At 32.1% G+C, this 144,179-nt stretch overlaps 12 protein-coding genes and 2 non-coding genes across 23 annotated transcripts; 7 read left to right on the top strand and 7 right to left on the bottom strand.

Moving 5' to 3' along the window:
• Window positions 1–4,416: 4,416 nt before the first annotated feature.
• LOC133703322 (serine/threonine-protein kinase-like protein ACR4) lies at window positions 4,417–5,895 on the bottom strand. Its single transcript, XM_062127789.1, has one exon. It carries the CDS (start codon window positions 5,562–5,564, stop codon window positions 4,554–4,556), a length of 1,011 nt encoding a protein of 336 aa, XP_061983773.1. The 5' UTR covers window positions 5,565–5,895; the 3' UTR covers window positions 4,417–4,553.
• A 9,598-nt stretch (window positions 5,896–15,493) lies between these two features.
• LOC133702945 (receptor-like protein kinase HSL1) lies at window positions 15,494–19,310 on the bottom strand. The gene is made up of 2 exons (XM_062127289.1): window positions 16,437–19,310; window positions 15,494–16,133 (listed from the first exon to the last, which is right to left on the bottom strand). The coding sequence occupies exons 1-2, from the start codon at window positions 19,021–19,023 to the stop codon at window positions 15,742–15,744; spliced, it is 2,979 nt and encodes a 992-aa protein (XP_061983273.1). The 5' UTR covers window positions 19,024–19,310; the 3' UTR covers window positions 15,494–15,741.
• Window positions 19,311–47,961: 28,651 nt separating this feature from the next.
• On the top strand, window positions 47,962–48,796 carry LOC133702505 (protein DMP4-like). The gene has a single exon (XM_062126801.1). The coding sequence runs from the start codon at window positions 48,032–48,034 to the stop codon at window positions 48,731–48,733; it is 702 nt and encodes a 233-aa protein (XP_061982785.1). The 5' UTR covers window positions 47,962–48,031; the 3' UTR covers window positions 48,734–48,796.
• A 4,843-nt stretch (window positions 48,797–53,639) lies between these two features.
• LOC133703120 (pentatricopeptide repeat-containing protein At5g46100) lies at window positions 53,640–55,481 on the bottom strand. The gene has a single exon (XM_062127549.1). It carries the CDS (start codon window positions 55,196–55,198, stop codon window positions 53,762–53,764), a length of 1,437 nt encoding a protein of 478 aa, XP_061983533.1. The 5' UTR covers window positions 55,199–55,481; the 3' UTR covers window positions 53,640–53,761.
• A 4,874-nt stretch (window positions 55,482–60,355) lies between these two features.
• LOC133703951 (triose phosphate/phosphate translocator TPT, chloroplastic-like) lies at window positions 60,356–64,372 on the top strand. Of its 2 annotated transcripts, none has more exons than XM_062128702.1 (12): window positions 60,356–60,921; window positions 61,017–61,091; window positions 61,233–61,298; window positions 61,398–61,476; window positions 61,903–62,023; window positions 62,161–62,256; window positions 62,469–62,581; window positions 62,667–62,744; window positions 62,857–62,973; window positions 63,524–63,623; window positions 63,744–63,844; window positions 64,135–64,372. In XM_062128702.1, the coding sequence occupies exons 1-12, from the start codon at window positions 60,659–60,661 to the stop codon at window positions 64,150–64,152; spliced, it is 1,227 nt and encodes a 408-aa protein (XP_061984686.1). In that variant the 5' UTR covers window positions 60,356–60,658; the 3' UTR covers window positions 64,153–64,372. The 2 variants fall into 2 exon arrangements, with proteins under 2 accessions (XP_061984686.1, XP_061984687.1); XM_062128703.1 differs by having other exon boundaries at window positions 60,785–60,926.
• Window positions 64,373–66,425: 2,053 nt separating this feature from the next.
• Window positions 66,426–77,827, top strand: LOC133703178 (homeobox-DDT domain protein RLT1-like). Of its 2 annotated transcripts, XM_062127628.1 has the most exons (18): window positions 66,435–67,141; window positions 67,639–68,070; window positions 68,527–68,609; window positions 69,333–69,668; window positions 69,791–69,880; window positions 69,957–70,121; window positions 70,220–70,442; window positions 70,569–70,669; window positions 70,966–71,052; window positions 71,159–71,311; window positions 71,410–71,565; window positions 72,449–72,658; window positions 72,728–73,399; window positions 73,494–74,048; window positions 74,703–75,329; window positions 75,462–75,566; window positions 76,170–76,433; window positions 76,734–77,827. In XM_062127628.1, exons 1-18 carry the CDS (start codon window positions 67,003–67,005, stop codon window positions 77,487–77,489), a joined length of 5,154 nt encoding a protein of 1,717 aa, XP_061983612.1. In that variant the 5' UTR covers window positions 66,435–67,002; the 3' UTR covers window positions 77,490–77,827. The 2 variants fall into 2 exon arrangements, with proteins under 2 accessions (XP_061983614.1, XP_061983612.1); XM_062127630.1 differs by lacking the exons at window positions 76,170–76,433; window positions 76,734–77,827 and adding an exon at window positions 75,963–76,152 and having other exon boundaries at window positions 66,426–67,141.
• A 293-nt stretch (window positions 77,828–78,120) lies between these two features.
• LOC133703180 (uncharacterized) lies at window positions 78,121–80,222 on the bottom strand. Its single transcript, XM_062127631.1, has 3 exons — window positions 79,823–80,222; window positions 79,054–79,478; window positions 78,121–78,792 (listed from the first exon to the last, which is right to left on the bottom strand). The coding sequence occupies exons 1-3, from the start codon at window positions 79,985–79,987 to the stop codon at window positions 78,354–78,356; spliced, it is 1,029 nt and encodes a 342-aa protein (XP_061983615.1). The 5' UTR covers window positions 79,988–80,222; the 3' UTR covers window positions 78,121–78,353.
• A 10,088-nt stretch (window positions 80,223–90,310) lies between these two features.
• LOC133703927 (protein E6-like) lies at window positions 90,311–91,432 on the top strand. The gene has a single exon (XM_062128674.1). It carries the CDS (start codon window positions 90,357–90,359, stop codon window positions 91,140–91,142), a length of 786 nt encoding a protein of 261 aa, XP_061984658.1. The 5' UTR covers window positions 90,311–90,356; the 3' UTR covers window positions 91,143–91,432.
• Window positions 91,433–97,639: 6,207 nt separating this feature from the next.
• TRNAD-GUC (transfer RNA aspartic acid (anticodon GUC)) lies at window positions 97,640–97,711 on the bottom strand. Its single transcript has one exon. It is a non-coding gene; the product is annotated as a tRNA-Asp (tRNA).
• A 3,045-nt stretch (window positions 97,712–100,756) lies between these two features.
• TRNAD-GUC (transfer RNA aspartic acid (anticodon GUC)) lies at window positions 100,757–100,828 on the bottom strand. The gene has a single exon. It is a non-coding gene; the product is annotated as a tRNA-Asp (tRNA).
• Window positions 100,829–103,840: 3,012 nt separating this feature from the next.
• Window positions 103,841–107,001, top strand: LOC133703686 (uncharacterized). Its single transcript, XM_062128292.1, has 3 exons — window positions 103,841–104,302; window positions 105,980–106,132; window positions 106,601–107,001. Exons 1-3 carry the CDS (start codon window positions 104,291–104,293, stop codon window positions 106,856–106,858), a joined length of 423 nt encoding a protein of 140 aa, XP_061984276.1. The 5' UTR covers window positions 103,841–104,290; the 3' UTR covers window positions 106,859–107,001.
• Window positions 107,002–107,374: 373 nt separating this feature from the next.
• On the top strand, window positions 107,375–109,826 carry LOC133703687 (protein NUCLEAR FUSION DEFECTIVE 6, mitochondrial-like). Of its 4 annotated transcripts, none has more exons than XM_062128294.1 (3): window positions 107,375–107,722; window positions 107,828–107,946; window positions 108,503–108,830. In XM_062128294.1, the coding sequence occupies exons 1-3, from the start codon at window positions 107,565–107,567 to the stop codon at window positions 108,520–108,522; spliced, it is 297 nt and encodes a 98-aa protein (XP_061984278.1). In that variant the 5' UTR covers window positions 107,375–107,564; the 3' UTR covers window positions 108,523–108,830. The 4 variants fall into 4 exon arrangements, with proteins under 4 accessions (XP_061984278.1, XP_061984280.1, XP_061984277.1 ...); XM_062128296.1 differs by lacking the exon at window positions 108,503–108,830 and adding an exon at window positions 109,552–109,826 and having other exon boundaries at window positions 107,377–107,722; XM_062128293.1 differs by lacking the exon at window positions 108,503–108,830 and adding an exon at window positions 109,040–109,356 and having other exon boundaries at window positions 107,384–107,722.
• Window positions 109,827–114,994: 5,168 nt separating this feature from the next.
• Window positions 114,995–118,634, top strand: LOC133703770 (protein DEHYDRATION-INDUCED 19-like). Of its 4 annotated transcripts, none has more exons than XR_009843938.1 (7): window positions 114,995–115,526; window positions 115,626–115,765; window positions 116,961–117,038; window positions 117,176–117,465; window positions 117,638–117,698; window positions 117,826–117,925; window positions 118,250–118,634. XR_009843938.1 is itself a non-coding variant. In XM_062128426.1 (6 exons), the coding sequence occupies exons 1-5, from the start codon at window positions 115,442–115,444 to the stop codon at window positions 117,660–117,662; spliced, it is 618 nt and encodes a 205-aa protein (XP_061984410.1). In that variant the 5' UTR covers window positions 114,995–115,441; the 3' UTR covers window positions 117,663–117,698; window positions 118,250–118,634. The 4 variants fall into 4 exon arrangements, 2 of the variants coding, with proteins under 2 accessions (XP_061984410.1, XP_061984409.1); XR_009843939.1 differs by having other exon boundaries at window positions 117,797–117,925; XM_062128426.1 differs by lacking the exon at window positions 117,826–117,925.
• Window positions 118,635–130,731: 12,097 nt separating this feature from the next.
• LOC133703292 (MACPF domain-containing protein NSL1-like) lies at window positions 130,732–135,888 on the bottom strand. 2 transcript variants are annotated; one of them, XR_009843864.1, is made up of 8 exons: window positions 135,443–135,888; window positions 134,770–135,008; window positions 133,643–133,829; window positions 133,337–133,420; window positions 133,059–133,242; window positions 132,399–132,565; window positions 131,348–132,092; window positions 130,732–131,232 (listed from the first exon to the last, which is right to left on the bottom strand). XR_009843864.1 is itself a non-coding variant. In XM_062127755.1 (7 exons), the coding sequence occupies exons 1-7, from the start codon at window positions 135,704–135,706 to the stop codon at window positions 131,403–131,405; spliced, it is 1,815 nt and encodes a 604-aa protein (XP_061983739.1). In that variant the 5' UTR covers window positions 135,707–135,888; the 3' UTR covers window positions 131,299–131,402. The 2 variants fall into 2 exon arrangements, 1 of the variants encoding a protein (XP_061983739.1); XM_062127755.1 differs by lacking the exon at window positions 130,732–131,232 and having other exon boundaries at window positions 131,299–132,092.
• Between the last annotated feature and the right edge of the window lie 8,291 nt (window positions 135,889–144,179).

The raw sequence follows: 144,179 nt of genomic DNA, 5'->3' as shown, positions 1-144,179 counted from the left end.
TATTTGAAATATAAAAATATCTTGGAGATTTACCAAAAAATTAAGGTCATGATAGATCTATGTCATACATTTAAAGACTTAGTGGAGACTATTTAAAATATAAAAACCAATTATTTTAATTAAAAAACTTAAGTGTTATTAGATGAAATCTTAATATATAATTTATATTATTCTCTACACACATTTTTTTTGTGCTTTTAATTAATTTTAATTAAAAAATAAGTATTTTGTGATATTTAAACTCGTGATCGTTTGATCATCAATATTATGATATCATGTTAAAGAACTTTCTCAACCAAAAAGTTGAAGTTATTAAATAAGATCCTAGCATATAATTTGTATTATTATTTAATAAAGAAAATAACATACTAGATAAAGATACTTTTTTTAAAAAAATAAGCATAATTAAATATAAATATATATTGAAGAATTGCATTATCAATTAAGAAAGATTGAGCCATTTATGAATTATTTTGTTATAATGAAATCGACCATATTGATAATATAAATATTTTAAAAAATTATAAGATTATAGAATTTGTTGATGTGATATATATTATAATTCAATTACGGATTCTCAATTCTAGGTTTTTTATAATTATATTGGGTTAGAAAATTTAAAAGTTAAAAAATATATACAACATTTTAGATGATAGTTTTCTGGTGAATGATATAATTTTTGTTTAAGTGAAAAGTACAAGCAAAGTATTTTATTTTTTAAAAAATTTATTATTAACTCATGTTATTCAATTTAGATTATGAATATTTAAATAAATTGAAGTTTTTTCTCATATAAATAATTTCAATATACGTTAAATGAAAAATAGGTAAATGCGCATGGTATAGTATTAAGTTTTTTGTATTTTTCAAAGTCTGGGGCCCCCCCAGATCCCTGTGTAGGTGTTTGAATTTCTATTATTTTTATATATTTCTAAACAAAAAAATATATAAAAATATAAAAACCAAAAGAAATGCTGTCTTTCCTGCTGCTGCTGCTTATTCAAGCTGGACGGAGAACAGTCTTTGCTCAACTGGATAGATCAGAACTGTTGCTGGACCTTGACATACTGGGTTTGGACCTGCAGTTGGTGGACTTCGTATCAGTTACCGCCGACTGAATTGCATGGGCTGATATATTATAAGAAAAATTATTTATTATTATTAAAAATATATTTTGTATTTACCAGTTTATAAATGGTTCAGGTGTTTAGTTTTGTAGTGGTTACTGGTTTTTTTTTACTTGAAAATATATGAAAATAATTTTTTTTATTTTTTAAAATTAATTTTTGTATCAGTATACCAAAACGATCTAAAAATATAAAAAAAATTAATTTCAAGCAAAAAAAATCAAAAACTTGTAAAACATGGTTTATACCACCAAAAAAAAACACATTTATTAAGGCTGTTTATTTACGTGGTTGCTTCTGCTTTTGAAGCAACATGTTCAAATGTTATATAGCTATGTTCTTGTATTTAAAATCACGGTTAAAAATTAAAAAAGAAATCAAATTTATAAATTAGTTTATGCATAGGAAACTAAAAACTCAAGGCAGAATAATGTAATAAACAATAATATTTGGAGGCTTTATCTAATTGATAAATGAGGTGGTTCATTTTATTGTTATAAAGGGTTTAAATTTAAGAAGATATCACTGCAATTAAATATTTTAAAAAAAATTAATTAATGATTACATACTTAATATTTGATCATTAGAGAATTAATTTTCAATGCATAAAATCAGAAATAAAGATAATAAATAAAAGTTACTATAAAGATTCGGCTCGACAATTTTTAAAATTAATTTTCTATCTTAATTCCTGCCTATAAAGGTTCCTTTTAATGCGTGATTAACTAAACTGTAATTAATTTTTGATATTTCTAAAATTAGCTATTTCCTTCCAAAATCTTCAAAGCATTCATTAAAATTTATATTCTTTTAAAAAAAATTTATATTTATTTAGTAAATGTTTAATATATATTTATATTTAAATTAACAAATTCCTTCGAAAAAATTGATGAACTAACCCAGCTATAAACTAAAAGTAGGGCAGCCATTAATGAAGAAGACCCACACCCGCGGCCTCTCTTCCCTTAAAAATGTGAACCCACACGCATATCATGGGCCCAGGTTTAGTGTGATCCACCAGGGAATGATAATGAGTACATGTATTATGTCATTATGTGCATATCTAGAACAAATATTTAAATTCTAGGTAAATAAATTAGATATTTATATTTAATTTATTGGGTTTTAAATATCCATTTTGAATATTTATTATCTAAAAATTATTTATTATCAACATAAAATAAAATAAAAGTGATATAACAAACAAACAAGGCTACGTTAGGACTTGATCTCCTCCAGATTGGGTCTTCTGATTAAGAGCTGACATTAATTAGCAACACTGGCAGCCGACTAACAATCAACCCACAAAAAGAAAAATTAGAATATAGCTATAAATAAAACAAAATTTCATTTTAATAACATTACATTAAATTATAAAATACTTTATTGTGGTGATGAAATCATGGTTCACCATCTCAAAACAAAAATAGTTAAAAATAAAATTTTGGTTTCTTTGAATTGAAAATTATATATTTTAGTTAAAAATTTTGTTTTATTTATAAATCCGTCTCTAAGTTTCAGCGAGGAGATAGAGTAATAAAAAACAACGGAGAAAAAAGAAAATGTTCATTGGCCAAATTTTGATGACAAAAAAAATCAATTTTAATGTTAAAGTGTTACTCTTAACAAGAAAAGTATCATTGAGTTATTTTTTATCTTATATATTGCTAAAACAGTAAATTAGGGTTGAGAGATATTTTGTTTTTAATTTAATTTTGTATTTTTTGAACTGATTTTTTGAGTTCAGGAATTAGTTCATTGATGTTACAAAAGTGATTTTTTAGGTGTTTTTATATGAAAAATGTTTAAATTTTAATTTTTTTTTTGTTCAAAAACCCCTGTCCTATTTTTTCGCTGTCTCTTTGATATTGATCAGAAAACTAAATTTACAGATAACATGTTATATGCTTATTTTCAAAACATAAATTGGACGAACAATGCATTTGTCCAATTTTTTTTAAAAAAAAAAAAGAAAGAAAAACCTCGTTGCATGGGCCAAGGCTAATTTTCCATGGGTCAGGTGTTTTGTGCCTTCCAAGCCTCTCATCTTGTCTATATTTTACTTTGTTTTTTCTGGGTTTTTATTTAATTAAAATTTAATTATTAAAATTTAATTAATTTAAAATATATTATATTATTGAATACTTAATTTAATTAAGAATTTTATTTTAGATATTATTTTATTTAATATCATTCAAATTCTACTTTATTGCCAAAATCGATTACAATATTTTTTTTACAATAGAAATATATTTTCAATGTCTGAATCTGAATATCAAAAAGTCAGCTAATCATAAAACCCAAGTTGTTCCTTTTTTCACTAAGTCAGATGATCATAAAATCTTTATTTCTTTGCTTCCATGATTGAAAATAAAATTAGCACAATATTCCATACTACAGTCTTGAACTTCAAGTCCTTTTTTACAGGCCAAAGAATCATGAAAGTGGTCGTTTCTTTGCTTTGAAAATTGAAACAATAAGAGGAGAACAACATTCCATATACACACAAGCATATCTTGTAAGTGATGTGGACCTCCCTTGTTAAAAAAAACAATAAATTAAAAAATCTACATGAAATTATTTGTCATATATCAATATAATTTATCATAATATAATTTCATGTCAACCGATCATCTCAATAGTTTGCTAGTATTCTACATCTCTCTCTTTTTTATTATTATTATTATTATATGTTAATAACAAAAACATTCGGCGGCAACGAGCTGTCACTTGTCAACGATTATCCAATAGAAGAAGGTAACGTATCCTTGCTTAAAGGGTTTTCATAATTTAATTTCAAGATATTGGTTTAGATTTCTAAAGATAATCGAAGGATATCTTCATTGCAGGGAAAGAAAAGAAAAATTCCAAGAAAAGAAAACGAGTCCCTTTTCACGGGTGATTACCAAATCGATCTCCATTCAATGACAAAATTAACAAATTAAGATGAAGCTTGTTTGATATTATATTTTAAATAAAACTAGATAAAATTATATATATTTTTGAATCGTTTTAATATATTTATATTAAAAATAATATTATTTTAATATATTTTTATAGAAGGAAGTTTCTTCCTCTTGCCCTGAACAAAGTTCTCATCGTCATCTCCTAGTCCTAGAGATAGCAAATCTTTCTAGACCGTATTAGTTGGCTCAAAGGGTGGAGGTTGCATTTATTCGAAATTGCTAATGAATTTATTACATTTAAGAAAAGTCTCTAAAATTGTTCAAAGTCGGTTAGTGTTGAAAGAGAAATGTAGCAACGCACGACCGTCCAAAGAGAAATGCACTCAATACAACAGTTAGGTTTTATTTGATAAATACATAATTGAATTGTATATACATCTGCAGAAAAAAAATACTTGACAAAAGTCAAACTTGGTGCCCCTTCAAAAATTGACTTTTTCTTCGTAAGACGCCATGGCAATCAAGCACATACCTCAATCTCCAAGTTGTTTAAAATAGTAGCTACTTGGACGATAGTAGGCCTACTCTTCCTGGAATTGCTAACACAAGCTGAAGCAACCTTGGCCAATCTGATAATTGGCCTCATATCAGAAGGCATTACAAGTCTAAGATCCAAAAGCTCACTAAACCTCATTTGTTTAATCAAAGGCAATGCCCATCTAACAAGTAACCCTTCCTCGGCTCTCCTTCCACTCAACAGCTCCAACAAAACCACACCAAACCCATAAACATCACCTTCCTTGCAAGCCTCCCCCCTTCCATTCCTCCAATGCTCATCGTCCACATACCCCGCAAGCCCCCTCTTTTCATAAGGTGCCAATGAAGATAGCCCATAATCACTAACCCTAGCACACAACTTGTCATCTAGTAGAACATTTGATGCCTTGAAACATCCATGAACAATATTCGGTGCCATCCCGTGCAAGTATTCGAGTCCTCTAGCCGCCCCGGCTGCGATACTCAAACGCCGGCTCCAGTCCAATAATGATGACGCCCCATCAGAATTCTCATGCAAATAATAATCCAGACTCACCGCACTAACAAATTCCATTACAATGATTCTCTCACCAGGAGCCTGAGAGAATCCTAGTATAGGCACTATGTTAGGATGCCGAGCCGAAGAGAGTGTTTTCAGTATCGAAGTGAACCCAAAACCAGCATTACTCAGAACAAGAGAAGGGTGTATTCTCTTAACAGCAACCGGCTTTTGATCGCTTGGCAATACAGCTGCATACACAGTGCCTAAACGACCGGTGCCGATAATTCTTCGATGATTGAACCCTTCAGTAGCTTCATCAATATCTGTTAATGGATACCCCTGTGCAGAAATCTTGGCGGCTGGAAGACTTTCTTCAGATTCTATCGGTTTGATCTTTCTACAAAAGATTGTCAGGACCAAACAAAGAATGACAACAGATGCTGCAAGAAGAGACAAGATAAAATAATAAGCAACTTCCTGGCTGGATTTCATATTTTGTGATCTGGGCTATAGTGTTTTGCTGTTTTGGACTATATATGATATTGATTGGTAATTTGAAATTACTGTATATGATCTCTCTGGAGGCAAAGAAGGTTTGTGCGGGGAAGATGGCTTCTCTATAAACTGCTGCACGAAGAAATGATCATTTTATATGGGGATTGATTTCATGTTTGTGAGGGCTAGTTTAGAAAGTGAAACAGAAAAGTTAGAGAGGAAACGAGGTATCTAAATATCTAATGTGCGTATGCTTTGAAAATTGAGATTTTTTGGTAGGAAATTTGGAAACCTATCCCCTTAGTTTAGTTGCGTTGGTTCACGGTTGGCTGCCGTCTACTTTGTACCTTTTTCAATTAAAGACCGGTTAGCTTTTAAGTCAGGGTTTGTTTCATGGTTTGACCTAATTTTTAAATTATTTATTTATTTAAAATAAATTTTTAAATTATTTATTTATTTAAAATAAATTTTTAAATTAATTTTTAAAATATTATTTTTTATAATTTTAATGTAATGATATCAAAATTTAAAAAAATATCATTTTAAAAATCATTTCAATATATTTCAATTAAAAAATATTTTTAAAATGTAATCTACCTTTTATTTATAATTATATACAATCTCATTGTTTATTATTCTTTTTGTCCAAACATATAATTCTCTTGCATTCTATATTTATTTTTTTGAGTATTAAAACTTTTAATATACCTTAACTAAAATAAATTGTATTGTTTTTTTTTTTTTTGTATGTGGTTCTTATGGCCTTATGATATTTCTATTTCCATTAGTGTATCTATGAAGAATCGCTACGATAAACAAATCCTAATTTTTCAAGTTAAGAACTTGATATGAAGGATGTCTAAAGAAAACAGGTTTATTCATAGCTTATGCACTACAAATTAACCAAAGATAGAAATTCGAAGAGATTAAATGATTTTTATTTTTTTCTCTTTGTTTTTTCTTTTTTTTTTTTGTATTTCGGATGTCTATGACTCTTGTATTATGGGATATAGGTTGAAATATACTCAATTATCATTGAAGTTTTTTTCAGGACAAACTTGGAATTTTTTGTATCGTGTCATTCCAAATAATATTTCAAATAAAACTCTTTGTAATTTTTTTCTTTATTAGAAGTGAATGCGTTGTATTATTCCCAATAATATTTTAGATATTAATTTCATACAGATTTTTTTAATCCTTATATTAAAGTGGATAATAATAAATTATAATCCCTAATAATATTTTTGATATTAACTCTTTTGTAGGTTTTTTTATTCTTATATTAAAAGTGAATAATATATTTTCTTGCCAAAAATAAGTTTTTAATATGTTTGAAATATAGGCCAAAATCCTTTGGAGTTTTACAAATTGGATGTAAAATCCAAGCAATACTTTTTATATTTTTAAATATGCAAAAATGTTTTTAAATTCTTTTCTTAATATAAGAGACATGCTCAAATATTTTCTAGAATTCTTGACCATATGAAAAAAAAAACTTTTAATTTTTTGACAATATTCTTATAAATTTGTTTATTATTTTTTTAAGGCTTTGTTTAGTAAAATCTCATTTTTCTTTAAATATAACTATCAAAATAGATCTAAAGGCATGTTTGCCAAAAACACCCTTAAACCAAAAATCTTTTATAAAAAAAGTTGATAACCAAACTAAGCCTAACCTAAATGACTTGAATTTGACCCGATTTGGTTGACTCAGAATCTTTAGTTTGACCATAAACCGAACAAAAAATATTGGTTTGACACAAGAAAAAAAAAACCAAGTTTAGATCAAAATTTAAAACAGATCAAACTTGCAAAAAACAAAAACATAAAAACACAAAAGATTTTGACCAAAACAAATCAAATACAGAAAGCTCAAAAACATGAAGAACATTCAAAGCAAACCCGACCACATGACTCTCAAACCCTCCTAGTACATACAACAAAATCAGAGGCATAAGTATGTTGGAAATCAATCACTGAACAATAATCAAGCATCAAACATCAACAATTATCAACCAATAATCATGATTTGATCAAAATAAGTTTAGGTACAAAAACAAAACCCTGGAATTAAAACTCAGAAAAAAAACATTTCTTCGTACGAATTAAACTTACATTATTAGTTAATCAAACTTGAAGAAGTTGTTGGTGCGAAGAATTGAACCAAAAGTAGTCCAAATCATGGAGTCAAGGTAATGTTCTTCTCAAGAACACGAATAACAAAAAACTCAAAAATACCCAAAAACACCTTAACTACTGTCGAACCCAGAATATGCATTCCAATCCCCGAAACCAAGCTTTTTTGGTTTATAAAAAAATGTTATCATTGCTACATATGATTGAACTAGCATGCATAACAAACAATATTAAATCATCATAATCTTGTCTAATATCCCAATTCCTATAACTACCAAATTAAAACAACAAACATATTCAATAATGTAGTGTTCAAAACTAGTATTTTAACATTCCAAAGGACTTGGCCAAAACTCAGGGGCCTAGAACATGCATTAGCAACCCAACAAAAAATCAACAACCCTACTGTCTTATTTGGTAGATTTCAAATCTATATATATATAAACAATCATCCAAACATTTAGCAAAATTAACAAACAACTTAAAGCAATATTAAACAAGAAAAAACCAATATTTTCATGCATTAATCAAAATAAAAATTAAAAACATTATAACACTAAAACAAGTTAAAAAAAAAAACATCATTAACATGCAAGGGAGAGTTAAAGGTATACCTCATGGATATCACCTTCTAGGTTAGGGGAAGTTTATATCTTCAAAGTTCACTAATAATTGTTGCCTCTTTATGCTTTTATTTCAGTCCTTGAAGTCTCATATCTTTTTCAATTTGATTTTTAGTTTTGAATTTTTTCAATCAAGTCTTTAATTGCTTATGAAACTTCAATATTTATACAATTAAGCATCTAATTTGATCAAATTACCTTTTTAAAATTATAATTTAACCCCTAAACTTCAATTTATTCCAATTAAAGTCCAAACTAAACTCAAAAATCTATCTATTGCAATTAAACCCTAACAAATTCCAATTGAATTCATAAACATTCAATTCTGAATTTTCTTCCCAAATTAAATTTTCTTTTATAATTAGGGTCCTTGTTAGTCAAAATTGGATTGTTAATTTTTCTAATTTTATATAGTGTAATCCTTTCCAACCTATCTTTAGTAAATTTATGAGTGTTCTTCATATTCTCTTCACTAATATATTTTTTTATTTTTTCAAAATTTTCAATTTTTTTGTATTTCAATTTTTTGGTTTTTTTCTCTTTTCTAATTTTTTTTATATTTATATGAGACCCCAAAATAAAAAAAACAACAAATTCAACCACCTAATTTCCATCACAATCCCTAACAAGCCCCCAAAACCTATTTAAACAAGATTTCGCATTGAGCTGTCATCCACATCCAATTTAACAAAACTAAGATCTGGTCACAATTAATATTTATGATGGCATAAAGTTGATTGAAATAAATATCAAAATTAAAACTCCATTGAATAAGAAGACAAAACCTAATTAAAGAGAACATTTTTCTCTCACTCTCTGTTTCAACCACGTGTCATCCATAAAGAAAAAAGGAAAGAAAGTTGGCACCTTTTCTTCTCCACTAAAAGGAAATAATTTTTTTTCTGAAAAACAATAGATTTGAACCTAAAATTCCGATTTTTCTTTTTACTCTAGTTTTTATTTTAAATAGAGTATTATAATATTATATGTTCATGAATAGCTTAATGAAGTGTGAATTTATGGAAACATATTTGATGCTACAAATATATTCCATTAAATAGGTTCGTGGTTTAATTAATTTCGGATTTTCCTTTCAATAATTCAGCATCAAAATTAATGTGGGTATTAACGTTGATTCCTTATATGTTCATAACAAAATATTCTTATGATAGTGAAAATAATTGCGAGAAAAATTTGCAATCCTATAAGTAAAAGCCAAATTGCTACTGCAAAATGCAATAATCAGGAATCTCATAGAAGGAAAAAAATTGAGTTTTCCCTCACAATAAAAGCCCAATTGAGAACAATTTCAAGATGGAAAAAAATGCTGCAAGGAGTCTCGAACATCAATGGTTTCCTATGCCCGAACCTTATCCCTGGCTTGCTTATTCTCATGGCAATAGCTATAGAGAGCAAACCTTGCAAGTTGTAGAAAATCTTCTTCATATGATATATATATCCTCCAATGCAATACTTATATGGCAAGTTGGTTTTTTTATCAGATAACTTCATTCTCAAGCCCGAGGTTTAAATTTTCTTATACTAACACCTTCATTGACTTCGGCTTTGCTAATAACTAAGGTTAAACCCAACTAAGATTTGCCATGGGATAATCCCGGAGTTGCGCACCAACTATGTTTTGGCTTCATATCGTAGCTGGTGTGTTGTGTCCCATTTTGAATACCATCTTTTTCTTTGGAATCCTATAGCACTAGAGAAGGTAGAGCTACCACATTAATTAATAGAAGTCGATGAAAGAATTGGACATTGCATTTTGTCAGCACCTCCAAGTCATGAAACCACCCACACCATCATGTTATTTACACGCGAACTTCCTATAATTATCTTCTGCAAGCTCGGAGATGAACAATGGACCAAGTTGGACTACAGAGATGAGTTGGGAAGGTGTACGTCTAGAAGAAAATGGATAGTGGGATGAGGAGAATCAGTCCGAGTCCTTACTTTTTCACGCCATTTACTGCGATGGGCAAATTAATGAGTATATGCATACCGTAGGGAGAAGATGGTTAGTGAATGTTGAAATCAAGGAGGATAGAAATTTTGTCATGAGATCACTACATGTGACACATCCAAGGGGGATGCCACATGCAATGTATTTAATATTACATTTTGTAGAGTTTTCTGGTCAAATTTATGGGACTGAAATAATGGCTGCGTGAATGAATTATGGTGAAGTTGTTCGTATGGAGATTCTTAGAATGACTTTTTCTTAGATGGTTTGGGAGAAAATAGAAAGGGTCGAGGATTTGGTATTCTTTGTGGGAATCAATTTTTGTGTTACTTGTCCTGCAATCAAGCCAAACGAAGGAAATTGAGTGTTTTCTGGGAATCTTTTTTTCATATAAAAAAAATAGTTCATGTATAATATTTGTATTATTTTATTAGACTTAATCTATCAAAATCGGATAATATAAATATTACATATAATAATGGATAAAAAATCTAAAAAATAAATATCAAAAGTCAGGTGACAGATCAGAATTTTAAAACCCGATCAACCCGTATACCCTATTTTCATCTTATTTTTATATTTGATAATTTCTGAATTGAGTTTTTTTTATTTAGAGATATTTTAGTTTCAAAATTTTTATTAATGAGCTTCATATTAAATTTCTTTAATATAACAAAAAACAAAAGCTTGTCTCTCCCTGAATACCCTTGAAATTTATAATAAAACTAATATAAAATGACAAAAAATTCTTGGGTGAGAATTTTATTAGTTTTCTTTAAGAACATCAAAGTAATTATACTATTCTAAAAAGTTTAAAAGTACAAAAATATCTCTAAAAGTAAACATTAGATTATTTTATTATAAGATTAAATTAGTAATTTAATTGTATAAATAAAAATAAAATAATCAATCCAATCTCATATAATTTATAAAAAATAATTGTATCATAATAAAAAAAAAAATCATCATAACCCTAATACCTAATTCAAAGTTTAAATGAACAATTTAGTAATTATACTAACACGATGAATAGCTTTTTGTGTCTAAGGTTAAATGACTTTCCTTTCACCTTTAGTTTTTTTGAAAAACAAATATTGTATAAAAGATGGGAATCTTTCGGTTGGCTCTCTTGTCTCTATCTTTCCAGGTAATGCCTCACATCAGGTAATTAATAAATAGTGCAAAATAATTTCTTTTTGAGGAATAAGCAAATGGGTATATTACAATGTTATCTCTTGTTTATAAATTTATAAAACCATTCAAAATTTTAAAAAATTTTAATAAATCCCTCAACGTTTAAGAATCTATTGTAAAAACACTTTTGTGCTCAAATGTCCATATTTGAAATTTAAAAGAAATAGTTAAATTAAAAACTTACAAAATTAAAGAAGAAATTAAACTAAAAAAGGATATATTTATTTTCAATATAGGAAAAATGTTAATTTTCCTAATTAATTAATTTCTTTCTATTTTGTTTTTGTTTCTCTAATTTTCAAAACTTTTTAATTTGGCTTTGTTTTTTCTAAATGGTACTAAATAAAGACTTTTTAGTATAAAAGCGAGGTTTTGTCATATTTTCAAACTTTTAGATAGTCTTTGTAGTTTCATAATATATCAAGATTTTATTAATATTTTTTTATATTAATATTAAACAAGTTTATATTTAATTAAAATAGTTAAAATATTTATATTTTTTCTCCATAAAATCAGTTATTTTTTTAATTAAAATCTATATAAATTCATAATTCTCGATTAGTTTATCAGAAAATACTGAAATTTTGCATGGAGCCTTCTAATATGATGTTTTAACTTGGGTTAAAATTTCAGAAGTTTTGGAAAAATTTAAAAATTTGACCGAAATATTACAATTTGACCAGTTTTACGTTATTAGGCATAATTTTCAATCCGATCATCAAATTGAGTTGAAATTTTACGAGAGACCTTCAAATTTATTGAATAAAATCTGGTTAAAATTTTAGGATGAAGAGAGTTTGGTAGTGCTAAAAAAACCGTCAAATAAAAGTAAAAAAACTCATTGAGGGTAAAATGGTTATTTCCATTAAAAAAATAAAACAAATAAGTTCTTCCTTCCTTTTATATGCTGCCTAGAATAGAAAAAGAAAGAAAACAGAAAGTGAGAGAGAAAGAAAGAAAATTAAGGGAAAAACATAAGAAAAAAATTCAAGGAAAAAAAGAAAGAAATGTGAGAGAATAACCTTGTAAACTTACAATATCCAACTTATAAAATATTAATCTACAAAAGAATCAAGTGAAGGAAGGAGGAATTGAGAGAGGAAAAAATTAATTACTTTATTTTTCAATTGACATTAGATTGTTATTTTATTTCGGTTGAGGAATTATTATAATATCAATTCAGATTCGATTATAGATGAATTTTATTCCACAAAAAATCAAAGGATGTAACTTTGATAGTGAATTTATTTTTACTTTCACTTCAATTTTGTACTTTTAAATTTATTTTTTAATATTTTAGGTAATATATTTAAATTAAAACTTTATTATTAACTTTACAAATTCATGTACATGAGTTAATAATAGATATTTTAAAAAAATTATATATTTATTGAGTAGCCCAAGATAGGAAAAATTATTGGCTCCGTCCTTACCCACATCAACATGTTATATCCAAAGAAATTTAGTAAATTTCTCTAATTGTTGGCTCTAATGTTTGAGCCAAGCAGTAAAGTAAGGATGTATAATTTACAGTATACTAATTAACCGATATTTATATTTATATAGTTTTTTTATATTTGTTATTCGCAATTCACAATAAGAAAGATAATACAATAAATTTAATTGTTTTGTATATATGTGGAGGTAAATTTTATGTATGTATATGCTTACGCTTTATTTCCTTTTATTTTGTACGTTATCGAAATTAAAATAGAGCATTATGAATATGAGTTATTAAGATGTTTAGCAAGCTAATTAAATGAAAGATCAAAAGTTTATTTAGATTACCTTGATCATCATAATTATACAAGTTTGTGTTTAAAGCAATTTCTGTTATACCTTTAATTCCTGTTTATGACTCAAATATTCTACCTATGTCAAAATAGAGTAAAGGAAGAAGCTGCAAATGGTAGATTTTATGAAGATGAGGAAGAGGCAAATGTGGAAGTTCAAGATATAGAAAAGTCAAATGCTAACGATCTGGTGGAGGAAAGAGGTGTTATTCAAGCTTCCTTCAGAAATTGCTTCATTGATTGCCAAAAATATAATTTTAGTGCCACCTGCAGACTGTTTCGATCAGAAGCTCTTCCTAACCAATGGGACATGGTTTCAAATGAAATGGAAACCCATTCTTCCTCGCAATGGCTCATGTTCTTCGAGAAAGATAACATCTGCATGTTCATCAATCCAAGATCAGTCAGGAATATTCCAAGTAATTACCCAAGTCATTATCAGGATGTGTAATTTGCTACTCTAATACGTTGAAAATAAATTAAATTTCTAAAAAGTTAGTTAAACCAGTTGATTTATTGGAACAAGTCAATCGATTGAAACATAACAACTAATTTAATTAAATTAAATCAGTCGATCAATTCAGAAAACAATCGACTAGTTAAGTCGGCAGAACTATGTTTCCTGTTTAAATTAGATTTTTTTTAAGTAATTTAATTTCTTGTTTATCTAGGATTTGAGACCTATTTATAAGTTTGTAATCAGAAGCATAATTAATAAATTTAGAGAAGAATACATAAAACAAAAAAACTTAATAAGATTGTTATTCTCTCAAATTTTTTTCTTGTTCTTTAGTTTTGCTTATTAAATTGTTGTTCATAAACTCTCACCACATTATTTTCTTCTAACAAGTGGAATAAGAATTCGTTTGTTATTGTTTGACATGTTCAAGACAAACTTTCCACTTTAATGTCTTTATTTGACAAAAGACAATTTTAAAATTTGATGCATTAGTGTAAAAGCTTGGATAGGTTTAGAAAATACGTGGATAACAGGTAAAGAAGCCGAGTGATGATTATAGGATAAAAATATTTGTAAAAAAAATTATAAAATTGTTATAATTATGAAACTCATATTACATTAAAGCATTGTTCCTAAAATGTTCATGGTCGATACTCTCTTAAATACTGGATATTTATTAAAGTTGTATAAACTAATACATATTATGTTTTTTTTATATAAAATGAAGAAATTGTTCTCATAAGCTGAGGTATAAAAAATATCAAGAACTAATATGTAGATATTTATCATAGGACATGTACATTGAACTGATCTATATAGATAAATCATCTGTGTATGAAAAGAAAATATTTAACTAATAATAAACACTGTATACAAGAATTGTAAATATAAAAGATAAGATTGATTCATCTATACAAACACATTAATAATTTAGAAAATAAGATTATTGACTGGTAAGATTCTTTATACAGATTTGATTTTGTGAGATGCTACAAAGATTTAAAGATAGAATTTTTTTTTAAAAAAAAAAACCCAGGTAGGTCAGGCGAGGGCCTAACAGCCAACAGGTAAAGAAGCCGAGTGATGATCATGGGTGGGTACCGAGTCATGTGCAGATGTGAAAAATACAAACCTCACCCCACCAATTGTCATCGCTGTTTCTAAGAAAAATCTGTCTGTATTCCCCACTTCAATGCACCCAGTGATGGTGATTTCCATAAATGGCAGCACATGCACAAAACCAGTGTTGATTAATCCTTGCTTGCTGTTGCCATCTGGACTAACAATTTTAGCACTGTGTTTTTAAAAAATATATTAAAATATTTTATTTTTATTTTTTAATATTAATATATCAAAACTATAAGAAAAAAAATATTAAAAATACCTCATGCTACTCAATAATAATAAGTACTCAATAGAGTCCAGTCACTACAGCTACAAACGGCAACCAAAAGGAGCCAGCCAGCCTATCTCCTAAATAAGAAGGGCCCATGAATGACCACCCTGGTAGATGCAGGCCAAGACCAGTAATAAACTTCCAAATCCTCCTAAACAGGGGTCTTGGCATAAGAACTTGGAATGTCCATGGCACACCGGCGAAGATACAGGACTTGCAGGATCTCTGGGGTCTTCCATGTAACGTGCAATGGTAAGATTTGGAAAATCAGAGAGAAAACACCAAAAATAGTAAACACTGAGCATCACACAATCAACGACTGAATTTTAATGAATGCACGCAGCCAATCGAATTTGGTGGAAGGAAATTTTCATTACATTCATTTACTTTTTACAGTGTACAATACCATCACCGACTCCTTGATTACGTTAACACCACCTTTCTTTTACCTTCTCTGCATAAATTGCCCTTCCAAGTTGAGAGCACCAACCCCAAAGTGGAGGTAAAAACTGGGAAGTTAGCCCAGAAACAAGAAAACTGGAGCTTATAATTAAGTGCTCCTTCCATGTCCATGTTGGCAACAAAACTTTGATTGTTTATTCAAGCTACACTCCCATGATCTGAGGCATCTTCAAAGTAATAAGGTGTCAACTTGCCGTCTTTTTTAGCGGTCTTGGACTGATTGTCTGCCCCGATTTCTTGCAGCATTTTTACCACCCTTCTCATCGATGGGCGGTTGATGGGAAGGGGACTAGTGCAGAGGATGCCAATGTTGAGGACTTTGCATATCTCTTCCTTGAAACAAGAATCAAGTCTTGGGTCAATAACATGGTCCACTCCTTTCAGATCTAGAGTGGTGCATACCCAGTTGACCAAGTCCTTTTCCCCGTAATCCGGATCGACTGGGCGTTTACCGGTTACCAACTCGAGAATAACCACACCGAAGCTGTAGATGTCACTCTTTTCATTCACTCGAAGGGTGTATGCGTACTCTGCATCAAGTGAATCAAAATAATTTACTTTGTATTCAGCAAATGTTACTGGAATTGGATGACAGACCATTAATATATTTGTCAGATGAGAACTTGTAAGTTATGAGAATACTAGTATTTGTGAATTGGCAATCAAATCCTAAAAATTATCCCTAATAATAATTGCTGTCCTAGAAACATAAGAAAAATCAGCGTGGGTTAATACATGATTAAAAAAAAATGGAATTTCAGCACAGATCATCTTCACACACATCAAAACTAGAGTAGCAGCAAAACAAGTTAGGAAGAACGTCAATCACTAACCTGGAGCAATGTAACCACAAGACCCTGCAATGATTGACATGGATTTAAGCTTCCCAGTAGAATCAAAGACTTTGGCTACACCGAAATCAGCCACCCGAGCTCCATAATCACCATCCAGTAATATATTGTTGGACTTCACATCTCTATGCACAATCGGGGGAACACAATCATGGTGCAAATAAGAAAGTCCCTCAGCTGCATCAGCAACTATCTTGTACCTTGTTGGCCAATCTAACAACCCTCCCTTACTACTATGCAACAGGTCACCCAAGCTACCATTAGACATGTATTCATACACCAAAAGGTTGCAGTCTCTGGTAGTACAGCAACACCATAGCTTAACAATGTTCTTGTGCCTAATCTTACTCAGAGTTGCAACCTCTGCATCAAAACCATTATCTTGAATCACCTGACCTTTCTCAACATCAACATCGCCACCCTGTTTTTTCTGGCCTCCCCAGAGCTTCTTCACTGCAACAGCCTCACCATTGCTAAGCACAACCTTGTAAACTTTCCCAGACGATCCACTCCCTATAACATTATCCTCATCAAGACAATCCAAGATCTCGTATTCACTAAAACCCAGATTATGAAACGACATCAAAGTCCATTTCGACTTATCAACAGCCCTTGCTTTCTTGAAATTCCTATACTTGAAATAAAACCAAACCACACCAAAAATAAGAAGAAACACAGCAAGTGCGAAAATAGCCCTCATCGACCAAGCATAACCTATACCTCTCCCGCCACCCCTCCCATCACACAACCCCTCAATATCACCACACAAACCAGGATTCCCAAAAAAGCTACTCTTGTACATCTCCTTGGCAAACAATGGCGGAATCTCTCCTGACAACCTATTATTCGACAAATTGAGCTTATTTAACTTCAAATTCTGCAAACCAATTGGGATTTTCCCCGAAAGCCTATTATTCGACAAATCAAGATAATTAAGCAGAGACATTCCTCCAATTCCATCAGGAATATTCCCAGAAAAAGCATTGCTAGCCAAATTTAGCTCATTCATTTTCTTCCACGAATTAACCCCATCCGGTAAATCACCCGAAAGGGCATTCCCGTGAAGATCCAAACTTCCAAGCTCCTTCAAATTCACTATACTCCCAGGCAATGATCCATTAAACCTATTTTCACTACCCGAAAACTCAGATAAATTCGCTAAAAACCCAATCTCCTCCGGTATGTTCCCATCAAAGTTATTCATATCAATAATCAACTTTGACAAATTTGCAGCACTGGCAATTGTTTTCGAAATCGGACCTGAAAATGAATTATTGAAAAGATCAAACAACGAAACATGAGGCAAACCCCAAAGCCCAGCTGGCACTTCGCCGGATAACCGGTTATATCCCAGCCGGACCCGGGTCAAGCTCCGGCATTGACTCAAACTTTCCGGTATTTGACCTGAAAACGAGTTATATATCATCAAAATCTCCTCTAACTCGCCATTCTCACATAAACTTGCCGGAATTTGTCCCGTTAAGTGATTGTTTGACACGTCTATCCATCTTAATGGCGCGTTTTTTCCGAGATTTTGAGGCAACTCGCCAGTGAGTCCGTTTTGAAACAGCCTGAGTTCGTATAAGTTCGGTGAGTCAGCTATGCTTGCAGGCAACGTCCCTGTAAAGCCATTCTCGTAAAGATTGAGACTCTCTAACGGCAACTGACACAACTCGTCTGGGATCCACCCAGTTAACCGGTTCATTGACACGTCGAGCCGCTTTAACTCAGGCAGCTTCCCCAACCCCCGAGGCAAACCACCCGTCAACGAGTTGTTGTAGAGCTCAATTTGGACTACGCTGGTCAACTCAGTGAGTGAACCCGGGATAGAACCGACAAGATTGTTGACTGCAAGGTCTAAATCCTTGAGTTTCTTGAGTCGACCCAGTGAGTCAGGGATTTCGCCATTTAAATTACACTGAGTGAGCCACAAAGTCTCCAGGTTTGTCAAGTTACCAAATTCGGGAGGGACCCGACCCGGCGTAAACGGGTTGTACGATAAATTGAGCATTCTGAGAGTTGTAATGTTGCCCAAAAAAGGAGGTATTATACCGTCCATGAGATTGTAAACGAGAGAAATAGCCTCGAGCTTTTGAAAACGAGCGAAAGTATCGGGAATGTCTCCTGAGAAATTGTTTCCGGTAAGGTCAAGGTATCTAAGGTTAGGGAGGTCAGCTAAGGTGTGGGGGAGAGTACCTGTAAGCAGATTTTGAGAAAGATCAAGGTGTTGGAGATTTTGACACGTGGAGATATCTAAAGGGAGAGTGGAGTTGATGTTGTTGTTGAAGAAGGAGAGGGAAGTAAGGTTTTGGAGACGGCAAAGGAGGGAAGGGAAAGGGCCAGCCACGTTAGAGTTGGACAAGTCTATGGACGTTATAGAGCTTGTTGTTGGGTCACATTTGATGCCGGACCATGAACATGGGGTGGTGTCTCTGTCGGACCACGAAGAGAGAGCTGAGTCTGGGTCTGAAAGAGAGAGCTTTATTTGTTGGAGGTAAAGCCCTTCTTGGTTCAGAGAAAGGGTAGAGGAAGGAAAGAAGAGGATGTAAAGGAAAACGAAGAGAAGCATGATCTTCTTCTTCTTCTTCTTCTTCTTCGGTGGTGATGGAGTTGGGGTTGGGATTCAAGATAGGGCAGGCGATGGGTGCGTGCTTTGGTGTGAGATATAAAAAAGGGTTGAAACTTGAAAGCGAGAGCAAGTTTGTTTGAGTGAGTTTTCCGGCGAAGGGACTCGGGAGTGATGGCATGAGAGTGGGCTTATTGTTGTAAGGAGAGGTGCTCTGGTATCGTGCTGTGCATTGCCTGAAGGTGAATGATGATAGCCTTCATGAGTTTTTGAATGTTAATCATTCGTTTTCAAATTATTTTGTTTAAGAATATAAGCTTTTATTTAAGCCCATTTTTATGTATTCAGTATTTTATAAAATAACTTCAAATTAAAATTAAGGCATATTCATGAACTTAAATGACTGCAATTCTCCGACAAACAATTAAATGGATGCTCTCAAATTTGAGGTTTGGCGCGTGAAAAAGACTAACATAGTTTAAAAAAATTATCGAATTTTCTTTCATGGTATATATATTGTTAAGTATATAGAAATTTGTAATTTAATTGAATAATAGAAACATTTTAACTACGGACCCACTTTGTCACACTCTAAATTTACCTATGGTCCAAGAGAGCAAATACTACTATTTTTTTTTAATAATTTAGAATGGTTGTTTTTTAAAATATTTTTTATTTAAAAATATATTAAAATAATATTATTTTATTTTTAAAATTAAATATTAATATTAATATATTAAAATGATTTAAAATAAAAAAATCATAATTTTTAAAAAACACGACACCCTTTTTAATATCACATGCCAAAAATGGATCCAAACAAAAAGAAAACTATAGCAAGATGTAAGGGATATGTTGCATGAAATAATCATAAAAGATTTATCTGCTAATTAAAAAGGTATATTTTTTCATTGATTTTTTTAGTATAAACTTGAAGTCAGCATTTAAAGAAATTTAATAAAATATAAGTGCTTCTTTAACTAAGTTAAAAAGATAACTTAATCTCAATTTATATATATATAAAATATCATTACTAGAAAGAAATTATATTGTATAGGATTAAAGTCTTGTATGTTTTTGTCTTTCAAAAGCATTTTAAAAAAAAAATTCTTTACTTCAAATTAATATTAATTTTTATATATTTTTAAATTATTTTGATGTACTGATGTCAAAAATAATTTTTTAAAAAATAAAAAAATATATTATTTTGATGTATTTCTAAATAAAAAATACTTTCAAAAATAACTACAACTACACTCTCAACTACCACCAAATAAACTCTCCAAAACAAAAAATAAAGTGATTTATTATCAAAATCAAAATCTATTAAATCAAAGAGACAAACGAGAGTGGCCATGGGTGTTTCTTTTTTATTTGAAGTAAAATATCTTATAAAAAATATTTTATATTTTTTATATTTATTTCTTGTAAAATATTTTACAAAAGAATTGATTAATAAAAAATATTTAACAATTAATATTTAAATTTAATTTATTTACTGCAAAATATTTTTAACTCATAAAATTTATCATTTGATATGGCTATTTTTTGTCAGCCATAAGATCATCTCCTACATGATATCCTTCATCTCAGCATCACAACATTCCCTTCATCATCTCTTTCTTCTCATAGAAAATATTTTTCAAGTTAAATATTAAAAATTTATTTTACAAAAAAACAATTTACATATAATTTTTTATATATGTAAAATATTTTAAAGAAAATTAAAGATGACCATTTATTGGTCGAGTTCTGCATCTCGAGTGTCGTGTGCATGAGATCTGGGAGGATCTCGAGGGCATTTGAATGATCGAAGGGTCAATATTCTTCGTAACTGATTAATATATGGCCACGAGTAATTAATTCTAACAGCAAGCAGGGGAAGCAGCACACAAGAAAAACATTATTGCTTTGTTGGACAGTCATCTGGGTCACGTGATGAGATGAGAGGCAGAGCGCAGAGAAACGACAGTTACTGAAGGTGAAATCTTTGAACCAGTCACTGTGACGCCACCTTGCAAGAAAAAACACAAGGGGTCGATATGCTGTCAAGGCAGAAACGACATCGTTTTCGAGCATGGACTTGGACTCGGATGAAGACTAAATTATTGCCTCTGTCTTTGTGTGTGTGTGTGTGTTTTCACTCTTCTAGACAGTATAATGACCACGTACTTGAGAGAATTTACAAACAAAACCATATGATAGTAATATTATAAAGTTGGACTACCAAGACAAATATTAAACATCGATACATGCGTTTTTTAGTTCAAGAAGAGTATGTCAGAAATATAAATGCTTTTTTAAACTGGAATTTGAGCCGTTGGGGTTGTAAGTTTTTTGTTGACAATATTAATCTAAGAAAAACTTATTCCAAATTCTTTTTTGTTTGAAAGTAATGCTCTATATTGTGATAAGATACCTTGTGTTGAAAAATTCAATGTTTGAGTTTTCAGATTATTTTAAAATTATTTAATTGAAAAAAATGGCTTCACATAATAAACAAATGTAAAGTTGGTGAAATGTTTATCATGGTATAAAATTAATTAATTTTTTTCTAAAAAGAATAATAATCTAGTTAAAATGCTGCAAAAGTAATTGAAAACTATTCATATTAAGTTTAACTAAGTTAATCATACTTTCATCAAATTTAATCGAGTTAATCTTCTAATAAATTTAATTTTAAATATTAGATCTCGAGTTGTCAGGTATTTTTTTAATATTATTTGATTTTTTCTCTTGAAAAATCTTTTTTGAAGGTTGCATGGCTGGGAAAAGCACACCCTTCAAAGGATGAAAATCTTAAATTTAGACATTCATTTATTTATTTATTTATTTTGTGAAGATTGTGTTGTTGAGTGGTTGCAATGTTTCCAGAAACACAATCTTCATAAAATTCATAAAATACAAAAATAATTTATTAAGGAATTAAACAGGTTGTATTGTTCCAATAACGCAATCTATATATTTTTTCTATAAAAAATTGATTGCACAGTTGAAAATAACGCAAATTTTCAATATAGTTTAATCTATGAATCTAAGTATTCTTTTCAAATATTTTTTTTATTCACTAATTTATAAAAAGAAATTGTATGTTGCTGTTCTGAGGAAAAAAATTCCAAAAGGTCATTGCGTGGTTTGCAAAAAGCTAAGGTGGGACTCGACCTGCAGGTTATCTCAGTCGTACAAGTGGCAGTTCAAGATGTAAGTTTTAATGTGCTGACAGCTGCGACTATGGTCTGGACAGATTTGGCTGCAGCGTCAAGATTGGCTGGATTGCAGTACATTTCCAACATTTGACAACATCCAACGCATTCGCTAGTTTTTCATTTGAAAATTATTCAAATAATTTTTTTAATTTTAATATATCAAAATTGTTATAAAAATATTAAAAAACATATTCTTTTTTCAAACTAAAAACAGTTAAAAATAATAAGAACAAGAATAAGAATAAGAGGCTGTGCAAGCATCTTACAGAGAATAGTCTCCAATCCACTGCTTTAAATGTCCACTTTCTTGGGAACGTGCACAATTTATCCACAATTTTGCGCTTTGGGTTTTACAGCCACATTGCTTGAAACTGAGGGAATTTTGGGAATGGTTTTACTTTTACTTCAAGTTTTCTTCTGTCCTCGTTATCTTATACAATTAAAGATAAGAATCATTCTTGGGTTTGATTTAATAATGATTTTCATGTAAATAGTATATATATTCTTTTTTAATATAAATATTAAAATCAGTTTGCGTATATCTCAAATAATTTTAAACTTTAATACTTGTGTTCTATCGAATCATACTCCCATTAAAAATAGAAGCAAGCAATGAAACAATACAAAGAAAACACATTACTCTTTATTTATTTTTACTCCAACTCCAATTACTATAACAAATCCTTTAAGACATGGCAATATGTATATAATAAAGCCGTGACAAACTTCCTGCTAGATTTGGACTTTAATACTTGTGTTCTAGGTTGAGGTGACTGGTCATGCATGTTTTCTTAAAAAACAAGTCACTTGTCAAAACAAAAAACACTCTGGAGTGAAATTTGTGTTTAAAAAGAACATGGAACATGAGAGCAAGGATGTGCTGGACATGTGAATGATAGAGCCGAGTTAGCTTGAGCCTGTCTCATTTTTATCTGGTTAATTTATGGTATTTATAAATATCAGAGGTTATAGAAGCTTAGCTAATGTAAATAACAAAAATAATGGAAATATGAGTATAAATGCTAGAAAGTAAGTCATTAGTGATAAGGGTGGTCAGTACAAACTTAAGATGGTGGTGTAGTATGCGCTGGGTGGTAATTTTTCTGGGGGGAAAAATATTTTTGAAGGATGTGTTAATTTTTAAAGTGTTTTTTATTTTAAAAAATATTAAAATAATATTTTTTATTTTTTAAAAATTATTATTGACATCAACGTATTAAAATAATATAAAAATACTAAAAAAAATTAATTTTAAATTAAAAAATTTTAAAAAATTAATTTTTTTAAAAAAATATTATTAAAATATAAAAACATACATAGAAGCGAAAAAGAAAGATAATGAGACGGAGGGATCTAAGATGAACAGCTAAAGTTCTGCGTGGTTCCTAGAGAGGTCTTGAAGAGCAGGAAAACTTGTCGCTTGGTTTCCTAAACAAAACAAAAACTCAATATGTTGTATTGTTCTCAACAGCATATTCTGATAATATAATAATCAAAAAATTTATTATTATATTTTGTTATAAAAAAATAACAAAAATTAAAAGAGGGGATTTTATTATATATCTCCTTACAAAATATTATTCACTTTAATAGTATTGTTTTTTCATTCTATATATATTTTTATTAATTTCATTTTTATTTTTTAACATTAAGTTTATCAATGATTGAACTTTATAATATATTTATCTAAATCTATGACTGAATTGTAGAATTTCAATTTAACGGATAAATATGAGAGAGATTTATAAAGAAAGTGAGGAGATTTGAATTGGATTTTCTTCTGGGGCGAGCCCATCGTCCTTGCGTGCTTGTTTGGAATGGGATTCCAGGGGAAGAAAAGGAATACTCTTGTCGTTAATACAGCATTCGAAGCTTCCAAAATCAAACATCAACATCTGCAGAAGCTAAAACGCAAAGCTAAATACAAAAGCAGAAGACCAAAAGATCCTAACTAGCTACGAGTCAGCGACACCCCTCACCTTGCATGGCTACTCTCTTTGTAACTATATTTTAAACTGTGTTCTTAAAATATATTATTTTAATATATTTATAAACAAAAAATACTATAAAAAACAACTCTACCGCTAAATTACCGTATTCCACAGCAGAAGCCACCAACTGAGACACTGTTTGGGAACGCGGCTGCGGCCGCGTTCTTAAAAAATTTGAAATTTTTTATTTTTTGTTAAAATTTAATATGGTTTGTACGTTTTGGATCGTTTTGATGTGCTGATATCAAAAATAATTTTTAAAAAATAAAAAACATCATTGACATGTATTTTAACACGAAAAGTTATTTAAAAAACACCCACAACTACATTGCCAAACACGCTATAAGTCAAGAAGATTCTCTGCAACTTGCAGGTCATTACAAATATGAAATATCTTGGAAGACAAGTGGAACCCACCAAGATTTGGCCTGTGGGAGATCTTCACCAAGAAATTTATTGAACCCAATTTTTTCCAATTTGGCTGCTTCCTTAACTATATCGCAAGTAGTTGAATTAGCTTATTGATGTCGTACATTGCCTAGCCTCATCGGAATTTGGAATCTTTTTGCGGTGAGCATCCACTAGAGTAGCACTTACGTTTTAAGATTTTTTTTTATTATTATGTTAGTCATTATTTTTTTGAAATTTAATTTTAATATTAATAAATTAAAACAATTTTAAAATATATAAAAATTTAATTTTTTTAAAAAATATTTTGAAAATATAAAAACAAACGAATTCTGAATGATTTATCATGTTTGTTTTTCCTTATTGTTCTACTTGAGAAAAATATGCTGGTAATTTCAATAAAATCTGTCCTTTGAGTTAAAAATAACCATTCTAAAATCATCAGACTTCGCTTAATTAATCTCACCTCCGGTTGCCGATCTTTGTCTTATTTTGGAAATTCAGGCTCTCCTATCTTCCCACCCTCACTTTCGGTGAACTCATGTCCTTCAGGAAGACAACCGAAGTGCTGAATTCATGGCTCGATTATGATCAACTCCTCACGTCGGATCTCCTCCTCTAGTTTGCGTGCAGATAAGATGGGTATTTTGTTTCTATTTTTTACTCTATTGTACCCAAAGAAAGAAAGAAAGAAAGAAGTGGAGGGAAACAAAACTATGTATGTTCATGCTATATTTGTATTTTTTTTCCTGTAAGAAAAATAAAAAAATCATTAAATATAAATTATTTCAATCCATTTCTTGTGATTACGATGTTGATGATTAAAATATGATAGTTTTGGACTAAATTTAATTTAAATACTTGAGATTTAATTGAAATCATATTTGAGGAGTTGATTTTATATTAATTAATTACTTTTTTTAGGGGTTTTTTTTTACTTTGATAAATGATTGGTACAACGAAAAGCTCTTCACAAATACAGACATGGCCTTAATGGTAAATTAATATGTGTTATATATGTGTTCGTTAAGAATTTGTTTAAAAATGTTCATAAAACCAAATCATTACTCTCTCTTATTTTGTTTTGGAGCTTGTAAAATTATATCGTGATAACCCTATTTGTTGTTGCAATCATAAAAAAAAAGATACTTCATATAAAAAAAATTTATTTTGTAAAACAACTATATCAATTTGAAAAATAATTTGATCATTTTTTAAAATGGTTGAACCGTTTTAACTACTACCTTATCGTTTTCAAAATGATGAGTTGTTTTGGCTACTATCAATCAACAAGCTCTTAATGCATGCACCATCAAATATGTAATGATGACTCTAATTCCATGAAGAGATAGAGAAAAAATGACATACAAGTGAATAGCTCTTACACTTTATACTCAGAAGTAGCTACACTCATCGTTCTCATATAAGGTGCTTCAAATAAGGATCCAACCATCATCGATCTCCATTTGAGTTTCACTTGGAAAGAAAAATGATCTAGGTGTGAAAAAAGATCCATGACCCAACAAGCTTCTGAATACAAGCCCTACCAAATGGAAAAATCTTCATTTTGTTATAGAGTACTATACACTTGACACTCCTAAGACTTTGTATCTACAAAAACAAACTTAGACAATTATAAAGGCCTGATAGACCTGACAACACATACAAAATATAAGAAACATCTTTGAGCTTGTCACACAAGATAATGATGTTATGTGTAAAGTTCTTCTAAAAACCTTCGTGTATCCGTACACGCATGATACTATAGCCTAAAGCCTAACTCAATCTTTCATTTTTATGATTTTAACTTTAAACTCATCTCTCATCACAAGCATTCTAGCCAAAAATAGCACCAATGAGATCTTTGCAATCACACAATAAAAAGATGAGAGCATTGTATCCTATCTTTAAAGGTTTAACGAGGAAATGCTCAACGTGAAAAGACTAATTGGATTCATTGTCATATAAGCTCTAATTAGAAAAGTATATAATTATTCCCTATGGCAAAGGTTAAACACTTCCTTAATAGAAATATTATCAACGTCAAACATGCCATGAAAAATTATATAAGGGTTGAAGAAGTTAGCGTGATAAGACAAAATTACTTATATTTCCACCGAGTAGAGTCTATCCAATATCACTATCTCTAACTAAAGAATCCAAAAAGAGCACTGAAGGACACTTATGATCGCTTGATATTCCTCATGCACAAACTGAGGTGCTAGTTATTATTATAGGGAGGGAAATTATACAATATCCTCCTTCCATGAAAAGTGGTTCAAACATGAAGAACCTTAATAAGCTTTTTTTACAGTGACCATGGATATGAAAATGAGGAATGTCATGCCTTAAAAAAAAGATAGAAAATTTAAGCACTAGAGGGTACCTTCATTGGTTTATGAAAAAAGAAAAAACAAAAAACTAAGCATGAAAGGAATGGAAGAATGAAGTCTGCACACTTATAATTTTCAAATCAGCTTTGGGAATTGTATCTCTATGAAGCAATATCTTTTCTTTATATCTTTAATGTCTCCAACACAAATCTCTATGAAAAGCTTCAAACATGTCTCTATAATAATCTCTATGTCTTTAAACATGTCTCCATGAAACTCCATATGTCATGTCTCCATGTATCCAGACGTGTCTCCATGAAAATCTCCATGATGAAATCTTTATATCTTCAAACGTTTATCCATAAAGATCCTCATGCTAGATCTTCTTGTCTCTAAATGTGTCTTTTTAGAAATCTCTATGGTTAGATCTTCATATCTCTAAACTTGTCTCTATCGAATATCTATACATGTCTCTAGAAGGATTAGGGATCTTGCTCTAGGTCTTTACGACCATTAGTTTCCAAAAGGATTAAGGATCCTTTCATGAGTCCTTATACTCAATTATCTCTAATAGGATCAATGATTATTCTAATGAAATGTTGAAAAAAGCTTACATGAAGAGAACTCTTATGCAAACACTTTGTAAAATAAAAAAAAAATGCAAACATTTAAATGGCTAACCATGGTAACATTCTTATGGCCATAAAATTTCAATCTACACAGTAAATATTTTCTCCCTCACTTTTACCGATTAAAATCTTCCAAACATGTCTTTTTACAAGACTTAAGAGGTAAATGATGGTGTATAAGTTTAAGAAAAATAAATCACTTCACATCATTTAGGCTTCACCTAAACGACATGGTCAATCACCACCCCATGCCATGCGTGGCCACCAACCATGCCATCGTATTTAGGCTAAAACCTAAATGACCAAATTTTCTATTCACTTCTATATTTTTCTCTTACACATTATCTCCCTACCTCTCACTAACACATCTTCCGTTTCTTTTTTTTTACCACACGAATTTTCCAATATGCATATCATAAATTTGTTTCAAGTTATGAAAGTTAAAACACGGCACCACGTACTGCCCATGCATACAAACTTTTCGAAGCATGAAATGATAGATTCTCTGCAAGTATAAACTTTTATGCAAGATGGCATTAGATATCTAGCCAATGGTTATAGTGTAACACACACCATATTCTATGCAAATCATGCACCTTCTTTTGCCACCCATAACTATTTTTAGCCAATGTGTCACTAAAATTCATCAATCTCTTCACTACTAGTAGTGCAAGACATCATAACCAATGGTGGGCACTGATATTTCCACCAATTGTGAAACACTCAACATCATGAGGTGAGTGTGACCAGAGTTTATTAATACCTTGGATTATTAGGTAAACATAAATCATATTTTTCAGACTCAACACTTCTCTAAACTTACACTTCCTCTTAATTTTCTCATATATATTTTCTCTCATACACCTATTGTCTTAAGCACTGGGAAGTCTCTCGTTCCACAAGGAGCTTGTTTTTTAAAGCAAACTTTCAATCACTGATGAGCCCAACAATCATTAAGCCTAGATACAAGGCCTATATTAAACCCACACATCTTGACTCAAGATAGTAGCTTGTTAAAACATATTTTTTATGTGAATTTTTTCACGAATTCATCAAAGCCTTTTTTTTTGTTGGATTTTAAAAAGATTATCCATTTTTAGATTGTTGCTAATTTTCTCAAAATCTTCTTTAAAATTCAAATTTTAAATAATAACGTGAGAAGATATAACTCATTTACTAACCAAACTAAGTTTATAAGAATAATCTAGACAAACCCATGAATAATAGCTTGATATATCCTTCATTTTTATTTAGACTTGTCAAATAACGATTTTAGTATAAAAAAGAAGTGAAATTTGGTTGATGAGGTTTGAAAAATAATTTTATATTATTTTTAAAATATATTTTCAAATGAAAGTCTTTTATATTTTAAACTTGCACATGCCTATTTTAATTTTAGGATTAGAATTTGTGAAGGTTTGATTATTAAAATTATAATATCATATTATATAACCATTTCAATATCTAAAGGTTAAATAATCAAGTAAAGCTCTAATAATGATCTACATCAACTCTAATAAGGTTTAAACAATTCCTAATTGATAATAATAATAATAATAATAATAATAATAAGTAGTTAAATTGGTATTAATTAGTCTCTTCCCTTCTTTTGTAGAAATCTTTGAGCTCGAAACCCTCCTACGTATAAAAATAAAAAAAAATCAGATGCAAGTCATTAACATGTGACCGTGAGAGAGCCACATTTGTCGTACATTTATAGAAAAATAGAGGGTGGTGCTAAGCTCTTTCAATTAAATATCATGTTGGTAGTCTTGCATTAATTAAGATATAAGCATTACTTACCACCATCAATAAAACAATTAATTATTTATTTAAGATTCAAAAAACATCTTTAATAATTAACTCTCTCACCGCTAATTACGACGAGCAATCATTATTCATTAATAATTAACGCTCTCAACCAATTCATTTAAACTATAAAGTGGTGATAAACTCCAAAACCTTCCACAATATGCAGGCCAGCAAGTCAAACAAAATTAATTACTTAAACCGACAGTCAAGAATTTAAAGAAATTAATTCCAAGAAATGTCAAAACTCTGAACAGAAAAAAGCTCTCACAGGTGCAAAGCTATTTCATGTTAAGCAAGAGCCCCGAGATAAAGCTAGCTAGCTGTAACACACACAGGACACAAGATGCAGCTGAAATATTGCCCATGGCACAGTGAGGCATTAGCATAGGCATAGCTTTGGTAGTGAGGGCTATGATAACTAGGACATGAAAAATGTGCTCTCTATCAAAAGTGCACGTTAGCTTAGCACAGAGAGAGGCGATCCAGAAAGCAAGACAGGTGAACGGGCTTGCATAAAAAAGTTAGCTTAATTAGCTTTGAGAATTTACTACAATGTTATGATAATGTTTTGCATGATTCTCTTCCTTTACCTCATTACTCGATGCCAAGTGTGGATCAGGATGATGCTACCTGTCACGCCGATGTTTCGAGGATAAATGGTAGAAAGTCCCGAAAAGGGCTATGGCATATGTTTTATATATAGGTTATGATTGATTGAAAATTCTAACATCAAATTCTTCGAAACTTTTAACCAAAGTGTTGTGAGATAAACTGCTTAAATGTGTCTGAACTTTTGCCACCCGTGGGAAGCATTTAACCCCGTTAGCTAGATGTAAAAGAAAAGAAAATGATGCCTAGCTTGGTGCTATATGTCAACTTTCTCACTCCATTATTTTTCTATTTATCATTACCTATATTCATTTGATTCATTGCTCTTCATCTACTACCTAACTACATTTTAATACCCTGTTCGGAAATATAATTATAGTTATTTTTTAAAATATTTTTTATATTAAAATATATCAAAATAATATTTTTTTAAAATTATTTTTAATATTAATATATCAAAACGATTTAAAATATATAAAAATTTTATTTTTTTAAAAACACTGATTAACCCGCATTTTCAAAAGCTCGATGCCGATGCTTAATTTGTTTTTGAAAATTGAATCCAAACCCTCGCAGCTAGGAAGCAGCTTCCGGAATTCCAAAAACAGCTCTCATTTCATATGGGGAAACTACGGCCGCCTGAAAAACTAATATTGAAGGAATTAGTTTAGCTTGTCTTATATTTTATTTTTAGTCTTTAATCTCTCCTTACAAGTTTAAATTCTTCCTGTTTATATTTGAACATATAGAATCACTTTTTAATCTATCTTTATGTAAAATATTCTCATCCAAACTGATGAAAATATCCTCAAATGAGAAAATCAAACATAACCTAACTTACTATAAAATAACATGAAAAAAAAATGAATTTTAACAAATGTGAAATCTTATTTTTTATTTTTAAATATAGTATAGGTGGTGTTTGAGTTTCTGGTATGAAGGTATTTTCCTGACACAAGATGCGTATCCTCTTATTTTGCCTCAAGTATTTTTGTTGTAATATTTTTTTAATTTTACTTTTACAAAATTGGGTTTTTGCTTTTATATGTAGTTTTTTTTTTATTCTAAAATGATTTTTCATGAAAAATTAAGGAAGCGTGTTTACTAAATACAAATTTTCTAAAATTAAAAACAAGGACTTTATTTGGATTACAGTACTGAAATATTAAAAGGAATGATCATAAAATATTAGGTGAACCAAACAAGACACTTATATTTTACAGTGGAGAGTTTAAAAAAACAATTATTTTGGTGTTTTCTAATTTTCTAGGAAACTGGATAATTAGAAAACACACTTTTCCAATAGAGAATTGGTAAACATGTTTTCTTTAGTTTTGTGTTGTTTATAAATGTTTTTTAAGAAAATTAAATTTCTTTTTCAAAAATAAACACAACCGGGATTTTCTATGATTTGTTGGCCTTAGTTAACTAGACTGGTTGATTTATTATAAAATAGTAATAACTCTAGGATTTTATTTTTTTTTATTTTTTTGATTTATTTTTTTGGACTAGAAAAGAGTTTCTTCCATACACTGTTCTTTTTTCCATTTTTCACCATGAATTCTATAATGATTTTGATTTGTAATAATTTGATTATGAGCTAAATATTATTATTAAGGCTTTATGTAGTCTATCCATGATATGATATTCTTGAATTTTATTTATGTTATTAAAATATTTATCAATTATTATTGAGTGTATTGTTATGTCTAATGCCTTTGAAGGTGTGATCATCATTAAAATGAATTTTTTTGGCATGTTGATAGTGACAAATTATGCATGTTACTGCTTCTTATGATGCATACCATGAATTGAACAAAAGACAGAGATGTCCCAACATGATTTGGGTGATGGATTTCTTGAAATATTGTAGAACCTAACTTAACTATATAGTTAGTTCACACTACACCATGAGCCAAATCAAATTTATTTTAACATAAAAAAAAAAAAGAATGCGTAGGCGATGATAATGTTTTCAATAGGTTTCATAAACTCAATTAATTTGATAATATGAATATTAAAAAAAAAGCCAACGACAATAAAAATAATTAAAAAAATGAATTATAGAAAAAATAAACACTTGTTAATATTATAAAAAGATACCTTTTAAATATTTTTAAAAGGCCTCAATGATTATATTTGATAACAAAGTAAATATTGAATGAGAATGAGATAACTACATAAAGAGAAAAAAAAATGAAGTTCAATTACCAGCAAATTAAATGCTCAATAATGAATTGAAAAAAAAATCAATTTTAAAAATACACAAAAAAATCCTTACTTAAGTCAACATGTCGAATTCACGATCTAGTTGTTAGGTCAAGAAAACCTTGTACAAAACAATTTAATAAAATAATGAAAGTCAACTCTGAAGAAAACTAAATAATAAAAGGAAAAACTAAAAAACTCATTTACAAAAAATTTATATAAAAAATACTGAGTTAACTCGAGATAATTTGATTAACATGCGACCCTGAGTAAGAAATCAAGATAACCTCATATAAAAAAAAACAATAAAAATAAAGAAGTTAAAGGCTCAATAACAATAACCTAATCTCATATACTAAACTTGAAAAATAAAAACAATATTAAAAAAAAATACCGCAGTCAAATGAGGATAATCTTCAACACTTGTGATGTAAGTCATGAGATTGAATTACCCAATAGAAAACAAATCTATAACATTCCCAATTATTATCAGGAAGATTTACAAGCAGTTTTTTTTTTAATATATATAAACAAATGTATACTTAAAATTTCACCAAAAATTCTGATGAAATTTTGGTAGGGTTTTCTATATAACGGGAGGTTCTAAATTATCGACTAATTCTGTTTCATATTTCAACACAATTGTATTTACATGATCTAATCATTATGGATCATTTCCCTCATCAATCAATGTTTATCAAACAACATCATCCATACAAATATATTAAGCATAAATAGATACATAGATAGATAGATAGATAGAGTATAATGATTCTATATTTTTAAAAAAATAATATTAAATACAACATATACACATGTTAGAGTGCATTTAAACTAGATAATTACAATTCATGAAATATGAGTATTTATGTTTATATGTTAAGTAAAATAATATTGCAATTTAAAATACATATCCTAGCATGAATGTGATGACCCAAAAACAAAAACAACATATTATATATTAACATGAATATTTAATTAAATAATTTAATACAACCAGGTTATATCTAAGTTTTTCTTTATCCATTCTCCTTTTCTCTCTCTCTTATTTAATTTTTTTTAGTTTATCGTGGGTGTTCGGGTCAGCTTGCACGCACCTCGACTAATCCCACGAGCCCTGAAGTTAACGACCATGTAAGCCTCAAATGGCCATCATATAAGCAACCACAGAACTCCAACATGAGACCATAGAGGAGGCAAACCTCTTGGTCTCAAATTATTACTACTAGGCCACCACCTAAATGATTATCTCTTATTTAATTTTTGAAAATCCAGTTGTAATGCATGTCCAAACACCCCCTAGGTAAGGGGAGAGGAAAGGAATCTAAGGAAATGTGGTCTATGTCGTCGGAGATGGGCCACAAAAAGAAAGAAAGAGGAAAGAAGTTGTCTTTGGTTTTGTAACTTGTGTTTAGTTAGTTTAGGGTAAAATTAGCTTTTGTTTTCGAAGATTTTATTTAAGAATGGTTTGATTTGGTTTTACTTAGTTTTAAATGTTTTAAACCGAAACCAATCAAATTAATTCTAATATATTTTCAAATTATTATTTTTCCACTTTGATTTCTTTGCTTGATTATTTTTTTGTTTCCATTTTTTTATCACATATTTTTTTTTATTCACCCCTAATTTAAAACTAAAAAACGGGGGGAAGGCATCACAACTTCTTATCTAAGTTATGCGGTCCAAAAAGAAGACGAATCCAGTTCCTTAAGTCGATAATGATATAAGCTTCACGCCTCAATGGTCCACCAGATGGAGAGCTAGTGGCCTAACCTACAGAGACCTCTCTTAGCATCTTCCTAATTCAATGATGATCATGTTCTGTTAGATAAATAAATAAATAAAAAACAACAAAAAGAAGAGAAGAATAAACTTTTATGCAAGAATTTTCTTAGCTGCACACCTCGGCAGCACAACTGTGTCCATCCTTGAAAGATAGTGGCAGCAAATTCTGTGGAACCCCATCCAAGATCCGTGGGACCGATACCAACCCTAAATTACAAACTTTGAGGCAATAATATGGTTATTTAAAGATTAAAAGAAAAAATTACGAGGGAAGCTAAATTTTTAAATTTATTTTTAGAGATTATTAGTTCGAGTTTTATAAATTTTAGAATTATTGAAGACTTATATGATTATTAATTTTAATATTTATAAGATTAATCAAAATAATAATATAAATATTCATGTTAATAATAATAATGAAAAAAGAGATTCGAAGAAATGAAAAGGCAACGGAGGCTCCAACCCATCAGAGTCTGTTCCAAACCACAATCATAATTGTCCTCTCTTGCTCCGAACCCAGGCCATCATCTCCCTCTTTTCAAACTACTCTCGTGAAAAAAGATTTCTCCATCCTTGTCGTAGCTTTATCTTCTTTTGTCGCACGCACTTTACCATTCCCCGTGAATGATTTGATGCAGTAGCCAGGCATGGGAACCAGATCACAAAAGCTCGTTTCTTGTTTCAGTGCACAGTGTACTCTTTTTAAGAAAAAGCACCATGTTCACTTTGTGCAGGCTAAAAGTATATTTTGTTGTTGTGTATAAAGCATGGAGGCTGCTTTTAGAATGGGTCAAATGATCATATAATATGATCAAGATGCTTGTAAAAAAAAAAAATTTACTTATTGTGTTAATATTGGCAGCATTCTTGCAAGAGTGCAACCAAAAATATATTTAAATTTAATATATATATATATGTATATATATATAAGAGTAAGGGGTGTTGCCACAAATGTGAAGGCAGTTGAAATTATGGGATGGTATTGTGAGTAGATTATTAAATAATTGTAAAATATTTTATAAAAAACAAAGATAAAAAAATTAAAAAATATTTTACACAAAACAAACACCATTTAAATACATAATTCAATTACAAGTACATTCCATAAATACCTTTACGTACGTATACATAATGCCTCCTGAAATCCTAATTAATGAGAAAGGTCACAACTTCTTAATAGACCAAACCAGAAAATTTTCTTCACTAAAAAATAAAAAAGGTTGAAAAAGAATAATGTTTCTCGATTCTCACCCGGTTTTGGATACATAAACATTGTTGAATCCAACAAATTAAAAATTTCACCATGAACTTCTAATATATAAGGCTATAATTTTATAACGGGAAATGATTTAGTATGTTTTTATAAAATGGGGTGAGTTTTTAATTTATTTTTTATATCTCTAATTGTGTCAATTTAACCCTCAATAAAGGACCTTTCTCCAACATATCTTCACTTCTATTTTTTCTATCCAAACTAAAAAAAAATAACATGATTTACGTATGATATATTTTGATGTAAAAAATGCCTCTAAGTAGCTTATATATCCTTGTATTTTAAAGGTTGTGTCCAATCAATTCTTAACAATTATATCAATTATATTCTTAATTTTTAGTTAAATTATCTAAAGGAAGTAGTGTTGGGTTTCTTGAATATCATATACATTATGAAAACATAAAATAAAATCATTTAGATTTTCTAGGATCCTATTAGATAAATCTAAAGTTATTTAGAGATTTATTACTTGAAAATCTGATCTTCTTTGGTTTTGAATAATTCTTTAAAAGTTAGATTGTAGCAAAAAACAAGTTGTTTAATTGTCCAGTTTCCAATAATAATCTACATGAACCTTATATAGGAGAGAGGGGAATCATTTGGTTTTAAAAATATTCTAAATCCTTATATGTATTAATTAAACATGTAAAAACCAAATTATTATGTATTTATTTTGCATTTTTGACTTAGATAGAGGTGAATCATTTGGTTTTAAAATTTAAACTTAAAGCATAGTTAACATTTGTAAATTTATTAATTTGAGTATTACATTATGGTAAAAAAAAACATATTTGGGATCTAACTAAAAATTAAAAGAAAAGTGCAATTATACATATAAGGAGTTATTGGCTACATTATTTAAAATATAAGAATGGACAAGATATATGCGGATACAAGAGGCATTTTGGATATTAAAATACAAAATGTGTAAATCAAATCTATTCTATGTCAGCAATCATCAAGATCAGAGGAGTTGATCATGAAATCAAATGCCTCGAACAAAGCTGCAATCATCAAGATATCAAGATTAGATGAGTTGATCATGAAATCAAATTAATGCCTCGAACAATGCTGCAATCATAAAAGCATGGAGGGTCATCACCTTCTTTTATGGTGGTTCAAATTACTTAAAAGAAAAATAACTATAAGTGATTATGATGCTAATTGGATTAGAGATTTACCAGTTTCAAGAAAAAGGATAATAATAAATTTTTCAATGAAGATGCACTGCTTTTTTTTTAAAAAAAATAATAATAAAGAGTTGCAGAAAAAGTAGTCGAGTATAATATTAATATTATTCTAACTATATTATTTCTTTTTATAAAGAATTAAGGGGAATAAAAGGCAGAGACCAAGGAGGAGGAGGGGAGTTGCATGTGTAAAGGGCCCTATTATTCTCCTCTTGAAATTTAATTTTTTTTCTTCTTTATATCCAAATTTATACTCATATGGAATAGGAGTTAGAAATTAATTATGGAGTGTTGGGATTATGATTGTAATTTAATAATTTTCATTGGAGAAACTTGAATAAGAGAAGTCACTTTTTAAATTGTTTGAGAGTGTGGTTGCGATTACTTTTCAAGGTGTTTTTCATGCTGAAATGCATCAAAATAATATTTTTTTTATTTTAAAAAAATTATTTTTGAGATCAGCACATTAAAACAATCCAAAACATAAAAAATATTTAATTTTCTAAAAAAAATTTAATTTTTTTAAAAATACAAGTTAGCCCGCGTTTTCAAACATTCTTTTAAATTCAAATAAAATGAAAGTTAAGACAAGGAAAATTCTTTGCTAGTTTTGCCCTTTCTTTTCCTTTCTCTCTTGTACTAATTCTCTTTACCTCTTCTCTCTTTATTTATTTTTTCTTGAACTATAACTATTTAAAAAGGAATTTTTGTTGGTGCATTAAATAATACTCTTAATAGTGGTTAATGATAAGGAAGACACTAAATAAAACGCGGGGAAGGAGTGATGATGGATAATGGGAAAAGGAGAGAACATTGTCGGAACTATGAACCCAATGATTAAGATTTACAACTAATCACATGGATTTTTAAAGGTGTCAATGATAAATGATAAATAATAATAATAATAACAACAACAATAACAATAACAATAACAAATTAGTACTTCAAATATAATATGAATATAGAAAAGATAAAGAGAGATAAATATTTAACTGTATAATAAATACCATGCACATTCTAAATTTAAAAAATAAAAAGATTTAAATTTAAAGGATTAAAGTAAAAAATACAGGGAAACTAGGTGACAATTTTAAATTTGATATGAAAAGTTAATTTTGATCCTTGTATTTTCTAATTGATACAATTACAATCTTTTTTATTTTCAAAAATTCACTTTTGATCTAATTTTTTTCTTTACTTTTTACTTTTTTAATTGGAGAGATGAGAGAAAATTACCAAATTCCAACTGAAAAGAAAGTAAATCATCGTTGGCATCAATTTTGACCACAAAAAAATTAATTTTTACATCAACAAGTTTTATTCAATGAGAAAAGTCTCACTTAAATGTTCTTTGATTGTTACCTTATTTGAGAGAGTAGATATGGGATTGAAAAGTTTTTAAAATTCTTGTTGATTTTGGATTTTTTTTATCGATTTTTAGATTATTTAAAATCAATTGAGTTTGTTAAAGTTTCTAAGATGTCTTTTATATTTTTTTCAGATAAAAAATGAGTTAAAAATAGGGTTTTGTGTATAAAATACCTTACCTTGATTTTTCATTGACCTTCTTCTATGTGCTAGAATTTAGAATAACAAAAGATGTGTTGCATGTGCTTTTTTTAGAAAATAAAGGATAGATGTTTCATCGTTTTCCAGGAAAACTTTTCCTTTGATAAAGTTATTAACAAAGAAAGGTTGGCGCAAGCAAGCTTCTTTTAATTAGGCTTGGCGTGTGGGCCCATATATATGAATTGTTTTAATATTTTTTGTTATTTTACATATATTTTACAATTGAATCCATTCAAATAGATTAGTTAAAAAATAATTTGAATTTTTGTTATTAGATACAATTGAATTTTCGGTATTTTTTTTTATAAGATCATAGTCTTTTTCTTTATTATATTAGTAATCGTTCTTTTTATGCAAACTCTTGTGATTTTTTTTAATACTTTTTATTCTATGCTAAATATTTTTAGTGTTATTTGTTTAAATACTGTTTGATTTTTTGTTTATTTTCAAGAAAGTCTGCAGCGTTATTTTAATGGGTGTTTTTTTTTAAAAAAATATTTTCCTTCATATGTTTTAACAAGTATTTTAGATCAACTCCAATCCACCATTGTTTTTAAAACTGGCACGACATTAATCATTTAAATTAATCGTAGAAATAATAAAAAAAAAAAAAAGTGTCTACAGGTTTGTCCTTGGGCTACGTGCAAACTATTTCTATCTTTTTATTTTTTTTTCCTCTTTCATTGCTGGTCGGAAAAATATTTTAATTTTCAAGAAAATTGGAGCCGGAAAAAAAAAACTAAAATTTTTACGAGTACAAAGCAGATTAGGGCTGGACCCTAACCAAGCTAGGGACTGCTTCGTGCTAGCTAGATACAACAACTTTGTCTTCCCTACTGGATTAGGGTTGGCTCGACTGGATTTGGAGGCCGGCAGGAGGTACAAGTGCTAGCCCTCCATTGCAGAGGGTGGCAGAACTCTTTTATGTGTAGTGTACTTGCCACACTGTTTGCTCTCAGGGCTATCCATACGCTACAGCTCTGCCATGTCAGGTACCACCGTTCAAGGATTCTATAATTTAATGCTTCTAAGTGCTAAACTCTCTACAAATAAGAGAATATGCAGTCACCCAGCTTCTGTAATAACGCATATTTTTTTGTTTTTAAAATATTTTTAAAAAAATTAAAAATTAAAAATTGAATTTAGAGCACTTAATAAAAGAAATATTAAAACGAACACTTACAAGCCAAATACGAAATTGCATACATGCTGCGTTGTATTTCTTTCTCCATAGAGGTTCCATTTGTTTTATATTTCAAAACACTTTTAAAAAATTAATTTGTTTACTTAAATTTAATATTTTTAAATTATTTTAATATGTTAATATCAAAAATAATTTTAAAAAATAAAAAAATATTTTTTAATATATATTTTTTGTAAAATATCTTCTATCACACCTCCAAACACCTGGAAATTACATGGATAGCGGCCATTGCAAGGGAGTGATCATGCCTAGGTCAATCAAGGATATCCTTTTCATGCCAGACCTTAATGGAGGGGTGACGGTCAGACATACAATCAATTGCTAGAAGAAAAGTAAGTTTATATCACGGAGGAGACACCATATGAGCATGCTTGCTTGTGCGTGAGGAACTGTGCATGCATGAGTTGGAGTCTGCTAGCTTATCCCCAATATTGCAATAGAGACATTTCATCATTGCAGCACCCACAACCCAGAATTTCCCTCTCCCGTCTCGATATTGGATTAATTGAAAAGAAACATTTTTCTTACTTTTTGTGGGAGATACGCATAGTAGTGGGTGGCGGCTATGAATTTTATGGTGGGGATTTTCCTTCTTGCCTTTTTATCAGCAATTGTGAACAACACAAAGAATCAAGTGATTACTTTTTCTGTTTTATAGACGTTGGCATTATGGATTCTTTCTAGGAAAAAGAAAAGGAAAGGGAAAGAAAGAAAAATCAAATTTGTATTTTGATATCTTGAATTTGAAAGCCTCAACATTAATCCTCTTTCAATTCATTGGTTTCTCTTAAATTTTGAACACGATGAGCACACATGTCCCCTTGTCCAGGTTGGAGTGGAGGGACAAGGTTGGAGTGGAGTGTGATAGTATTTTTTTTATGCATTTTAAAAATATTTTTTTTAGTTTTAAATAAATGGTTTAGATGTGTTATCGTCAAAGAAATTTAAAAAAAAAAACTATTTTAATATATTTAAAGTAAAAAATACTTTTAAAAAACATGTTATATCACAGCACCTATTATGCTAGTATTATATATATATATATATATATATATATATATAGCTAAATGGCGTGGTATTTCACTGTAACTCTAGACACATTATTATGGATTGCGATAATAAAATATACATAGGTATGTTGTGTAATTAAGAGAATCATGAGAGACATTAGTATTTTCACGTTGTATACTTTATTTTTTAATAAAAAAGCTGTTAGTGTGTGTTTCACATGCCCCAACAAGTGAGTGGCGCCCACGCTATTAAAGAGACGCATGAGACGCTTTTAAGTAGTTAAATTTGATCATCCACCATATAACTAGATACATAGATATGCCCTCTTTCTCATTGTGTAACACATATAAACATATAATGGTTGGATTATCATCGGTGATCAATTGTTTGCATTTTTTTTCTCTCTCTCCTGACAATTAAAGTGTATAATTTTTCTCTGTTTATTTGTTGTTTGCTTGGATATGACATAAATTGTCATGTCCAAGGTCCTTTGGTCTAGTAAACATGCTTGGTCCTTTTTATATAAAAAAAGGTTAAATAGCGTGGGTATTTCACTGTAACTCTAGATATAAATTACTATGGATTGTGACAATAAAATTTATATAGGTATGTTGTGTAATTAAAAGGACCATGAGAGACGTTTTAGTATTTTCACGTTGTATACTTTATTTTTTAATAAAAAAACTGTTGGCACGTGTTCCTGTTAAATAACCATCTCAACTCAAAAACTTAAGCTGTTAGGTGAGGTCCCAGGATATTATTTATATTATTCTCTAACACACCCCCTCAAGTGAAAGCTATTTGGGCTTGAAACTTGCACAGGCCCACATTACGTTGTGCGTAATTTTTATCAAATAAATAGGGATGGTGAGATTCGAACTCAAGACCACTTGGTCATCAAGGCTCTGATATCATGTCAAAGAACCATCTCAACCCAAAAGCTTAAGCTGTTAGGTGAGGTTTCAGGATATGATTTATATTATTCTCTAACAGTTCCACACGCTCCGATAAGTGGGTGGCACCCGCGCCATTAAAGAGACGCATGAGACACTTTTCAGTGGTCAATTTTGATCATCCGTCATATAACTAGATGTACATATATGCCCTCTTTCTCATGTCAGATGTTTTGGGTCTGACATGATTGTCAAATCTAATACGCTTAAAATATTTTTTATATAGTTAATAGTTTTTTTATATTTGAAAAAAAATTAATATTAACCGGTACAACAATATACTAGTTTTAACCGAATACAAATTATCTTATTATTATTTCTGACGCAAATTGACAAACTGAGATTAGAGAACAATTGACTCACAAACGTATAGAATATTCAATTTCAAACGACTATTATTAAAAAAAACACTAGAGGAGCACTTGACGAAATGTATGAATTAGTGAACACAAATAGCAACTTCCACTCACCATTACAATCCAATTGCCAGATGAACATGGCATATATGTTTGGTGTAGCAGATCACTACAATTTAAATCGAACTTGGCTTAATTTATAATGATTGCACAATGGTCCGGATATAAAGGTCCTGTCTCTTATAATTAATTCTGTTTTAAGTAAAATAAGTTGAACAAAAACCTTTACGCCCCTGATTTAAGACGATACCTAACCATTTGGACCAGACTCTGCAATATTATAAAGCTTACAAAACTATTTGTATGGAATTGTTAAGATAAAATTTAAAAGGGAAGGAATCTTTGCTAGGGTAGGCAGACAAACAATGTTTCTGTAACAATCTCTTTAGTTCGTAATCATGTTAGAAAGATAGGAGATGGGTCTAACCTTTATCTAATTTTCTGGTTCTATTATTTAGTGAATTAGCTATGTATATATTTTCAGGCCCTGGTCTTTTCTTCTTAATGCTCTGATGATAAAGGGAAGTGTTTCAGTGGGGAAGTTTTATGACAGACATTAGGGATGTTTCCATGCTCAATCAAAGTGAGTTTGATTTAGTGATGATGATGAGGGTGTTTGAGAATGAGTGTTAAAGAATAATATAAATTATATCATGAGATCTTACCTAACAGTTTAAGTTATTGGGTTGAGATGATTATTTGGCATTCAGAGCATTGATAATAAGATAATATGAGCTTGTGTAAATTTTAAATTTAAAGGGCTTTTACTTGAGGGGATGTATTAGAAAATAATATAAATTATATCATGTGACTTTACCTAACAGTTTAAGCTATCGGGTTGAATTGATTCTTTGATAGTGTGATAGTGTTATAATTCAAAGTATTTTTTACTTAGAAATACTTTAAAATAATATTTTTTTTTATTAAAATTATTTTTGACATCAGTACATTTAAACGATCTAAAATATATAGATAAAAAATTAATTTTAAATTAAAAAAAATAAATTTATAAGAAACTTGATTTTAACCGCCTTCAAAACAGAAGAATAAATATTAAAAAGCCGGGGAAAAACACTTATTTTACAATGCAGCCTTCATGAGTCCACACATTATTCGTGAAACTCCAGTCCCTCCAGACAACGTTATGACCTCAGAAAGAAGGACTTTGGAGCTACCAGATTCTTACAGTTATCTAGGAGTGGATTGACTGTGTGTTTGGAATAGCTTATGTTTTTGTTTTTGAATATTTTTTTAAAAGGTTTTGATGAACTAATATATATAAAAAAAAAAGCTCATTTTGATATAATTTTAAGGCTATCAACACTAAACTGTCTTAGGCTTTAAAGTTACACAGAAGGGATTTGCTAAGTGTGTTTATTTTCAATTAGTTGTTACCAAAGATTTCGATAAGAATCTTATAAAAATCATTAGCGAGAGGTTTTTGTAATTCATTAATCTAAATGCATGAATGATCTGCTTAAATTTTTTGATTAAAAAACTACATTTTATACGTAAAAGTTGATCCAAAAATCTCTTGAAGAAGAAAGAAAGATACGTATATGGTACTGAGACTGAGACTGGCGTCTACACTCCCATTTCTCCATTCATATATGGTCTTTTGTCCTCTATATTAATTTCTAGTGATAATCTTTAGATAAATTCGAAGAAAAAAAATAGGGAATATATATATTTTGTATATATTTCATGAATAAATCTGGAGGGAGCACAGTCGTGCACGAATAAAATCAAGAAACGTTGAATATTACAAAACCTTGTTGCTTGTTCTTCCACGCACATATCAATGTCGAAGACGATTAAAAAAGTAATGAAGTGGTAATCATGTGGTTGTGCTTTCCTAAACTAAATGTTGAGGCGTGGGAGTAGCTACATCAAATGGCCCATAATGATGCAAAGTGTGACCACAACACAAGTAAAAAAGCTCTTCCTTTGACAATGCATTCGAAAGAAACACAAACCCTAAAACCCCAAAACAAAAACTAACCATCTAAAAGGACAACCTCGATCAAACAATTAGCAACAAGACATTAATTTACTTGTCCCATGTGTTACACTCTAGGTAGACTCAAACTTTTGTCTTAGTATAATAATTGTAAAAGATATTTAAGATAGTGGGATATATATATATATATATATATATATATATATATATATATATATATATATATATATATATAAAAGATAGTGAGATATATGTAAGCTTTTAATGACCATTATATTAGCAACCACAATGTTTGAACTTGAAACTACAAGAAAAGCAAACCTTTTAATCCCAAACTCTTATCACTGAACTACTTACTAGATAGCTGTAGAGATTGTTTTTTAAAGTATAACACATCAATACATCAAAATAATTTGAAAATATAAAAAATATATTTTAAAAAATCAATCTTTTTCTAAAATGCTTTTAAAACGTTAATACAAACTGGTCATTTCTACATATAACTTAATTTCACTCTTAATTTATTAGACTAAAAAGTTATACAGGTGAACAAGTGATTAGATATGAATATATAAGGTAATATGCTGGCCAAAGTCTTTCTAATTAACTAATAATAACAATGCATGCTAGAATACTTAAATTTAAGAAGATTAGTGTTTAATTAGAAGCAACAAACTGTGGACAAGATCATCGGGAGCTGCCAAATAATCAAATATTTGTAGCCAATAATCAAATATTAAGTCGCTGTTCAAAAACAAATTATTATCCTACTGGAAAGCAACCGGGATTGGAACGACTGAGAAGAAGCTGGCCTTTTCTGTAATGTCAATGCTAGAAGATATAGAATTCAAAAAAAAAAAAAAAAAAAAATTGTTAGAAGATAATATGCATACATGAGCATCGCAGATATCTTCAAGATGTGAAATCTAGAGCAATAGAGATTTTAATGGGCCAATGAAGCCCAAAATACTTTGTGGGCCGGAGCTTCACATAGTCTAAGTTCTAGACTTGGAGTTTTCCTCTGGGGATGTTGTAAGGCTATATCCCACTTCCATCAAACAAGCATAACAAGCCCATAGATCATTCATAACTTTACTAATGTCGTTTGAGTACTCTAAAAACAAAAAGCCACTGGAGACAAATTTTAATTACAAGTAAAAAAATAATCTATGAAAAAACTCATTTTCATTATCAAGAAAAAAAAATTAAAATGCATGGGAAATTCGTTGTGAATCTAAACATAAATTACTAATCACCACAATAGTATAATTACTTTATAAAATTCATCATTAAGAAAAAAATTAAAATTCATTGGAAAATTTATATATGTATAGTGTCTTTGAAATTTCTAAAGTTGAATTAAAGAATAATTTTATGAAAAACAATTTACAGTGATAGTAAAGAAAATGGACCAAAATAAACAAAAAAAAAACAAAAAGCCCACTATTAAATTATGTAAAAATATTTAGTTTGACCCCTAAAGTTTCTATTTATATATATATAACGATAATCACCATACTCATTTTACCTAAGATAATTTGCATGTTGCTTATTTTTCATTACATAAAATACCTAAATAAAGACAATATTGCCATGTTTCTTGCACATGATAGAGAGATTGGTGGCTATTATCGATGATGTGACACTTTTCAATGATTAATAAAGCAAGTAGATGATAGGATTGAGTGCATCACCTCTTCATCAACCTTGTTGCACTAGCAATATAGATCATTGATGTCTGAAGCGGGAGTTAGAGCCCCTAGAAGTTTTGATCCCTCTCATTTTCTCTCTCCACTAGTTTGTTATCGCTGAAGGTAGGTACAACTGTGTTTTGTCGATGATCAGAGAAGAGGTGACTAGAGCGAAGGTGTTGGTTAATGAGGATGTTATCGTCATTACTCTTATTGAATTCCAATGGTAGTGAAGTGGAGAGAGGCTACTGGATTTTTTTTTTTGTTTTGATATCTTTTTGGAGAAATATTTATATTATTTTTTATCTCTTAAAGGTTTTTTCTCTCTTTGTTTTTTCTTCACTTGGATTTTTTTTCTCTTCGATTTCTCCTATTGGTTTTTTCTCTCTCTGGTTTTCTCTTGTGATGATTTTTTATCCATCCTTTTTTTGTATCTATCACGTATATTTATAGGATCTTCTTTGTTTATTCTTTCATCTTTTTTTATAATGTATCCCCTTGATTTTTATCTCTCAATCTCTTAATCTCCTCTCATTTTTATACTAATTGTGGTGGAAAGGTACTTAAATAATTATATTAATTTGAGTTCCTCTTTTTCTTTGATAATCACTTCCCTCCCTAATTTTTTATTTTTTACCTTACTTTGATTTTCCTCAATTTGTTTTTTAATTTTCAAAATACGCTAGGAAAAAGGTGAAAAACAAGTTACAACAATTGGTAATATTGTAAAAAAAAAAATAGATCAAGATTCAGGAAGTTTTTTTATTTGATCTATTTTAAAAATTTTACATGGGTTATTAGGTTGTGTGTGTTGTTAGGTGAAAATAAGTTGGAAAATGAGGTTTTTTTGGGTCCAGGAACCCATATCCTGAATTGTAGATGACCGAAAATGATCGAAAAGTCAAACAAGATGACAACACATTTTCCATTGTATTAAAAGAAATCAGATACATGACAAGTCTTCTGCTTATTTTAAAAAGAAAATGGGGCTAGGCTCACGGGCCTAACATTGTAGGCACACGAGTAATTCTAATCTCATGACTCAGGTTACGAGTTTAGAAGGTTAATCCAAGTGGGTATGAGCTTTTTTTATCCTTCTTTTAAATTCATTTATTTTTCAATTTTATCCCGCAACATTTAATTGGTTAATAATTGAGCTACGTTCTTCTTTCCTATGAGGTTTCTAGGTCTTTTGATTGGAATTATAGATTTGAAAGGTTAACCGTAGTGGACTTTGATTTTTTTTCTTAGGTCTTTTTTTTCTAAATTCACTTTTTTTTTCTCAATTACATCCTCTAATATTTAGTTTATTGGGAATTGAGCTTTGTAATTTATTTTTTCGATGTGATTATTCCAATCTTATTATTTAAATCGTGAGTTTAATAGATTAATTCAACTTATTTTTTTGTTGTTTTATAATTGGATTTTCTTTCAATTTCACCATTTGACACTAGGTTGTTTTGAAATTGAGCTCTTTTTGTAATTGCTTTCAATGTGATTGTCTTGTTCTTATAACTTAGATCATGCGTTTGATTTGTTTACCAGAATTGACTCAAACTCTTCTTTTTTTCTTTTTATTTTTTATTTTTCGTTCTTCAACAATAAATTGATTATTAGAGATCAACCTTCATAATTTGATTTAACTTGCTTTATATATTTTTTTTAATTTTCTTTATGGATCAAGCTTCACAATCTCATGCCAAAAATAACAAATTTTGTGGGTTAAGTAGGGATAGCTCAAATCTATTTAATATGTTATTATTTTAATAAAAAAAAATCATCTCATATATTAAATTTTGAATTTGTAATTATTATTATTTTTATTATAAAACATGTTAGTAATGCGTTGATATGTTTTTTACATTATTATTATTTTAATTCGAATTAGCAGATACACTGCAGGCCGAGCATCTAGTATCATTTAAATATAAATGACTCACAAGACTGGGGAGATGATTATGGTCTGCTTGAAAAAAAAAAAAAAAGGTTTTCGAGAAGTGTAAATCATGAAATCGTCGAGGTCGTGGCCCATGGAGATATGACGTGCAAGCCATAACCCTGCCCAAAAACCGCTCTCTTTTGAGTAAAGTTCCGTAATTCATTAACTTAAAGACACCATTTTCATTGCTTCAAATATATTAAAAGACAAACCAGAAGCACTCTATGAAGGTTCGAGCAGCAGCATTCACTTCGAAAATTAGAAAAAGAAATGTTCATGAAGCAACAGATTTCGGAGCAAAAATATAAGTTAATCCTAACCCACTGCTTCGAAGATGGAAACTTGTAACAATGCTGCATATGCCAATTAATTTACCTGGATAAAGTCACTTGCCTATATTCTAAAAATGTGACGTAAAATTCTATACACAACCAGAACAGAAGAGATTAGAGTGGGCATTGAAAAGGGTCGTCCGAAGTTGACTGGCTTGGTCATTCCAAAATTGAAAAATGAAACAGATGAGGTAAAAAAATTCGAACACAGGAATTTGTTAGTGGAAGAAAGACAAGAACTCCCCTGGAAAGCAGCAGAAGCGTTGCAGATGAATGACATAGTAACGGTTATGCTTACACCATTATCATCAGGCGTGCCTTTGAAGAGACGGCGTCGGGAATTTAAGTAAATATAGAAACAAAAACTCTGTCGGCGAAATTCTGGTAAATGCCACTTTTTTAAACAAAACTCGGTTTCTATTTCTTGCAAGGGAAGCTCAACTGCCCTTCCCTCCCTTGACATCCACTCAAATCTTCTCTTTTAAAACTGCAATGCCTCGCAGCCTGTTCATACAAGCCAAAAGAATTTATTGCAGAAGAGAAAAGGAATTGCTAGCAATGGAGATTAAGGTAGACTCTCATCATGATTCATTGAATGCCGGTGAAGAAAAACTCCCTCTCCTGAAGGGAGTGGCCATGCCAAATGAGGATAAGAACTTGGTGCAGAAAGCGATTAGTCAGACATTCAAGAGCACAGCCCACCTGGCCAATCTTTTACCTACTGGAACAGTTCTTGCTTTCCAGCTTTTATCGCCCATATTTTCGAATCAGGGAAACTGTGACTCGGTTACTAGGTCCATGACTGCAGGACTTGTTGTCCTCTGTGGGTTGTCTTGTTTCCTGTCAAGCTTCTCCGATAGCTTTAGGGACAAGAAAGGAAATGTGTGTTATGGGCTTGCGACATTCCGAGGCTTGTGGGTCATTGATGGGTCGGCAACCATTCCACCAGAAGTTGCTGCAAATTACCGGCTGCGGTTTATAGATTTCATGCATGCCCTCATGTCGATACTAGTATTCGCAGCTATTGCCTTGTTTGATCAGAATGTGGTAGATTGCTTCTATCCATCACCATCGACCAAGGCTCAGGAGGTCCTCACAGCATTGCCTGTCGGGATCGGTGCGCTTTGTAGTATGCTGTTCATTGTTTTTCCCACCAATCGCCATGGAATTGGCTTCCCCCTATCTGTTAACTAACACTTGATATACCAGTAAAAATATTCTTCTCCCAAATTTAATAACGCTGCTAATTCATTTGCATATCTTGACCTCTCCCTGTTTTATTCTGCAAGTTAATTTTCTTAGTCAGTTCATGCTCTTCAGATCACTGAAGGTGCTGAAATTGATCCTTCATGGTGTCATAGCTCGAACAAACATCCACATCCAACTCAGCTCCTGAAACTCCTGATTTTTCATGGCTGGGGACATGGTTCAAAAATTATCCCGTGCAAATAAATAACACAAATAGAGGGGTTGAAAAATCAATGAAAAAATTTCAGCAAATGATTTGGAAAGTGGAAATTGAGTTTCTCACGAATTCAAGTATCATGAACACTCATATTTAAGTAGAACGTCAAGATATCACATCTACTTACAACCATGCCATTGTATTTTATCCGTGAACCATTCAAGGATTGGATTTCGCAAAGTTTAGGATAATCCAATGCTTAAATAGAAGTTCTTCACAGACACCTATCCAAATATCTAAAAAGACAAGAAACATAAGAATGTGCCCTTGGTTTTATAAGCCTGAACGCCCTCAAATTTCTATGCGCAGTTTTGGGGAATATTGGAAGATTTTATCTACTGGATGAAGGAAACAAATACTCTTGATCACTTGTCGAATCTGCACTTCATGAAAATGCCATGTGACTTGGAAGGATGCAATACGAAGTGTGAGTTTCATACGTGATCCATAATGCAGATCGCCTCGTCCAGAGACCGGAACTATTGCTACCAGAAAATGAAAAATTTATTTAATGAAAGCACTGGCTAAAGCATAAAATCCTGGATAGCACAAACATAAAAACAACAATTGGATCTGCAACAAAAATTACACCAGAGGATCAAACAGTAAATCTATTCAATGGGACAGCTGAAAATCCACAGTACTGTTACCGGAGAAAAGAATACAAAATTTGAATGGAAAATCTTTGTTATAGCTTTTGGCAATCTATCAAGTTATAATCTCTATTTCCTTAACTTTATATGTTTTAAAAGTGGTAAGTGATTTATATATTTAGAGTGTTAAGTTATTCTCATTTATATGTTTTGGGTTTTGTATCTTAGAGTGGTGAGTGAAAAACTATCATATGTGAGGACTTGATACTTATCGATATTCATACTATCCTAGTATGAAGTTGATATCAGAGCTTTGGATTTATAACCATGGTTGTTCGTGGACATCGTATGCAAGAACTCAAGAGGGACATCTATGCTCTCGAAATGGATGAAATAAAAAGGCAAAACCAGCAACTCTACGAGTGTCTTGACCGGTTTGAGAATCGAGACCATAATAATAGGATGTTAATCCTTTTCTTCACAAACAACACCATGATTTTAATGATGATTCTTCTTCTCTAAATCAAAGAAGAAGTAACAGAATGCAGTATTGAGATTATGATGCAAAAGTTGATATTCTTGAAAGTGTTTTTTCGAGTAATATTTATCAGAGGAGGCAAGCTTTTGATCAGGATATACAAAAAAAATTTCAGAAACAAGTGATGTTAAAGTTAATTTTTTTATGATTCTAGATCATTTGTGGATTGGAATAAACCATCAAAATTTGATGTAGAAATCTCAATCTACGATGAACCTAAGTTTGCAAAAAATATTCATGTTACATCAGTTGAGCAGCACGTTGCAGAGATGGTTCTGGAAGTGGGTTTTGATGAAGAAAATCATGGAGGATGTGCTTAACATGTGGTTAATGATAATTATAAAATTAATAGGTCAAAGTTCATTTTTTGGACAAGAAAATAGTGAACCTGCCAATATTTTTGACAACGTTCTAGAAATAATTTTATTAGTTTAGAACATAATAAAGCTGATAAAGTCAGGGGAGTTGAGTTGTTCTTTCATAATAATTTAAGGAACATTCATGACATAAAAAGTAATGTCAAAAATGTTAAAGGACTTCAGTTCAAGGCTTGCATAAAGGAATATGAAAGTGCTTTGATTGGACATCCACGATATCAGGTAAAGAATTATTTGAACTTGAGAAAAGAACATGACATAGAAGTGTCCTCTAATGATGTTCTTTATGTTGTGCTACTTTCTTTTTCACTTCAATATCCTTTTTAACCTGAATCAATAAACCTCGCATTTGAGAATGATGCTGCTGAAAGTTAGCATTTCATGCTCTTAAGACATCACCATGCATACAGGAAGTGGATCTGTGATTAAACTACCAGGAAGACGTGGGAACTGTGCTAGCAAAGAAAGGATTTACAACATGAGAAAGTTTTACATGGTTAGAACAAGAAAACTAGCACCGAGTAGTTAAATCCTCATCCAGATTTACAAGGAGATGCTCAACCGATTCGCTGATTAGCCCAACCACAAGAACAACTACACCGAAGTCTTAGTTCCAAACTAGTCAGGTCGGCTATGTGGATCCTTTTGTTCCATGCCGCACGATTATAAACCAAATCTGCCTAACTGTAAGATGGTTTGAATCATCATCTCAGCCACTACCAACTCCAAAGCTTCCCGTACCTTTCTTCTATCCCAAGGCCAAATCCACCAACCACAGCACCCTGTGTTGCCTCGTCAGGAACACATCCGTCAACCAGCACCTCATGAAAAATGGGGGATCCACTTTCTCCCCCTGCTTGTCTGTGTGCATATGAGGACAACTTCTAAAGATTAAATTCATAATGGAAAAAAACTTTCTCCAATAATTGTTAATCGAAACTCTCCTTCAAGAATTTCGGTTAGAATAGCTTTTTCCAATTTCAGTTTCTGTTTTTACAAGGCATCAAAATCAACTTTTCCTTGCTTCACCCACAGTGAAATTCAACTTTTTCCTCTTTACATAATTGATGCAGTTCCTGAAAATAGACCTGTAACGTGAGCCGGAAGCTGAAATGAAGAACAGTGTAGCCAGGTCATGGAGATTAGAGGAGTGGCTGAGAACTCCCAGAATCATAATGAGCAAAAACTCCCCCTAATTGGAGGTACATCTGCTGTTGAAACAGAGTAAAAGACCTAGAAACACAAAGCTCTTACCAAGACATTTCAAAGCACTGGCCATTGCCAATTATTTACCTACAGGAACTGTTCTTGCTTTTCAACTCTTGTCGCCCTTATTCACAAAGCAAGGTAACTGCAGCTCAGTGGGCTAGTACTTGATTGCCACACTTATAGCCATCTGCGGATTGTCATGTTTTCTATCACGCTTCACTGATAGCTTTAGGGAAACATCTGTCATGGGTTTGCCACATATCGCGGTTTGTGGATTATTGATGCATCGGAAAACTTTCCATCTGAATTTGCAGCAAAAAATATCAGCTAAAGTTTGTTGAATTTTTGCATGCCTTTGTATCAGTGCTTTCATTTGCAGCAGTTGCACCACGCGACACGTTGGAGTTGGTGTTGTTTGCAGTGTGTTGTTTGTAGCATTTCCCTCTAAGCGTCGTGGAATTGGCTTTTCCCACTCAGCTAACTAGCACATTATCTGTTCAGGGTACTAATCTCCTTCAGCTTCACAAACTGGCACCAATTGGCAATTTGAATGTCTTCATCATTTATCTACTTTATTCACTTTGAATTAGGAATTATCATGTCGTTCCCTGCAATTCAACCATTATGTGGTCAGATGCAGCAAATTCATGACCTTAAATGTTTTGATCATGAATTTGTTGACATTAATAGGAGATCAGGATGCAGTATGGGCATCATAAAAGTCTTCAACCTACAGAAAGTCTAAAACGAGAGACATTGTAACCAGTAATATAGGGTTCAGAGGCAAGCCGCTTAAGAACCAAGACAGATTGGCAAAAGTTTGCAACTGGGAAAGAAAATGGAAATCCAGTGGAACATCAGATTCAGAAAGTTTTTTCCTTTCTTATTTTGGTACAAGGAGAATAGAAACAAAACAATGAATCCTCAGGTGCACAATGCCACCACCATCATTAGCCAATAATCTTCTCAAACCTGGATGAGATTCCCAATCCACACAAGGAAGCGTTTGCAAAGCACCAAGCTTAAGCTAAAAAGTCAGCCGCATAATTTCCTTCACGTAGAGTATTTTGAGTATTAGAAACATACCGGATTGCAGGAGGAAGGGCATGGGTAAGAGCATGGGCGAATTACAAAGCATCCTTTTCATTCAACAACAGATACAGAATTAAGTTTGTTGCTCAATCATAATTACAAAATGCAGTGAATATAAACAACGGATTTGTACATCTGACAAGAAGAAAGTAATCAATCATGAGATAATGCATGTCCAATGAGAAAGGAAATTATTTGGGGTCTTTGAAAAGAACAAACAAGCATTGACATACAACGAATTACAAGACACGTGCTCATGAAAAACAGTTATGGTGAGCTTTTATTATAATACAAAACTAGAAGTAAAAAGTTAAAGCTCAAGAAACCGATTACGCTATCCATTTTCCAAGTTAACTTGGACAAATCATGGTGTATATCCATCCATGAACCTGTTGTTCTTGAAATTTTACCAGACACCACACAGCAGGGATTTTTACGGCTGGGTGACAAAATAGTGCTAATAACTCCACGGCACATAGTAGAAATCATGTGGAAGGTCCCTTTCAAGCTTGCTCTTGTCTTAAAATTACATCTATGCATCTGTCATCACTATTAATCTTCTTATCTGCATAACAAGAGTTCTACAATGCAACAAAGGCTTGCGTGTCTATAGATGTCGGGACATAGAAAAGCAATTAGAGAGAAAGAAAATATGTCCAATGCCCTGTAAATACGAAAAACCAGCAAATAAGCATAATGATTGAGGATAAAACAAGTTAAAGTGTGATAAACCTTGCAGTTGGGAATGATGCCACTAACTGTTGGTATTTCATATGTTAATGGCATCACCATGTATAGAGTGAGGGAATCTATGGTTTAAACCAGCTAAGAGAATATGGAAACTTTATTTTTGAAGGAAGGAAAAACAACATGAGAGTTTTCTGTGATTGGAACAAGAAGACTAGGGCCAAGTGTGCTTACTAATTCATAAATCTTCGTTATCATTTTCTATACATGCTCAACAAATTCATTCATTAGTTCAACCACTATCGACTCAAAAGCTTCCCGGACCTTTCTTCTATCCCAAAATCCACCAACCACAGCACTCCATATTCCATCGTCAGGAACACATCCATCGAGCACCATCTCATCAAAAATGCGAGCAGCTTTATGCAAGTCCCCTTTCTTGCAGAAACATTTCACAAGAGAATCAAAGGTCCCAGCATCAATTGAGATACCCCTAGTGCGCATACCTATGTACAACTGAAAGGCTCTATTCAGGTTGCCATTTGTACAAAGGCCTTGGACTACCATATTATTAAGCTTAACATGAAGGCTCCAAGTTACTCGGTTTGGTGAGATCTGCCCTAGAACCATCTCATCAAGGTAGGTTGCAGCCTCCTGGAACTTGCGAATATTGCAGAACCCATTTATGATTTTTCCATAGAGCCCTGCATCTGGTTTCAATCCCTGAAGCTTCATCCTGTCAAGAGTCTCCACAGCTTCAGCAAGTTTTCCTTCTTTACAGAGCCCATTAATTAACGTACTATAGGTTACCATATTAGGCTTATGGCGCTTCCTGACCATCATCTCTAGTAGCTCCATGGCTTCTAAAGAACCCCCATTCTTGCAAAGACCATCCATTAAAGAACTATAGGTAAACACATTTGGCTCAATGGCTTTTTTCTTCATCTTATCAAACAATCCCATAGCTTCATCCACGTTACCAGCCTGGCACAAGCCATGCATCAAACAAGAGTACGTGACAACGGACGGTGAACATCCTTTTGTATCCATCTCTTTAAACAACTCCTTGGCTTCAAAAGTCTTACCCAACTTACACAAACCATTAATTAGCGTACCATACGTATACGAATCCGGATCACACCCGCGTTTTGGCATCTCACGAAATATCTCAAAAGCAGCATCAATCGTTCCGCTATTCTTACAAAGGGCTTTAATCAAAACATTAAGCGAAACAACACTCTGCCGAACACCCATTTCCCTCATATACTTATAAAAACTCAACGCAACCTTTAACTGATTCTCTTCAACAAGAATAGCAAATACACTGATGTAAGACTTGTCAGTGGGTTTGCACCCAAAGTCATTCATTTTATGAAAAACCCTGATGGCATCTAATGGCATATGAACCCGGCCATAGCCTCTGCAAATTGAAAGGAATATCTCCTCAGTAATTCTGCACTTCTCTTCCTTCATTCTATTAAGCATTTCCTCCGCGGGCCTAAACTCATTGGCGGAGACTAATTTAGAGATCATGACGCCAAACGTGGTGTGATCATGCCTAAAACCATTGCTGTATTCCGCGCTTGCGGAATCAAATATGATTTTAGCTTTGCGTAAGTCCCTTTCTGCACTAAGTAGTTGCTCAACTTTAGATGGGGTGATTTGTTTTGACCATTTAAGCAATGTTTTCACGCCCATCGCTGCTAGTTCACTTTTCACTTTCTTTTCAGCGTTTTATCAAACAGGTGGTGTGCAGGTAAGAAGTGCTGGAAAATAGAGTGAATTCTTGGGATACAAAAGTATTTTTAGCAGGTTTTCAGAGAAACCTGCAAATGGCCTCTTAAGATAAAAAAAAGTTGGAAAGAGGGAAATGGAAAGCAATTTTATGGTTCTGTTTCTGTGCTTGAGAAATGCAAGAGAGGTTCTTTTGTCTGTGCGTGAATTTTGATTTTGAGTTAATGGGTAATTTTAGTCTGCGTCCTATTTGAACCCAATGCATTCATAGCCCATTTCTACTTGGGCTTTAGGCACTTCTTGACTCCTGGCAGAAATATTTTTTAGCGGACAAAATTTTCTAGAACGATGGACAAAAATGTACTCGTACGATAAAAGAAAGGATTTTAAGATGTATTTGTAACGTTATTTTTAAAATATTTTTTTATTTAAAAATATATTAAAAATTTTTAAAAAAATTTAATTTTAATATTAACACATCAAAATATTAAAAAATATTAAAAACAAAAATTTAAAATAAAAATAAAAATAAAAAAATATTATTTTTTTAAAAAAATATTTTTAAAACACAAACAAAAATAACTAGAACACTGAAATTTAACATTTCAATCTATTTGAAAAAACAACCTTGAATTGAAATCTAAGGCATTCTACGTTAGTATTATGTTTTTCAAATATGTATAGCTGAGTTGAAAAGCAAAGCCTACCTATTACACAAAAAAGTTTCATTTCTCACGATATCACATCCTCGTGGATGCAAGAATCTAACCATTGGTGGGCCATGAAAGGTTTGATGAGGTAGCAACTAAAACGACTAGTCTCGAGTCTTGAGTGAGTTCCACGTACTTTATTAGTTTTTAAGAGAAATGACATTAACAAATGATTAAAATCTTTAGCGAAACACTGTTTATTAATATTTGAAACGATGGTTCCTGGGTAGTACATTCTTTGCACAAGACTTATTAATTATTATTAAATTACTTGGGGTTATGTGAATTTTTTTTAAAAATACAGTGAAACAACTAAAATATCTTTAAAAGTTAAAAAAAAATTGACGATAAAGAGTATTTTTATATTTTAACAATGATTTTAGTTTTTTGTTATAATTAAGTTAGCCAAGGAAAAATTTGATATTTTAATCAATACAAAATATAATTAAAAAAGGATGATTGGAGTATACATTGCTTCCTAGCCGCCACCAACCAGCTTTTATCATGTTATTGAAAGTGTCGTGGTGTCGTTTTCTTTTTGGGATGATGTGTGTGGCAAATGGTGATGCGATTCATTGTTAGCGGTTTTCTTTTCTTCTCCTCCTTTTTTTTCTCTTTTCCCCTAAAAAATCATGCTAGCTATGCAAAATTTTAGAGTTGTTTTCATAAGATTTCAAGTTTGGTTCTTATACTTTTGATTTTTAATTTTTTGTTATTGATTTTTTTGTAAAATTTGATTTTTTTTAATTATATCCTTCAATCTCAATTTGTGATGTATTATTTTTCTAATCTAGTCCTCATTCTTTTTATTTTTATTTGGTTAAAATTGATTTTTTTTAATTTTCACCCTCTAATAAAAAAATTATTCTTATTTTTTATTTCAATTTTAATCCTCATTTTTTTTCTTTTGGGTCCTTTTGTTAATTTTATTTTTCTTTTCAATTTTTCCTCTCTGTAAAAAATAAATAAATAAAATTATTTTCGTTTTGATCTTCATTATCTAATTGCTATTTGTTTTTTTGCATCATTTAATTTAATTGTTTAGGAATTGAGCTTAGTGGATTTTCCAGATAGAGTGCTTTCGGTTTAATAACAAAGTCACGAGTTTAAAAAGTTAATGCATGTTGATATTTTTTTTACTTAATTTCTTTTTAGCTTTTAGCTTTCATCATTCGACATTGTTTTTTCTTACAAAATGAGTTTTTATTCTTTTCTATCAGATTATCCTGATCTCATGGTATGAATCATGGATTTGATGGGTTAATATAAGTTTGTCATGCTAACTCAGGTTGAATTGAATCGGATTTTTTTATCATTTGTTTACTTTTTTTTGTTTTTCTATATTTAATGAGTTGAGAATTGAGTTGCATCATTTATTTTCTTTTGAAAAAAATAATTTTTTTCAAAGTTACTGTGATTATTGTTTTAAAACTTTTTTGGTTCCACTATATCCTTGTCTATTTTTTCTATCTTTGAATTAAAATAACACTAATTTATTTGATTGAATCAAGTTTATGACATGAGTTATAGATTTTTCAACAATTAAACATATTTGTGAGAGATATTTTAGACTATGTGAAACATGATGAGAATTCCTTAAAAAAAGAGTTAATATAAAATTGAATTTCATCCTTATGTAAGTAAATATATTTACTTGAATTTGCCTTGATTTTAATTTTCAAAATCATGAGCTCTTACTACAAAAAAAAAGTCTGAAACAAGATTTCAATGTGGTGACGTATTGTGTCAGAGTGAAATCAATGGCTGATAACTAGTCAATTTACCCGTATTACAAGTCAGGTTAGATTAAAAATTATTATTTTTTAATTGAAATATATATATATATATATATATATATATAATGTATTTTGTAGCATAAACAAAATTCTTTATCATGAACTAAAAAAATTTCACATGCATTTAGTAAAATAAATCCACAATTATATATGTTAATAAATATTAAAAAAAATTATTAACGCTAACTAAAAACTAAATAAAAAAGCTAAGAAATAGATATATATATTAAGATATTTGATCTCGTGTTATGGTGTGTCATTTAAATTCTTTTATACACTTTTATGTTAATAATTTCTTCTTTTTTAGGTTGTAAGAAAAGTAATAATTTGATTTCCATTAGAACAAAGTTATTTTCTAGTATAATTCATGATTTTCTTATTAAACTATTTTTTCTACAAAAATAAATACAGTTTCTTGTGTTTTTTTTTAATTTTTTTTCCAGAATATTTTTCTTCACAACTTATTAGAATCATAAAAGCAAGTTTTTTATAAAAAAAATATGTTTTGATAATTTTGACTCAAATGTATTAAAAAGATAAGAATAATATATTGCTCATGTGTTTCCATAAATAACTTGTTGGAATTTTACTTTTTGTTTAATTATATAATAATAAAAATAAACATACATATAAAAGACAACAAATAATTTAAAAAAAACAAAAAAAATCATAAAGGGCTGTACAAAAGGAGTGCTTGCTAATATTATTAAAACAATGTTATAATCTAACTCGAAAACAAAGTAAACTAAACAATATTTAATAAAACATATCCTAAATTATTTATTTATTTTAATGAATTTTAATTAAAATTAAAAGCAAAATATAAAAAAAATCCATAGAAGCCTTTATGGAAAGGGACCAGGTGTTTGAGCTTGAGTGGGCTAGCGTGCTTGACCTATAACAGAGGAGGTTGGCGCGTGTGTTGTCCTCTCTTTTTTTCTTCTGTTAAAAATAGATGACAACATGTTGTTCATTTATTTTTTAAAAAGAAATTAAGCAAACAACATGTCATATACTAATAGGATTATAGCCACCTTAGAAGGCCGCAAGTCGGGTTCCGATCTTTTTTTTTTAAAAAAAACTATTTTTAACCTCAAAATATCCAAGAAACATCTCATAAATCTTAATACACTCATATATAATCTGAAAACAACTTTTAACCAATCAAAAATAATAAAAAAATCATCCTGAAATAAAAAAAAAAGAATTTGAACCTCGATCTAATTTTTCCAAAGAAAAGGATATAAAAACACTTCAATGACACTTTTATCGTCAAATAAAATTCATTAATATTAAAATTGATTTTTTGTGTTATCAAAATATAGTTAACCGACAGCTTTTTCTCTCCTCTTTTATTTTCTAATGATTTTCTCGCTCATCTTTTAAACCGATAAATTAAAATATAAACAAAATAAAATTTTAGATCAAAATCTAAAATTTTAAAACTAAAAGGATAAAAAAGTCAACGAAGAAAATGCGGAGGAAATTGTACTTTTTCACATGAATTCTAGATAGACCATAATTTTTTTTTTTTGAGTTTGGTTCTTTTTTAATTCCATCATTAAATTAGCTTTTAATCAAGTTTTAAATTTTGATTAAAACCTTCAATTATAAAAAATATGCAAATTTATGAAACTTTCATCCCACAATACACCGTGAGCAACAATGCCATTGAAAAAAAAAGAGATTAGGTGGTCCAAACAAAAAAAAAATACTATTGAAATTCATAGTAAATTGTGAGTACAATGCTTGGTGCAATGTGGCATGAATTTTTCGCTAGATAAATTAGATTTTTAAGAAAAAAATTGAAAATTGTTGAACCAGTTAGAATTTAGGTTAACGGGTTTGAAAATCTTGTATAAACCAATCCATTAAAATCTACTGAGGCATGCCTGTCAAACTTGCTCAACCTATGAACATATGAAGATTCCACACACCATATTAATAAGCATAGTAATAAAATATAGTCTCATGTCAACTTGATTCTTCATGTTAAATTATTTTTTGTTTATCTAAATAATATATTTTTATTTTTTTTAAAAAATCAACAATTAAAATTCTAGTTAACTTATTAACTTCTAAACTTACCACCCTAACCAACTCAATCAACTAATAACTCGAACTTTATTTGTTGAATTATTATACTATAATTCATAAAAATTTGATTTATTAAATAATAGTATTTGGTAACAATCATTTTTCTTTTTTATTTTCTGTTGAAAATTCATAAAAAATAAAAATATATAATTTTAAATCATTTCAACCACCTTCTCATGTGTCATGACATTATTCATGACATTATGAGTGTGTTTAAAAGCATAATCTAACCATGTCTGTGAAGGATTTTAATTTTTTATATTAAATTAATTTTTTATATATTTTTTTATATATTGATATTAAAAATAAAATTTAAAAAATAAATGATAAGAGCTTTGTAAAAGAGATAGACCAGCTCGAGTGGACAAGCATCTCCCCGTATCCTCAAATTCTCCCAAACCTCTCACTCTAGATAAGATGGCCCCGCCCCCATCACCCCTCCTTGACAACATTACCTCTTCCAACCATCTTCAACCACAATAAAATCTCCCCTCACAAAAATACTTTAAAACTAAATTAAAAAAAAAAATCTCCCTCCATTATTTCTACAGAAAGTTCCCGTATTCCTACTTAACTCTCAAGCACGTGCCCATCGTTGATCATATCTTGTAACTCTGATCCGTGATCCCCTTGATTCTCGAGTGCACCATCAAACGGTAGCACATTGTAATATTGTGCTCCCCGAAGCACAGGATAAAAGAGTAACTTGAAAAGCAGAGCAAGAGGAAATTAACCGCTCTTCCAGAGCCAGAAAAACAAACGGTTTTACGAGCTCACTCTAGGTACCAATATCACATTTTCCTCTCTCTCAAAGTCCAGCAATGGAGTCACGCGTCTTGTCTCGTGCCACCACCGTCGCTCAAGTGCGTAGGCCACTGCGAGAGAGCAACGGCAACGCTAGTTGCAGCTTCTTGTCAATCAAACCGATCGGAACAGTCAGTGAGGGCGGGAATCTGATATGGGGAAGGCAGCTTCGGCCGTCTCTTCTTCTAGAAGCATCTTATCCGGTTACCGCAAGGAAGGAGATTCTCCGGCCGGTTATGGCAGCGGCTTCGTCTCCTGCAGAAGGAAGTGATTCCTCCGGGTGAGGTCCGTTTCCTCCATTCCGACTCGGTCGACGCGCTCCGTGTCGAACTCTGAGTCGGTCTTGTTCGTGTTTCTGACTCGGTGTTTTTGCAGGGACGGGAAGGTGGCTCCGGTTGGGTTTTTCGACAAGTATCCAGCTCTTGTTACCGGTTTCTTCTTCTTCATGTGGTATGTACGTAGAATCCCGTGACTTCAATTTCTCTTCACTGAACAATATTCACGTGACTTCAACTAACAAGGGTCAAACTTCCGGTCTCCCTAGTTTTGATACTTATCTTATTGAATGATTACGATTATGGTTATTTGCAGGTACTTTTTGAACGTGATATTTAACATACTTAACAAGAAGATTTACAATTACTTCCCCTATCCATAGTAAGTACCGGTATTTGTTTAGTTGCTAATTGACAATGAGTTAGTTAGACGTGTCTGTATTTGTTTTAATGGAATGTTTGTTGGTGATGTCTTATGTAGTTTTGTGTCGGTGATTCATTTGTTTGTTGGGGTGGTATACTGTTTGGTGAGCTGGGCTGTGGGCCTTCCTAAGCGCGCTGTAAGTTAAACCTCGTTTGATTAATGCCTATTTCCTGTTCTAACATGGGATGGTTTCCTGGTTTGGTTATTTAAGGGAAGCATGGCATGTCCTTGGAATGGGAAGAATTCCTTGTATAATAGTATATATATGGTCTTGAGGAAGAAGTGACTTGATTATGTGAAAAATCATTTTGTTTGCGCTAACTATTTCCATTGAAACTTTTTATTATAAATCTTTTTTGAGGGTAGTGGGGGTGTGATATAATGCATGATGTTAAGCATATAGACATTGTAAATCCATTTTGTGCTCAGTAAGTTCTGTAGGAATCGTGAGTTCCTGTCCTAATCTTATTGGTTATGTGTCATATAGTATTAGGAAGAGGATTAATATTGAAGTTGAAGGGCACTGATAATGCATTACTTGATTGCTGTGTATTGCGCGCAGCCTATTGACTCAAATCTCCTGAAGCTGTTGATTCCTGTTGCTGTCTGTCATGCATTAGGTCATGTGACCAGTAATGTCTCATTTGCAGCGGTTGCTGTCTCCTTTACTCACACAATAAAAGGTGACATCATGAAGGCACTATATTTTCCAATTTTTTGGGAAGAAATTCCTTTCTTATTTAACGTTGTTTTATGAGGACAATATTCTAACCTCTCAGGAGTGGTTTCCTTATCTATAGTCGATTGTGTTTGGTTGCAGCACTTGAGCCCTTCTTCAATGCTGCTGCTTCTCAGTTCATATTGGGACAGCAAATACCCATAACTCTATGGCTATCGCTTGCGCCTGTCGTTCTTGGTAAGCTCTCTCTTTTATATCTGCAATGTTATCCCATCTTATTGAAATCATTTTACGTTCCATTTGGGATGCAAAATCATATCCACTCATCATTAGCTTCATCCTCCTATCAATTTGAATTGTCTGCATAACTCGAAACTCTATGTTGATCATTAAAATGCTGATAAGGTACCACAAATCTTGCATAACATTCCTTTGTAAATTAAATGCAGGTGTGTCCGTGGCATCATTGACCGAGCTCTCATTTAATTGGACTGGCTTTATTAGTGCTATGATTTCCAACATCTCCTTCACTTACAGGAGTATCTACTCAAAGAAAGCTATGGTAATTCGGTGAAGTTCTTGTTTGTTCTATATATATGACCACCTGCTTGATGCTTATCGATAAGCACTTCTTCTTTTCTGTGCAGACTGATATGGACAGCACTAATATTTATGCTTACATTTCCATCATTGCGCTCATTGTCTGCATTCCACCTGCCATTATTGTGAGTATGATAGCATTGGTGCCCCTAGAATTTCTATCGAAAAGACCAGATTAAAAATCCCAAACATTCAGTTCCATAAAACCTCTCCTTATTTGTGTCACGTTTGTTGCAGCTCGAGGGACCCCAACTGATCAAGCATGGCTTTAGTGATGGAATTGCTAAAGTGGGTCTAACAAAATTCATCTCAGACCTCTTTTGGGTTGGAATGTTTTATCACCTCTACAATCAGGTATGAGTTTTCTTCTGACCTTTTTGCATATACAATTTAATTAGGCATATTATACAATGCCTTCGGAGCATTGGTGTTTAAATGTCTTTTGCGTAACAGCTGCGTACAATTTTCCAAAAAGAGTTTTGTAGTGATTTGAATGCTTGCATTAGATTTCCATCATGAGTGTTGAAACATTCAGACATGGTACTCGTACTAATGATTGGGATATGTAAATAAATATTTCGGAATAGCTAATATCAGTTCCGGGATCTATGCATTCAAATCTTTTCAGAAACTGTTTTGGACATTTGTATAACCATTAAGCACGAAGCATTTTAACTCCAATGCCTTTGGATTAGATCAAAGACATGCATGGTAGAAGGACCCTAGGAATTAAGTAAATTGTGTGGTATTCTTTTGCATTTACTCATAGATTTCAATTCAACCGCTTGCCATTTCTATTCCCACCCTTATCCAGGAAAGCCAACATTTCTCTGGAAAGGTTATCACAAATTCACAATACTGCTTTTCAGGATTGTAAAACAATTTTTTACTCTTGAATTTTCAGTTGGCTACCAACACCTTGGAGAGGGTTGCACCTCTTACACATGCAGTGGGCAATGTGCTGAAACGTGTGTTTGTGATTGGCTTTTCCATCGTAATCTTTGGTAATGAGATGTCCACCACTTGATCTGTTCATATTTTTCCTTAGCTATTACTACTGCTATTATTGTTCTTTATTGTGGATGCTAAAATCAAAATTATACCTGACAATTCCCTTCTTGCAGGTAACAGAATTTCAACACAAACTGGTATCGGAACTGCCGTTGCAATTGCCGGAGTGGCAACCTACTCTTACATCAAGGCCAAGATGGAAGAGGAGAAACGAGTGAGTTCCATTCTAGAATACTTCAACCAACAAAAGTATGCTTGGTTTATTTTTACATTTGGGTTACAAGCTGCAGTATGCTGAGCAGTTCGTTACATTTTGGGTTAAAATCTAACTAACGAGTGATTCCATTTCTGAAATCCTTAATTAGAACATGGGCACTGCAGAAACTACAAGGAAATTGATCTTTTCTTAAGAGAAAATCTACTTTTTGGTTAAGTGGAAGCGGGTAGTAAAGTCTCTAAAATGAATTGCTCTAACTTTTACTGCAAATTTGGTTTCTTTTGCAGCAAGGGAAAGCAGCATGAGAAGGAAAGAGGCATTGGCCATGGGCGAGGTAACCTTGTTTGTAAAGTAAAATCCCACTGTTCCGATGATAAAAATGACAAATTGAGTATCTTGTTGTCATTATGGATCAGTTATTTTTTCTTTCATCAATCTTGTTTGATTCAGAGTACAGACTATTGCTAATTTGCAATCAGCTTATGTTCAATAGAAATAATGCATCACTTGCTCTGTCTCTCACAACGAGCTTGTATGATTAGAGGCTGCAGAGGGAATATAATTGGCAGTTCTCTGTATCCAGAAGATAGCTTAGGCTAAATTCATCGAACACGGATAAAGATAAAAAAAATCAAAAGTTAAATTGATCATCTAAAGAACTTTACATGTCACCAAAAAGAATACAAACATCACATGCATGTTACCAAAGAAAACAATAAAGGTATCGCATTTGCTTCTCTCGAAAGAAGAAAAAGCAATACATTAATTGTCATGATCAAGTGGGAATATAAATATCAACGTGATAAACGTTGAGTATATCAACGTTGAACTTCAAGTCTCTGTATCTCTCCGCCTCAGACAGTACTTAATTCCCTCCGTGTGTCGCGGATAAAGCCAGGAGATTCGGCGTCAATAGATATCACCCTGTGGTTGAAAAAAGCCCTGTCCAACCTTGATATCTCTGCCTCAAAGTTTTGCTTCCAAACTTGCGTTATTGCAGGATGCATTTTTGCTTCAGGCAGCTTGTCGGATAAAGAAACTTGCTTCGCAAGAAAGAGAGAAAGCAGCTGTATTGTATCATCTATCGTACGTGAAGTTGCAGTAGCAGTAGTGCGTAGTGGAGAGGAGTGAGTGGGCTGTGTTTATAAAGTGATCGATTTCCGTATAAATTACGTTTTTTTTCTTTTTAAAAAATGGAAGTCACGGCAGCGGCAATGGGCAGTCTAGTTAGAGTGCCTTCATTATAAAAAGGAGCCTGGGAGGTCAATGCCTTTGCCCCTCTGAGAATGATACGTGGCGACATGAATTTTAAATGAGAGTGACCCGTCGTCCATACTGCCAATCCATAATTATCAAGCTCTGCAAAAATATCTTGATAAATATCTTTAAGTTCCTCAAATCCATGAAAGAGGATGTTTGTTATTTTTAATAGTATTTTTTATTTAGAAATATATTAAAATAATTTCTATTTTATATATTAAAAATAATTTTTAATATTAATTCTTAAAAATAATTTAAAATTTTTAATTTTTTATAAAACACTGTTCGCCGAGACCAAAAGGATATATTGGTCTATTGCTTAACGCGTGTACTTCACTTCTCGTGTATTTTATGTAAGGGATTCATCTGGGAAGACGGTAAGATTTTCACAGTGGCAGCTTTTATTCCTATTGGAATTTGGAATCCTATCGATCTTGTTTGGAAAAAAGTGTGGTCATGTTCTTAGATATTTCTCTTTGGCAACATCCATTTGGACAGCTGGATAACAAATCTCAAATTTTGGCTAAAATTCTTATTTCCTCCAAAATCTTTTCATTGCATTTCTTATATATATTTTAATTTTTATATAATTAAATAAAAATAGATTTTTGAAAAATACCCGGTCAAATATTTATATTTACAACTATGTGTTGCTCCTTACAAGTAGCTCGGCTTTCTTTGCGGTTTTTTTATTTATTAATATTAATCACCCTTTTTCTTTATTAAAGGTAAAGATTACTTTTCAATTCTCAATTAAAAAAAACCTCATGATACTAAAAAATTATTAATAACAACTCTGAGGGGTGTATCTTAAGTAGTTAAATTTTAAGTTTATTTTTTAAAAATTATTAGTTCTAGTCTCATAAATTTTAGAACCACTAAACACTTGCATAATTATTAATTTTATAATGAATTGAATATTTATATTAATAATAATAATAATAATAATAATAATAATATTAAATATTAATAACAAAACACTGGCATCTCGGACATTATAAATTGACCTGCAGGGAAGACAGCTAGTTTTAATTCTGTACGAACAATAAAAGTGAGATCTAGGCCCATGAGATCCAGTTCCAATGAGTCCAGCCCAAGGAAAAGGGCCCACCATAAGCACAAACTAAGAATCTGAATACGATTGACTCACCGAAAGATCCCATAGGCTCGGCTGAAATCCAAAGAACTCTATTCGGCGAGGAAGCAAGAACACAGCCATGGCTAAGGTCCCATGATGCCATCCCTCCGAACAAAGAAACGTTTTTTTTTTTTTTTTTTGTTATGAAGAATAAGAATAAAGGAAGGAACCCCGAGGTCTAAACAGATAAAAAAAAGAAAGTGCTGCCACTTGACCAGCATGTGTAAAACAACTTCAAGACAAAAAGGAAACTTGAATGAATGAATAAAAATTTGCTCAACACAGAAGAGTGTGTTCGTGTTACAAAAAATCAAAATCCAATCCTGACCGCATCACTAAAAAACAATATCCAATTATTATTATTATTATTATTATTGTTATTATTATTATTATTAGATAATGGAAATCCGAGTTAGAGTCAGGAAGGACTATTTTGTTTTTGCTGTTCTCTCGTTGTTGATTCCTTTCTCCCTTTTCCTGTTTTCTTTTTGTTTTTGTTTTTATTTCTATTTTCTCTTATTAATATTATTCGTTCGTTCGCTCGCTCGCTCGCTCAATTCTTTTATTTTCTTCTCACGCGGCGTTTATCATTTTTATTTTAATTCTTACGAAGATAATAAAAGGCAGGTAGGAATGATAATAATTTCTCCTCGCGGCCTTGACTCTCACGATACGAGAGAGAGGGGGAAAAAGTAAAACCGATCAGTTCTCTCTCTTTCTCTTTTGTAAACCCTAATTTTTTCGATCTCGATTTGGGATGGAGGAGGCGAATTCGGAAGGAGAAAATCACAGCAAATCGAAGAGTAATGCTATGAATTCTAATGAAGGTCAAAGCAAGCCTAAACGACAGATGAAGACTCCTTTCCAACTCCAAACCCTCGAGAACGCTTATGCCAGTCCGTGCACTTCCTCTCTCTCTCTCTCTATGTTTTATTTGTTTTTGTTTTCAATCTTTCTGCTTGCTTTTGTGCTTGTTGATCTCTTCTGATTTCAATTTTCTCGATTTTTTGTGCTTATGATTCCGTTCATTCATGAATTCGTGTTAATTGGTGTGCTATTGAATGTAGAGGCTTACTTGTTGTGTTATTGAGATTTTGTGACTTTTTGTTAATTTTGTTCTTCTAGCTAGCTAATTTTTTTGTGTTAGCTTAGTTGTTTCTTCGGATTTTTTTAATTTTTCCATGTGTAATTTTTGTCTCTTCGCTTGTTTTGTTGATTTTTTGGGTTTCGGATGATTTTGTTTCCTTTATTATTATTATTATTATTATTATTATTTTGTGGATTATGTGTGTGCGCAAGTATGTGTTTTTTGTGTTATGTAGTTAAGTTTTTTTTTTTTCCCCTTGCTGTATTATTTGGCTTATTTTTGGTGTTTCATTGTTGGTTTGACCAGAGGACACATATCCGTCCGATGAGATGCGGGCTGAGTTGTCGGAGAAATTAGGACTATCTGATAGGCAGTTGCAGATGTGGTTTTGCCACAGGAGATTGAAAGACAGAAAGGAGAATCCAGTAAAGCACCGGAAAGCAGCTCCATTGCCCGAGTCTCCTTTGGAGGATATGAGGATAGTGAGGGCTGACAGTGGGAGTGATTATGGGTCCGGGTCCGTTTCGGGTTCTAGTCCGCTTTCTGAGTCAAGAAAGGTGGTTTTGGATGATGGCCATAAGGTGAGAAGACACTACGAGTCATCACCCCGATCGGTTATGGAGCTTAGAGCTATTGCTTGTGTGGAGGCACAACTTGGAGAGCCATTGAGGGAGGATGGACCAATTCTCGGAATGGAGTTTGATCCTTTGCCACCTGATGCGTTTGGGGAACCCATAGGTGCTTGCCTGATTTTAAAACTGCTGTACTTCTGATTGCTTGATACTGTAGTAATGGCTGTTTCTGAATTGAGGTGGGATGAACGTAGGCATTGTGTGATCTGAGTTCAGTTTTGAGCAAAATAAAAAAAATGCTTAGTCGTCATGGATGCTATTTTATTCCATGCCTTTTGGTGCTAATTTTTACTGTTTTTACATTTGCTTGTTTGTTATTTGAAATGAACAACTGAACTTCACTTGTACTCTAATTACAACTAAAAATTGTGCTCGTTGGGATATTTGAAATGAAACTTTATGAATTAGGATAGTGTTTCTGATTCTAATTGTTTGTTCACTGATATTTGTGGTAAAGAAACAAAACTTTTCTCTATGTTCTGTTAAACATTGACCTGTGAACTTTTTATTCTTTTGATGTTGGGATCACATTTGCTAAATATATTTATGTACACTTATGCAGCTGCAATTACAGAACAACCAAAGCGAATGGGGTATTCTTATGAGGACAAAGTATATGAGCGACGTGATGCTAAATCAAGCAAAGTAGTTTCTCAAATTCATCATATCTTTCTTTTATTTTTGTTGTGCACGTTACATGTACAATGTTGGTTGAGATTTTTTTGTATTTCCTGGCTACTATAGAACTGCAACATGGTTTGTGATGCGATGGTGTGCTGTCAGCATCCAAAAGTTATTGGTCATTAAACTAGGGATTTTTCATTTTTTTCCCCTGTTCCAATTTCTTGGTATCTTGGTCTTTTCTTTTTTTACTTTGGTTAGCCTATATTACCATCTCTTTGGTCAGATGAGGTTCTGTGTTCTCTTATTGCTAGGACTGCTATTATATCTAAATCCATTGCAAGATAATAGCAACCTGCAATTAGCAATTGACAACTAACAAAGAAGAAACCATCCTTCTTGAAAAGCACAAAATGATAATAGGTGACAGCCTGAAGGTAGTGGAAGTCTGCTTTTTAATTATTGTCAAGCTAATGGAATTGACCTTGTTGCATATCTATCAAGTTCTTATAGCTTGTTCTCTCCATTGTTTGGGGATTTCTCCACTTCTGCACTGGATTCCATAAATAACCAATATTTTCATGATAACAGTACCATAGATTGATATGATGTGTGCCTTCCTGTGTAAATGTTGGACTTCTATAGTGTAGATTATGTATTTCACATAGTTCATATTGGTTAGACTCCTAAGTAGCAATTCAATCTTATACCTCTGCAAAGGCTCCTAATAAGTATCACTTTCTCCAGGATCCGGCCAGTATTCGATCTGATACATATGGACCGCATATCCAATCTCCTTATCATGATTCACCAGTTGACACTTTGAGGGGAAGAGCTTCACCATTTGGTGTAGGCCAAATACCACGTGCTCGCCTTTTGTCTCAACAAGACAAGAGGGGGCATGTGTTTTCATCACCTCAAAGGGATGGTGACTATCTCTTGCAACAAGACACCTTTACAAAAAATAGAACAAGTGCTCAATCTATTAGTCATCCTATTATGGGACTAGAAAATCCAAATGTCTTTTCTGATGCACAAACTTTCCACAATGACACTGAGCTGCAGTTGGAAAGGAAACACAAGGTATTATGAAGTCATCAAAAACTTTGCTCTCTCTCTCTCTCTCTCTCTCTCTCTCTCTTTGCGCGTGCGCGCGTGTCATTTAATCAAGGATTGGTAATAATATATGTGGTTGCCTTTTGTAGATCGATGAACCTAGAACTGCAAGAGAAGTTGAAGCTCATGAGATTCGGATACGCAAAGAGCTTGAGAAACAAGATATTTTAAGGCGGAAGGTACTATGTTAACATGCATCGGATGCCAACATGTATTTTTTTCATCTGATTCTGATGTTTGAACTTGCAATCTCAGAATGAAGAACGGATGAGGAAAGATATGGAAAGGCTTGACCGTGAGAGACGAAAAGAAGAAGAGAGATTAGTGCGTGAAAAGCAAAGAGAGGAGGAGAGATCACTTCGGGAGCAAAAACGTGAACTTGAGCGAAGAGAAAAGTTTATGCAGAAAGAGTATTTAAGAGTGAGTTTCAAGTCCCCTATTCTGAGCTTTTAGCCAGTTTTTTTTAATGTTTAGATAGCTGTATTCTATCTCTTCGGTTTCCTTTGTTTATTTTCAAGGCTGAGAAAATAAGGCAAAAAGAAGAGCTTCGTAGAGAGAAAGAGGCAGTGAAACGCAAAGCTGCCATGGAGAAAGCAACTGCACGCAAGATTGCTAAAGACTCTTTGGATCTTATTGAGGATGAACAGCTAGAACTCATGGAATTGATTGCTGCAAGCAAAGGCTTAGCCTCAATAGTTAACCTCAACTATGATACTTTGCAAAATCTCGATTCATTTAGAGGTAATCATATCTGATGACTAGACCACAATTTAAAAGAATAATTTGATTTTTTTCTGTTGAAATAGGAGGGTTAGAAGTTTATTTTTAACATTTTAGTAGTTACAAAAGCAATATTCTGTGTTCCAGACTTGTTGATCACATTCCCATCTGAGGCCGTGCAATTAAAAAAATCATTTGGATTTCAACCTTGGTTAGATTCTGAAGAAAATATTGGGAATCTTCTGATGGTATGTCCTAAACTCGCTTTTATTTCCCTGAGCTCTGTTATGTATTATCAATCCAGGATTTTCTGATTAGCATGTGATTCACTAGTGTACATTCTAGTTCCACTAACAAAATTCTGATAACTCCTAGCAGGGTTATTTTTTGGTGCTCATTTGTGCCATTTGTTTTTAACTCATGAAAGTTATGCTGTCTTCTACACTGTTTGTCTATGCTTGTTATGTTGCTTCAGAGAATTTTTTGATAATGTTAATAATTTCTTGTCTGTATTTTGAGCCCCCCTTAAATTTGTCTTTTTCAGGTCTGGAAGTTTTTTATTACTTTTGCTGATGTCCTTGGGCTATGGCCATTTACACTCAATGAGTTTGTTCAAGCTTTCCATGACTATGTGAGTTTCTAATGGAGTTTTATCATGGTCAATTTTGTTTTCTCTAACTCCGTTTTATGCATCATCCTTTTGCTCTTAGTTGATTTTTATGGCATTTTGATTTTAGGATTCGAGATTGCTTGGTGAATTACATGTTGCTCTTCTGAAATTAATAATTAAAGACATTGAAGATGTTGCTAGGACACCATCTAGTGGATTAGGGATAAATCAATATTATACAGCCAATCCTGAAGGCGGACATCCACAAATTGTTCAAGGGGTAAGATCTACTCCATGGAAGTGCTTACTGATATTCATTGGAGTGATACCCTTTCAATTGATGCTGAACCATTTTATATTTTTACTTAAATCTATTAGGCGCATACATGGGGCTTTGATATACGCAACTGGCAGCAACACTTAAATTCATTAACATGGCCCGAAATACTCCGGCAATTGGCATTGTCTGCAGGGTTTGGGCCACGGTTGAAGAAAAAGTGTGCAACATGGGCAGGTTTGGGTGATATTGACGAGGTTTGTCCTTGTCTTGATTGCTTCATTTTCTTCTATTTTCTTCCTGCATTAGGTCCTTTAATGTGCAATATATGTGCCAATTAAAACTGGTTTAGAGAGAGCTGAATTCCTATACACCAACAGATGTTCAGAGCAGTAACAATTGGAATTACTTTATTGATATCATTGATTGAGACTTGGAAGATGGGGAGAAACAAGAAAAATAGTGAGGTAGCACATTTAATCAAAGATTAAAGCTTTCATTGGAGCTGGTAAGAGAACGATGTACAGCTGAAGAGAGGAGGAATAATACAGTCAAGAAAATGGACAGTTGAAACTTCACTTGTAGTTCAGTAGTAGTTTTAGAATATGGTTATTTTCTGGGAATTTGTTAATTGTGATATATCTGCCTTTTTTCATAGTGAATTCATTATTTAGGACTATTTGGCATTATGATTCTTCAGGATTTTGTTGTGCCTTTATAACTAACTCATCAAATAAATGGCACTAGTCATCTTTGGTGTGCTTGTGAAAGTCCTAGGCTTGCAACAATAAAGTTTCTTGTTTGGGTCTTGAGGGCAGGCATCTATGCAAAAATGCTGAATGGTAGGATTGTTTTCAATTTTCCCTCCTAAGATAGGATACTTATTAATGACCTTTATTAGTTTTTATGGCATACTAAGATGTTTCTAGGTGGGTTTTAGCTTAATTATGCTTCAGCACTTGTTAAATTACATGCTTTGCTATTAATTTAAGTTCGATCTGGATGATAACTTCCACTACATTTTTTAAGTGCCTGTTATTAGCTCTTGCAAATGTGTATAATAAGATGTTTGTGAACTGATTATTATTTTTATGCTTTGTCCTTTCATGTACTCACAGATGATTGTATTGTTAGTTGCAGGTTAAAGATTGTGAAGATATTGTTTCTATTATACGCAACGGATCAGCAGCTGAAAATGCATTTGTGTTAATGCGAGAAAAGGGTTTGTTACTTCCTAGAAGATCCAGGCATCGGTTGACACCTGGAACTGTTAAGTTTGCAGCTTTTCATGTTCTTTCTCTTGAAGGTAGCAAAGGATTAACAGTGCTAGAACTTGCAGACAGGATTCAGGTGAGTTTTGTTTGTTAAAATTAATTTTTCCTCACTGTCATTGTTCTCATTTGTCCCCTTTGCTTGCAGAAATCTGGACTTCGAGACCTGACAACAAGCAAGACGCCAGAGGCTTCTATTTCTGTTGCTTTGACAAGGGATCAAAAGCTTTTTGAAAGAATTGCTCCTTCAACATATTGTGTACGGGCAGCTTTCAGAAAGGATCCTGCTGATGCTGAGGCGATACTTGCAGAAGCCAGAAAGAAAATTAGAATTTTTGAAAATGGATTTTTGGGTGGAGAAGATGCTGATGATGTTGAAAGAGATGAGGACTCTGAAGGAGATGCTGATGAGGATCCTGAAGTTGATGATTTAGCTACTCCAATGAGTTCTAACAAAAGCACTGTCCATTCTAGCAAAGTAAATGCTTTATCTGGGAGTGGAAGTGGTAAAGTCAGTAATGACGCTTCATTAACTGTACAAAATAAGTGTGAGAAAGGTCTTTCATCTTTCTCTTTGAATGGCCCAAAGGATGCAGTGGCTCCTAGTATCATTGAGCAGTGTGTTACTCATAAAGATGAGGGGACTAATAATGCAGATGAAGAAAATATTGAAATTGATGAAAACAACTCAGGTGAATCATGGATTCAGGGACTCACTGAAGGGGAATACTCTCATCTCAGTGTCGAAGAACGTCTTAGTGCCCTTGTTGTGTTAGTTGGTATTTCGAACGAAGGGAATTCCATCCGTGCTGTTCTTGAGGTAAATGTTCTAATTCTGTTTTGTCAAATGTTAAATCACTTTCATGCCAGGAAGCTGCTAGTTTTTCCCTTGTAAATAATATAAAGTTTTACAGGATCGTTTGGAAGCTGCAAATGTTCTTAAAAAGCAAATGTGGGCTGAGGCACAATTAGATAGAAGTCGGTTGAAAGAAGAGTTCATCAGTAAATTAGATTTTCCATCTTTTACTGGGGGAAAAGTTGAAACACAAGTCACTAGTTCTGCCGTGGAGGGCAACCAAAGCCCCTTGGTTCTTGTTGATGGCAAAAATAAGGAAGCATCTCCAAGTAATGTTGAGGATCAGAAACCATTACCAGAAGATGTAGAGAATCATGTAAGCTGTGCTCTTTCTGAGAAAGCTTTGGTTATTCAAGATCTTTCCTTGAATCCAGATAACATTTCAGCTCAGCAGCATGGTTATGCTTCAAAAAGGTCCCGTTCACAATTGAAAGCTTATATTGCCCACCTAGCAGAAGAGATGTGTATTTACAGGTCCTTGCCCCTTGGCCAAGATCGCAGACGAAATAGGTACTGGCAATTTGTGGCATCTGCTTCTAGAAATGATCCTTGTTCTGGTAGGATCTTTGTAGAATTACATGATGGAAATTGGAGGGTTATTGATTCGGAAGAGGTAATTCATCTCTTTGTGATTTATGCATTTTATATTTTGATTGCAAGCTCTGCTGTAATAATCTCTAAGAATTTGTGATAAAAGTTTTTTAATTTTTGCTTGGACTCTTAAAGCCAGAGTTAAAATGGGATTCTTAAGATGAATACCGCCAGTTATCCCCCAATGACCATGGATATAGTAGTCGCAGACATAATCTGAATAATTGTATTTGTATTGATGCAACCTATTGGGGAGAAGGGGGGGATATGATGATGTTGTCCTTTGGTTTCATGTAGCTTTGACATGCAATTGTTAGAGAATCTTGGAGAGAATTTATGCTTTTCCTTCTTTCTTGGGGAAACATCTAAGAACAAGAATATATGATATCTCTTCTGGTGGAAGCACATGTTTTCTCTTTTCATCTTCTACCTTTCTGCCGTCTTTTTCCTTAGAGGTTGTCGTAGTATTAAAAACAAGAAATTTTCTCTGAGGACTTCTCTTCCACTTGCTAGAGTTGGGAATAATCTCTTTACTGATGGATGCTAGTCTCCCTTTATCTCTCATGATTGATCACATGAGGATGTGAACCTCCTTGGATCATATGATGAGTTTTTGTTCTTTGGTTGATGCCTTGCAGCATTCACTGATACCATATTCAACTCTATTTCTGTTCAGGCTTTTGATACACTTTTATCATCTTTGGATACACGTGGGGTTAGGGAATCTCATTTGTGTATAATGTTGCAAAAGATTGAATCATCTTTCAAAGAAAATGTTCAAAGAAACTTGGGATCTGCAAACATTGTGTGCCAAAGTGGAACCACAGATGAAAAAGAAACAGCTGAAACAGACACTGCTGATTGCCCAGCAGACGACAGCCCTAGCAGTATGGTTTGTGTTTCCAGCTCAGATACTTTGGATGCTTTTTCTTTGTTTAGTATTGAGCTTGGCAGAAATTCAGCAGAGAAGAAGGGTGCTCTGAAAAGGTACCAGGATTTTCAGAACTGGATGTGGAAAGAGTGCTTTAATTCCTCAACATTATGTGCCGTGAAATATGGAAAGAAAAGATGTGAGCAATTATTGGACACTTGTGACCTGTGTCTTGACACTTATCTCTCTGAAGACCCCCACTGTCTTTCTTGCCACCAAACATTTAAATTTGAAAACAAGAAATTTGATTTTGCTGAACATGAGATTCAATGCAAAAAGAAAAGGAAGATTGATCCTGGAAATGCATGTACTTGTGATTCTTCTTTACCTCCAGGAACCAGATTGCTGACGGCACTTTTAAGTTGCATTGAGGTTGGAAATTTTCATATGACAGTGTAATTAAATCTTTTTACAAATGAAAGGAAAATATTTTCTTAGTCTGGGTCCCAAGTGTTGATGATTATTAATCATGCTGACTGATATTATTCACTTTTGAGTTTGCAGGTATCTGTTCCGCAAGAAGCTCTTGAGTCATTTTGGATGGGAATCCCCAGGAAGGACTGGGGTATGAAGTTGGCAATGCCATCATCAACTGAGGAACTCCTGCAGGTTCTCAACTTATTACACATCACAAAAAATTAACATGCATATTTTGTGTTTTTCCTGTTCAATATCTGGCATAAATATGTAATGCCTAGTTAGTTTCTTTCCCTAAATAGTGATGCTCTGTGATTTTCTTTTTTACTTCTATTACGATTACTTGTGTTCTGTTAATGATGGGGCAGGGAAGTGGTTTTTTTTTTTTTTGTTCAGAGAAAACATACTGTTATCGTGACACTTATTTATTTTAAAAAAAAAAAACATTTCATGGGTATGCTCGATGGAAGGATGATGTATATTAATTTTATCCTGCTGTTGCCCTGTTATGCATATTTATGAGCGCTAGATAGAAGAATGATATGTATTAATTTATCCTGCTGTTGCCCTGTTATGGTCTTGCTGCAGTGCAGTCCTGAGGCTGGAAAAGACTATGGATTTCGATATGCCCACGTGGATTAACAATTTGCTTGCCCATGTGGATAAACAATTTGCTTAGCTAATGTGCATTTAAATGGACAAATGCGCGTGTGGATTTGCAACAAGACATTACAATAACAAGAATATTGCATACCTGGTGGGATGTTTTTGCTTATTTTAGAGTTCATTTTGCAGATATTGACCGTGTTTGAGAGTGCCATAAAAAGAGAGAGATTGTCATCGAATTTTGAGATGACTAAAGAATTATTGGGCTCCTCTGCATTGTCAGGGAGTGCAGCACATGATTCTGCTAGTCTGGGATTGGTTCCTGTACTTCCATGGATGCCAAAAACCACTGCAGCTGTGGCCCTGAGGCTTTTTGAGCTAGATGCATCTATTATTTATGTAAAGAATGAGAAACCCAAGCCCTCTGCAGAAAAACCAGTCAAACTATATATGGTCAGTTAATTCTCCCCAGCTTTTTTTGTTCACTTTCTGTTTCATTTACTGCCATTGCTAAGATCTGCTACGATCCCACAAGTTTTAACAGCTTTTAGAATGATCATCACCTATACCCTTGGTTAGGGGAAGAGTGTGGATGCAAACCCATGCTTGATAAGGCGCCTTTTATGGGCAAATTGGGGCCACACACTGAGTTAAAAGATCATCACCAGTGGCATTTTGGAAAATTATAGCTGATCCCTGATATGAAATATTCTTTGAATGTGATTATATATGCCTGGTTTTTCTCATATGCAGAAGCTTTCTTCAAGATATTCTCCCTTTAAGAATGAAGATGTTGAATTAAAAGATACAAAGCAAGAAGAGCACATTAAAGAAGATATTGTTGATCTACGTGGTAAGCAGAGCAGTTATAAACGTGGACGAGGGAGGCGCGATCAAGGACTTCCAACAAAGTGGCAGAGAAGAATGCCTGGTTTAAAATCTGATACAGGCAGGAAGAGTTCTTCGAGGGGAACTCAGAATTTGAATCAGGGACCAAGGCAGCAGGGGAAAAAAACAAATTTGCAAGCAACTAGTCGGGGTCGACGCACAGTAAGGAAGAGGAGAGTGGAAAAGATGCAACCCAAGGAGCCCTTGCTTGGTCGGATGACTGACAAGGTTGCCTCCACATCGAAAAAATCAGCTGTCCACAACAACTATATTAAATCATTCGGAAACATTGGTGATGAAGATTGGAGTGTTAAAAAGGGCAGGATGAATGGTGATGATAATAGCAACATTATGGAAGAAGCAGAATCTGATGATAATGTTGAAGAGGTATATGGGCAAGGAAATTGGGAACCAGGTTTCAATGGCATTTCCAATGGTTGGAATAGAAATCCAATGGAGGTGAGTGATGATGATGCAAATGTTTCTAACGGCATTGAAGCTATGGGAGATGATGATTCAGAGGGGGACATGGAAATGAGTGATGGATCAGACAGAGCTGCCAAACAGGCGCAGAGTGATGAAGGTATGGACTCTGCGGATTCAGACGAGTACAGTGACTGAAGCATATTTCTAATGCGCTTGATATAGTCATATATTTGAGCTGCCTTTAAAATTTTGAATCACGCAGCTTGACTGGCAGCCAGCTAAATTAATGTATAATAGGGGGAAGTAAGAAAGAGAATTGCCCCTTGCTCTTATTTTAGCAGGCAATACATAGCAGAAAGAGGAGGTAGAAAGTAATTAGACAGATTCGCGTTGTAATTCATCATTGTTAGTGAGGCATTGGATTGTATTTGTAAGCGTGTCCTGGAAAATGAGGCTTTTCCCCCCTTTTTTTGGTTCTACTTTATATGAAGTTTTGTCTGACACAGATTTGTCAATATAGCAAATTAACGTTACATTTTCCCTTTTCCTGAGAATTTCTTTCTTAGCGAAGGTAACAAGAAACGCCGACGAGAAGCTTATAAGCGCAAGCCCGGGGCTGGGGATTTTCACATCCTTCCATGAAGCATGACATGGAGACCCAGCGGCTCCCCAGGCTGCCTCTGTTTCCAATCGAAGGCGAACGTAAAATACTTGAAATGCGAGACTAAAGATGAAGAGCCAATAGCCCAAGGGAAACAAAATATGGGGGAAAAGAGCAGGTGGTATCATCTCCCTGTCTTTGCTAGCCACACGCCCAGAGAGCACAAGAACGAAACTATTCTGTAGCATTCCAGTGCTGTTTAAGACAAGCATCTTCTTATGACTTCGTTTAGTAGTTATCATTAGTACACACTATATAATCCAATAGGGCACAGGCTGAAACCGCTGCCTTTTATTCATCCTGACAATGAATGCTCTATTGATCCAGCCATACAGACAAGACAGGGGCAGAAACTCACAACCATCTCAAAAAATATTCACATGTACTATCGGCCGGATCTAAGAATTTAATAGTTTCTTGATTCCTGACTTCTGCTCAGCAGATAGCCTTGTTGGGAATTTGATGTCGAACTTGATTCTCAAGTTGCCCCTCTTTGATGGGTCCTTCGGTATTGGCATACCTTCCTTGGCGACTACTTCCTCATAGTTCGGATGAATCACGTTGTTGACGGGGATGGTGAGGGTCCTCCCATCCAAGGTCGTGAGATGAACGGTACAGCCTGTTAGAGCTTCCACAAGAGGTATCTTCTTCGTCACAACCAAATCGTTGCCTTCCCTTGTGAATGTGCTGTGTGGTTTCTCATCGATTACGAAGACAAGATCTGCAGGGATAACATTTGGCTGCTCATTACCTTTCTCTGGGAAGGTTATTTTTGTTCCCCTTTTCCAACCAGGCTTGATATCAATAGTCAAGATTTCCTCCACGGGCAGTGTTTTCCTGTATCACAAAACCAGCAGTTAATATATGCGAGAGAAAGGATCATGCTGAAGAAAGGTTGGCTAGGGGTGCACGGCAAGTTCAATCCCATCAAGTTCAAAGCATCCAAAAGACATGAAGGAACACACCATAGCCAAAATTAAGATATAAAGTATGATACAAATCAAAGCATGCAATTGCTGTCTTGTTCATACAAACAATATCATGTCTATTAATATAGGGATACAAGTAGAAAGACAAGATTCATAAGGTACCACTTACCCACTAACATCAACAATCTCCCTTGAAATCTTCATCTTTTTAGTGGTCCCCTTGTAGAGCTCCTCCAGGCTACAAGGCAATGTATTCTCTATTGGAGGAGCTTTCCGAGGAGCTGTATTGATTGGACGTCCCTCGCCAAAAGAACTAAAAATATCATCCCCAAACATTCCACCAAATGACCTTGAACCACCCCTCATACCACCACCACCACCTCCCATTCCTCCAAATGGACTCGAGGAGCCGAAAAATTCAGCAAAAATGTCATCAGCATTTCTCGGATTGAATCTGAATGTTGCCGGCCCATCTCCTGTTGAGAAGAAGGTTGCTCCTCCTGGACCACCAGTTTCTGGTGGTGGAACCTGACCTTTAAGCCCTTCTTCACCATATTGATCATAAATTGCTCTCTTTTGAGGATCACTTAGAACCTGTAAAATAATCAACATGCAAAACATGATATCCTATTTAGTTCTGCATGATCTAAAAAGAGACCAAATATGAGAGGCAATAAATTGTCTATACACCATAAAAAGAGGGAAGATTTTGATGGGGAAATCCTAAAAAGGCCAGCAATTATGGGGAAAAAAAGCAAAACCCAGATCCTAAAATGTGATTTCAACGTGAAAGGTGACCAATTGCCGCCAGTCCAGATAAGTAGCTGCCCCTCTAGAACAGAACTATCACTCCGTATGCAGAGCATTAAAAACATATAGCAATAAAGAACTGTTACGTATAGAATAGAGATACAAGGTAGAGTGATCATGATACCAACCTCGTAAGCTTCAGAGATCTGTTTGAATTTGGCCTCAGCTTCTTTCTTGTTATTCGGGTTCTTATCAGGATGCCATTTCATAGCTAGCTTTCTATAAGCCTTCTTCAAGTCTTCATCTTTAGCATTCTTGTCAACCTTCAATGTGTTGTAGTAATCCACACCCATTACTATAATGAGATTTCTACTCTTCTTTAACTAATTCCCTGCCAAAACTTGAGAGTTCAAAAACTGGTTATACGCTGCGGTGCTGGGGTTGTAGTGTTTTATTGCTGCTCGTTGGGGATGTGGTGTTGGTTTTGATGGGCAAGAGGGGGGGATAAAATAAGAAAGAGAAGGATGTGTCTCGAACATCTTGAGGGCCATGAAGAAAGATGTGGAATTTTCCAGAAAGATTGGTGTCACAGTGAGGAAATTTATCTTCTTTTTACCCTTTAGTGGTGTTTTTCGAATGATTATATTTTACCTTTTGTTTTACTCTAAATGGGCCTTCCTCCCTTGAATTTTAGGTCATATTAGCCATTTAGTCTGTGATTCGCTAGGGGTTATGTTTTTTTTTTTTCAAAAAACAACATGGGGCATATTAGCTGTTTTAACTTTTTTTTGTAATTCAAAATGTAAATTAAAAGCATGCAAGTATTTAAATAAATAAAAAAATAATTATTTATGTAAATAAAAAACTTGTTAATTATAAAAAAACTGAAAAAAATCAAGAGATAAATATAGATTAATATATTTAATCATATAAAATAAGATTTTAACTTGATTGTGTTTACTAAACTTATTTATTTAAGTTAATAAAAAATAAATTCACACCCTAAAAAACTCATGAATTAAAAGATAAATATAAATGAAACTAACTAAATAAACACGTGCCATAAAAAATCTTACGGAAAGCCGAATACATCATCAATATTATTTCAAAATAAATATTTTTTTATTTTTTTAAAATAAAATTTATTTGTATAAAAATATTATAAATGAATTAGAATAAAATCTTGAAAAATCAAACAGAAACAGAACAATTAAAAAAAAATTATTAAAAAAAAAGCATGCAAAACCTGTGACCTAGGTCACGAGATCGAAATAAACTCAAATAAAAAACTTGAAAATAATCACAAAACCAATATTTAAAAAAAAACAGTGCATAATGATAAGTGAAAAAAAAATCAACAAAAAATTTGATTGAAAGATGAAATTGAAAGCCAAAAAACTTCAACAAAAGTGCCAAGAAAAAAAAATGAGGACCGAAATGAAAAACAAAATATATAAAAAATTATAATTGAAAGACTAAATTGAAAAAAAAAACTTCTATAAAAGAAATAAGAACAAAATAAGAAATTAAAGAATAAGGACTAAAAAAATATGAGATATTGTAATAGAAGGACTAAATTGAAAAGAAAAATAACTTCTATAAATGAAATAAGAATGAAATAAGAAATTAAAATAATGAGGACTGGAATTGAAAATTAGAAAACAAAGAGGACAATGATATATATTACTTGTCATAAAAAAGAAAAGAAAGGAAAAAAAATCAAACTTTCACCGACAACAATTCGATAACTGTGAATTGCCACATACCACTCCATATGAAAGATGATATGATGGCACATCTAGAGAAACGGCGCAAGGCCACCTGGTGGTATCACACACGCCGTCTAAATGGTGCATTTGCTGACGCGTGTTGAACATGCATCAGCAGCTTTTTCATAATTAAATTACTATTTTAATGGTAAATTAATAATCTTCCCTTATGAAAACCAACAATTAACGACAAAACTAGAGGTAAAAGACTCTAATACCCCTGACCCAATGCATTAAATTTCTTGGATCCAATGATACATTTATAATTTTCTTGCATATGAAAAACTAAAAATATCTATATATCTCTACCCGAAACAATTGATTTTTTTTAGTCTTAGAGGTATTCTCGTTATTTAACTGTTCATAAAAATTCTATATAGACAAAAATACCCTCACATAAATTAATAATAACGAATGACCCATGTAAAAATATCAAAATACCTTAAATGAGAGTTTAAGAGAGGCATTCAATTTATTTATTTTTGCCTAGGCCATAGATGTCGGCGTATATTATAGTGAATAGTGTACTGAGTCTATCCTATAGTGAATCCTTAATGCAATTTAGTATATTTGGTATATGATGTAGTTTTTGTACTTTTAATTTTCACTTTCATCTCCTTTATACTTTGATTTATTTTTAATTTAGTCCTTCTATTTGAATTTCATCCATTTTAATTTAAAAAAACATAAATTCTCTGTTTTTAATTTTCTTTTACCCGCTGAATAATAATTAATTTTGTTTTCCGTTATTGCAGGGTTTTGATCTTCTAAATATTTTCAAACAGTTCAAGCTCATTTAACAAAGTTTGCAAAGAGAATTCAACAAACTCACATGCATGGGATTTAACTTCCTTCCATAAAGCACAAATATGGTATGGTTAGGCCAAAAAAGATATTAATCACTACTTGAGGTTGAGGCGCATATCTTTGCACAAAGAATGATGGTGACAGGATTTATTAAGCAACAGATGGAGGAATCAGGAGATCTGGAGGGGAGAGAAGGAAACGAGAAACAGAGCGAGAAAAAGAAAAGCAAAAACAGAAAAACAAAAATAAATTTTATGTTTTTTTCCCTTCTAAAATAGTTGAAAAACTACCCTAAGGAACCAATTTCAGGGGTGTTTGGCGTTCTTGGGTAGTACTTTTTCTAAAAAATTATTTGTTTTTATGTGCTGATATAAAAAATAAATTTTAAAAAATAAAATAAAAAATATTATTTTAATATTCTAAACAAAAAACACTTTAAAAAACAACTTCTATTGCTGTCCTAAACACCCCCTCAAATGCTCCAAAGTATAAGAAAACTTAAATCTAAAATTTAAAGTACAAAGATTAAATCTCATTAAAAAATAAAATTGATTGGCATGAAAAATTCATTGTATCCCTAGACACATATTACTATTCACCACAATAATATAATTAATATTTTTTGCTTCTAATAAAAAATCAATGACCTTGCTATTAGGGGTAATACAGTCTTTTCTATATGATATATAATATTTGCTGCATTATTTTTTAGGATTTTTATTTTATGAGGTTGGTCTTAATTTCATGTCATGGTTACAGATTTTGAAGATTATCACAAGTTTATTTGATTTATTTTTAGGTTATTTCTTTTATTTTTCTTCTATTTATACATGAAGTACCAGCTTTCTGCGAGACCGAGATGGACTTTTTTAGAGGTAAAAACAAGATATTTTTGCATGTCTAGGTCAATTTGTTGATATTATTTAGGAAAAATAAATGAAGTTTTAATACCTCCTCACATTATGAACAATAACAACACTACTAAAAAAACATCTCCTCACATTATGAACAATAGCAATGCTACTAAAAGAACTAAGTCTCTTTTTCCTGGTAAATTATCACATATGTAGGCTTTGACCAAATTAATTCCTTTGTGTGGATTTACAGTTCTTCAGTGTGATCTCTCTGGTGAACATCTTCCGTTTGCTCATGGGTAGTTCACATTTTGGCGAAGAGTCTCCCTCAAGAGCTTACATCTCTCAAACCTTCCCCTGGTTTAAAAGATTCTATGCAATGGTAAAGGAGTCCCACCATGAGGTTTGTACTCACCCTACATGCTTTCTTAATTTTGTACAGTTTTTATTTTTTATTTTTTTGCCTTGTTTTCTCTATGATGAATCTAATCATCAGTCATTTTTTTTAAACATGCCGTGGTGTTTAAGGTTTTTCGTTGGTCAAAATTATTTTTCAATGATAAGTAAGAGAGTTGATCAAATTGAATTCGACAGTAAATCGTTCAGTCATTAAATACTGAATCATGGATGTCAATCATGTAATGCAAACACTTTACTGCTCAACATAATTTGATGATATGATCCGTCTGTTTTTTTTGTGTTTCTTTCATTGAGCTTAAGCAGAATATGGCAACTGTTGCATCATCTATGCATTGTCATAAATAATCTTGTGATTGAGCTGAAAGTTAACCTTTATCATTTCATTTTTTGTAGTTGCAAGGTTTCATCAAACGGGAAATGGAAAGACATGAGTTCACTGCCTGCCTTGCTAACAAGGAAATGGTATTTTACGTGGTATAAATGCCAATAACCTTTCATTCCTTCACCCCTTTCCCTGCTCCCAGACTCTCTTTTACTTTAACAAGAACAGCAGAGTGGGATGCTGCATCAACTATTCAGCTTCCTAGGAGTAAGCAAGGGAGTTGCTCTGTGTCAATGATGTTGTTTCATCTTCTTCTTGGATCATGCTGGAGTTTTGTTTCCGGTTTCACCGCTGTTCTTCTTGCAGCTTCTCAAGCCCAAATTTATACTCTTGTACCATATCGTCTGTATTGAGTAGCAGCATGGGAAATGGAATTATTGCTTCATACTCGTTGCATGATAGCCTAAACACATTGCATTTATGATAGCTTTTTCCCTCTTTACATCAGAATTTCCTTTGATTCTTTAAAAATATGATATGCAGACGGGTGCGTTTGATTTAGCACATATATATATTATGGCCAAACCAACGTGTGTTACTAAATCCATTGCAGCTCCTCGTGCTCCTGATGCATTTTCATTGGTAAATAGCTTAACGTAGAGAAAATCAAAAGCTGTTTTTCTTGATTCCATACTGTCTTATACATTCTTGACTTCCGATTTTCTGATAAATATATGCCCTTTGATAATCTTGCTTCGTAAATTCACATATTCTCGATTTCGGATTTTCTAATGGCCATACATCTTCATCAGTTAATCTATGCCAATCATCCAGCTTATTTGCTTTATTTTCGACCCTTGTTATTGCATGAGTAATGGTACTCTTTATCTTAAGCATCTGTGCAAGAAAGAAACATCTGCTTATGGTAGAGACCATACAGTGTGGTGGAGTATTTTTAACCAATAACATACAAAAAGTCGAAGAGCACAAGTTTTGACCGAAAGTTCCAAGGGCCATTCCGCATAAGAGTTTGGCTGGCCCGCCTCCACAGTGTCTTTCTGCGTACGTCTTCTATTCTTATCCAAATTCCAACCTCATCGGCAAGAGTGTGGTCATGAATCCATGGAAGACACCACATGGGAGCAAAGACTACAAGCCCTAACCAGCCCCGTAACCACACCACACCACACCTCTACAGCTCTACTCTCAGTTCTTCATCTCTTCACAATTTCCACGCTATCTCAAATGGGACTTTCAACCTATCCTTTGACTAGAGACGCTAATACGGTGTATGACATTGTGGTGTTGATATTTTGATTGCTGGTAATGATATTGAATATTTGAATAAATTGAAATATTTTTTGAAATTCTATTTTGAGATTAAAGATTTAGATGAAGCATGTATTGGGTATTCAAATTATTAGAAATAGAAAATGTAGATCTCTTATCTATCTCAAGAGCAATATTTAGATAAAATTTTAAAAAATATTTTACATTGATAATTCTAATTCAATGGATACTCTCATTCATATATAAACAAATGAAATTATCTAAGAAAATATGTTCTCTTGATGAAGATGAAGATGAAGATGAAGATGAAAAGATAAAAATACTAAATACACCACATGTTCATGCTGTAGGTACAATGCAAAAAATTAATTTGAAAACCTTGCAATAATATCTATATATTATTAATCTTAATCAAGTTGATTGGAGTTTGATGTAATCAAACTAGTTGTCAAGTGATTGCATTTAACTTGGAATTTTATGAGCGAGTAGGGATTTTTTAGGAGATAAGATTGCCAATTTTTAGAAGAATTAATATTAAAAACAACTTATTTCTCCGTTTATTTTACATAGTAGGATAATAAACTCCTTTATAAATATAAATCAAATTAAAGCTATCAAATAAAGACAAGAAAACCATGTAAAACCCACTAATCTAGAACGATAACAATTTTATTTTTGTTTAGATTAACTTTCTTTTTCAGAAATTATAAAAGCTACGAGAATTCTCTCTTTCTCAAAAGGGCCTCCGTATTAGGACTTTCTGAGAGTTCTTGGAGGTCCAAGTACCAACAACCTCCACCACTAATTCTTGCAAACGAATTAGAAGATGCACACAATGAAGTGATGAACAAAGAAGAGAGTTCGTTGGGAAGAGGCTTAGAAGGAGACAAACTTGTTAGTAGAAATTTTAATTTTTTTATTCCAATTTTAGTTCCCATTTTTCTCTTGTTTTTGCTTCTTTTATGGCCCATTTCCTAATCTTGATTCTTGAAAAGATAATATTTAATATTTAATATTGTTGTAGTAATTGTTTTTTAAAATATATTTATTTTTTATATTAATGTATCAAAATGATTTAAAAAAACAAAAATTAATTTAAAATAAAAAATTTAAAATATTTTAAGAGTGTTTTTTTATTTAAAAAACAAACAAACTCTCATAATAGATTACGGGTTTAAACTGTGCATGCGTAGAAAAACTGTCACTAATTTCAACAGGAATTCTGGATTTGTTATCATCTTGAGTTTTGGTGCTTGAATTCTGATTGTTTTTCTGCTATTCCTCTCGTGTCATTTTCACCTACATATCTATTATATAGATTTCCCTGGCAAATGGAAGGGTCAGAAGTTGTGGTATCCATTGATTCCATTCCACTAAGGGCCCGTTTGTTTACAGGAAAGTAGTTTTTTTTTTGGAAAGTGAATTCCGGGGAAAGTGAATTCCAGGAAAATATTTTTCGATGTTTGGTAGTGTAATGGAAAATAAGTTGAAAACACTTTCCAGTGTTTGGTTATGTTATGGAAAATGAGCTGAAAAATAACTTATTAATGTTTTATTTTTTCAAGTTTATTAAAATAATGAGGAACAAATCTTACAAATTAAAAAGTTGAATGAGAATGAAATTGAAAAAAAATATAATTTCATAAATTATCTCAAATAAAATAAATAATAATCAAAATAATAGAGATCAAATCTAAAAAATTAAAAAAAATAAAAGGTGAAGAAATTAAAATAATAATAATTAACATTTCATAAATTATTTCAAATAAAATAAGTAAAAATCAAAAGAATGAGGACCAAATTTGATAGATAAAAAATTTCAATAAAAAAATGATAAGAAAAAAGCAAATAGCAATTATAAAAGTAAGGACCAAAATTAATATAAAAATTAAATTTTAAGAGATGAAATTGAAAAATAAATATTCAAAACAAATTATATATAGCAATCAAAAGTTTGAGGATCAAATTTGATATAATCAGCAAATAATGATATTTCTAAATTTTTCACAACTTCCGGAAAGTGTTTTCCGCCCAAATTTTTCAGGAAAACACTTTCCTGAAAACCAAGCCAAATTTTCCTTTGACTGGAAAGTGTTTTCCGTTGACCAATTTTTCCAATAGCAAACAAACGCAGGAAAGTTTGGAAAGTGGTTTCCCGGAAACCACTTTCCGGAAAACAAACACAACCAAAAGGGAAAACATTTTCCTAGAAATCAAACCAAATTTTTCTTTGAGTGGAAAGTGTTTTCCGTTGACCGAAAAGTGTTTCCGTTGACCAGAAAGTGTTTTCCGTTGACCAACTTTCCTAATGGCAAACAAACACAGGAAAGTTTGGAAAGTGGTTTTCCAGAAAATGAATTCCAAGAAACAAACATGACCTAAAACATGCTGGGGAGCTATCAAATGTGAACAAGAAACGCTGAGGCCGCCTCTCTAGACCGTCCCCCAAACCTCTTGTTAAAATAATATTTTTATTTTTTTTATATTAATATATTAAAAAAATTCAAAATTATAAAAAAAATAATTTGTAGCAAAAATAAATTTAAAAATATTTTAAAACACTTTTTAAACGGAAAAACAAAAACAATCTAAGCAAGTATTATTATTATTCAAAAAAAGCATTGAATAATTTTTTATTTCACTTTCATCTATCATCACTAATAATGTAATTTTTTTTTTGTCCACAACATAGGATATATAACACACCAAACATCATTAATAATTAATTTATATACCCTTAAAAATCATTTTTGTATTAGTTACTCATTTCTATGATTATTCTTCATTTTTTTTAATCGCTATCAAACGCTTCCTCATTTTAGCAAAAAGAAAAAAAAAAGAAAAAGATTGAGCTAGGTCCAAATGTGCTTCAGGCTGGTATTTGGAATGGATTGGCGGTAGTAAAGGAAAATAATAAAGTTGGGATGCCTCTCTTTTACCCTTCTAATTAACGCGTTCTCTTCCTTTTCTTTTCTTGTTGTTTTGCTTCCTTCTTTCCCCCCTTTGACTGCTAAATTGCCAATGCCACCACCCACTTTGACAAGCTCCCTCCCTCCGCCCGCTAATCAAGGAGGACAAACCACTTGAATAAAGAAAAGGGTAAAATCAAAACTCCCTTTGCCTTTAATCGATTGGTCAAACCAGAAGCTAGCGTTGTGACAACCCAATGGGAGGCCATGGAGGATGGATACCACTTGTGGTGAATGAAACTTACAACTGCTCTGCATTCTGCTCCTCCTCCTCCTCCTCCTCCTCCTCCTCCTCCCTCTCACTTGCCTAGAGACTTCCGAGCCCTTGCCTGCAACTCCCTGGACTTGCACTGTTGCACAGTCTTGGTCTCGGTGGAACCTGGGCCCATTGATCATTTTATCTCATTTGGAGTAGATGTTATGGAACTATGTGACTGTAACCAGTCATCGCGTCGGCCACATTATAATGAAGATTTTTGATATTTAAGGGCCCTTTTCTTTTCTTTTCTTTTCCTTTTTTTTCTTTTTTGAACTGCTACTTGACAGAGGCACGAACAATGGAAGCTTCTTTACCTTTACCTTTACCTTTACCTTTGTTCCTTTGAACAGTTGCAATATATGATCGTATTCCAGGCTTTGTAAGGACAAGGTGGGTGGCTGTCCTCTATTTTCCCTTTTTCCATATGCTATGCTTCCTGCTAAATTCTGGAGTTCATTGATAAACAGTGAATCGGTGACATGAAATAACAGTATAAATGACAATTATATGTATATAAAAAAAGATGCTCCATCCCGCCCCCAAACCCCAAGAACAGGCCGGGGCCTCTCTAAATTGAATCTTTAGTAAAAATAAGTGAATAAATAAAGAAGTTGTTTAGCCATAAATGAAACCCTTATCTTGAACGTGAATTTTAATTAGGATAATGAAATCCATCGATCCAACAGATAATTAAGTTTTTCAAAAGTATCCACCTAAAATAGGATAACAACTGACTGTCCTCTAAGACTTTTGTGTTAGATCAAAGAATATCTGCATTTAGAAAACCTTTTAAATATTCATTTTGTGTTTTGGAAAAGAAATAGGAAGTGTATGCTAAACCGTGGAAAATAGTTGATTGAACTAAAATAAAATTTAAGTTTGAAGAAAATTTTTAAAATATAATTTATATTATTTTTTAATATATTTTTTAAAATAAAAATTATTTGACCTCGAATATTGTACAATTTATATTATTTTATATTTAATTTTTATTAAATAAATAAAAATAATGAGATTAGAACTCATGACTGCATGATTATTAAGATTTTAATATTATATTAAAATACTAATTTAAATCAAAAATTAAATTTTAAAGATATAATTTATATTATTTCTTCTAAAAAATCAAAATAAAATATAAAATGATGAAATGCATTGTAAGTCTCCGCACACAAGAAAAATAATAAAAAGGAGGACCCATGCGCATGCAGAACATGAATGGAGGTGTCAAATATCCGCGTAGGAAGAGTGTTTGATGTGTCTATGCTCTATCTATCATGAGATTAAACAAAGTGAAGAGGGCTGGGCACATGCTGTCTGCCCTAAATGGCATTATATGCTTTGCCCGCCCACCTCAATCGACGGCATAATTACCCGGCCACAGCTAGCATATCATCATTTTCCTTTCATCTCTGAAGTGGCCAGATTGCCCTCCACAGTCACCCCCCTCAGGAAAGGACATGATCGTTAATAGAGAATTAAGGTCACTTTATTAATTTCATGTTTTTCACTTCGTGGACAATCAGCTAGTAGTTAACCCCCTTTCCTCGTCGGAGAAATTTCTATGGGATTGACCCCTAATTGTTAATTATAGCTTAGGGCCTATCATTACCTGGATTTAACCTTGTTTCATGATACCCCGCAATCTAGCTTGGTTTGCTTAGAAGGTAAGAAAGAGTAATTCGCATAAACAAATATGGTTATTATTTCCTTTGAATTATGGGATTTATTTAGAGTCACTGGAACTAGCTGATCTTAGAGGGAACAAAATTCAAATATTAACGAAATTAATTACAGAGAGAAAAATAAGTATGATTATCAAGATATAAATCACAGAAACAAGAGGAAAAGGGAGTTCTTTTGTTAAAAGTTTGGTCTCCAGCAGGGACCACCACATCACCAATTCCCTCCAATTTCCACCTAAAAGAGTAGAAAAAACTGGAGTGATTGAAAGGTCTTTCTATATAAAGTGTGCACCTCCACACACTGCTATAGACTAGTTATACACAGCAACGCTATCCTTTCTTTAGCCATGGCTCCCTCTCCAAGACTCATTTCCTTTCTCTTCCTCCTAGCCATTTTATCTGTGCAAATTCATGCCAGAGAGAGCCAGTTCTTTAGCAAAGTCAGTGGCGCCACCACCACTCCCTCCACTACCACCATCAGCAACAATAACGCTCAAGATAAAACACTCCCCGGCAAAGAAGAAGAAGGGTTGAGCAAGCAAGAACAAGATCCAGCCTTCATCCCAGACAACCAAAATGGTTATGGTCTATATGGTCAAGAAACCACCCAGTTCCCCACCACCACTAAACTAGCTAATGCACCCTACACTACTACCACTAATTCCCAGCCATACAAGACCCAAACCCAAAACCAAGAAAGCTACACCAATTATCCAACTGACACAACCACCAACACCAACACAAACACCAACTACTACAGCAACAATGCTTATGATCAGGAGCAGCAACAAAACTTTGGTGAAACAAGCCCTCAAGAAAGTGGATACACCAACATGGGGAACCAGAACAACAACTACTACTACAATGGTGCCAATAGCTACAGCAATGATGAGAAGCAAGGCATGAGTGACACAAGGTACTTGGAAAAAGGGAAGTACTACTATGACCTGAAGGGTGAGAACAGTAACTACAACCCAAACCAGTACCAGCAGGACTCAAGAAACAACTACAATACTAGAGGTTATTACAGCAACAACAACGAGAACTCCAAGTTCGAGTACAATAACTCCATGCAGAAGTACGACAACCAGGATGATTTCGAAGAGAGCAAGGAAGAGCAGTATGTGCCATGATTGTAATCTTTGTGGTCAAGCGATCAAGAGAGTGAGGGTTTTTCAATTATATTGGGTGGTGTTAGATAATGTTGGATTATGTTTAGTGGGAAAGATTAAACTACATAAATTTTATGGTCGTCTTTGTGTTTTTACTTGTGATCTTGTTTTACTCCTATCAATTGTCTTTCATCCTTCCAAAAGGTATGAGAGCGAGCATGGTTTGGTTAACTTTTTGTTACGAGCAATATCGATCTAATAAAGTGTATATTGTACTATATTATATTATCAATCTTCAGGATTTATACTAAGGACAAGAGTATGTCGTACTTAAATATTTAAGTGAATATCCCTTGATTATGTAAATTAGGACACTACTTTTTTACTTCTGCAATCAGCACTAGTAGCTTAGCATAGCGTTGGCCGCATGCCGGGATGGGATGAGGTTGTAAACTAGTTAATTCTATTACGACATAATATAGAAAATGGAAGGCAGCCAGGCTGTGAGATATATATATATATATATATATATATATATATATATCCTCCATGCTTAAGATTGCACCACTGACTTTCTGGGTTGTGTTCTGTTGGGCACTAGCTAGTGCTGTTTCGTGAGGGTATCGAGCAATACACGTGCTTTCTTCACCGAGGCTCTTACTTCAGCTAGGTCGGGAAACCGTGCATTAAAAGTTTCTCAATTTGCCTACATACAAAGTTCGAACTCGAGATGGAATACAAAATTTTTCGAAAAAAATATATTTAAGAACTTAAATTTCCTTGAATGTAAACGTGAGTTCATCGATTAATTGTGACTAGAAAGACAAATGTACAATTAATTATTTTTTAAAAAAAAATTATAATGTTCGCTATAACCATAATTTTTAGACTTGACCCGGATTCCAGGGTTTGACCGGGTTATTGGGTTTTGTCCGGGTTAATTTTTTTTATAAAAAAATCAAAACGACGTTGTTTTAGTAAAAAAAAACAAAAATCAACGGGTTGCAACTTGGTTTTTGATCGAGTCAACTCACCAGGTCACACTGGGTTTTTCTTCCTCTATTTTTTCTTCAACCCGACCTGGTTCAACCCGTCGGGTCAAGTTTCAAAATTATGGCTACAACTAGTATTTAAAACATGTTTAGCGTAGAAAAGAGATAACACAAGAAAAAAAAAAGTGAAAGAAAATAATATTTAGATCCATTAGAAGATAATGACAAAAAAAAATTGCATACGATCTAAAATTATATTTTTTTATTTTTTCTTTCATGTTTTTCTCTTCTTTATATGCTATAAACGTTTATTGTTTGATTACCAAAAAAAATTTAATTAGTACAATAGCATACATTGATTTCTTTCTTTCATCAATAACTATTTCTTTTTTTCATTAAATGGTGTTTATTTAGATGATATTTTGAAGAAGTAGATGTTATATCTTACTTACGTTAATTACGGTAATTTTTAGTTAGTCAATGGAAGAGAAACGGTACTCCCATCACGACCCATATTCTTATTTTATGTACTAATATAGTATGAGCATAACAATTATTTTTTATTTAGAAATATAATAAAATAATGTTTTTTTATTTTTTAAAAATTATTTTTATATCAGCATATTAAAATAATAATAAAATAAAAAATGAAATTTTGCTTGATCTCTATTTAGAATGCAATACCAAAGAAGATTAATTAAGATAACCACAGATCATGTTAACTAGCTGGAAAACCACAGATCCACCGAAAACAAATGGGCAAGAGGGTATTAAGTAGCTGGTAAACAACTGGGCTCGCTAGCAACATAAGAATAAAGATCAAATGGTCAGCTTATTAGACTTTTTTTTAAAAAAAAAATTGATTGCTGAACTCTCCGTGAATGGTGGGGATGGCTTGCCCTTTTTTTCAACTTTTGATAGCGTTCTCAAGCCTCGAAGTCTTTCACCTTTTTGACGTACTGAACATTTCAGACCAATGACTCATGTTTTGTTATGTTTAGGTGAAGGAAGTTCCAGCCTTTCACATGGTAGAACAAGGACTTGTAGAATGATCCTACATTCCTACCCCCAACTAATTTCGGATCATATAAATTTTTTTAAAAAAAATAGAAAGCCAAGTGAATTCTTCGTGAACTATAGTACTTTTTATTGTAACAATGTAATTATTATTTTAAATTTAAAAAAATACAATGAAGTAATCAAGGGGTAATATGGTATTTTTCTTATAGTAATTAGTCATTATTAAATTGAATAGGGATAATTCAATCTTTTTAAATTTTAAAAATACAGTAAAATTACTAACTTACTATTAAATTGAAAGTAAAATTAATCTAACTTGAGGCTGGTCTCTTTTTTACTTTTTATTTTTTTAAAAGCATATTAGATTAACTTGTATTTAACTCTTAATAGTATTTTAATAAATATAAAATTTTAATTAGAAAAGAAAATTAACTAACACGTGCAACACACGTGCAAGCATGTTGGGTTGGTCAGCGCTCGCAAGACAACATATACGGCAATGTCTTATGGTTAAACATCTCTTCCATAATGATGTTTTAATAGTCACAATGACCTTTCATTCTCTTAATAATGTGAGGCCAACATATTTCTAATTTGACATCAATAACCTTTTCTTACTTTTTTTTATCTTTTTAATTTTTGCGCATGACTCTTCAAATTTTCAAAGTAGCTTTTAATTTCTTTTTTCTTTTAGGTTTGATCTCTATTTTTTTTGTTACTAATTGTTTTATTTGAAATAATTTATATTATTGGATTTTTTTTCAATCTCATTCTCATTTGATTTTTTAATTTGTCAAATTTAGTTCATGTTTTTTAATTACTATTTGTTTTGTTTTGAATCCTTTTCTTAATTGAATTTTTTTTTAATTTCATTCCTTTACATTTGATTTAATTTTATTTTTATGTCAAATTTTATCCTTATTTTTTTATTGTTATTTGTTTCGTTTTGCATATTTTTATTGAAACTTTCTTTTTCAATTTTATCCATCAGCATTTTGTTGATCAAGAATTTGGCTTCATGATAATTTTTCATTTACCTTCTATGGGATAATTCGGATCTCAGAACCCGAATCACGGGTTTGAAAGGTTAGCTCAAGTTTACTTAGATTTTTTAGGTCCTTTTTACAATTGTTTTTTCTTAATTTTATTTTTTAATATTTGGATTAGGCTTTGTTATTTTTTTTTATGAAATTATCTCAATCTCATATTTTGGGTCATGGTTTTAATGAGTTAATCCAAGTTGAATCGGGTTAATTTTTTTGTTTAATTTATCTATTGTTGTTATTTTTTTGTTTAATCATATTATTAAATTAACTGAATTTATTAAATCAATTGAAATCAAGTAATCAACTCTAAAGTTTTTCCTACTTTTTATTAAATTAACTGAATTTATTAAATTCAGTCAAATTAATTACTCAACTCTAAAGTTTTTCTACTTTTTAAAAACATTAAAATAGCTAGCTTGAATATATAATAGGAAAAATTTAGTTTGACTCCCAGCGCAACATGTGTCACCAATCTAAGTAGGTAATATATGTTTATGAACTTGGAGCCCCATTTCACCAATATTCATAAGAACTGGGAACCTTTAATTGAAGAAGCAGTCATGATGATAGGTATAAATTGTGAAGATTAAGATGGGCGAATTGGCAGGTAGGAGTATATAAAGTAGTGGCCAATAATCACACCCACCCGTTTGTCACACCACCATCAACATCTCTATTTACGTACTTAACAGGCTAATTGAATATTTTATGGAGACAGTTCACTGATTTCTGTGCTGGATGACCACTGTTTTAATGATGAATCTGCCATCGGATCATCATAATTAATTCAATAGGGAGCATTATAACTTGGCTGGAAGAAAAATTAAGTAATAACAATTGAGTTTCTTGAACATATATTATGTAGTTCATAACTAAGACTATATAATTGCATATTTGAGTCTTTCTTTCACTATTATATGGTCGTTCTTTTACTAATATATATATAATTTCTATTGGTTTTAGGTTTTTTTTAAAAAAAGCAAACACTAAGAAGACATAGACATGTTACACAATCAATTAATAATAAAAAAAGGTAGCTTGGATCAAATAATAGGTGGTGGCCCAGTGGTAAGAACTTGGGATCAAAAGGTTTGCTTTCTCTATAGTCTCAGATTTAAACTCAGTGGTTGCTCATACGATGGTCACTAGAGGCTTACATGGTCATTAACTTCAGGATTCGTGTAATTAGTTGAGGTATGCACAAGTTGATCCGAACACCTACGTTAAACTAAAAAAACAGATTTGATAATAAATAGACTTGACAAATATTTCATATTAAAATAAATATGGGTCAAAATAAAGGAAGACAACTTGTTTATGGGTCCAACCATGTGAATATTATATATGGGTGTCATGAAGTTTGGAGTAGAAGGTAAAAAAAGATAAACTACGGGAAAGATGTGATCTAGATTTGTAAAAGAAACTGATTAAAACACATGAAATAATGAAGATGGACAGTTTTAATTGTGCATCTGAGGAGTAATTGTGGAGAAAGTGAGTGGCTAGCTAGCTTATGGTTATCCATAACTTTTTTATATATATAAACCAAGGCTTATTAAAGTTGTATAAAAACAATAATAAAAAAAATGATGAGAAGAAAAAAAATCATCGACTTAATTATTTTTATATTATAAAAATCATTAATTTTTATATTAAATAGTTTCATTTAATAAATAAAGTTCGATGATGGTGGTGTTTTTCTTTTAAATATCAATGAAAGAGAAGATTGGGTTTGGTTTTTTTTTTTTTTTTGCTATTTGATTAATTTTTTTTATAGAAAGAATTAGAATAGACTCCCTAACTATTACTTGTTTTTATTTACACCCCTTGAAGAATTTTTTATTTTATTTTAGTAGTTAAACTATTACACATTTGAATTTACAACCTTTTTGTTAGGTTTTGTTAATAAATATGGTTAAAAAGTATGCAAAAATCGCGTGTACAATTATAACAAAAAAAATAATAAGAAATAAAATAATAAACAATATTAAAGCTAAATGAAAGAAGAAATAATCAGAATAAAAACGAAAAGAAAAGTAATTAAAGGAGAAAAGTGGTTTTGCCTTTAAAAGATTAATCAATATTAAACTTTCTAAATGGCAGTAGAAGAAGAAAGCATATGAATGGATTGTGATTATTTATTATAGACAAAACAAATATTTTATTTAGATATGGGAAATAGTTGAATGAGTATATGTTATATTACATCATTCAATTGATGAATAAATTAATTAAAAATTGTACTAAAATGCCTAGAGAATTCACTGTAACAGTGAGCAGCGCCCTGAAAAACAAATTTTAATTTAGTCTTTTCTTTTTAATTGCAGCTTCCATGCTTAATTTGATGAGCAATTTATTGGCAAATGATGGACAAAATTCAAAAAAAGATGACCACGGTATAGAGAAACCTCATGGTTAATTCAAAATTGAGGTTAATAGTTCCTTGTATTTTTATTTTTCTCTCTACAATCCCTATAATTTTTACAATTTCAATTTTGATCTAAAAATTCATTTCCTTTGTATTTTAGCCCTAAGTTGAAGAGAGAAAAAAGGAAATTGTTTAAAATCAACGTGGAGAAAGAAATTTATTAATTTAACCAATTTTTAATTATGAAAATCAACATTTCTAGTGTTAACAAGTTCCGTTTAATAATAAAAGTTTGAGGATCGTTGTGTTTAACAATGAAAGTTAAAGAGAGAAAAGAAAAAATTGTTCAACAAGTTCTCTTCTTTTTTTTTTTTGAAAACTTTATCTGTTTTATTTTTTTTCTTCAAGGTTCTTCCCTTCTTCTTCTTTTTTACCCATATGGCCCCCATTTTAAGTTCTTTTATTGTTTCAGTTTTGAAGAGTTTGGGATATTATGTTACCATATAATTTGGTAATAAATTTGACCCATATTTTTTTTAAAAAAAAAACATGAAACATGTTAGCAACTTTTAAAAAATAAAATTAATAAAATATTAATATTAATTAAATAAAGAGTGGTTTCATAAAACTATGGTGGTCTCAAACAAATGCATTGGTTTTGAGTTACCTATTTTTTTATATAATTAATTCAAAAATAGTTTTAAAAAATTATTAAGTCCGATAAAATCTCAAGATTTAGAGTATATGGTTAGTTAAGCCTCGTAACATGTGTCATCATTTTAATATTTTAAATCTTTGAATTTTTTTAAAATTAATTTATATTTTTATCATTAAATTTTTATTACTTGAAAATTTGTTTTAACCATAAAAAAGATTTTCATATGATACAAGCTTAGGGCGGGACAGTAAGCAACTTATAATAGCCAATTTATTCTGAGCTGATATGATAATTTTTCTCCGCTGACAGTTATTATTTTCCTAAGGCTCTCTTGCGGGCTTCTTGCTAATCAACACAAAATGAGAAGGCCCAAAACGTACCAATGGGCTCTCTCTAAAAAGTCGGAGGTGAAAAACAAAGAACAAAAAGTTCTACGCCGTTGCCGGGGATCGAACCCGGGTCACCCGCGTGACAGGCGGGAATACTCACCACTATACTACAACGACTTGCTGGTATCTCATGGTTTTTTATTAAAAATATATAATTTTCAATGTTTAATCTTTAAGAGAATTTGTTTATGCGTCTTAAAAGGACTTTTAAAAATATTTGAAATTTTTTTATTAATTAATATTTTTAAATGTCTTTCATGTAATGATAGTAAAAATAAATTTTAAAGATAAAAAATTATTATTTTACGGAATTTCTAAATAAAAAATAACTATCCGTTGAAAGTGAAAGTAAAGGAGGTATTTTAGAATACCTTATTTGTTGAGGAATTATTATTATTATTATTATTATTATTATTGCTGCATATCATTTCTGTGGATGCCAATGATCGAACCCTGGTTGCTGGGGTTTCGTGCCGTACACCAAACCACGAGAACTAGAGAACATCGGCGCGAACGTCTGCACTAATTTAGATTATAACAAGAAGAAATAGCACAAGTTGCATTATCATGTGAATTGTTAGCTTTTGTTGACTTGTCTTTAGTATTTTAAATATTTGTATAGTGTATAGGTTATGGGTGATTTTAAAAACTTATTTTATAGTTTTTTGTGATGTCTAAATAGTTGTGTGTTGGAAAAATGGGGTTGACCTATTTTGTAGAAACTACATTGATATTTCAAATTTTTTTATAATTGAAAATGGATTTGAATTTAAAGATTAATATCAACATATATTTTTTATATTTTCATATAAAAAATAAATAGCTTTCTTATATGGAGTTAAGTCTTTTAATTTCAATATGTATAATTTGTTCGGAGTAAGATAATATATTCATTAATTATCAATAAAATCATTTCAATACATTTGATGATTAATAGAAGTCAAAAGTATTTTCCGAATTAAAATTTTCAATATAGAATACATACTATATATTTCATATATTTATTTTGTATAAAGCTTATGAATGATAATTAAAGGCTTAGAGTACACTACTTTTATATGTTTGTGCTACGCTAGCTAGGGGCAAGATTTTTTTAATCACAAAAAAAAATTTTATTTTAGGGATTATTTTTCACTGTTATTAAACTCAAAAATATAATTATTTTTTTTCAATCAAGATAAAGTTTTTTTTATTAATGTATATCTTATTTATCTTAATAAATGCAAGATTTTTAATTGGAATAATTATTTATGTTAAAATAAATATTTTATAATTATTAAAGCAAATTAAAAACAATATCAAAATAGTATAATTCCATTTTTTATATGTGATTGAAAGTTAAAAATATCATAAATATGATAAGATCATGCTAAAAACCTATTTAAAAGTATTACAAGCAAAAAAGATTTGAATTGAATTTTCATGAATAATTTATTATTAAAATTATTGTTTTTATATCAAATATATAATAATTAAAAAATATTATTAAAATTCAAACAACATTTTTAACATAGTATGTAAGAACCATTTAAAATTAAAGAGTAAGTGAATATGGAAAAAACATTTTGAAATACAAGTTGATTATCTTGATATACATATACATATTAAACATATTGTCATAAAGTAGTGAAATACATGTCAGAGATCGGATGACACCCGAAGGTGACCACCGTGAAAGTATCAACCGCCACAAGTTGATACCCTTATCACCAGCTAGATATACAAAATATCATGTGTGTATAAACTAACTATTCTTTGTTAGCATAGAGTTACTAACAATTTCTATATCAAGGCATAATAGATATTCACGAAATTATCAAAATAATATATATCATATTGAATAGAATATAGTTTGGTAAAATGCAATTAAAAATTCAAAAATAGATAAGTATTTGAAAAATAAAGCAACATATAAAAATTTGTAACGAGTTAACCTATGTTGACTCAACTATTTTTTTTATCATTTTTTTATTAAAAAATTTACAAATCTCATCGTTTAACATTGGGTTCGACATGGTCGATTCAGAATTTGTTTTGATTTGCTCTCTATGATGTTATTTCAGTTTCATGACTAGACTCACGGATTTGAAAAGTTAACACGGGTTAAATCATGTTATTTTTTTCCTTTTGTAATGTTATCTCAGTCTCATAACTCGAGTCATGAGTTTGACGGATTGACTTAAAATGTTTTTTATGCTCTTTTCTTAATTATTTTTTTAATATGATCCTTCAACATTGGACTGATTATGAATTGAACTTCATAATTTATTTTGATTTGCTTTTTATAGAGTTATCTCAGTCTTATAATCTAAGTTGCGGGTTTGACATGTTAACTTATGTCATTTTTTAGATTTTTTTTAATTGATTTTTTTCAATTACATCTTTTAATATTTGGTTGATTGAGAATTAGACTTTATAATTTGTTTTGATTGGTTTTCTATGGAGTTATTATAGTCTCATAACTCGAGTAGCAGATTTGACATATTGACTCAAGTCAATCCATATATATTATTATCTTAACATAAAAGGATATCATATTGAAATATCTTTTTGGTCAAACTATATTTTTACAATTATTCCAAATTGTTTTTGAACACGTAAAGTTAACTAGGTTACATTAAGTCAATCTTCACTTAATTTAAATTTTTCTTTCACTAGAAAAAATATTGGCATATCTATATATTTTTATTACATTTTAAAAAAACTTTTATCAAATCCATAATATAGTACGAATCAAAAATCTAATATTAATTAAAACACTTTATCAATTCATGAGGAACAATATAAATTATTTATTTTAGTTTTAATTAACATATACACAACTCGAAAGAGTAGAAGTTTTAGTTCTTCTTGCTAATCAACATAAAAACGCAAAATAAATAAATAAAAAGCAAAGTGGGCCTTAGCCAACCCTATCTAAGGTGCAAATGCAGAAAAGGGTGACAGAGTCCTTGGATCACAATGTGATATTGGGCCAAGAAAATAAAAATAGTTCTGAGAACAGGCTGCTATTTGATTGTTTTCTCAATGTAATCTTTGATATTTGCAGAGACGACAGCTACAGCTACTCCTCCATCACATTCAATTTGTTCCTCTCTCCCACTGATATTCTTCACGAAGAAAGAAAGAAAGAAATAAAAAAAAAAGGAAAAAAAAGGAAAACGCCGTTGCCGGGGATCGAACCCGGGTCACCCGCGTGACAGGCGGGAATACTCACCACTATACTACAACGACCTTGCTGATCGTAATGCAAGAAATTTACTATAGTAATATTTATTTTGTTGAGGATTTTCTCCCAACATGTTCACCGTATGCTATCGGCTAAAAATACTCTCAGCGTCTTTACTTTTCAAGTTTGAGACTGCAGTTTAATATTTTTTTATGAAAATTTAATTTATTTTAGTGTTTTTTTATTATTAGTGTGATGTAGTGATATAAAAAACAAAATTCATGAGTTTTTTTTTTTAAAATATTTTATAAAACAACCGCTAAGATAATACACAGTAAAACACCCCAAATCAACCCCCCTGCTTACTATTAAACGCAATTTGAGATTATCTGTCCAGCAAGATCATCGAATGTTGGATTCGTTAATTATAATCAAAGCAAGATGATGAAGGGGCTTAAATCACCTTTAATTAGAAGTATGGTGCTTGATTGGACTGGATTCGATTTAAGATTAAAGAGTTTGATTGGACTAAATGTAAGTAGTTGAGGAACCTTGCATGGTTTTCCCTAGCCCCGGTATTCCTTGGTTTCTTTTTTCACGTAGCACGCAGATTTTAATTATGAGTCGACCTCGTAACCGAAATAAAACTAATTATTTGTAACAATTCTAAAAAAGAACAAGGATGAAATTGACATTTTATTAAATAAAATATAGCAGAAAAGGTGTTTCTGAACAGTTTCTAGGTGCTCTCTGCCTCCAAATGATTGAAGTTCACACATACAATTTTGTATGTATTTTAAACCTGAATTACCCATTTAAATAGACCCAAGATTACATGAATATAACATCTTATTTTAAATTTCATATACGTTACATTTGTACCGCGCGACTGAATTGTTTTTAGACTCAACTCCAACATGATTGAAGATATAACTGGTTAAATATGTGTTTGGAATTGTAATAATAGTGATGGTTTAAAGTATTTTTCGTTTAAAAATACATCAAAATAATTTTTTATGTTTGAAAAATTATTTTTAATATCAGCACATCAAAACAATCCAAAAACATAAAAAGATTTATCTTAAACAAAAGAAATTTTAAAATTTAAGATAGCTCAATATCTATATATTAAACAAGTTATCAAGTTGTTTTGTTTTTATTTAATTGTGATCAATTAATTTTACCTAACATAGCAATCAAGCTTTCAATTTCAATATGCATTTGAGGTTTTTCATCATCATAAAAATAACCTAACTACACCCACATGTTCTTTATTTTGTTTTACACTTGAATATATTTGATTTGGCACGGAGCGTAGTATGGGTGTGTGGACTAGTGTTATCTGGACCAGCTAGTATGCCTACCTCTTAATCATTACATCGCAAAATATATCAAAATATTAATCATTCAACAATTTGGATTCATCTTCCACTTGCGTTGCCTAATATTCCCCTTTCGGAATGTCATTCTCTGGGATACGTTAAACAACTTTTCTTGCATTATTTCATGTGATTTCTCATTGAGCTGCTGTAGGTTTTCCTTCCTGTACAGGGAACTCCATATTTTCCCTTGAGAGGGGAAGAACACAGGGAACAAAGAAGTATGCTGAAAAAAGTAGAGAACTGCTGGGTTTAGGTGGATAGGTTCAGAGAAGCAACAACGCTCGAACCCTGATCTGGTGGTCGGTGCCCTAATCCCAAGTGCCCACACCACAAGATCACAGGGCATTGGTATCAGATTATCAGTCGGCACCGCCCTAACTCCTTAACGAGGCACACAAATTAATCACGAAATGAGCATTCTTGCAGGAAGCAGATTGTTGATCCACAAATCACGAAATTTATTACAGTCACACAAATCACGAAAAGGGCATTCTTGCAGGAAGTAGATTAGTGATCCACACTCGACCGTAACATGCTTAACGAGAAGGGAAGAGTGCCGTAGGGGAGACGAAGAAGTTGTCGCCATCGTAGGGGAGCTGGCTAACTAATAAACTACTTTATCTAATCACCAAAACGTTACTTTTCAACTGCATCATTCATTGCCACGTCGACGTACGCTACTGGGTCCCGCTTGTTGTCATCAGCTGATCGTGATTTCCTACTTTTTTAGGGGCTTGATGGCCCACTGTTCTGTCCCCATGTCAGCATCAACGACCCTGACATGTAGTTTATATCTGTGCATCTATGCAGTAGTGATAAGTGCTAATCTGACTCCCAGATGGCAGGTCCTTGAATGCGGTTAATGATTGTTTTTTTAAAATATATTTTTTATTTAAAAATATATTAAAATAATATGTTTTTTATTTTTAAAATTTATTTTAATATTAATATGCCACAACCATTTAAAAATATAAAAAATTAATTTTAAATATATATCTTCTTAATTTTAACTAATATCTATTTAAGTTACAATCCCTTTGCATCCGGTACAACGTATTTAGTATTAAGATGTTTATTAAAAATTTTATTTTTTATTTAAAATTATATTTTTAATATTTTTGAATTGTTTTGATGTATTGATATTTAAAATAAATTTTAAAAAACAAAATAATTATTTTAATATATTTTTTAAAAAATAAAGTTTAAAATATAACTATGCTAGCTAACACCTATGCATTCTGACTCAACCAAACTGTACTCCCATTTTGAAAAGTCAGAATCAATTCAATTATTGAATTATACTCCCTCTAAAATATTTTGAAGTTAGATTCAGCCACCTTATGATGCTGTAAGTTCAGAAATTACGAATGATTTTACTCATTCTTATTAAATTTCTGATATACGAAAACTAGTTAAAAGTTATATTAATTATTAAAACTAAAAACCAAAAACATTCAGAAATCTAATCTCATGCTCTACATTTTTTCTTAATCTTCCCATCATGTAATATTTAGTAGGCTATAAGGCGTCTTTAAATTCCATTACATATATTTGTGATAGTTTTTTTTTTTTTGTTTTTTCCTCAATTTTGGCTATAAGATGCGAATGGATTTGCTGTTACTATTAGTTGAGCAGATATAAATCGCTTGGTTGAAAAATGCAGATATAATTTTGATAGCTACATATTTAATGAGGTGTCCTGTTGCCTTCAATGCAGGGTAATGCTTCAATTACTCCACGTATTGTGTCCTAATTAAGGTAAAGCTTCTTCTGATCAACCATTGGGCTGGCGGGCAGAGACTCCATTGACCTCAAGTCATAAAATTGTCCAGCTTATTCTTCACTTTGGACTGTTTTATTGGTCGATCAGATCACAGTAAAGGGTTGTAAAAAATGGCGGTAAGTTAAGCGGTTGAGCATCTAGCTGGTGATTGTCAATTGCTAGCTAAAGAAAGACTGTCTATGGGGGACCCGTGAACCATTCATTGTCTCTAGTTTAAGGAAGAATTTGGAGTGAACTCTCATTGGACTTGTCATGCACATTTTCTTACTTAACGTGAGTAATTAGATTCCCTGTGGGACTGTTAGCATCTTCTTCTTCTTTCATTTCATTCCATGAGGCCAGAGCTGTAGAAAACAGGCATCATGGCAGCTGAGGTAAAATTCTTTCTTCTTTGTGTTGGTTCTTGTTTTGTTGCATGTCAAGCTTAACATATTTCTACTAGCATGTTTTGTTAGTTCCAGTCTTTTAGGATTCTCCTTCTTCCTTCCTTCCTTCTTTTCTGGGAAAACTTGTAGATATCTCTTCTGGATTGTATTGCTGGTAAAGACTTGAGTTTCTCTTGAGGACTGAGATAGCACAGATAATCCCCTGAAATGGAAAATTATAATTGATTCTGCTATGAGAATTCATTTGGTGGCCCATGGAATTGATTTTTGGAAAGTAATCTTTATTAGTTTAGTGATGGTTACGATTTAACATGTGTGATTTACATGCTCCAACAAATAAAGGAAATCGAGAATGCAAATTGCTGATTGCAGCTGTATGCAATGATTATTATATCAGCAAAGCAGATGACCAATGGATGTGTGTACCAAGAAGAGGCATTTGCATCTCTAGTGCTTTTTCAAAGTTTTTGATGAAGAAACTAACATTATCAGTCTTATACATGGAAAGCCTGAAGAATAATTTGCAGTTCGTATGGATTTTTATAGTGAAACCCATGAGAGATCCCATTTATTGCTCTCTTCTCAACTTATTGTATATTGAGATAAGAAATATGCCCACCATTTGGTGATTTGTGGTTGTATCTGATGAAACTTCAACATGCATTTATACCCTTCCTCGGTTTTGGAGATGTCCGCCCTAGAATGTCTTGAGTTTGTGGTCTGAGTGCCAAAACCTCAAATCTGAAGACAGCTTGTGGGCTTGCGGAAGGAACATTGTTTACATGTAAATATATGCTCAGTTATTGTCTTAGCAGAGAAAACTCCATATAATAGCAGAGGAAGGGTTTGTACTTGTAGAATCATTTTACTCAGTGCTATTCAAATTGGTATTAAACATTAATTTATCACTCACTGGATCTTGGAATTATGGATATAAAATTCCAGACACCGTCTGTAGTTACAGAGTCCTCACTGTATGCTAGTGATCTTGAAGTTCTTTATATAACCCGCCACAACAATTAGCTGTCGATTAAGTTTTCAGACTTGGGCTGTTCTTCTTTAGCATCTTTCTGCTAAAGAGAGAGTGCAAATGCTGCCACTTCCGGGATGATGCGTCCTTTTCTAATCACAAAAAGCACCCAACTAGCTGTTATCGTGTTTGCTTAGTGCTTCCATTCAAAGCCAAAGATTAATCAATCAGAAGCATTTGCATGATTTTCCACAATATGCTTTTTAAGGGAGTGAAACATGTAAGACTTCAATGCTTTTAGAATTTTCGTTGAAAATAGGAGGTGTTAGAGCAATAATTTCTACAGATGTGGACTAGCTAGCCTTTGTCTTGTAGTCATCTTGCAATTTCTTTCATCTTCTTTTGGTAAGAAATAAATTGGGAAATTTATTAGAGTTGAATCTTCAACTCCATCAACGCTAAATTCTTTGTTACAGTTTTTCAAGGGCTGGACTATGATAGCTTTCTATTTGACCATGTCATTTCCCTTTTCTGTAGTTTTTCAGTTTTCTGTGGACATGTTTAAGGATCCCGGCCTGCTGTTAACTTAGAATGTCCAGATGCCATTGATTTTTGTTGGCTACATATCGTGGTGTTAGTCAGTAGGTGATTGATCTGGTTCAGCTATGTGTTGATTAACTAGTGCCTATTCCCAGGACAATGAAACATCAAATGGATGGCCACTCGGCCTGATGAACACAAGACTTCGAGTGATGGAGAGTATACAGGCAGCTCCAGTAGAACCGTATTCCTTGCGCATACGCTCATCTAGTTTCTCTTCATTCTCATCTTCCAACCTTGACACTGAGGTAAAACTCTGCTTTTCCACCTCCTGTTGTTCTTGATACAAGTGTGTACATGTGCTGTGGCATGTGACTCTGCGTTTTTTATTCATCCCAGTAGCTAGATTGGTAAGCTGAACCTTCCATTTTGAACTTCGCCCACAGGAATTATTTCTGAATGACTTGTAAAATGGATATATATATCCATCTCTTCATAGGACATATAGTAGAGACTCCGGGAAAAGAATTCTGAGAAGTACATGCTTTTCTGGTGCTTCTCTTACTCTTCTCGTTGTTTCCAATTGTCTTTTCCTAGCATATTTCTTGCTTTCAAACTATTACTTAAACCAAATCACTAATCGTGTGAAAATTGAGAAAGCAATCAAACTCTTCATCGACTTCCAAAATAAATCACTAAGAACCTCTGCTGCATCAGAGGTTCATTGTAAGTTGTTTCCACGGGAAGTGAGCCTTGTGTTGCATTTTTTTTTACAGTCATCAGCATCCTTCTTCCAAGACAACAGTGTGCCGCTGGGCAGGCTGATTGGAATTCGACCGGGGAATGGAGCTTTGTATTTCCCAAGGAGAGTCCATGTAGATGAACGAGAAAAGATAGGCATAAGAGCTATAAGGGCTGCAAGTTCTGAAGTCTCTGGAGCACGCAGGGCAGATATGTCTCAAGGGATCTGCATTCCTTTACTATTTGGCACCCTAGAAAAGATGAGCAGAAGTAAGAGCAAGTCGAGACAATGATTTAGAAGGATTTGAAGGGAAATAACATCGGTGGCATACATCGTTTCCGCTCACTCCTGCTCTGCATTTAGAAGGATTTATTGTAAATTGAACAGCAATATCCATTTCACATTTCAGTAAAGCATCGATCCACTGTTGGTAAACTCAAAGTTCCCTCTACAGAACTAGCTGGTTTCTCTGCTGCTTTGCTAAATCAGCTGAATGAAACTTGATTTGCTTAGTCCTTGCAGTAGTATATTCCACAATAGCTTGGGAATGAGATGGATACTAGAGATAAGGTGAGAGCAAAACTTTTGGAAACCATTTCAAAATCAAAATCAAAATCAAAGGTGACAATTACACTAATTGCTACTATACATGTATAATTGTTAGCTAGTTCAATTCATACAAGTTCCGGTTCAACCTGACGTAATTCCTGATAAAAACTATGAATGAATATTTATCATGGAGGGTCTGTGAACAAGACAGCAATGCACCTTGAGTAGCTTGTAATTTCTCAATAAAACATTGAACGTAAAGATCGCGTCAAGAAGGCCATATTAGAAAACAAAAGGAGTACAGTGACCAAATGTAACATAAACCCAAACTACGAGGATACGCCATTTCCCTCGTACAAGTACATACACACAACACTCACAACCCTATTTTTGACTTCAGCTGCCAAAACCCCAAGAAACAAATTCTTACACCCGAACCCCAAATAGCCATGTCCGCCACCGCAGCTGCCAGGTCCTTCCTCCGTTCTACAGCCACCAGAACCTCTGCGGCTGCCAGACTAGCGTCCGCACCCAAACCTGGATCCAAACCAGCTTCTTCGCCATTTCGCATCTCCAAAGAAAGCCCTCTCTCTCATCGTATTTTCAGGTACCCAAAAAAATCAATCCCACCACTCTTTTACTGCTATTATCTTTTTTCCTACATTTTTAAATTCAAGTTTTGATTTTTTTTTGTGGGCTTTGAATTTGAAAGGTCGCCAGTGGAGATGAGTTGCTGTGTAGAGACAATGCTTCCATACCACACTGCCACTGCCTCCGCATTGCTTAATTCAATGCTCTCCGTCTCTCGCCGCTATGGTTGGACCCCTGAAGGTAAATTTTGTGTATTTTTATATGAAATGATTGGTTGCATCTTTCGTTGATTTACAACTTTCTTCTATGGTATGTAACGTGTGAATCTTGATTTGTACACAAGCTGTGGAATAAGTTTTGTGGCCTGTTTGACATTTCCCATTTTGTCCGGGTGGAATATGAATTATATTTTACGTTAACATATAGATTTTAATGAGGGAATATTTGACTTAATTGCAATTTCTATAAGGCTATCGGTGGTTTTTTTTTATATGGAGTTTTGTTATGGTAGCTGCTAGTTTCTCTTTCGTTTGATGTTATATAAGTTTGTATTCTGATACCTTGTAAAACCCTTTTTGAATTAGGTGTCTAGGGAAGTGAGGGCAACTTTGAAGGCTTAGAAATGTGATTGGTTTGAATAAGATCAGGAAGGGCCTTCTGTACTGAAATCGTTGTGATGTGAATCTTGTCTTATTTATGCGTTAAGATTTTTTGGGTTTTTAATAATCTGGCCTCTTTCTCTTTGCTTCTCTCCCTTGCAAAATGAAAGAATGTTTGTTCTTCTATCCTTTTGTAGGGCAGGGCAAGCCTAGATGAGGATCAAGCCATGAAAGATGGGAATCATTTGAGTTTCTTTTGTTGTCAACTTTTGAAAGTATTGGAGAATGCTAGTCTTGTGTAAGATTAGGGTGGTTTTTTTCTAGAGATGAGGTCAAAAGTTGAGAGATTGACCAGTTTCATCTAATTTCATGGAGTTGTGGAATTCATTTATTCCTCAACCACTGAAGTTGATTTTTCATCTGTGTAATGAGTTTGCTAGATTCATGTTATAAGAAGTACTCTCAAATGACAACTGATCACCTTTAATGGTTCGATAATGAATTAAACAATTTTCATTTGAGGCAGTACTGATGTTTCTATATGTTTGATTTCATTATTCATTCGCTGAAACTAAGTTACTAATTTGATGCTATATTGGAGTATAGAAACATTAGATGGGATTGAAAGCTGTTTTCCTGTTTGCTGACTTAACCAAAACCAAGGTTTTTCTTTCATTCATATTCATGCAAGTGTAGGTATAAAGGAACCACACTAATTTGTTGTATTCACTCAGATTGCAATGATGATCTATGATGACTGTCAGAGGGATCGAGCAAATTTTGTACAAGCACATTATGAGAAGGTGGTTGAATAAAGCTTGTATTAGGATTTTACATGCTTCTTGCTGTTTATAAACCTAAGAACGTAATGGAGGATAATTTTGATTGCCCAAGAAGCATGAAGAGATCAGTCATATATTGGTCATTTTACATGGTTGTGTAATTTGAAGATCTTTTAGTAGAGCTCCAATCTACACCCCTAACTTAATTTACCGAAGCTAGATTGTTCTCATTGCAGCTTAATTTGTTCAAAAGTTTTCTTTTTGTGCGATGGTGTATTGTTCTTACATGGTCTTCAATTCCTATGATCACTACTTGTTAGCTTTGTGTGGCTCGAGGAATTTTCCAAGTTGCCACTCTTTAGTTCACTGTCAAACATCTTGTTGTTGGTTTTATTAATATCCAACTAGCAATTACTTTAAAGTAAAATAGTGACACATTTCTCCTCGTGCCTCTTGTATTGTAGATGGATGATTGTTCTCTGTTTGGGTGCGGTGCATTGAACGTAGTTTTTCATGATTTCAGTGGACTGTGTTAGACTTTGCTTGAGACATTGTTGTCCTTGGTGGAATGATAAAAATCTGAAGGTTCTGCAAGCACCTTTTGAAGTAGGTATCTCATGGATATAGATGCATTTCTGTATTTTTCAGTTGATGAACGGTAGTAAAATGCTCAATCTAATCTTTTGATGCATGTTAGCGAGCATCTTGACGCCACCATTTAATTATTATTTTTTTGCAATATGCGTGTAAATTGCTATACATGACGGGGGTGACTACATCGGCGGCCTAAGGCCTAGATCCCCTAGGCACTCCTTCCTTCGGCCTTTTTTGGCCTTAAAGCATGGCTTCTGTTCATCACACGGCCACAAAAAGTTATGATAATCTGGCAGATTTTGGCCATATCGAATTTCTTTTCTTTGAAGTTTATTACAGCGCGAATTGTTGCTAGTCTGACCATCAATTTCTTTACTGATCCAGCTTATCTATCGAGTTAACAACCTCGAGTACATGATCTTGACGGTTGCTCTCTGTGAATTTTGAACACTATTAACGGATAAAACCCGTTCATGTATTTCTTCTTTTTCTTTATGAAAACATTTTTTTTTATATCAAAAGTATGTTTTCTTTAAATAAAACCATCATAATATGAGAAAAAGTAAGTTTAAAAAAAAAAAACAAGAAGAAATCATGACTAATTTTTAAGCGAATGTAGGTTGCTGGTTCAGCTACTAGGTCACTGGTCGGACCATTGAGTTAATTGCACTGTAATATAAACATGGTTTGCAAATTATAAAGCATAAACAAAAAATAGTAAAGTTATGTGTATAAATTTAGTATGTGTTTATCTCATGAAAAATGATTTTTTACGAACTATTTTAAATTTTTCTATGTTTGTTTTTCATTAGAAAATTAGGTTAATAAAAAACATTTTTCAATCCAAGAAAAATTTGATTTGGTTTCTAGAAAAAATGTTTTTCTTTTAAAAATATCTAGCTATTTGTTAATTATATCAAATTTGATTCTCATTCATGATTTTTATTATTTCTTTACCAATAAAATTTGATTTAATTTAATTTTTATATCAACTTTGATATCCATTCTTTTAATTATTATTTATTTTTCTCTTGTTTTTTTTTTAATTGAGATTTTTTATTTATCAGATTTGATGTCTGTTTTTTATTGTTATATATTTTATTTGAAAAAATTATGAGATTGAGATTTGTTTTTCAATTTCATCATTTTTTAATGTTTTTTATATATCAGATTTGGTTCTTATTTTTTTGATTACTATTTGTTTTATTTGAAATAATTTTCATTTGTTATTTTTTATCCCTATTCTTTTAATAGACTTGAAAAAAAAATATTAATAAGTTATTTTTCAGTATATTTTTCATGGTATTTTCAAACACTAGAAAACAGTTTTCAACTTTTTTTTTATGACATTGTTAAATATCAAAAAATAATTATTTTTTTTAAAATTTATTTTTGATGAAAATCATTTTTTTAAAACAAATGAATCCTTAAAAAGTGAAGGAATGAAATTCAGTCCTATAAATTAAAATTTTTCTTTATCTGGTCATCGCTTGACCCACCGATTCAATAGGCCAGGTTTAACTGCTTGTTAATTATAAGTTATTCCCTTGTTTGATTATATCATTTTAAACTATATGTTAAATAACGTGTTAGAATTAAAAAAAAAAAAACTAAGAAGGATAGAGGTTTCATCGCACATTAAAACTCATTATACTTTGGATTAGAACAATATAATGATGATTTTAGCCTTTTCAAAACAAATTATTGAACTAGATATTAGAAATAATATAGTCTTTTTACAAGGTGTATTAGTTATTATCAAATTGATTAGAGATAACTTGATTTTTTTATATTTTTGAAGCATAGTAAAATTAATAAATTACCCTTAAAAGAAAATTTTAATTATCTGCATGATATTTTTGAATTTTCACTTTTTAAGCATGGTAAAATAATTAAATTAACCTTAAAAAATTCTTTAACTAACATCCATATATTTTTTTGTATTTATATCATGATTTTTAGTTATAATAAAATTAATTAAGAAGAAATTTGATATTTTAATAAATATAAAATATTATTTTTTAAAAAGCAGGATAACATATGCATTACAAGGGTAGTGTGTTCACTGCTTCAATGTTTTCATGTAGCATGTTTGCCATAAGCGACCAAAGACGATCTCCTTTAATGTTGTTGGAATCGTCTTGGCAGCTTCACTTAATGATCTAATTTGATGCTAATATTTTTTTTTCTCGATTTTCGTTTTTAACCTTTTAAATTTTCAAAGAAGTTATTTAATTTTTTTTTTATATTTGGTTCATGTTATTTTAATTACTATTTTTTTATCTGAAACAATTTATAAAATTAGAATCTGTTTTCAGTGTTTTTTTTTCTTTACAAACTTATTATATAAAGCTAAAAATAAATAAATTTTTCAATGACTTTGTGTTGTAAATATTGTCAAGAGGGAGAAGTTATCATAACTTGTTTTTTACCCCTAATATTTCTATGTGCTTTTAAAAATTATATTTTGGTCCAATTTAATTTAATTTTTATTACGATAATAATACAAAAATAAAAATAAAAAGTCTTTCACACAAAAAGGGGACACACATAAAGATTGGAAGGAAAAGACTCTTGTAAAAAGTTCAGCCAAATAAAGATTGGAGGTGACCTTCATCGCCGGTGCATAAAGAAAGAAGGAGAAAAGGAGCATCATGTGATGTTGTTGTCAATGCACCTCCTTGGCATGGCAGCGCGTGGAATCGATGCTCGAAAGCTAACTACACATTGCATACAACTCATAGAGGTCAATTTTAAATCCACATATATGATTTATTTGTTGTTTAAATAATTTTATGATTTATTTTCTGAATTTTTGAGTTGCAAATTTATGTTGACTTGTATGTTATGTTTGGATTAATTCATGATATATTCATGAGTTTTTGATTAAGCTCATTTATATTAATTGAATTGGTTGGAATATTGGTTGTTATTTATGATGGCCACGCTTGGTAAAATAATTAATTTATGATATGTTGATATAAATTGGTTAATTAAAGGAAACAATTCAAAATCCAAGTTTTCATTAATTATTATTTCAAATCTTGCCTCTGAGTAAAAAAAAGTGAAGATTAGGCTTTATTATCAAACCTAAATTCCAAATCATTATTCTAGGATTTTTTACCTTTAATAAATAGATATATTTAGTTTAGGTGAAATATTAGTATGTATACACAATAGATATTTTTATCATTAAAATCAAATGGCAACACAACTTATTTTAGGTATGATATTTTAGGGTGATTTTTATCTTTTATTTAGTATAATTAGCTCTTTATCTAAAAAAAAATTTAAAGACCAGATAAGATTTCTAGTAACTATAAAAATAGATAAAATTTTTTGTTTTTTTAATTTTTTTTAACATAATTAACTCGTTGAAATATCCCATAACATTTAATATTATTTTATTATTTTCTTACTCAAGAAATAAAGTTGATGTTATCAAATCCAATGATTGTTATATTACATTCTCTAATAGCTTTTAAATAAATATGAAATCTAAGTAATAAGCATGTAAGTCTATCATAATGGATTTGTTTACTTTTTATACAGATTGTAGAGCTAGGGTTTTTTCATTACTTTAAAATATGCTTATTTATTTCAATAGATGTTTTAATTATTTAAGAACATTTCTTAAAACTTATATTATGAATTTTCTTTCTCTTTTTATTATTTAAGTGTTGTTGCTATAGGGTTTTTTTCCCCTATGTTTATAACCTAAACTCGTATTAACAAGCTTCTTTTTTTTAGTCTAAAACTTATAAAAATTAAATATTCAAAATTAAAACACTATGAAAGAGAAAACAATCAATGTACTTCTAATATTTATTTCAATTAAAATATAACATAATCATCATCGAAATCACCACTAGCCATTTGACATGTTTCCTACTGCAGGTTAAATATTTTTTTTCAATAAAAAATTAAACATATATATTTTTTTATATAAAAAATATCAAGTGAAAGTTAAAAAGTTTATTCACACATATAATTAAATAAATAAAGAACCATTTGTATTAATAAATAAGAAAAAATCATTAATAATAACTAAATATATATTTGGAAAAGTTAAAAGGCTGATACAGATCAAAATATTTAATCTTGTAATATGGTTTACTTACCTGATTTTTTTTAATATTTTTTTTATTTAATTAAATAATAGTAAAAATAGATATACATATAAAATTAATTAAATAAAATTAAAAAAAAAATCTCGTAAGGGTTGTACCTGTAACCTCTTTAACGGGCATCCCATATGGTCTAGGCCAGCATCAGGAAGCCTGGAATTTGCTGGACATTAAACATCAACTTTGGCAGCTATTAAAAGATGACAGTGAAAGATCAGCTTTTAGCAATCACAACACAACAACAAAGAGAGGAATTTTTTTTTTTTGAAAAAATAAAAGTTTTGGTTTGAAAAAATAACATAATTAAAAAGATATTTAAAAATTAGCATAATTTGAACACAACTTATGTTCAAAAATATTAATTTTGTACACCATTACAATTTGAAATAATCATGTTTCAAAATATATTTTTATATATAATTGCTAATTCAAATAGCGATTGTCTAGTCATATTCTGAGACATGTTTTTTTTTGTAAATTAACTATTTTAAATAAAAATCATCATAAAATATTATGAAGATTTAGTGGTTAAAAAATGAGATTGAGGATTCAATAACCAATAAAAAATTAAGAGATGGGATGATGTGGCAGAAAAAAGAAAGAAAAGAAATAATAAGTCATCAGGGACATAATGAGGCATCGTTTCTACACACATAATGATACCGTTAGAAAAATATTAACAAGATAATTTTAACTATACATTAAAAGAACAACAAATGAGATCGTAATTAATTTTAAATTAACTCCAAATAAAACTTCTAACAAAATTTCTTGGCTTTGAATCTTATTTCTTGATCATTTGATTTTCTTAAAATTTTGAATTGATTTCTTAAATATGTTTATTAAATAGAGAGAAATATGATTTTTGAAACAACTGTTATTTTTGTTTTTGTTTAACTGCTATTTTTAACTGTAGTTTTGATCAAAGTGTGTTATTTTCTTAATATTTCTTGTTATTTTTCCAAAACTTTTATCAAAAGTATTAGGAATACGAAATACCCCATAGATCTTGCAATTATAAGAACCACCAAAAAGTTTATGTATATCACATGAACAATAGAAACAATCTGCACTCTATGATCCACAATCAAAGAAAGAAAGAGAGTAACAAGTGAGTAGTTTGCCGTTTAAAGACCACAGCAAATCTCTTTAACAGAAAAGGATAGTGTATAAAATAACAGGCACATAGTAATCCTGAAACCAACAACAATTTGGACCACGAATTTCCAAAGCAAAAAATGAAGAACGTCCTTAAAAAAATCCGACATTTGCTCTTGTTCTCTCATACGTCATTACCTGGTCATGTCCACATACAGAGCCACCTGTTTCCCTGTCCTTGTCTCTCCCACCCTTAATTCAATCGTCCCATTTTGAAGCTTCCTCTTCTCATAATATTAAAGAAAAAATAATAATATATGAACACTTTTTTGAACTAGTCAAATTCATGCTTCCATGGAATATAATTAAGTCGAAGTATTCAAGAAATTATATAGTATATACACTGAAACTTTCTGATAAAAAGATCTATTCTTTTGTTTTGTTCTTTTGTATTATTTTCTTATGGTAAACTAGAGCTGAATAGCAGTAAAAAGATTGAAAACCCAGCTCAAATTCTTCGTATTTGAATCAAGAAATGACCTCTAATTTTTGGACATCTCGCATCGCTGCCGCTAAACAGCAGTATGCGTCACAGCACCATCATCAGAGTTCCCATCCAGGTGGGTTCCTTTTGTTTTTATTATGCTCGTTTGTTTTGTGAGAAGTGTTGTTGTGGCCTCAATTAACGTTGTTGTTTTTGTTTGTGGATGTGTAATTAGATCGTTTCAATATTGATGATTTCGAGGTAGAAGAAGAGGTTAGAGCTGATTTTCCATGTCCTTACTGTTATGAAGATTTCGATATCGGGTCTCTGTGTTCGCATCTTGAAGATGAGCACTCGTACGAGTCTAAAGTCGCCGTAAGTTCTTTTTTTACTTTTTGGATGGAAGTGATGTAAGTTTTGTTGCTGTTTGTCTGCTTGAGCTTGGTTTCTTGATTTGATTTCTATTTTATGTTTAGGTGGTTGAGTTTGTTAATTTCATGCTTCAAAATCTAATTTTATTTTCCTTCCTGAGAGAGAGGGGACCAAAGTCATAGTGATTGCTTTAGATTTTTCCTTTTTTCGTTCAGACATGAGAAAGTATTGATCTTTACCTTACTGGGTATGTTTGTTTTATACAAGATGCTAATGACATCTTTCTCTTTTTTATCGCGATGACGGGAAGGTGCAGGGATTGGTCTTTTTGGTTCTGTATTTGTGTAAGTAAAGTTTTTTGAAGTGACCTTGTAGTAGGAGTATTTGTTTAGGCATATTTGTGCTGGGAGGTATTGATTTCTCCCTAGAGTTCTTTTGGAAATACCTCGCCCATACCACGAAGTTCTGTTAGTTTTTAGTGTTCATATTTGCTCTTTGTGTTTGATCTTCCAATTTCTGAAAGGTGCTCCTGTTGGACAGGGGAGGATGTTGCCTCCCTCGAAGAATAATTGCTGATCTATTCTGTAACTGATGTTGCTGAAAAAGCAATGAATAAGGAATATGTGGTGTTAGATGACAACTAATGCGGCTAGTCCTTACTGAGCTATGTATATTTATGAAGTGATGGATGTGGGATCAGTGAGTCGTGAGCACATCCTTATTCAGGAGCTTTTTCTTTTTTTCTTTTTTTTTTTACATATAAAGGAGCTTTTCAAGTCGAGCAGCCCTTCTTGGTTTGACAGTACACACGACTGCTGACAAATTGACAATCCAATCTGTTTCATCTATTAACCTGAGGAGATTATAAATGTTCAGCAGTTTCCTTACCTTTTTTTTTTAAGAAACTGCAGTCGTCAAATCTCACTCAACCAATTAGTTCAATTGAATAATTATCCTAGTTTGGTATATTTGTCTTTCGTTCTCTCCTACAAGAAGAGGGTTTGGACATCTCTTGTATATCTATGCATCCAGGATAATGCTATGAAATAGAAATTAGAAAACAGCTAAGCAGACATGAACAACTTGGTATCTTAATTGTCTTATTGCCTATTATTACTCAATCCCAGCATGGCTTTAGGACTATTTATGTAATTGTCTTTTGGGTTGATTTAATGCTGCTTCCACTTTGTCTTTGCAGGTTTGTCCTATTTGCTCTGTCAAAGTTGCTCAGGACATGCTAAGTCATATTACATTACAACATGGACACTTGTTCAAGATATCCTTAAAATGAAAACTTTCGTTACTCAAATGTTTCTCATTCATTATTAGAATATGCGCAGGTATAAATGCATGGCTTTATATTTGTTGACAAAAATCAAACTAGTGCCCAAGTTTTCTTTAACTAAAGATTACTTGCAGAGACGTCGCAGGTTACGTAGAGTTGCAATTCCTAACAGTCAGGCATTGTCTCTCCTTGGTCGTGATCTCCGTGAGGCTCATCTGCAAGTGCTGTTAGGGGGTGGTGGATATAGGTCAAATAACACTAATGCTAATGTGTCCAATGCCTCCACCGATCCATTCCTTTCATCTTTCATTTTAAATTTCCATACATCTGAAGCAGAGGAAATTTCAAAATCTGTGGTAACGAGTATAGAGGATTCTTCTGCAAAGAATTCAGCACCATCTCATATGTGGAAATCAAGGTAATGATTCAAGTTTTATATTTTCAACAACTTAAAGGAGCCAAGAATAAACTCATTTATGATTTCCTTCGGTCATTCAAATGTTGAACTAGATATGATAAACATAAAATAGTTTTTCATATTTCACAACGCATTAACCAGTGGACACAATGTCTCCTTGCTGCTCTACCAGTGCTTGTAACCGTGGCCAACATTGAACCTTATGTGGAAACATCTATGTTAAAGTCTTGCTGGTATTGCCATCACTTTTTTATTTTCCTTCGCCATCAATCCATTTGTTCATTTCTCATGCTAAGGGTGATTTGATAAACTGCAATTTAATTGCTGCTAGTGATCTTTTGGTCATATGGGATGGGACAGGCATCAATGAACTTCTGTGTAGGAGGTTGGGGTTAAAGCTCCCGCTCATAACTAACAAAGGCAAGGGTCGTGCTTGGTTGCTTGTTGGTTGAGGGTTGGGGTAAGGCCAAGGATTTTTCTAAGATTTATTCCAGAATAAAAACCAGAGATCTGAGCACAGCAAAGACTGATAGAGACATGCATACACGGTGCCCGAACACACCTGTACATTACATGCATCATGCATACAATTGCAAGCACGCACACACGTGTTCAAACATTCTGAGTTTTGCCAGGTAGAGAGGTGAATGAATTAATTGTAACTTGACATGTTTAACTGATATTTGTTATTTGGTGGTAGAATTAAACAAGCAGGTGATGATTTGGCTGCTAATGTCAAAATTGTCTCTGGGATTTTAATTTTGACATCGTCTCTTTGTTGCAGTTTTGATCCTTCTTTGAGTTACGAAGAGAGGGAAAAAAGGATGAAGCAAGTTTCTGGGAGAGTTGGTTTTGTGCAGGATTTGCTTCTCTCAACCTTGTTAAGCAACTAATAAAAGCAGGAAGTCAACTTAGAAAATAAGGGAGGAGATTCAAAATCTTTCTATTAGAGGTAATTTTGGGTGGGATTTTATTTGTTTTACATTGCTCAACAACCCAAATGCATGCCTCATTAAGATTCTGCAGCAGCACTGTGGCGACTTTAGGATAATATCTCATCCTTTTCTCCTCTCAACTAGTGATGTACTGCACTCAGCAGAAACAATGATCTTCTAGTTATGGAAGACTTGATTTATGAAATATTCTGGATGTAGCTTTTTCAATGATAATTTCAAGAACGTTATCATCACACATGAGTGCATCAGTGGAAGCAGAGAGTTCGACACATCATTCCAGACTTCCCTCTAAAATCAAAAGACCTCTAGTATAGGTGCAGCGGCAGTGAAGGCAATTCATATTTTTAGCTGATCATGCTGCCTTTCTACCAGTTAAACATTTTTCTGTGAATGGTTTACAAGCTTACTAAACAAGGCCCCTGAAAAAATGTTCATGTTTTTCTGTGGGAGGCATAGAAGAGAGAAAAGTGTATATGAAAAAAAGCCTATGAAATGGATATTGATGGTTAGGGAATTATGATCCCTGTGAATGGTTTGAAAGAGGTGTGTTTTGAATTTGATGGAAATTAGAAAGATGGGTTATATAGATTCAAAAAAAGTTTGATATTTTATTTTTTATTGCTAGATTGCATGTCATAATGTTTAATACATGTTGACTATTTATATAGCCTTATATCCCAGCTAAAAAAAGCTGGAAAATAACTAATAAAAATAATCCTAATCTAATGCGATGGTTGTAACAAATTAGAATTAAAAACTCATTTCAGAACTTAGAACTCCTTGACTCAGAGACCTAGTTCTGTCAGGTTGAGCTGTTAATTTCAAGGCTATTATGTCACATACAAAGCCTTTTAAATCAAGACTTTTCTTCTCATTTTCGTTGTAAGATAATTCCTCTTTCATCCTCTCCAGTTTATTCTTGGAAAGCATCTATAGTTGCTAACTTACAGGTGCTGAAACGAGAAGAGGAAGAGGGAAAAAGACCTGAAACTAAAAGACCCAAAATAATAATAATAATAATAATCAAAGAGGATTTTGAAGCTGAAAATGAAGATGGTCTGAGCCAGGAGTTAGGAGAGGAGAAAGAAGAAAATAGAAAGAAGAAAAATCAAAGAGGGAGAGAGAAACCGAATAAACCTGATAAACCACCCAAAAAACCACTTAACTACTAGCATTGATGCCGTCTCTACCACCAATAACCACCATCGTAGCTCGACCCAGCCTTAAGAGAAGACAAATCCTATTTCCTTCTTTTTTCTTTCTTTTTCTAATAGGGTGAAAATGTTACTAAAATACAAAACAATGAACATGTTACATTACTATTTTATATTGTTTTTATTTTATTCTTGTTGACTTCAAATTCACTTTAGCTTTTTATAAACTTGCGCTCTCATTTTTTTTTATGCATTTGCATGTAAAATTTCACCTTTTAAAGTAGGTTACTATCCACCTATGTATTTTTGGTATTTTATTTTTATTTGCTTCATATTAATATTATTTTCAATTTGTAAAATTGTGCTTTTATCTTTTTACATATGTATGTTTGTGTAAATATTTATTTAAAAAATAAAAAAATAATGTCGACGAGTTTTCGTCAAGTTAGTGTAGTGTTATGTTTTGACAAAACAATATATTTTAATAGTTAGGTCAACTTGTATCTTAGTTTTTAGAGATCAATCAACGTTTTCAACCTCCAAACAAGTTTAAAAGTGAGTAAACGAGTTTCGATCAAGTTAATATAATGTCATATTTAAACTTAGATTTCAACGGTTAAGTCGACATGTCTTCTAGTTTTAGGAACTGACGTTAGCCTAACATGATGGTTTTATGTCTCTTAGAGTAGGGACTAACATGGGTTAAATATAATATTCTTTGCAACTTTTAAACAAATATAAAAAAGTCAAGAAATATAAATAAATAAAATAAACTAAAAAAATCATCGAATTGCGAGATTCTTGATTTAGGATCTGATGCTAATTAGATAAACATCCACAATAGTAAATGACTTACGAATAAACTTAAAAAATAATTTGGACGGTAAATAGCATGCATAAAATGAATTTAGAAGAAACACATAATTAAGGTAACATTTCCTGGAAAAGTATGCGGTAAAGATGATTTTTATCTTCTTTTAAGCATAATTAACCCCCTGCTAAGATCTTTGAAACCAGTGCATATTTTAGGATTCTTTAAAGAACTAGGTGACAACTTTATTTTCTATTTTCTCTTTAATTTTGAATGTCTCATTTATGTTGAGTGCGATAATATCCTAGCCCAAAAATGATTATACTAGCAGAAAAATAACTAATAAAAATAACTCTAATCTAATATAACAATTGTAACAAATTAGAACTCAGAATTTAAGTCGGGGCTTACAACTCCTCAACTCATATAAAACCTCTTGTTGATTTCAAGGTCTAGTTTTGCGAGGTTGAATTACTGATTTCAAGGATCTTTATGCCATATATAAAACCTTTTGAATTAGGAATTTTCATCTTCTTTTTCTTGTAGGACACTTCCATTTTTATCCTCTTCATTTTATTCTTGGAAACTACCTCATGTTGCTGACTTGTAGGTGCTGAAAATCATTCTCTTGCAAGGACTTTTTGTATTGACCTAGTTGCTAAAGTTTTTATTGTTTTTTATTCATGACTTTTGTTTCCTTTGCTTTTGATTCATGGTCTACTTGGGTACTCACTGGCATTTCTAGACATTGATAGTGATTTAAATTTTGCAATTTTTTTAAAATTTTAGCAAAAGACATCTAAAGTGGTCTATGATATTGCCAAGGATATGGTTGGATTTACTCATGATGGTTGTTAACAAAAAAAAAAAATAAATCTTAAATAATTAGCTTGTGGTAGTGGTTTTAAAACTAACATAAATAAGAACAAACATAATGGGAGTAGAAACTAGCTAGAGAATATTATAGGGGTATTGTAGAAAAAGTTAGCATTGTAAGATATCTAGTTTTCAAACTCAAGTTGAAATATATGCTCTCTCTTACCTATTTATGTACATAATTCCTTTTTTGCCAAATTTCATTTATTCCATGCTTTAATAATTTATATTTATCTTATCAATTTGTTAAAATTGTTGATCCATTATATCAACCCATCAATCTGACAAATTAAATAATGATCTAGTAATCCAAAACTTAACTTATCTGAAAATTATAATTATAACTTTTTTAAAATCTAATATCATATCTAATGGTGTCAAATCAAACTATGGAATCTCTAAGGAAATATAATTAATCATGAATGGAACTTGTATATATGATGGATGAATACTAACTAATGCCTTTAAATTAAGTTTATAGAATTTAAAATTTTTAAATCTTTTATAAACGGAATATCATCCAATAATAATAATAAAACACATATGAGAATGGAATTCAATTAGTTCACGCAATCCTATTTTCTTTAAAAGCTCTAAGTTTGGTCTTTTCTACACAAACAAAAAATGAAAATAAAACCTCAAACAATAATCCATGTTACTACTCTATTTTAATAAACTTAAGCACCATGTTAAACTTCTTATAGGAGTAGCTCAAACTATTATATTCAATAAACCTTCAAGCATTTTGTCCTTAATAAACTTTTTAGCATGGTTGGCTCTTTTTATAGTATTTGTGTTGTGCTGTTATTTGAACTAAATTACTAATAAAAATGTAATTTAAATTTATTTTTTTAAAATTAAAATAATTTTATTTAAAATATCTCCATAGTATTTAAAAGAAAATGTTTGTTACACCATAAACAAAATGTGGATACTAAAAATGCATAAAAGAATTTGTCATAATTCTTTTAAATAATGTAGATATATATTTAGTAAAAAGCTCATAAAAAAAACATTTATACCATTTAATACTAACAACACTCTAGCCAGATTCATGATTAAAGTATGTCAAACACTATAAAACCCCTAAGGTAAGAAAATATAGCCAAACTAAGTTCATGACATAAGACCTAATCTACATGCAAAGAATGAAATTATACAATCAGCCACTACTGACCTATAAAAATTAGGAACAACCAATAGCCATAAAATGTTTAAAATGATTTTTCATAATTGCTACAAAAGTAATTTTGTCTTGTTTGCCCATTTAAGTTTGCAATTGTCAACATTGTTAGCATGCTTTACCTGTTTAATGATTGTCAATGCCAACCTGCTAGTTTTTTATGAATCTTATGCATTATTATCCCAATCATAATTATTAAATCCAACCCAACAGGTTGATCGGGTGATCTAGGGACCTAGAGTTTAACTTAGGCCAAGTTTTTATTTTTATTTTTATCATATAAGTCAAACTAAAATCTAAAATCAAGACTATCTTATTTCATGATAAGGCTAGTCACCTAATAATTTATATCCATTTTATATTTCATGTCAAGGCTAGTTACCATAAAACTTGCTGAGCTCTAATACTCATCTTTTATGACCTTTAATCGAGATCACCAAGAATCATTAGGTTCTAATACAGTTGACACGACTAGGAAATGAAGGATAATGATATTTTTTACAAGTCGAAACACTCAAATACTAAGAACACCATAGCTATCGGGAAACACCAAAATATTCAATTTTTATCCATCCAAGTTTCACTTACCAAAAAGCTATTACATCCGTTTATATATATAAAAAAACTAAAAATACATAATAATATGGAAATTTTTTTGTGCTCACTAAGAAAAATATCTATTTTTCCAAAAAAAAAAGAACTCTTGCATCGCCTAACAATTTGGACTCATTTTAAATTTCATGTCAAGGTTGTTCATTAACAACTTTGGCTCTTTTTTAAATTCTTATGTGAAGGTTAGTCACCATTGCTCTATATCCAGAATTCAACTTCATAAAAAATAACATCATGACTAATAATAATTTTCTTGGTGCTAGGATTATATAAGTTATAAGCTTTTGAATAATCATTAATACCAAGAAAAATGCATTTTTCTCTTTTATAATTAAAAGTTTTTCTCTCTTAATCTAGAACATGAGCATAGGGAATGCATCTAAAAATTATAAGATGATCTATTATTGGTCTTTGTCCACTCCAAACTTCATTCAATATCATACTTTTAACATTAAATATGGGACTTCTATTCAAAATACAAATGTTTCAATTTGCGACTTTATATCAATAATTTTTTTATTGGCAATTCCTAGTTAAAAGACTTTGTATCATATCCATACTAGGACAATTCTTTCTTTCACAAACATCATTTTGTTGAGGCGTATAAGTTGCAATATGTTGCCTCTTGATTCCATAGGTCATAAAAATTTACAAGTTCATGTGAGTTATACTCTCCATTATAATATGTTCATAACAAATTTTATTGGTTTGTCAGCTTTATGCTTGAAAGAACTTTATATCTCTTAAAGACTTCAAAAACTTTATGTTTTTCTTCTAAAAACTAAACTTAAATTTTCCAACTATAATCATCAATAAAGGTGATTATATATATTTTACTTCCATTAGGAAATGGAGTTACTGCCCCTATAAATATCTGAATAAACAAGATCCAATGACTTCTTTTCTCTCCATGGTTTTTCTAATGGAAATTGATTTTAATTTTATTTGCTAACAACATATTCTTCATAAACTTAAGAATGAGTTGTAATTTAAAGAAGATCAATCACCATATTCTTTTGATGTAGAATTTTTAATCCATCAAAATTAAGATAGTCATAGCAAAAATTCCATAGCCATGCTTCTCCTTTAATTTTGTAGAAAAATATGAATGGGTAATATTATGAAGATATAGCGGAAATAATTGATTTGGTGTCATGTTAACTTTAGCAATTAAATCTAGTTTATCATCTTCAATTCTATGTACTTTGTTTTTTATATAAATTTTTTATATTTTTTTAAGTTAAGCAGTGCTAGGAATTTTTTTTCAATTCATGAACAAAGAAAACATCAGAGATAGTATGTACAATATTCTTCTTGGTTTGAATCACTATTATTCCTTTTCTTATAATGAAAACTATAGACTCATAACCAAATTTCACAATATCTTAATGAGATTCATCTAAATCAGATAAGATTGACTAATCCACTCATGTGATTGTTATAGTCAATGTCTAAATAACATAAATTTTGGTGATTTTTTTTTTGTTCATATGATTATCCATCAATAAAGACATTTTATTTTTATTTTTCTATAAAATTAGATTTTCTACCACCATTCCTATTGAAATTATTTTTACATTCTTATTTGTAATATCCATACTTGTGACACCTAAAACACGTAACTTTTATTTTGTCCATTGATTTTGGCTTGTAAGAAGTTGAATGATTGTTGTTATATTCTTTTTTTTTTTTATGAATTGAAAGATTGGTTATCTCTAAGTCTTTGATGTAAAATTCTATCATTTTTGTTTTTTATACTTCGTTCTCTTCCTTGACCACCTCTATATAAGGTAGAAAAGCAATTATTAGATGAAACTCATAAAGTTTACTCCTCCTTTCCTTGTTGATTCATCTTTTCCTCATGAATTAATAAATAAATTTATAATTAATCAATGGAGAGTTCATTAATATTTTTACATTATTTTATTAAAAAAATAATAAAATTGAATTTTGGTGTCAACAATCAAAGTATTTTCTCAATGATGGTGATAACCTCTGTTTTATCGTCATAGATTTGTATCTTATTAATGATTGCCATCATTCATAAAAAATAATATATAATCGGCTCTCTTATATTCATCCTAAGAATATGAATTATGTTTGGAGTGCTTGAAGTTGTTGGTTTTTGCTCTAATTGTTCCTTGGTACTTTATATTTATGAAATCTCAAATATCTTTAGAGGTATCCTTGCAAAGAATGGTTTTCAAGATTGATTAAGTTGTTTTTTTGCTCTAATTGTTCCTTAATACTTTATATTTATGAAATCTCAAATATCTTTGGAGGTATCATTGCAAAGAATGGTTTTTAAAATTGATTGGTCAATTGATTGGAAAAGATAATTCTTTGACTTGAAATCTTTTATCTCTTATTTTTACATTTTCTTTATTGTTATTCCGGTTCAATTATTTCTTTAGAAATAACTAACCAATACTCCTCAAACCTTAAGTAATTTTTCATTAATATGCTCCAGTTATTATGATAACCATAAAAAACAAGGAATAACTAGTTGAACATAAATTTTGGAAGACATTAATATTGAAGATTCAAGATATTCAAACCTACTATATTCTGTATATATATATATATATATATATATATATATATATATTTCTTTATCACTGTTGTATTAAGTCAGTTAGAATGATAGCGTAATAATAGGAATTTTTTTGTAAGGTCAAGGGATAGATTAGTTAGTAATATTATGTAAATAAACTACCTCTGTTGCTATATAAAGAGGAAGCATTGTAACAGTTTAAATAATCGAATATAATGAATAAAAGATCAATACTGAATATTGAATTTATCATGGTATCAGAGCTTGGTATCCCTTAAAACACTACTGAATCCCTTCTTTCTCATCAATAAACAGAATCCACCTTCTTTATCTTCGTCATTTGTCTCTCAAAATCTTTGTATTCTTCATCCACTTCCAAAACCTTCTTCTTGATCATCTGTCTTGTTCTTGATCCCCAAACCATCCTTCTTGAAAAACCATATTCTTGATACTGATTCTATAGTCTCTCTCTGTTTCATACCGTTTTTTGTCTTATAGTCTTGCTCACATTCTTAAAATCTTGCATCATGATAAATAACAAAACAAAAGCCACCCCAATTATTCATGTTCAAACTGAAAACACTAGATTCACAACCAGTGTTGTTCTTACTGAAGTTAACTACGATGTATTGTCGCAGATTATGGAAATGCAAATTGTAGGAAGAAAGAAACTTGAATATATTATGGGCAAAACACAACCCCCCAAGATATAAATGCATCTTATACAAAATGATATGTCGAAAATCAAAAGGTGAAGGGATGGCTGCTAACTTTTATGTCACTAGACATAATAAAGAGATGCATCCGACTACGCACTGCACGTGAAATTTGGAATGCTTTATCCAAAGCATTTTATGATGGAGTAGATGAAAGGCAACTTTTCTCATTAAATCAGAAATCCTTCCCCTTGAAATAAATAGGGCACCCGTTGTCAATATAATATGGTGATCTTATGAAAATCTTCAAAGAACTTGATCATCGTGATAGAATTGTAATGAAAGATCCTGATGATGTCATTACCTATAGAAAATCTGTTGAAAGATTACGGGTACATATTTTCTTGAATGGATTGGATGCTGAATTTGAACAAATACAAGGAGAGATTCTTAGAAAAGATCCAATATTGGTTTTTGAAGAAGCATATGCATACGTACGTTGTGATGTTGTTAGAAGAATCACTCTGAATAATGAAATTGATTATGGTGAATCATCTGCTATGATGGCACGACGAGCCAAGCCTAGAACATACCGATCAACCAGTACAGGACCTATCATTCGAACATCAGGACCTCAGAATAATAGCTACGAGATTGGAAAGGCCAAATCACACTCATTGTGGTGAGACTGTTCACACAAAGCTAAAATGCTATGAACTAATTGGATATGCTAAAATGCTATGAACTAATTAGATATCCAGAATGGTGGTATCCTGCCAAAGCACCACGAAAACAGAATCGAAAATCAAACACTCATGCCTTAGCAGCTGTTACAGAACACACCTCCACATGTACACCTCAGGACAACTCAACCTTGATCACAACATCTGGCACAGTAGCAGAACTTACCTCCACCATCACACCTAAGGACGATTCAACATTAATCACAACATCTTGTAAGGTTCTTCACACTTCCTCTACTAGGAATAGTAATTAATGGATCATTGATTCTGGAGCTACTGACCATATGACCTTTGACAATCTATGTCTTTAATCCTTAAAACCTTCTGAACAACATATTATATCCACAGCAAATGGTACACCTTCGCATGTTATTGGGGAAGGTTCTGTCACCTTCACTGAACAATTAAGCTTGGATTTTGTATTAGTTATCCCAACTTGTAATTACAAGCTACTATCTGTGGCTCAAATAACCCGTACCCTGCAATGTATTGTGATTTTTTGGCCTAACCTTTGTGTTTTTAAGGACATTCAAACTCAGAAGACAATTGGCTATGGTACTAGGCGGAGGAAGCTCTATTATCTAGAATTAACATCAGCAAGCTCATATTAGTTGGCTCAAGTATTCTTAGCAAATAAATCTGCAGACTCTGAGGTTTGGTTGTGGCATAAACATCTAGGACACTCATCATTTGGATACTTAAAGAAGTTGTTGCCAAAACTCTTTATTAAACTGTCTAACTCAGACTTTAAATGTGAGGTTTGTGAATTGGCTAAAAGCCATCGTGTCCCATTTCAAATAAGTATGAATAAAAGTCTAGCACCTTTTATGGTCATCCATTCAGATGTTTGGGGTCTAGCAAATAACATATCTCTCAGTGATAAACGGTGGTTTATATCCTTTATTGATGACCACACCCGTGTGACTTGGATTTGCTTAATGTAATCCAAGAGCGAAGTTGGCTCATTATTCAAATAGTTTCATAAAATGATAGCCACACAATATCACTCTACTATACAGGTTCTATGTAGTGATAATGGTGGAGAATTTATTAGCCAATAATTGAAACAATATCTAGTTGAGCATGGGATTACTCATCAAACTACCTGCCCTTACACCCCTTAGCAAAATGGGGTGGTAGAGCGCAAGAACCGCCAGCTTCTTGAAGTTGTTCGGGCTTCCTTGTTTGAAGCTCATATGCCAACTAGATACTAGGGGAAGCCATTACTGCAGCATCATACCTCATCAACAGACTACCCTCAAGTACCTTAAAGTTTCAGACTCCATTAAGTGTTCTTCACGAAGCCATAAAATCACCTACTGTGTTGAATCTACCACCAAAAGTCTTTGGATGTACAACATTAGTTCATCTCTACAAGCCATTAAGAAACAAGTTGGAACCTCAGGCACTCAAATGTGTCTTTGTTGGTTATGCTCAACATAAAAAAGGTTACCATTGTTATCATCCTCCAACCCATAAACTATATGTCACTCTTGATATCGTATTTCATGAAGATAAAATGTATTACTCCACTCTTGAAATGATCGGTAAAGAGGACAACCAAGGTAACTCGCAGGCTTCCAAAGACAACTTGTATCACTTGGATGTTATAAGTGAAAAGTATTACATCGAACCTCAGTCACATGCTTCAAAAGAGATGATACAACTGGAACCGCAACCATATACTAAAGACCAGATAGAAGTAAGGCAATCAGAACCTCAGTCATTAGCTTCCTCCATTCATAATGTGCCAACGGATTAAGTGATTTCTGAGTTTGAATCTCTGTCCGAACCTCAGGTAAGTTCTGAAACTCAACTTAAAATTCTACCCCATAGAACTACACGAGGAAAACCCAAAATTGACTATGAAGCACTCTTCACTTCTAAATCACATTACCCTATAAATAATTTCATATCCTATCATAGACTGTCAAAGGAAATAAAACTTTTATGAAACAATTATCTGCTATATCTATTCCTAATAATGTGCAGGAAGCTTTGAAAGATCCTAAATGGAAAGAAGCTATGAATGAAGAAATGAGGTCTTTTTAAAAGAATTCAACATGGGAAGTGGTTGACTTACCCATAGGAAAGATACCAGTTGGATGCAGGTGGGTGTTTACCATTAAACATAAAATGGATGGTACCACTGAAAGATTTAAAGCAAGACTGGTTGCCAAAGGATACACTCAAACTTACGGGATTAATTATATAGAGACTATTGCACCGGTGGCTAAGATCAATACTATACAGATCCTAATATCTCTAGCTATGAACCTTAACTGGCCCTTATACCAATTTAATGTAAAAAATACGTTCCTGCATGGGGATCTCCAAGAAGAAGTATATATGGAATTACCTCCTGAATGTATGTTGCAAACCCAAGGAAGCACACAGGTATGCATGCTAAGGAAATCCCTATATGGGTTAAAGCAATCTCCTAGAGCATGGTTTGGAAGGTTCACCAAATTTATGAAATCTATTGGATACAAACAAAGTAACTCAGATCATACCATTTTCTTAAAAGGTAATAAAAAGGCAATCACATCTCTCATTGTATATGTCGATGATATGACAGTTACTAGAAATGACCCTGAGGAAAAGGAAGCATTACAAAATCATCTTGCTCAGGAATTCAAAATGAAGTCTCTTAGCCATTTAAAATACTTCCTTGGCATTGAAGTATCAAGATCGAAAGAAGGAATATTTTTGTCTGAATGAAAGTATGCCTTGGATTTATTGAAAGAAACATGCATGATAACATGTAGCCCAATCAGTACTCCTATAAAAGAAAATATGAAACTAAGTATATATCCACAACAAATCCATACTAATAAAGAGAGATATCAGAGACTGGTGGGGAGATTTATGTATCTTACACATACCAGACCTGACTTGGCTTATGTTTTAAGTATGATCAGTCAGTTCATGCACTCCCCAAGCAAAGAACCCATGAAGGTTGTTACTTGTGTCTTGAGGTACCTAAAATCATCTCCAGGAAAATGAATTTTGTTTAAGAAGGGAGAAAACTTAAATATTGAAGGGTACACCGATGCTGATTAGGCTGGGTCAATAGAGGATCGATGATCTACATCCGGATATTTTACATTCGTGGGGGGGAATTTGATCACTTGGCGAAGTAAGAAACAAGATGTGGTGGCTAGATCATCGGCCGAAATCGAATATAGAGGGATGGCCAAAGCAATTTGTGAGTTATTATGGATCGGGAATCTGATGCAGGAATTACTTGTTGAGCAAACAAATGCTATGAAATTATATTGTGATAGCAAGGCGGCATGTGATATCGCCCATAACCTCGTCCAACATGATAGAACTAAACACGTTGAGGTGGATAGACATTTTATCAAAGAAAAGTTAGAAGAAAAAATTATCAAAGTGCTTCATGTTCGGTCTCAAGAATAACTTGTCGATGTGTTAACCAAGGCAGTGTCTAGCCAAAGCTTTAATCTCTGTCTCATCAAGGTGAGCATATGTGATATCGATGCACCAACTTGAGAGGGAGTGTTGAAAATTCAAAATATTCAAGCCTACTATATTCTGTACATATATTTCTTCATCACTGTTGTATTAAATCTGTTAGAATGATATCGTAATAATAGGAATTTTTCCGTAAGGTTAAGGGATAGATTAATTAGTAATATTATGTAAATAAACTACCTCTGCTGCTATATAAAGAGGAAGCATTGTAACATATTAAATATTTGAATATAGTGAATATATAAAATATCAATACTGAATATTGAATTTATCAATGATTTGATTTGTTGCATTGAAATTGTTGTTGCCGCTGTGAAGAGATAATTTGTGTGTTTCGATTGCTCTTATTGTTGCGTTTTGGTTGATGATTTGTTGCGTTGAAAGGAGATTTTGATGTGCTTCTTCTTTTGCGTAGAAGGTGCTCTATTGTTACTGTGACTGCTACTACTAGAATTTCCGCTGTGTTTTGAACTGTGGTTGCAATGTTTTTTCGTTGTGTTATGTTGGAAGAAGTCTCACTCGTCAATGGAGGTTGCTATTGCATATGCGTTGAAAGTCTTGTTGTTGTTGCGTGTGTGTTTTGCTCGAAGGACTACCTGTTGCGTCTTCATCAAGGAAGACATGTTTTGCTGCAGTACTTGTGCATTCTTTTTTCTTCCAAGCTCTCTGATACTACTTGTTGAAAACTAACACACAAAGCAAAAGTCCCCGTACTCAGACACAACTGCCAATAGCCAGGTAGAACAAGAAAAAGTTAGTAATTCATTTGCTATTCTAGCTTGGGACCAAATGACGTAAAGAATCTGATTTTTTAAAAAAATATTAGTTGAGAAAATTACATGGTTATCATTTGCAAGTTACAACAGTAGGAACGAATGCATTCTTTGCAAGTTCTTACAACAACATCATTGCCTCCTCTGATATTGTGGCTAACAGTGAATACTTGACTTTGATTGAGATTCTACCACCGTCCACACAGAGCTTAGCTCCAGTGACCACCCAAGATCCAGGCAGGTCCTCTGGACCTCTCACCATTTCCTTTGTGTCAACAAAGTTTGACATTTTCGGTGCTCTTGATGGTAAAGGGGGGCCTCCAGGAAAAACCGCAGAATTCAGGTTTACTTTCACTGGCTTCTCGGGTGGATTTAACCCTGCACTGAACCTAGTGCTAATCAACATCGAGAAGACCCCCGATCTTCTTGACAAGGCTGAAGGTCCATCCCATTCTGAACTGCGGAGTCTTGCAGATGCCACCATTGAGAAACCAAGCCTCAAGAACAGAACTTTCTTCATCCCAACAACCTTTACCTCGAACCAGGCCATTGTTACAATGGAAGCGGTGTCATCAATGCGGGCACCATTGTACTCCACTGGGGCAGTGCAGACATGTGAGAATATGCTCCATAGAACTGGTTCAAAATAGTCTCGGTCTTCAGGTTCATGAGTTGATTCGAGCCGATCATCTGAGAGTTGGAGCATATTGGGAAGAGAGGAAAGATGCTGGAGATGGATAGCCAAATGGTCACTTCTCTTACCCTCCAAATGTAAGCGGATTCCTGTCACTGGCCGATTTCCAGAATCAACCTGAACGCTTGGATTTAGAATCTTTAAAACTAGAATGATGATTATCTTTTAAATTCTGGAAAACCATAATCACTGACTCTGATGATTTAACATCCTGCAGACCGTGAACATATCCAAATTATGATTATCTTTCCTTATTTCCTTTTATCTTTTCATTTTTTAAGAGATGTTTTAAGAAGTGCACATGAGCTCATTAAGTTACGCCTTTAGGGTCCAGGTACACTATCACCAGCAATCACATATCGTTTTAAGATCTTGGAATGAATGCTTTGAGTAATTCTAACATGCTGCGGTTCAAGGCATTACCTTTGTGGTGTTGACATAAAGCTTAGGGCCCATGAAGGTGAACCTAAGAGATGGGGTTGCTTGTTTTCTGCGCTTAAGAGTAAGAGGCAGATCACCATATACTGGAGCCCATTGCCGAGGCAACTGAAACTCTAAAAACTGGTGAAGTTCCTCTATTGGAGGTTTGTCTGCATGATTGATCAAAGATCAGCAAAGATGCCAAGAAACACTAACGGAGATTTCTCAAATATAGATGAACGAGATTCAGGTGAAATAATTTATCATGATATATATGATCCGGCTACGCCCAAATGACCATAGTCACCAAGCATTGAATCTACTCAATGTATGCGTTATTATTCTCCACAACATCTGCAAAAGCTAACAAACCAGTTGCATATACTCTAACATCTAGTTGAATCTATGCAGAGACTGATCAGGAAATGGTAACCAAACAGAGTGAAAAGGCCAACCCAGAAAAACAATGCAACAAGGCTAAATGTCAAGGATTCAGGCTCAAAAGTGTCTAGCTAGCAAACATGCAAGGGTTGGCATCGAATCTTTTCGAGCACTTCATTTGTTTGTGTCTTTTAACTCCTGTATACTTATTGAATGCAATATTGCAGCATAATCAAAGCACTTATGGAGAGACCAAAATTTTGAGGAGAGATAGGTACACACATCGAAGGTAGAGATTCACCGCATGGCTTACGAATCCGTTGCCTCGAATACCATTCAAAAGAGAAGTTATAGGCACAAGGGACATTGAAATAACATTTGGCGACTGTGATATAGTTGAGAGCCACTGGTTATGGCTTTGGCCAACATCCACACCTCCCCTTCGGATACAAATGCTCGTTATATCCTGCACACGAAATAAATCCATCAGATAAAAATCTCGACTTATTTGGGGCAGGTTGCCTGAAACATCTGTTACAACATATACCAACGAAGCCCACCTCATTCTTTATGGAAGTAATGACAGGCAGCCTCATCGAATGGGCAAATACTCCATTGAAATCCCAAGGCATAACGTGTTCATCCTGAAACATTAAACAGGAATACCATATTGAACAAACGTAATCACTATGATTTCTTCCTATATATCTTACGAACCCCATGATAATTACCCAGTGAATTGTGATTTCATTTCTCACCCTTGTGAATTGTGTGATGCACCACTCATCATACGTATATCCTCTCCAATAAGTTTTTGGAGAAAGACCATGACAATGATGAGTATCTTATTTGTGAGATTTAATTACCTTTGGTTTTCCTGATAATTCAGCAGGGTCAACATCTCCGAAGAACAGCTTATCAGCATATTCCTTTAACAATTTCAGCACTTCAGGGGGCTCAAGATTTGATTTTTGTTGCTGCTTCATGTGTATCACATCTTTACCTCCCATCTTTACCCCGACAACAATATGAGTGCCATATTTCTCAATAAACCTGGAAGATCATGTTATTCAAGATCTGCACTCATTCAATCTCAATGGAAAAGCTCTCAATAACTTAACTTCCACTAGAACATTAGCTTACAGAAACCACGAAGGAAAGAAAATACATGAACATGCAAATTGAAGCAAATTGCTTCCACCTCAGAATTTTCCTAGACATAAAAACTTTCCTCTTCAATAATTTCTTCCACAGGATATCCTCAAGTGTCTAGTGTTTGAATCATCTAAGCTCATCATCTATTATTAAAAATCAAAATAAGCTATTTTTTGGAGCTAAAATTAATGGGTTCTCAGCAGGGAAAAAAAAACCATGTACGAAAATGCATATTAATTTCATAAAACCATCAATAGAATCCAATCCTATGACAGACTAGCTTCTTCTTTAAATTGTTTTTTGGACATGCGGGTTAAAGAGCCTGTTTGTTTCTGCGTTTCAAAAGTGTTTTTGATAAAATTTGAAATTTTTTTATTTTTTTATTAACTTCAAATTAATATGTTTTTAGTGTTTTCAAATTATTTTGATGTGCTGATGTTAAAAATGATTTTTAAAAAATAAAAAAAATATTATTGGCATGTATTTTGACATGAAAAACTATTTAAAAAATAACCGCAACCACACTGCCAAACACACTGAAATTCAAATCTAGTACAGCTCTATGAGTTGTTTTTTTAATACGAACCATTTACTTCCCTGAAATCTTGTGTTATTCATAATATTGAAAAAAAAAAAATCTAAGCCACCATCAGTTTTTGTCACCTTTTTTCAGGTTGAACTATCTAACTCCCACTCCAACACAAGTGCGCAAGAACACTTTAACCATTTGGAAATAATTAAACATGCATCTAACTTGTTTTCTTCTGGTTTTCCTAATTACGTACGTAGACCAATAATTTTACACAAGTTGATCAGCTTTGAGATTAAGAGAACGTACTCAGCAAGGGCAACAGGATCCCATGTAGTAGGCACTTCTTGCTTCACCTTTTCAGACAACGTTATATGGGATCTTTCCAACTCAATGTTATATAGTGTTATGAACCAACCATCAAAAGCAAGACTTTTTGCAGAAGCCGCATCCTTCTGCCAACTACCCCTGAAGTTAAACATGGTATTGAACAGTCCCGAGGGGATTTTACCTGATAAACACAGTTCTTGATTGAATTTCTCCGACATCTGCAAGGAAATTAACAATAAACAAGATTAGACAAGTACAAGAATCACTATGAAGATTGTTTCGGTCATTGTTTTGATCAAATTCATAATCACAGACCATCATTGTGGAAATGTACACGCGATAGAAAAAATAAGCCAATCCATTGAGATATGGTATGCTACACTTGAATATTTGCGACGAGAAATGAATCCGGATTTTAGGATGACGGAGCCCTTTACAGAAAGTTGTAATAATGGGTTGCCTATTATTAATCCAAATTTAATCATTAACCTAATTATAATACCATTGACTTCAAACTCAGCACCTTCCAAGTACAATAAAACTACCAAAAAAACAGCAAGAAGAAGAAGCAACTGTTCCATGATTGAAAAAACACCCGCCATATCTCTCCAAAAAAAAAAAGTTATCTTGAACATCGCATTAAATCACTAACCTGATTGAAAGAGAGAACATCAGAGAGAAACCTAGTCCTCTCTCCTTTATCACACTTAATACCATTAGGCACGTTTTGAACAACAACCCCACCAGGAACCACAAGCTCTTGATTCCGAGTGAGGTCCAGCTTGATCAATCTAGACCCAAAAAGACCTGGCTTGCAGTATGACAATCGAATATCTTTGGTCAAATCATAACCAAATCCAATCACAGACACCGCCTTCTCCGCTGCTGACTGAGCATCAAGCCGATTATTTGCCATCAAAACATATATATAACTAATCCACTCAGACAGCTTTTTTACGTGAGAAAATTAAACTTGGTGGGTTTTAGCAGTGATGGAGGAGTTAGAGAGGAGTTCTGCTGCTAAATGGAGGGGACTTCTCACTGAATTGGTCTTTATGGTTTGCTCTTTCTTTTACTCTAGCATTTTAATATCGTGTTTTTCAAAGTTCGGAACTGAAGGTAATATTCCAGGTTGTTGTTTTTGAGTTTTTGACGGGTAAGCTTGATTTTGATTCCTGTAGATTCATGAGCATTCTATTTCTACTCCTATAATTTTAATTTCACCCCTTTAGTTTCTTTACGTTCCGTTCTTAGGAGTCTCTGTATTATGTTGCCATGAATATGGGAAAATAAATAAAATTGAAAAGGTTCATGTTTTTGTTATTAACTTAGTAGTAAAGGAAAAATTGAACTTTTAATAACTTTCAGGGGTAATAAATGAAATTGTTACACTATGAGGTTGGAAGGGAATGTTTATGCATTTGCAGGACCAAAATGTAGTTTAACCATTTGTTCTGACTTTGATAAATGGGAACACATCGTAAAAAGGCGGCTATACCAGAAATTCACACGTGGCGTGATTTAATTGCAGACTTTCCGTCTTTATGGCGCCAACGACTTTGACCAATTAAAAGCTACGAGTGTTTTTTACGAGGATCGACGTCGGTTTGACGCTGAATCTCTAATACGTTGACGTTTAATGATGACCGAGGGGAAGGGTGATCATTTTGATTTGGTTCGGTTTTTATTAAAAAAATTAACCAAAGTAAAATTAAAAAAAAAAGTTAAAATCAATTCAAACCAGTTTGGCTTGTTTTTTCAGTTTGACTTGGTTTTTTCCGGTTTGACTCGGTTCGGTTTCAAGTTTATAAAATCAAAACCGAATCAAACTGATTAGTTTTCTTAAAATTTTAATTAGTTTTTTTTATTATTCAACTTTTTTTAAAATAAATTATTTTTATTAATTTAATCAGGTTTTTTACTCATCTTTAACCGAGCAAGCAGTGAGAGGGTAACGGTCTAATAGTGCTCCTCTACAAGAGCACATTAACAGGGGTTCCTGTTGGCCAGAAAGAAAAAATTCAGATTTGGAGAGCAATAATTTACGTGAAATACTGCACTGGCTAGTTATAATTAATGATATCGTCTTAGTTTAGTGAAACAATCGACAATTTTTTTCGCCATGGATTCAGGTATTAATATTATCGACAAGACATATATATATATATATATATACAAACACACAAAATAGCCCATTGACATGTGGAATACCGTGAGTTTGAGAAAAAAAATTTAAATGTAAAAAAAATATTTAGGTATTTGTAATATATCTTCTAAAAAATCTAGATTTTAATTATGAATTGAACAATATTTTTATTTCCTATTGAAATGGAAACACATTAAATAGGTAAAAACCAACATTTTAATTTATTAAAAAAAAATTAAATGAACTTTAGTCAACCAAGCAAATTCACAACACAAGTGATGCATATTATTGGATTCAATAAAAAATTTGATTCTAGATTCAATAAAATTATACGTCAATAAAATATATGATAATTTTTTTGTATGAAATTTTTTTAAAATGAAAAAAATTGTGATAGGCTAAATTAAAAAAAAATAGATCATTGATAATAAAAAGGTGAATTTTTTTAAAACAAACTGAGGGACAGAAAAATCATTAAACAAAAAAAAACAAATAATAGCTCGGATGTTACGGATTAGCTTCTTAAACATGAAACAATACTCATTAATTCAATTAGGCTCGATGATTTTATTTATCAATTTTTTAACCTAAATATATATAAAAAAAGAGCCTATACGCATGGATCATGTGTCCCAATGTGCTTGGGCATTAAACAAAAATTGGCAATGAGCATGGGACTTCCGACCTAGCCTATGCACCTAAATTTGGCTTTAATTTTTCTTATTTTTTAAAGGGTTGTCCACCCTAATTTTTTTTTTTAACAAAGACAGTGGACGATATATCATCTACTTTCTATACAATTCAGTGGCCAAAGGTCGCTGGAAAAATAGGGCCTCAAGTTTTTTTACTAAAAAACTTATTTTTGACCCAAAACATTTAAAAAATACCATAAACATCTTGATAAACCATTCATGACATAAAAAAAAACTCAAAAACAAAATGGCTCAAAAAACTAAAATCAACTTGAATCCAAAAATATTCTCGTGGTCAGATTTGCCACCTCGGGCAAGTAAAAGGAAAAAAAACACCCAGGTGAAACTCTCTTTCATGAAATGGGACCCATTGACACTAATATGGATTATTTTTATTGTTGTAATCTTTGTCAATGGTCACTTTTTCTCTCTACGCCAGAATCCAACGAGACTATCTCTTGTATCATAAAAAAAAAGGATTGAAAATGAGGTAAATGAAGTTTGGTACTAAAATTGATTTTATGACAACTAAAGGGATCGCTTACCTAATAAAAAAAAGATAAAGGACTAAAATGAACTTTGCATATGAAATTCGAAGTCACCACCTATTTTATTCACTCTTTTCAATTTAGTCCTCTCTCTTTCAATACAACCCTTTCTTATAAAAAAAAAATATTAAGCAATTTGGTGCTAATCTGAGCTCAAAATGCTCAATTGTGCAAAAAAAAAAGAAGTTAAACTCATGTACGATCCGAGTAAACTCGGGTTAAACTACTAAACCTGCAACTTGAGTCATGAGACCAGGAAAACTCAAAAGAAAATAAATTAAATAAATTATGATGTTTAATTTTTAGATAACCCACTATTGAAAGATGAAATTGAATAAAATAAAATAAAATATAACACAAAAAAAATTGACTCGAGTTAACATGGGTTAACCCGTCAAACTCATAACTCGATTCATGAAATAGGAGATAACCTCATAGAAAGAAAAAAAAATAAATCGCAAAGCCTAATTCTCAATCAATCTAATATTGAATGATGAAATTGGAAAAATATCAATTAGAAAAAGTGGAAAAAAAAACTTGAGTCAACCAAGTTAACTTATCAAATCGCGGTCCATGTTGTCGCACCTGACATCGCGACGGCTCAAAAATAATCTTGATTGATGAAAAAGAACAGATTTCTGGCATTTTGTTTTTTTATGGAAAAATATCTTGTTTAAGGAGTCGCCACCTAGTATTATGGTCACTAGCAACCCTAACCAGTCAATAGAGATTCTATAATATAGGACTGGTTACGTAAAATGGAAGATATTATCATCCTTTAAACGTTCTGCCTGAAGCACACTGCATTGCTGGTTTTGTCTTAAATTGCTAACATATTTTTTTAGTTTATGCTATGATAATTTGCTTATAATATTTTTGAATCTGGCACCAGTGAATATCCAACTACGGATAATTCCAACTCTGGCATTGGTAAATATTACGTAGCTATAAAATAAATTTAAATCAATATTTTGTTTCTAACTCTAACGCTAGTGAATAAACAAATAAAATAAATTTATTTTATTACACATTCACATATTTTTTTATTTTTCTAGCTGAATAAAATAAAATACAATGAATAAAAATAATATAAATTTAAACTCGTATTTTTATTCATGACTCTGGCGTTAGTGAATAAACCAATAAATTTATATTATTTTTATTCATGCATACATATTTTTTATTTTTTTATTTTTTTTATTTTTTCTACTTTTTATTTTTTTATTTTTTAGGGGTTGGGCCCAGCTCAGCCTATATGGGCTGGGCTAGACCCAGCCAGCCCGGCCCGGTCACTAGCCCAAGCCCGTGACCCGGCTAGGCCACATAAAGCACGCGTGAACTAAATCACGCGTGCATGAACAGGTAAATTCAAAGCCAACGACCACCAAATGAATTAAAACGAAAAGCGGGGAAAAAGAGCAAAAGACTTACCCTGTTCTTTTACGGAAAATTTGCGCGAGATTGCTGAGGGCGACGCTCTTGCTTTCAAGTTTCCTCTTGCTCCTTCTACTTGTCTTTCACGTTCTATTTCCTTCCTGTTTCTCTATTTCTACTTGTCTTTCTTTTGTTTCATTGCTTTGTATTCCAAACCCTCTCTACTCTCTCTCGGTCTGCTTCCTCTGTTTTTATGCCAGTACTAGTGAGGGAAAACTCGTTTCTGGTATGGGAGTTCTGGAAAAAAAAATTAAGAATTCCTTTGGCTTATTTGTGTCTTTTTTTTTTGGTGTTTTTTCATCTCTTCCTCTCTATCTTCTTTCTTCGTCTTTGTCTCCTGGGTTTTTTTTCTTTTTTTCTTCCCCCTGTTCTCTGTTTCTTTTTTTTTCTGTCTAGTCTCCTTCCCCTGGCTTTTTCGTGTTCTGTCTACTCTCCCCTGGCTCTTTTTCCAACCCCTTGGTTCTGCCCTTTTTTTTTCTCCTCCCTGTGACCTTTCGTTCTCTGGCTTTTATAGCCAGAGAACAATGCCATTTCTTCCAACCATTGATTGCAGGTGTAATGGTGGCGGTGGGCGTTCGTTGAAGAAGATGAACAGCACATCCCCACAGACGATGTCGTTTTGATGTTAATGATTATTTGCGTTTTGGCCCTTAAAGTTTTAAATTTTTTTTAATTAAACCCCCTAGTTAAATTGTAATTGGATCCCTGCATTTCGGAGCCTTTTACAAGTTAGTCCTTGGACTTTAATTTGTTGCCACTGTGCCCCCAATTAACCCCAAACTTTGGCATTTCTACAATTAAGTTTCAAAACTTAACAATTCTCTAATTAAGCCCTTGATTTGATTAATTAAACTAGTCAAGAGTTTAATTAAATCTTTAAACTTCCAATCATGGTGCCCTTAACCCAAATTTTAATGCATTCTTCATTTATTTCATTTTTACTTGTTTTTCATCATCACTTTTCATCATTTTTTTTTCATCATTTTTAGTAAATAAAATAATAATAATAATAATAATAATAATAATAATAATAATAATTAAAATAAAAGGGTCAAAAATTGGGTTATGACACATGTCATAAGACTATGATAACATTATAAACAATAAATTAAAACATCAAGAAATTAAATCTCCAATAAATATAATATTAAAGAATTGAATTGAAATTGAAAAAAAATAACCAACAAAAAATTAGTGTTTTGTGAAGAGGGGTATAGTGAAATCCCATTCTCTTTTAGTTTTTTATTTATTTAATTTATTACTTGCTTTGGCAAATATGCTTTTCATCATGCACATTTTATGCACACTTTTTTCTATTGACAACTTTTGACTCTACTTTCATTTCTTTGCATAAGGGCTATTATTGAAGGCCAATTCACTGCAAAAACCATATCTAATCTCATAGTATAGCGTGGGTAACAAAGCTATAGATTTTCTATTTTAAATAATTTTCCTTTTATTTTTTTTCTAAAGTTGACATATGACTTCTTCATGCATTTGTTGGTGGCTAGATTGTTTAGGAGGAAAAGTAACGTTGAGACCTTTTCTTCGCTGGGACTTCTTACTCGCCTTATTGATAAACTCATTTTTAATGGGCCTAAAAAACCCTTATAATCTTCCTCCCCTAAGCACGCCCAAGGGAATGAGCTCGCCTCGATCAAGGACTTGGCAATGTGCCAAGTCTAACCACACAGGGGCTTGGTAGCCTGCCAAACCCTAGGCACGCTGAGTATGGCGCTAGCCAGACCCATACATAATTGGGTTTTGTAGTGTGCCAAGCCCTGGGAACGCTGGGTTTGGGCTAGCCAAAACCAGCCATAATTGGGCTTGGCGGTGTGCCAAGCCCGGGCACCTTGGGTTTGGAGCCAGCCAGACCAAGACGCTATTAGGCTTGGCAGTGTGTCAAACCCTAGGCACGCTGGGCTTGGTAGTATACCAAGCCTTGGCATGCCCATGAGAATGTGCATCCTCCCTTGGGCACGCCTAAAGGAATGACTATCCTCCTTTAGGCATGCCATAGGGAATGATCATCCTTCATTAGACAAGTCATATGAAATGAGGTAATATGGGTCTGACAAACATTTGAGATCCAAGGCACTTGGACTTGATAGTCAGCCAAGTCCAAGATAACACGGGTATGTCAAATATGTCAGACCCAAGGTACCTGGACTTAGTCATCCGCTAAGTCTAACATACTTGGACTTTGCTATTAACCAAGTATGAGGTAATGTGAGCCTGGAAAACATGTCAAACCCAAGGTATTTAGGCTTGGCAATCAGCTAAGTCTAAGATAACATGGTTCTAACACACATGCTAGACCCAAGGTACTTGGACGTAGCAGTTAGCCAAGTCTAAGGTAACGACCATCCTCCCTTGCACACCCAAATGAATGAGGTAATGTGAGTTTGACAAATATGTCAGACCCAACACTTGGATTTGACAGTCTGTCAAGTCCAAGATAACGTGGGTCTAACAAACATGTCATACTCAAAATATCTAGTCTTGGACATCCGCCAAGTCCAACGTACTATGATTTGACAGTTAGCCAAGTTCGAGGTAATGTGGGTCTAGTGAACATGTCAAACTTAAGATACCTGGACATAACATTTAGTCAAGTCCAAGATAACGACCATTCTTCCTTGGCACACTCAAGAAAATAATCATCCTTCCTTGGCACGCCCAAATGAATGATCAATCTCCCTTAGGTCTAACATATGGGTAGAACTTAGTATCCATGGGCTTAGCTACATTTGACATCTTAGAGGCTAATTTCCCTACACCTTTTAGGTGTATAAAAGTCTTCCAAGGACCCACCATATTTTCTTCAAACATTAATATAGATGGAAGGGATATTTATACCTCATTGAATGCTATCAAGGTAAAATTACACTTCACATCCTCCTCTTCACAATAATTGCACTTCAGACCCTCTTTTTTTAGGTAAGTAAAAAACAAAGTCACAAATTAAATTGTAGTGCATGAAATTAAAATATTGTGTACAGGCTAATTCAAAAGTTTTTTTTTCTAGATCAACAAAAAGAGTGTGCAAGCATTATCAACATGATTTCTAACATCAAGAAAAATCAAGCAACGGTTAATGAGTTGACCCTCAGCCTAGCCCATCTTTTAAAAAATAATGTTAGGCTTTTAATTGGCCTAACAGAATCGGGCCTGGGCCTTGAGCCCAACCAGCCAATTCCTTAGACTAAGGGTGTGTTTGGCTAACACACCCTAATGTTTTTTTTTTAGTTTTTAATGTATCTTTATTTTAATTTTTACTCAAACAAGCCTAACAAAAAGCATAAAAAAAACCTAAAAAAACTCAAAGACCATTTTGAAATCATTTGTAGGTCCATCGTGTGTTTTTCCAACAATTTTGCCTAACATTGGACCGTAGACTTATTTTGTAAGATACAAATATGGTATTAAAAATATTTGATTTTTCTCTAAAGTTTTTAAAAAAATCCCTCATTTCAAAAATACAAAAAATATTTTGTTTTCATGCATACGGCCAAATTCTAAACATTTTTCATGCATATTTTCTAAAAATGATAAAATCATATTTTTATCATGTTTTAAAAATATATAATGGATATCGTAACTGGTTTATGATTATCCATTAAGTTTTGACCAAAATACCAAAAATCCCACAACAATTAGTTTGTTATTCAAAGTGTTGAGATTTAGCTGTAAATTTTAATATTTGAAGGTATAAAATTACATTGTAAAGTATACTATCAGGTACCTTGAAACGGTTAGGATTTAATCTAATAAAGTAGAAACTTCCTCATAAAAAGATTTGGCTTGAATATTAGATAAGACTAATGGATATAAATATGACCTAGAAAAACAATCAATCAACAATGCTGCTTATCTTAGGTAGTAAGGATGATCATTTTCGATTCAGCTCGGTTTTTATCAAAAAAAAGTAACCAAACCTGTTTTTTTTTTAACCGAAACTTGTTCAAACTGACCGGTTTCTGTTCGGTTTTTATCAAAAAAAGTAACCAAACCGGGTTTTTTTTAAACCAAAACTTGTTCAAACTGACCGGTTTCTGTTTGGTTCGGTTATTTTAGAATAAAAATTAGTTTTTTCGGTTTGGCTCGAGTTATTTTTGGTTTGGGTTCGGTTTTTTCGGTTTCAAGCTTATAAAACCGAACCGATAGGTTTTTTAAAAATTTTAATCAGTTTTTCTTCACAGTTTGATTTTTTCAGTTATTTTTTTCTGGTTTTCTCGGTTTAATTGATTTTTATGTTTTTTTGCTCACTCCTATTAGGTAGGGTGTATTGGGGATGATGCAGCTTTTCCTTGCACAACTAGCCCCCTTACCCAAACTCTCGTACAGTATAAAGTTTTATAGTGACCATAATATTAGGTGACGACAGACAGCTTTGCCATATGAAGTCGTGCATGTCAAGACAAATATAATTCTAATTACTTTATTATAACAATTTTTGGTTGCATCTTTTGATGGCTAACAAACTAATTTTCTTGTGTAATTCTTTCTTTTCTTATTAATCAATTTTCCTCGACAAAAAAAATAGCTTCTCTCTTATTAGAATTAATA

The sequence above is a fragment of the Populus nigra genome, chromosome 9 (genome assembly GCF_951802175.1).
Source record: "Populus nigra chromosome 9, ddPopNigr1.1, whole genome shotgun sequence".
NCBI classification, from domain to species: domain Eukaryota; kingdom Viridiplantae; phylum Streptophyta; class Magnoliopsida; order Malpighiales; family Salicaceae; genus Populus; species Populus nigra.
Note: the sequence above shows the minus strand (reverse complement) of the source record. Positions and strands in the feature narration are given on the sequence as shown.

Coding starts and splice junctions, on each gene's coding strand:
- LOC133703322 (XM_062127789.1), bottom strand. CDS start 5,564: ATGAAATCCAGCCAGGAAGTTGCTTATTATTTTATCTTGTCTCTTCTT.
- LOC133702945 (XM_062127289.1), bottom strand. CDS start 19,023: ATGCTTCTCTTCGTTTTCCTTTACATCCTCTTCTTTCCTTCCTCTACC. Junction 16,134..16,436: donor TTGTGGTTACATTGCTCCAG/GTTAGTGATTGA, acceptor CACTTGATGCAG/AGTACGCATACACCCTTCGA.
- LOC133702505 (XM_062126801.1), top strand. CDS start 48,032: ATGCCTCGCAGCCTGTTCATACAAGCCAAAAGAATTTATTGCAGAAGA.
- LOC133703120 (XM_062127549.1), bottom strand. CDS start 55,198: ATGGGCGTGAAAACATTGCTTAAATGGTCAAAACAAATCACCCCATCT.
- LOC133703951 (XM_062128702.1), top strand. CDS start 60,659: ATGGAGTCACGCGTCTTGTCTCGTGCCACCACCGTCGCTCAAGTGCGT. Junction 62,257..62,468: donor GCTTGCGCCTGTCGTTCTTG/GTAAGCTCTCTC, acceptor AATTAAATGCAG/GTGTGTCCGTGGCATCATTG. Junction 62,582..62,666: donor TCTACTCAAAGAAAGCTATG/GTAATTCGGTGA, acceptor TTTTCTGTGCAG/ACTGATATGGACAGCACTAA.
- LOC133703178 (XM_062127628.1), top strand. CDS start 67,003: ATGGAGGAGGCGAATTCGGAAGGAGAAAATCACAGCAAATCGAAGAGT. Junction 69,881..69,956: donor AAGATATTTTAAGGCGGAAG/GTACTATGTTAA, acceptor TTGCAATCTCAG/AATGAAGAACGGATGAGGAA. Junction 72,659..72,727: donor AACTTGCAGACAGGATTCAG/GTGAGTTTTGTT, acceptor CTTTGCTTGCAG/AAATCTGGACTTCGAGACCT.
- LOC133703180 (XM_062127631.1), bottom strand. CDS start 79,987: ATGGGTGTGGATTACTACAACACATTGAAGGTTGACAAGAATGCTAAA. Junction 79,479..79,822: donor AGATCTCTGAAGCTTACGAG/GTTGGTATCATG, acceptor ATTATTTTACAG/GTTCTAAGTGATCCTCAAAA. Junction 78,793..79,053: donor GAGATTGTTGATGTTAGTGG/GTAAGTGGTACC, acceptor TTTGTGATACAG/GAAAACACTGCCCGTGGAGG.
- LOC133703927 (XM_062128674.1), top strand. CDS start 90,357: ATGGCTCCCTCTCCAAGACTCATTTCCTTTCTCTTCCTCCTAGCCATT.
- LOC133703686 (XM_062128292.1), top strand. Junction 106,133..106,600: donor CTTCCAACCTTGACACTGAG/GTAAAACTCTGC, acceptor TTTTTTTTACAG/TCATCAGCATCCTTCTTCCA.
- LOC133703687 (XM_062128293.1), top strand. CDS start 107,565: ATGTCCGCCACCGCAGCTGCCAGGTCCTTCCTCCGTTCTACAGCCACC. Junction 107,723..107,827: donor CTCTCTCATCGTATTTTCAG/GTACCCAAAAAA, acceptor TGAATTTGAAAG/GTCGCCAGTGGAGATGAGTT. Junction 107,947..109,039: donor CTATGGTTGGACCCCTGAAG/GTAAATTTTGTG, acceptor GTATTCACTCAG/ATTGCAATGATGATCTATGA.
- LOC133703770 (XM_062128425.1), top strand. CDS start 115,442: ATGACCTCTAATTTTTGGACATCTCGCATCGCTGCCGCTAAACAGCAG. Junction 115,766..116,960: donor CGTACGAGTCTAAAGTCGCC/GTAAGTTCTTTT, acceptor TTGTCTTTGCAG/GTTTGTCCTATTTGCTCTGT. Junction 117,039..117,175: donor AACATGGACACTTGTTCAAG/ATATCCTTAAAA, acceptor ACTAAAGATTAC/TTGCAGAGACGTCGCAGGTT.
- LOC133703292 (XM_062127755.1), bottom strand. CDS start 135,706: ATGGCAAATAATCGGCTTGATGCTCAGTCAGCAGCGGAGAAGGCGGTG. Junction 133,830..134,769: donor GATCCTGTTGCCCTTGCTGA/GTACGTTCTCTT, acceptor ATGATCTTCCAG/GTTTATTGAGAAATATGGCA. Junction 133,421..133,642: donor AATTATCAGGAAAACCAAAG/GTAATTAAATCT, acceptor TTAATGTTTCAG/GATGAACACGTTATGCCTTG.